The sequence below is a fragment of the Lepus europaeus genome, chromosome 4 (genome assembly GCF_033115175.1).
Source record: "Lepus europaeus isolate LE1 chromosome 4, mLepTim1.pri, whole genome shotgun sequence".
In the NCBI taxonomy this organism is placed as follows: Eukaryota; Metazoa; Chordata; class Mammalia; order Lagomorpha; family Leporidae; genus Lepus; species Lepus europaeus.
This window is the reverse complement of record NC_084830.1, coordinates 57094697-57238875: the sequence shown is the minus strand read 5'-3', so window position 1 is coordinate 57238875 and position 144179 is coordinate 57094697. Positions and strand designations below refer to the sequence as shown.

Genomic DNA, 144179 nt, shown 5'->3' with positions numbered 1-144179 from the left:
AAAACTATAGTATAACCATTGATTTCACAAAGTTATAAACAAAGTTTTACAAAACTCTATTTGCAGCAATACTTATACACACAGGTATTTCTTACTATGTTTTCTTTTTCTTTTTTGTTTGTTTTTTGAATTTTAGCTTCCACATATAAGGGAGAACATGTGGTATTTGTCTTTCTGTGTCCTGATTATTTCACTCAACATGAAGCCCTCCAGTTGCATCCATTTTGTTGCATGCCATGGTCATTTCAACTTCCAATTTTGCCCAGAAGAGCAGCATAAAATGCTTGTACATTCTTAATCACTTCCCTGAATACTCTGGAGACAGAAACAGCTTGGAGTAGAGCCCACAATTACATGAGCAGGAAAGAGCAGCTACTCTGGAAGAGATGCCTGCCTCCCTCCCAACCCACTCACAGCAAAGAGAGGACAGAGAATCAGAGAGGAGTGTGGTAAGAATCAGAGAGTAGAGTAGAAAAAGGAAGAATTTCTTAGTCCACTACTCTACACTCATTCCCATCTCTTTTTTACCTGGAATCACATGTACTCTGTGTCCCCTGTTCAGGGAATCTGGCAAGACCACCCCTCAAGACCTAACTCTTCCCAAGAAACAATGAAATATCCTGCCAAATAAATATACAGCCCTTCAGTCTGGACAGATGGCCACAGAAAAGGCTAATATGAAATTTCCAGGATTGGAGACAGAAATTCATAGCATATGGCTTTCATCTGGGCTTTTCCAGGTAAAACTATACCAGGTATGATTCTAATTTGTAAACAACTTTCAAAATGCCTTATTTTTTTTCACTTTCTCATACCCCCATCCCTACATCATCATCTTGATAACATTTAATGTTGCAAGTATGTGTTTTCATGGAATTCTAGATATGGCTTAGTTGATGAAATGATGGAGAGAAGAAAAGGAGAAATCTATTTTTCTACAAATTACTGTGATTTCTGTAATGTTACAATGATTTGTTTTATGTCATTATGTGTCTTGGGGTTGGAGCAAATGCACTGGTCAGCTAATTGAGATTTAGAATGTTCATTCCAACTGAACTTAGTCTATCTTACAGAAATCATCAAATTAGATTACTGTTCAAAATTTTTAGTTACTTCTTTGCCATGTTTCTAAAACACCCATAAATCTATATATTTCACTTATTGATATATGTATTAGTTAGGGTTCTCTGGTGAAACAGAACATGTTTATTTTGCATACAATCATGTCCTACATAATGGCATTTCAGTCAAGGACAGACCACTTATATGACAGTGGGCCCATAAGAGTATAGTGTAGCTGAAATATTCATATCAACTAGCATTTTTACTGAATCTTTTCTATGTTTAGATACATAAATACTTATTATTGTGTTATAGTGGACCTGTGGGGTTTTCTAAAATATAAACAATAATAATTTTAAAAATCTCAAATTAATCTTGCCAGTGCAAAGCTGGTCTGCTCCAGGTAACTTACAATCTCCTCCACTAGGCCAAGTAGTCACAGGTAACTTTTTTTTAAGATTTATTTATTGAGGGTCGGTGCTGTGGCATAGCATCCCATGTGGGCACCAGTTCAGTTTGTGGCTGCTCCACTTCCAATCCAGCTCTCTGCCACGGTCTGGAAAAGCAGTAGAAGATTTAGCTATTGATTCGAAAGGCGGAGTTACAGAAAGGGAGAAGTGGAGCCAAAGAGAGAGAGAGAGAGAGAGAGAGAGAGATCTTCCATCTGCTGGTTCACTCCCCAAATGGCCATAAAGCCAGAAGCCAGGAGTTTCATCCCAGTGTCCCATGTGGGTGCAGGGGCCCAAGCACTTGGGCCATCCTCCACTGCTTTCCTGGGCCATAGCAGAGAGCTGGGTAGGAAATGGAGCAGTCAGAAACTGAACTGGTGCCCATATGGGATGCAGGTGCTGCAGGTGGTAGCTCCCACTAAGCAACAGTGTCCGCCCCATGGGTAAAATGTATATGGCAGTTTTCTTGGGAAACAACATAAAAAAGACCAAAAAAGTTTTTGTTCTCTTCTACCTACAGATAACCTCAGTATACAAGGTGATATATCAAAAACTTCTTGATTTGCTGCACATGTCAAACTGAGCTTGCTTATTGCCTATCTTTATCTAGAATATGAATCCATATGGGATTGTGTGTTTCCCTCTTTTATTCCCTTTTCTTTTCTTCTATCTTCACTCAATTTCCATGTCCCATTCTTGCTGTTCTTGCTAAAGTTTTCACTGGCAATTCAATATGGAAAATTTAAATGCTTAGAGGCCTAAAGACAGTGACAAACTGGGACACTGAATTATTATCATGAGCAAATAGTAAGTCCCTCAAGGGTACTAGTTTTTCTGAATGTAAAGAACACAAATAATCTAATATCGGCCTAACAACATGGACTCTCTCCTTAACTTATCTCTATTAAATCAAAGAAATTAAAGTCTGAAAAATATATAGAATAAAGGAAAACCTGTGAGTTCATCATGGCATCTAAACTGGTAGAAGAGCAAACCCAAAGCCAAGAATAATAATCCCCATCTGTAACTTCAAGTTCTCTCTTGCTCAGAGCAAAATTGTTCAATAAAATGATAAGTACATTTTTCTATTTTTATTTCAAGATGCACTATTTCCTAGAGTTATTCAAAATTTAATTTAAATATTCAATATAATGATAGGTTGCTATGGATTAACATATTCTCATCAGTGAATACAATTATGCCTCAATTAACTTAAATTCTTAGAAAGATTATTGGGAAATAAAAGTTATTATAAAAAATACAACATTATCTTTAGGAAGATTAACAAGAGCCAAATCACTCAGTTATCACTTCCTAGGATTTATCTTGACAATAAATTCTAGCTAGCAGCAAACTTCATGCCAGCAACACAATTTAATGAGGATGGAAGAGCAGAAAATTAAATCATTTACACCAAGTAGGCCTTTCAATAGTAAGACAAAGGTTATTTTATAAGCTTATCCTCTAAAAATGCCTGAGCACTTCATTATATTGCCAACTTGTTATTTGAAATGGGAAGGTTTACTTCTATGATGTGATGGTTTATAAGCTTTTCTACAGTCTAAATTGTTTATCAGAGGTCTCCAGCAGAACTAAATGATGTGACATCTTCTGCAACTAACAACCATATGCATAGAGCTAAATGTGTATTCATTTTGCTCATATTGACTGTCTCTTGACTTCAGCCTATGGAGAGATAAATGTTAACCTCATTTTATCGTGAAATAACTACTATTTACTGAATGCAAACTGTGTGTGTGAGTGAATATATATACCTAAACATACACAGATATATGAGGATATACACACATATATAATTTTTTCAAATATCCCATTTGTGTAGGGATTAATCACTATTCTAATTAATGGATGAAGAAACTAACACTCAATCAGTACATGATGGATCTGAAACCAAGACCCAGTTCAGTCAGCATCAAAATCTTGAGTCCCCTTTTCCCTTTAGGGCTTGTCAGGGTGCATGTTTTCTGCTCAACAGTGTTCTGGAGTTCTAGGGTCTGTGGAAGATGGAAAACAGTAATAAAGAATTAACAATATCTTGAACAAAATTTAACGGTTGTTTTGATAGCAAGACAAGTGTGACAAAATTATAATAAAAACTACAATAATTGCTTAGAGGTTTTGAGTGCCTTACGGCATGCACTGTTCTAATTCTCTACGTGGAATTGATTAATTTAATCCTTACAATGATTAAACAGGTGGGTGGATAATAATTATTCTTATTTTACAAGTGAATGTCAAATAGCTATAGCAGCTGAGATGCGATGCAAACTCCAGCAGTGTGACTCTGAAAACCCTTACTCTTATCTACTATGGTCAGGAAAGACTTTGGGGGATGAATTAACAAAACAAATCTAATGGGTCAGAAAAGAATTATCAGCTTGAAAGAGGATAGCTGTGGTAAGAACTCTCTTCCCTTCAACATTAGCAGAAGTTTGGGAGACCCAGGCACATCAGAGGAGATGCAGCAGGGAAGATAATAGCACTTGTTCTTTTGTGCTATTATCTTTTGTGCTCAGGCACAAAAACTTCCTTGGCTGCCTATGAAATTGGGCATATGTAGTGCAGTCTTGAGAAAGAAGTTTGAAGATGGGAGCAGCAGATGCTTAAAGCTTACATCAGTTGGGAAAACTGTAACACTAAATGTGTCTTCATAAGTGGGGTTTGGAGAAGACAGTATCTGTCCAAGAATACAAGCATAATGTCTGCTTAGTTGGGCTTTGATGAGCATTAAGTAAGTTATTGTTTGTAAAATGCTTAGAATAAGGTGCAGAAAGTAGGAAGGTCAAGGCCGGCGCCGCGGCTCAATAGGCTAATCCTCCACCTTGCGGCGCCGGTACACCGGGTTCTAGTCCCGGTCGGGGCTCCGGATTCTGTCCCGGTTGCCCCTCTTCCAGGCCAGCTCTCTGCTATGGCCCGGGAGTGCAGTGGAGGATGGCCCAAGGACCCGCATGGGAGACCAGGAGAAGCACCTGGCTCCTGGCTTCGGATCAGCGCGATGCGCCGGCCGCAGTGGCCATTGGAGGGTGAACCAACAGCAAAAAGGAAGACCTTTCTCTCTGTCTCTCTCTCACTATCCACTCTACCTGTCAAAAAAAAAAAAATAGGAAGGTCTATATCAGTTTTTGTTAAGTAAAATAAATATATAACATATTCAGTGTTTAGGCTCAATGTCAAATCCTTTGTATTTTTCTTCTTCCCTATCCACAGTACCTTGTAACTCTCACATTTCTTATGTGTGTCACTGACATAGTTTCTGTCCCACTCCTAACTCCCTGGGCCCAATAAGGGGATGGGAAAGTTGAGACACCACAAATAAGAGGAGATTTTAAAAGCACTTCTTTTAAAAAAAGATTTGCTTTATTTATTTGAAAGAGTTACAGAGAAAAGTAGAGACAGAGACAGAGAGGTCTTCCATCTGCTGGTTCACTCCCTAGATGGCCGCAATGGCCGGAACTGCGCTGATCTGAAGCCAGGAGCCAGAAGATTCTTCCAGGTCTCCCACGTGGGTGCAGGGCCCCAAGGACTTGGGCCATTTTCTACTGCTATCCCAGGCCATAGCAGAGAGCTGAAGAGGAGCAGCTGGGACTAGAACTGATGCCCATATGGGATGCCAGTGCTTTAGGCCAGGGCATTAATCCACTGTGCCACAGCGCCAGCCCCCAAAAGCACTTCTAAATATAAATGCAGATACCAAGATGGGAGAATAGGAAGGGAGCTTACTGCTCTAGTCTATGGGAGCAGAGTTAAAAAAAAAAAAAAAGTAAAGAGAGTGCAATCTCAGGGAAGAGTTAGGGAGAAAACTGCAGTAGGAACCCCAAACAAGTCAGATGACACTATGGATCTACATGGATGGTGTGGACATGCAGTACAAACATGGACACAACACAGGACGCCAGCAGTCAAGTGCCTCAGTACCAGTTTTGGAGTGAGGGGAGACCAAACTGCAGCAGCCCAAGCCACTTGTAATTAAGCTGCAAGAAGGGCCTAGCATGAGTCCAGCTTGTAGCCCATTGGGGGGCAGTATAACTGCCAGAAGAGGGACACTTTTATCTCTCGCAACCATCCAGCACCAGGGTCCTATAACAAGCTGAGAGAGGGGAGGTGCCATTTTGGACATATGTAATAGCAGCACCAGCTGTGTCTGTGCACCCAGCAACCAGATGAGAGGAGACGCTAAGTCTGGCCAGAACTGACAGGGGGATAGATGCACATGATTGTGGGAGCCTTGTGTGCTAGTATGGACTGTGAAAACACTGTGACTGTGTGAGAGGGCACAGGGTGTGGCTAGGTCTCTGAGCTGTCACTGTGAGTGTCTCCACATGCTCAGGGCTCCCTTATTGCCTGGTGAGAGTCATTACTGAGGGATCCATGCTCAAAATGAGGACAGCATGGATCCTTTGTGTGGTTCTTGTGGCAGCATGGATGAACATTGTACCCTGTGGGGCTATCAATTGGGCGTTGGTCTCCTTAGAGAAGAGAAGGTAAGCATGAGACCATGCCAACAGAGCTGATCAAAACCTTCCCTTCTGTTAAAAAGAGAGAGACAGAGATGGAGAGAGAGAGGGAGAGAGAGAGGGAGGGAGAGATTACCATGTGCAACTTGGGTGTCACTTTGGATGCTCCCCTCAACCTGGAGCACTGAACAGTAGAAACCCCAGGTCACACCCAGCACATGCCTCTAGGTATCACTGAAAGAATGGACACTCCACTAATCCACAGAGGAATAATCCAAAGATAAAAACCATCACAGAGAAAAAAATAGAAACAACAAGTATTTCCACAAATGCCTAAAAATAATTCAAGAAACAAGAATAAAGAAGACAACATCATGGCTCCAAAGGAACACAACACCATTTCAATACTAGAATGTGAAGATGAAGAGATTGAAGAAATGCCTGAACCAGAATTCAAAAAGTTGATCATAGGCTTACTTAAAAGTAATCAGAACCAAATCCACAAATTAAAAAAATCCATACATGACATGAATAAAAATTTTCCCCATGAAGTAGAGATTTTTAAGAGAAATCAAACAAATATTAGAAAAGAAGAATTCAATAGATCAAATAAAAAAGCAGCAGAAAGACTTAACAACAGACTCAGTAAAGCAGAAGAAAGAGTATCCAAGTTCAAAGACAAATCTCAGGGACAGCACCGTGACATGGTGGGTAAACTGCCTCTTGCAGTGCTGGCATCTCATACCGGTGTGAATTGGAGTCCTGGCTGCTCCACTTCCCAACAAGATCTCTCCTTTGCCCTGGGAAATAACTGGAAGATGGTCCAAGTCCTTGGGCCCCTGCACTCATGTGAGAAACCTAGAAGAAGCTCCTGGCTCCTGATTTCGGATCTGATTGCTCCAACCATTGCAGCCAATTGGGGAGTGAACCAGTGGATAGAAGACCTCCCTCTCTCTCTGCCTCTCCTTCTCTGTGTAACTGATTTTCAAGTAAATAAATAGATCTTTAAAATAAAAAAAGAAGGCCGGCACCGCGGCTCACTGGACTAATCCTCCGCCTAGCGGCGCCAGCACACCAGGTTCTAGTCCCAGTCGGGGCACTGGATTCTGTCCCGGTTGCCCCTCTTCCAGGTCAGCTCTCTGCTGTGGCCAGCGAGTGCAGTGGAGGATGGCCCAAGTGCTTGGGTCCTGCACCCCATGGGAGACCAGGAGAAGCACCTGGCTCCTGCCATCGGATCAGCGCCGTGCGCCGGCCACAGCGCGCCAGCCGTGGCAGCCATTGGAGGGTGAACCAACGGCAAAGGAAGACCTTTCTCTCTGTCTCTCTCTGTCACTGTCCACTCTGCCTGTCAAAAAAAAAAAAAAAGAAGAAGAAGACAAATCTCTCAAGCAGACCAAAAAAGAGGAAGAGGAAGAGGGACAAGGAGAAGGAGGAAGGAGGAGGAGGAGAAGGAATTAAAAAATTAAAAACACAGTAGTATATTTATGAGATACCAACAAATGATCCAACATACTGGTCTTAGGAGTACCTGAAAGAGTGGAAAGAAAGAATGGATTAGAAGGCCTTTTTAATGAAATAATTACAGAAACTTTCCCTAATTTGGGGAAAGAAAGGGATGTCCAAGTACAGGAAACAAATAACTCATAATAGACATGACCAAAAAAATCTTCATCATGACACATTGTAGTCAAACTCTCCACAATAGAACATAAAGAAAAGATTTTCAACTATGCGTGAGAAAAATGCCAGATTACTTGCAGAGGATTTCCAATTAAACTCACAACTGACTTCTCATCAGAAACAGTACAGGCTAGGAGGGAATGGCAAGATACATTCCAACTCTTAAGCGAAAACAACTGTCAACACAAAATGCTGAACTCTGCAAAGCTCACATTTATGAATGGAGGTGAAATAAAGACCTTCCATAACAAACAAAAACTGAAAGAACTTGTCACCACTCATCCAGCCTTACAAAAGAGAATTAAGTGTTTTTTTGTTTTGTTTTGTTTTGTTTTTTTGCAGGCAGAGTGGACAGTGAGAGAGAGAGACACAAAGAAAGGTCTTCCTTTGCCATTGGTTCACCCTCCAATGGCCGCCGCGGCCAGCGTGCTGCAGCCAGCGCACCGCGCTGATCCAATGGCAGGAGCCAGGTGCTTATCCTGGTCTCCCATGGGGTGCAGGGCCCAAGTACCTGGGCCATCCTCCACTGCACTCCCTGGCCACAGCAGAGAGCTGGCCTGGAAGAGGGGCAACTGGGACAGAATCCAGTGCCCCGACCGGGACTAGAACCTGGTGTGCCAGCTCTGAAAGGTGGAGGATTAGCCTATTGAGCTGCGGCGCTGGCCGAGGATTAAGTTTATGCTACACACAGAAATACAGAAACATGGTCATCACTATGAAACTGAAGTGAAGACAGAAAATCTCCCACTAAAAGTACAAAGGAAATCTGAAGTAAAAAATAGGAATATTTATGGAAAAATGGCAGGGCCACGTCATTACTTATCAATAGTCACCGTGAATGTAAATGGCTTCAACTCTTCAGCTAAAAGACACAGACTGGCTGAATGAATTAAAAAAACAATACCCATCTATTTGCTGCCTACAAGAAACACATCTCACCAACAAAGATACACAAAGACTGAAAGTGAAAGGATGGAAAAAGATATTTCATGTCCTAATATCAGACAAAATAGACTTTAACACAAAATCTATTAAAAGAGACAAAGAAGGGTACTATGCAATGACTAAGGGATCAATTAACAGGAAGATGTAACCATTATAAACATATATGCATCTGGTTATTTAAAATAAATGTTGAAGGATCTAAAGGGAGGCATAGACTAAAATGCAAGACTAATGGGAGACTTCAATACCCCACTTTCAGCAATGGACAGATCAACAAGACATAAAATCAGCAAGGAAACAGCAGAGCTAACCAACACTGTAGACCAAATGGACTTAACATATATCTACAGAACTTTTCATCCTACAGTTGAATACACATTCTTCTCAGCAATGCATGGAACTTACATTAGGACTAACCACATACTAGACCATAAAGTAAGCCTCAACAAATTAAAAAAAATTGAAAACTTACTATGCATCTTCTCAGACCACAATGCAATGAAGCTGAAAATCAACAACTCAGGAAATCTCTAGAACATATGGAAACACATGGAGACCGAGCAACATGCTCCTGAATGAACAGTGGATAATAGAAGAAATAAAAGGACAAATCAGAAAATTTTTGGTAACAAATGAAGACGATAATACAATATATCAAAACTTACAGGATAGAGCAAAAGCAGTGTTAAGAGGAAAGTTTATAGCAATTGGTGCCTACATCAAGAAATTGGAAAGGAGTAAATAAATGAGCAATCAATGCATCTCAAGAATCTAGAAAAACAACAGCAAGCCAAACCCAAAACTACTAGGAGAATAGAAATAATTAAAATTAGAGAAGAAATCAACAAAATTGAAAGCAAAAAAATACAAAAGATCAGCAAAATGAAGAGCTGGTTTTTTTGAAAAAAATAAACAAAATTGACACACCATTGGCCTAAATAACAAAAAAAAAAAAAAAAAAGAACGGAGAAGCCCCAAATCAATAAAATTAGAGATGAAAAAGGAAATATAACAGCAAACACCACAGAAATAAAAAGAATCATCAGAAATTACTACAAAGAGCTCTATGCCAACAATCTGGGAAACCTAGAAGAAATGGATGGATTCCTGGATATATACAACCTACCTAAATTAAACCATGGAAAGCTAAACAGACCTATAACCAAGACAGAAATTGAATCAGTAATGAAGACTCTCCCAACATAGAAATGCCCAGGACAGGATGGTTTCACTGCTAAATTCTACCAGACATTTAAATAAAGAACTAATACTTGCCAAATTATTCAAAACAATTGAAAGGGAGAGAATTCTCCCAAATTCTTTCTATGAAGCCAGCTTCACCTTAATTCCTAAACCTGAAAAAGATCAACAGAGAAGGAGAATTACAGACCAGTTTCCCTGATGAACAGAAATGACATGATTCTTCATATAGGGGATCTGAAAGACTCTACTAAGAGGCTTTTGGAACTCCTAAAATACTTGGTAAAGTGGCAGGATGTAAAATCAACACACAAAAATCAATAGCCTTTGTTTACATAGACAATGCCACTGCTGAGAAAGAGTTTCTAAGATCAATTCCATTCACAATAGCTGCCAAAAAAAAATTAAATACCTTGGAACAAATTTAACCAAGGTCAAAGATCTCTAAGATGAGAATTACAAAACATTAAAGAAAGAAATAGAAGAAGACACAAAAAAATGGATAAATCTTCCATGTTCATGGACTGGAAGAATCAATATCATTAAAATGTCCATACTACCAAAAGCAATTTACAGATTCAATCAAAATACTAAGGACATTCTTCTGAGATATAGAAAAAACAATGCTGAAATTCATACGGAAACACCTGAGATCTCAAATAGATAAAGCAACCTTACACAACAAAAATAAAGCCAGAGGGATCACAATAGCAGATTTCAAGACATACTATGTGTTGGAATGAGAAGGCTGTGTCAAGATGGCCACTAGCAGGCAAGCGTCAGTTACTCAGGAGTGGCTTTGGAACCCACCTGGCAAAGGAGCCTGCCTGGCAACAGGCAGTGATTGGTTAGGGCATAAACTGCCCCTTGACCAGATTGGCTGCCTCGACTATATAAACCTCTGTACCAACTGAAATAAATGAGTCTGCGAGCTGCTCACCTCTAGCCCGCTTCCACCCAACTCCCAGTGTCTGTGTTGTGACTCCGTTCCTCTTGCCCCACTGTGTTCCTCCTCTCAGAACAAATCCACATCAATATCACTACAGGGCAATTATAATCAAAACAGCCTGTTACTGGAACAAAAGCAGGTGGATGGACCAATGGAACAGAATAGAAACTCCAGAAATCAACCCAAGCATCTACAGCCAATTTATCTTTGACAAAGGTTTTAAAAGCAACCCCTGGCCGGCACCACAGCTCAATAGGCTAATCCTCCACCTTGCAGCACTGGCACACTGGGTTCTAGTCCCAGTCAGTGCGCCGGATTCTGTCCCGGTTGCCCCTCTTCCAGGCCAGCTCTCTGCTGAGGCCTGGGAGTGCAGAGGAGGATGGCCCAAGTGCTTGGGCCCTGCACCCCATGGGAGACCAGGATAAGCACCTGGCTCCTGCCTTCAGATCAGCACGGTGTGCCGGACACAGCGCACCAGCTGCGGCGGCCATTGGAGGGTGAACCAACGGCAAAGGAAGACCTTTCTCTGTCTCTCTCTCTCTCTCTCCCTGTCCACTCTGCCTGTCCAAAAAAAAAAAAAAGCAACCCCTGGAGCAAGGACAGTCTCTTCAACAAATTATGCTGGGAAAATTGAATCTCCATATGCAGAAGTATGAAGCAAGACCCCTACCTTACATTTTACACAAAAATCCACTCAAAATGTATCAAAGACCTAAATCTATGACCTGATACCATAAAATTATTAGAAAACATGGAAGAAACCCTGCAAGAGATTGGCATAAACAATGAGCTCTTGAAAAAGACCCCTGGAGCACAGGCTGTCAAAGCCAAAATTGACAAGTGAGATTACATCAAATTGAGAAGCTTCTGCACTGCAAAAGAAATACTGAGCAAATGAAGAGGCATCTGACAGTACAGAATAAATTATTTGCAAACTGAACAACTGATATAGAATTAATATCCAAAGTATATTAATATTCAGAGTGTATTAATATCCAGAGTATATAAAGAGTTCAAGAAACTCAACAAAGCAAATAACCCAGTCATGAAATGGGCAAAGGACTTAAACAGGCATTTTTCAAAAAAGGAAATCCACACAGCCAACAGACACATTGAAAAATGTTCAGAGGCCAGTGCCGCAGCTAAGTAGGCTAGGCTAATCCTCCGCCTGTGGCACCGACACACCGAGTTCTAGTCCTGGTCACAGTGCCGGATCCTGTCCCCATTGCCCCTCTTCCAGGCCAGCTCTCTGCAATGGCCCGGGAAGGCAGTGGAGGACCTTTCTCTCTGTTTCTCTCTCACACTGTCCACTCTGCCTGTCAAAAAAAGAAAAAAAGAAAAATGTTCAGGATCACAAAATGCAAATCAAAACCATAACTTGGTTTCACCTCACCTCCTTTAGAATGGCTTTCATGCAGAAATTAACAAATAACAAATGCTGGTGAGGATGTGGGGGGAAAAGGTATCCTAATCCATTGTTGGTGGGAATGTAAACTGGTGCAGCCACTGTGGAAGACAGTATGGAGATACCTCAGAAATCTGAATATAGACCTACCGTATGAACCAGCCATGCCACTACTGGGAATTTATCCAAGGGAAATGAAATTAGCATATGAAGAAATTATCTGTACCCCCATGTTTATTGCAGCTCAATTCACAATAGCTAAGATATGCAATCAACCCAAATGTCCATCAACTAAGAGCTGTATAAAGAAATTATGGGGGCCAGCGCCATGGCTCAACAGGCTAATCCTCCGCCTTGCGGTGCCGGCACACCGGGCTCTAGTCCCGGTTGGGGCGCCAGATTCTATCCCGGTTGCTGCTCTTCCAGGCCCCCTGCTATGGCCCAGGAAGGCAGTGGAGGATGGCCCAAGTCCTTGGGCCCTGCACTCACATTGGAGACCTGGAGAAACACCTGGCTCCTGGCTTATCAGCGCAATGCGCCAGCCGCAGCGGCCATTGGAGGGTGAACCAACGGCCAAAAGGAAGACATTTCTCTCTGTCTCTCTCTCTCTCACTATCCACTCTGCCTGTCAAAAAAAAAAAAAAAAGAAATTATGGGATATATACACCATGGAATACAACAAGGTGGTAAAAAAAAAAAAAAAAAAAAAGAAATCCTGTCACTTGCAACAGAATGGATGCACCTGGAAAATGTTATATTTAGTGAAATAAGCCAGTCCCAAAAGGACAAATACCATGTTCTCCTTGATCTATGGTAACTAACAGAGCATCTAAAAGGTAATCTATAGAAGTGAAATTTGCACTTTGAGGTGCAATGACTTTGAACAGCCATTGTCTCAACTGTTGAGGAAGAGTTTTTTAAATACTATTTTTGAACTCTTTACTTCTTGTAGGGCTTATCTTATGTGTATAAAGTTAACTGAAAATAGATATTAGTAAAAACAAGCATTAAAATAGGAGAGGTAATAGGAAGAAAGATTGGAGTGTAGGTGGGAGGAAGGGTAGTAGGATGGGAAAAATCAATGTTAGTAAATTTGTATTTATGAAATGCATGGTGCGGGGAAGTGTCACTATGTTCCTAAATTCATATATTTGAAGTTCATGAAACTTGTATAAAATTTTTAAAAATTTAAAAAAGAAATACATGAAGATTGTATATCTTAAATAAATTTTTTTTAAAAATAAACATAATGATATAATGAAAAAAATCCTACACACCAAATAATGGACGCCTAATAGTTCAGAGGAGATAGAAATCTTTGTTGGCTGTGATGAGCTTAATGAGAGGATGGAAGAATGAATAGAATGAGACATGGAAAGGATGCAGGAAGACATTTCAGAAGGCAAAAGCAATGGTAGAGAAGATTGAGAAGCTGGAAACACATTAAGTCCAGATAAGTGCAGAAATCACTGTAACCCCAACCTTTCTGTTTCATAAAACAGTTGCCTCTTGGGGCCAGCATTGCAGTATTGTGACTAAAGCCACCACCTGCAACACTGACATCCCATGTGGGCTTCAGCACATGTCCTTCTGATCCAGATCCTTGCTAATGGCCTGGTAAAAGCAGCAGATGACGGCTGAAGTGTTTGTGTCCCCACCACCCATGTTGAGAAATCCAAATGAAGCTCCTGGATCCTGGCGTCAGCCTGGCTTAGCTCAGGCTTTTGTGCCCTTTTGAGGAGCGAACCAGCACATGGAAGATCTCTCTGTCTCTCCCTCTCCCTCTATAACTCTGACTTTCAAAATGAATAGATAAATCTTTAAAACCAAACAAACTGCTGCTCCTTGTATTTACTAGTCCAGGTCAGAAAATGGATACTAATATGTCAATGAAATGAGCATATTTGCTTCCAAAAATTGTTATTTTCCATGGTCTTAAACTCAACCTCTCCAATCTTCCATTAAATAACAATTTGGCAGAGCAGGTGTTAAGTACAGTGACTTTAAATCACTGCTTGGGATGTCCACATTCCATAATTGAAGTGCCTGGTTCAAGTGCTGCTCCTCTATTTTCAATCCAGCTTTCTGCTAATGTGCCTTGGGAGGCTCCAGGTAAAGGCTCAAGTACTTGAGTTATTGCCACCCAAGTGGTAGACACTGATAGAGTTCTGGGCTCTTGACTTCAGCCTGGCCAAGCTCTGGCTATTGCAGGCACTCAGAAGATGAACAAGGGAATGGAAGATCTTGTTCTCTCTATCTCTATTCCTTTCAAATAAAATGAACATAAACAACATTTTTCATAAAGTTATTTTGCTTGCATATCAAAAACAAAATCTCAATTTCTTGGCCTCAGATTTGATTTTTTAGTAAGTATAAAGCTAATCCTAAGAATCTCTTGGAATTTCTGTTCCATATTTGCGGTCATTTTTTAGGGTACAGAAATCATTTATACTTTTAAAGTGTTTTATTTGTTATGTAGTTTCTCTTTAAGCAGAATTAAAAACTACTATTCTTTATCCTAAAAATTTAGTTTCTTTCTCCAAATGTCATCCATGAACACCTGTTCTTCACTTGGTTTCCTGCATACACAATAATACAATACTCTAACTTCTCTGAGATGCTACAATGTAAGCAAAGCTATTACAGATTTTATTACATCCCATAAAAAAATAAGTCTTTTAACATTCTCTGGATTACATTTGCAATTCATAAAAAGGTTAATAAAATGGCACTCTGAAAATAGTCTTATCTTCCACCATAGCCAACAAACGTCCTTAGAGGGAACCCTGTTGGCTTCATCAGACGTAATTCTATAATTCACTGTAAATGCCACTTCCAAATAGTCTGTTCCTGGTTTGTTGGGATTGTTGCCCCTTAACAAAGCTTGACTTTGTTCCTTTCTCTATTACTGCAGTAGTCTACTGAAGCCTTCAGAATTTTAACATTTTTTAAGATAAATATGACTCTTCAGAAAAATGCAAACAGATCTTCCACGTACTCCACATCAGCAGTTTTTATGGACTGTTGTTAGGTTTCAGTCAAGTCAATAATACAAGAGAAGGGATGATATTAAATCCTCTGCATTTATCAAGTGGCTTCAAAGTGGACTTGGTGATAAAAAAAAAAAAACACATAGGCGATCCTCATTGCACTTTGTCTTCCTCTTTTTCCATTGTAGTGAAGAATGTTCAACCATGTCAAGTGTACCTTTGTACTATTCATACCTTCTTTTTTTTTATGTTTTGCTTTTTCACTTGCTGGATTTTCTCCTTTCTCTCAGGGAGTTCTGATTCAGGAGGACTTAGGCTTGGGGAGAGCATGGACTCATAGAAGTTTTTGTTTTTTTGTTTTTGTTTTTGTTTTAAAGATTTATTTTATTTATTTGAAAGGCAGAGAGTGACAGAGAGGCAGAGGGAGAGAGAGTGAGAGAGAGAGAGAGGTCTTCCATCCATCCACTGGTTCACTCCTCAAATGGCCACAACAGCTGGAGCTCAGCTGATCCGAAGCCAGGAGCCAGGAGCTTCTTTTAGTCTCCCACGTGGATGCAGGGGCCCAAGGACTTGGCCCATCTTCTAATGCTTCCTAGGCCATAGCAGAGAGCTCAATCGGAAGTGGAACTGCAGGGACTTGAATCGACGTCCATATAGGATGCTGGCACTGCGGGCAGCGGCTTTACCCACTACACCACAGCACCACCCCCATAGAAGATTTAATCAGTGCCTCACTGGGCTGGAAATAGAGTTATTAACTGAAACATATCTCCTCCTCACAAAATCTATTTTCCTCCTCTTCCAAGGGTTTATCTAGAAACTAAAGTCACCTTTGCAGTTAATGGTGGACCTGTGACTCAATTTTTCATAAGTGGAAATGCAAGAAGTAGTAGATTCAACTTCAGCTTCATTTGGTTAACAGAATCTATTTGTTCTGGACTTAATCTGTAACATCTTTCTGCGAACTATACACAGACATGCCAAGATGTGTCACTTACTTTCCAAAATGGCTAGGAAACCAAAGGAAAAGGAGGAAAGTGTTGGAAGCAAACTATGTCCATGGAATGACTGTAGAAAACTGTCCCAACAGTCTCAGTCAAGCAGGCTGTGTATGAGAGAGAAGCAGGGGTGGACATTGCAGCATGGCAGGTTAAGACACTGCTTCAGATTCGGACATCTCATTTAGGAATGGCTGCTCAGGTCCTGGCTACTCTGCTTCCAATTCAGCTTCCTTCCTGGGAAGCAGTGGATAATGGCTCCTAGGAAACCCAAATGGCTTCTGGAGTTGTTCTGACCCAGCACAGCACACACATACCCCACCCCCACCCACCCCCTCCATCACCACTGGTAGAGAGAAGGAACTAAGCTTATTAAGTCATTGTATATTTTATAATTGGAACTTTTTTATTCCATAACTTGGCCTTGACTCTGAGCCAGGACATACTTATTTCTCCCATATTATCCCATGGGAGATGCAAATGTCCTATGGCTGTGGGAAAGAAAACATATCTCTGCTATAATTATCCCCCACACAATCTATTCAATCAATGTTTAATAAGCTCCTCTCTCATATAGCAGTCTGCCTAGGCATTGCAAAGAAATGACAGCAACCTTACTTGTTCAGAAATGGAAAGAAAACATACCCAGTAGGGGAATCATGAGAGACCTCAAAAAGGATGCAGAGGATAGACATTGGGCTCATGTATGTGAAGGATTTGAACAATGAAGCAGAAGGAATGGAAATTTTAGACAAGAGAATACATTACCAAAGAAACAAAGGCAAGAAAAATCTTCAGCATGACTAGAGTATGGTGAGCATGATCAGTGAAAATTGAAGATAAAAGCAAAAGATATAAATAGAGGCCTTTTCTGGATAAGTAGAAAACCTGCATGACAGGCCTGGGGCAAAGTAGAGACCCTTGAATGTCATGGTTTATTGTTTATATTGTTATTGTTTATATGATTATCACAACCTGGGGTGGGAGTATGCTACTGGTATATAGTGGTGTTTGGTAAGATCCTTTTTTTTTAACCTACATTTAATTCTACAATTGTACAAAGTATTATATGATATAGGAAGTTTATGAAGTTAAAAAGTTAACCCAAGGACCCTTAGCTAATAAATACAAGAGCCATCGATTCCAGGTCTATTTGACTTTGAGAAATGACCCACCCTGCACTGTGGTGCCCTTGTGAAAAAAAATAAGCTGGAATGTTAGTATTATATTATATCATGATACTTATATATTACATTTCATTTTCCATATTTTATATTATCCTTTTTTTCATTTTCCCAAAATTAGACCATTTATAATTCTGCTGAATTTTGCAAATGTAAATATTATCTCCCTCAAGGAAAGAAAACTACTACTATCATCACTTGTTGAGAAGAGGAAGTGGTTTCAGTATATGGTGTTGGGACCTGGTCCACAAATCCAGAAGAGTGCTACAAAGACTCTCTAACTCATCAAAAAAGACAAGACCATCTTGCAGATAACTCTGGCCATCAGAATAAGTTACTGTACTTCATTATAATTTGAATAAGAACTACACACAGAAAGAGATATGTTTACTGAACTTATAGATGCTTTTTTCCACAAACTATTTTCTTTGCAAGTTAATATGCCCAGGAGGCTTTCTTCCAAAAGCACAGCCTTTTTGTATGCCCTGGGACACTAGGCAAGTGGCACCAGATCTGCAGAGCCCTGACAAATTGTAGAGGGATAGGAAAGGAAAGGAAACAAAAATGAGAAACAAAATCTTCTAAGGCGATCTTTCAGAGTTTATTTTTTCAACTATTTGATCTCAGTCTATTTCTTGTTGCATAACTCCAAAAATCCTTGGACTATCTGAAAATGCTGAGTTCCTTTTCCTAGCTAATGAGATTGACTGGGAACTGGGAGCTCCTAGAGAGGCTTGTAATGGAGCTGGTGGCCAGTGAAACCAACCATGCAAATAGAGGGGTGGAACCTGCTGTTCCAACCTACACACACACACATACACACACACATCCCTCTGGAGAAGAAAAAGGTAAGGACGGTTCAGATCACCAAGGTCTTATGATATAATCAATCTTGTCCGTGAAATGAAGCCTCCACAAACCCAAAACGACAAGGTTCAGAGAGCTTCTGGTTGCTAAGCACATGGAGATTGAAGAAGGGTGCAGAGGGCAAACAAGTCCTCTGCCCTTTCCCATATACCTTGCTCCATGCATCTCTTCCATTTGGCTATTTCTAGGTTGCATCTTCTATACTAAATGGGTAAACAGGAGTGAAGTGTTTCCCTCAGTTCTGTGAGCCATCTAGCAAATAACTAAACCCAAGAAAGAGAACATGAGAACCTACTATCTGTAGCTGGTCCATTGGAGTTGAGGGTAACAGGAGCAATGTTATAGGAATGAGGCATTCCTTAACCTGTGGGGTGTGCCCTAACTCCTACTAGTGTCAGAATTAAATTGAATAGTAGGGCACCCCATTGACATCTTTAGAGAATTGGACAATTGCTTTGTGGGAGAGAAATCCTTGCATGTTTTGTTAAACAGCAGTATTATGAGAGGAAAAAAAAAAAAGAGGAAAACAGTCCCCCTGGCTTCAGGAACTTTCATCTTAACCAAAACACCGAGAAGCAAAAATAATTCCTATCATCCATATCTTACTAATGAGTAAACCAAAACCAAAATAATTCAGTGACTTTCAATAAAGAAGCAGAGCTGGTATTCTGCACTCCTGTAAGACAGAAGCTTACACACCTAATCCTTGCATGCTACCATCCCTCAATGTCAGAAAAAGGGTTCGAGCAGCTTATCAAGGAAGGATGGCTCATTTTTCCATATAAAGAAAGATCTGAATCATTACATGTCAAAGAGAGACAGAGGGAGACGACAATGATGAAAACCAGTAATGGAACTTACTCTTTCAGGCAAATGACAGAAAGACAAAAATGGCTTGAGAATATGAATGTCACATTCATAATTCAATAGGAACTCGAACTGCATAAAATGAGACTTTGAGGGCCTTGTTGTTCCGGGCTAACAATCATTCAGTGTAATAATTATCTTCTAAAAAATTGCAGCTAGCTATACAGAGAATGCTGAAAAGCGTCATTTTTGCACAAATGTTTGCTATTCAAAAACACGCTGTGTGCATTATCATGAAACATTTTTGTATTTATACAGCTAACAAATGCAGAGGTTGGGAACAGTCAGCACTCTACACTGGGGGTGGGGGTGGGCTGGGGAGCCATCTGCAAATGTGACACTTTCCCAGGAACAGCCACACAGCACTAGGAAGAAGTTGTGACTCTGGGAGCGACCACCACTTAAATTGCACCCCAGACACACTTAAACTTATTTTAGCTAAGGTATAGCCATGTGATGGACTTAAACATACAGAAATCATGACCAACACTAGCCTTAGTTCTCACCAGCTTCCAAAAAAGAACAGACATGTGAGAACCAAGATGATGCTAGTCACTCCAGACCTACTTCCATCTGAGAAGCCTTGGACAAAGCCCCAGCATCACTGAATCTGTTTTCTCATCTCTCAACAGGGAATAATAACACCTCTGCTTCTGGGTGTTCTGAGAATACACATGGTTGGTAACAAGGACCAGTTCTGAGACTTGTACCCAAATGTTGCTCTACTGGTGCGCCACAGTTCTTCCTGCTGTCACATGGGTTTTCTTTTCACTAAATTTCCAATAGTGAAGTTCATTCCTAGGAAGTATAGCCAATTAAATGTAGATATCCTTCAATGAATATGATAATGCAAACATAAAAATGGATGATGTGATGAGAATAGTGGTAATCAATAACATCTCCGAGCAGATGGGATTTGAGAGTTTCAAATTCAGGATCTGTAACTGAGAAAGCTTCATGGAATAGAAACTGCAAGGCCAGGCAGGAGACTGTTGCAGTGGTCCCAGCTAACAACTGCATGAGGTTGAACTGAACAGGTCTCTAGAGTCCAGCATCCTAATTGCATCCTGCCTGGCACCTCAAAAAAGGAGCTTGGTGCACCTGTGCCTCCTCACCAGTAACAAGGCATTTCAACTGCTCTGATCATTTATGACTTAAATGTGCATATATTAAGCATAGTTCTCCACTTCATTGAGATCCCAAATACACTCTTAGATTTTCTCTGAAGTCTTTTTCTTAGACAAGCAAGGTTTCTTCTTGATTACACAAATAAACAAAACAAAAACACAACAAAAAGAAATGACAAAAACGTCACCTTTGCATTTGTCCCTCTCATCTTTACCAGGTTGTGTTCCCCATATCATTTCTTCTATTGCCAGGGTTTTTGAACTGTGATTGCACTCTAACAACGTAGAGATTCTTGGAATGAAAACACAACTAAAATTGCTTCAAGATTAAAATCCAGACAGTATTTGTGAATGTATTCAAACCCAGAAATTGTCTACCAACAAAGCAGATCATTCATCTGCTATTCATTTATCTACCATCATCTGACTGCAGGTAGCCTTTGGTATCTAGGGAAAGATTTGTTAAGCAGAGAACTTGATTTCTCATCTGTCTCTTCTTTCTCTCTCTGTAACTCTACCTTTCAAGTAAATAAAATAAATCTTTAAAAAAAAACACACATCCTAGACTTATCTTTTTAAAAAAATGGGGAGATAGGTGTACAGGAAGAAGGCTATGTGATGGTAGAAGAATTGAAGCAGTTACAAACCAAATTTACAGGCAAACCAAGGAACAACACCAAGGATTGATAGCAAACCACTAGAAGCTAGGATAAGATAAGGAAAGATCCTCTCCTGCAGATTTTGCTGGGAGTGTGGCCCTGCCGCCACCTGGATTTCAGATTCTTAGCCCCCAGGACTGAGTAGACACATTTCTGTTGTGTTAAGGCCCCCAATTTGTGGTGCTTTGATGCAGCAGCCCCTGGAAACTCATACAAGTAGGATGGTAAAATATTTAAGAGATCTACTACTGTGAGTGAAAGGGCTAGCAGTAGCATTACAAACACTGGGCAAATACTGAAGAATACACCCCATATATCAGGCATTGCGATAACAACCAGGTGAACTAGGAACTACTACTATCCATTTCTTATAACTAAAAACCATGGCACAGACAGATTACCTGGCTCACTCAAAGTCACATTACCAATAAGTATAGAGTGCTGTGGGTGTACTATGATGCTTTTTTGTCCTTAAGGATGTTAGAATCAAGCATATAATAGCTGAAACATAGGCTCATTCATTTAGTCATTCATTGCTTTTGCTTTTAATGTTGTTTCCTCCTGAAATACTAACTCAAATTATTTTTTAACAGGAAAACCAAGAGAAATAAATATTGAGAACATGTTGGAACAAAGCAATCTTCAGCAGGACTAAGAAATATAAGAAGTACAAACCTTTCAGTTTCCCCATATAATCATCTTACGTAAGAAGAATTCATTTTCATAATCCTCAGAATCACATCACAGTTCTGACTCGAGGCAATTTTTTTTAAGTTGACATCTTTCTTCTCTTGAAATTTCCCAATTCTTCTGCTTATGTTTTTACATAGCTGGGCTTTTGCTCACCCAGGAGTGCGGATTCTGTACAGAATGGCTATTCTGCATTCATCCTGTCAATAACTGCAATGTACTGTTGGAAAAAGATTTTTCCCTTTATGATAAAGCAAAAAGGTGCCCGTTATGACTTTTGTCAATATGATGGCTTGAATATTTTATTTTGTTTTCTCTTCTTTTCTAAAAATTCAAAATGTCTAGGCTTCTTTTTTTTTTTCTGGAAGTTAGCATCATGCTTGGCTATACTCAGCCTCTTGACCAAGTCCTCTTTGCTCCTTCTCACCCTCTTCTCTTTGAAGAGAGGCAAAGGAGAAACAGAGAAAGAAGAAAATATCTGTACCTACCATGAATTTTATAAATCTATTCTATAATCTTCTTATCTATGTCCTTCTATTTTCCAGACTAAAACTTTCTTGAATATTCTAATCCATATAGTACATGAGGGTACTCAAAAAGTTTATGGAAAATGGTATTGTAAAATATAAGTTCATTTTGATGCAAAATCTTTCAAAATCTATATACAATTTTCTCATTATACTCATTTTTCATGGACAGTTTGTATATCCTTATATAAAAGATACCCTTATATAAAGACTTGTGCATATTCCTCCATTAATTTGTACATTTTAGTTCATCTTATTCTTTCATTTTCATGATGATAAGAGTAAGAATGTTTTAAAATAACTCCAATCTTTTTGCTTCATAGTAACCAAAAATTCGATTTTCAAATCTCTTACTGATTATAAAAATAAAGTAAGAGTACACAGATTAATGATCTCAAGTCTCAGTGTGACAGTTGTTCACAGAAGCTGTTGCTCATCAGCTGGTGGAATATTGTGAGGATTCTGGGTAGGACTACTTAACATAGTCCTAGGAAAGCAAGACTGGTTTCTAGTATCAGTAAATTTCCAGTGGGATAACTCTCAGGTTGAACAATGACTGATTTAGGCTCCTCGGATAAGAGACTGAATTCTGATGCATAGTAAGTGTATCCCAAATAGTGGACTTTGTTAGCTAATGCTTACTGAGTATTTCCATGTGCAAGGGGCACTGAGATAAATCACAAAAAAAAGTGTTATCTACATGTTTATACAGCTCCATGAGGTAAGAATTATTATTCTCATGTTCATTTCACAGATAAGGAAATTGAGGCTTTAATGAATTAAGCAGTTTACTCATGGTGGAACCAGGATTCAACCTTAGACAATGTTTTTAAAGATTTATTTATTTATTTGATAGAGTTACAGAGAGTCAGGGAGAGACAGAGAGAGTTCCTCCATCTGCAGGTTCACTCCCCATGTGGCTGCAATGACCAAGGCTGGGCCAAGCCAAAGTTAGGAGCCAGAAGCTTCATCCTGGGTCTCCTATGTGAATGCCAAGACCCCAAGCACTTGGGCTATCTTTCACTACTTTTCCCAGATTATCAGCAGGAAGCTATTCAGAAGTGGAGCAGCTGACATGAACCAGCGTCCATACAGAATTCTGGCATTACAGGCTACAGCTTTACCCACTATGCCAAAATACCAGCCCCAAACTCAGACAGTTTAAAGTCAGACATTTTGCTCTGAACTACTAGGCTGTACTCATGCGTACATTCTTAGATCTCTGCTGAGAAATCAGAACATCTTTTACAGCATCTGAGACCTTCTTAACAGCCAAAGTAACAAATGCAGCCACATGTATGATGATTAGTTTTCTTCCTTATTTTGTAGTGTGAGAATCTCAGAAAGGGAGAATCCACCAGAAATATGCTAGCCAGGAAGTATATGAGTGTCTCTGCAATGTTCAGGGATACTGTGCTCCCTAATCTCCTCGTGCTTTTGTATGTAAAGTCTTCTTCCTGGAACTCCCGCTTCTGTCTGCCTAGTGCCAAGCCCCTGTCTCATCTTCCAGGCCTATTTTGAGGTCCTCTTGAAGCTGAGCTTGACTCTCATAGCAGAGTTAATCATTCTCCTCCACACTATCATGAATGTCCCAATTTTATTGATTTTTCAAAATTATGGCTATGCTTGCAGTTGTATAGTTCCCAAATGCTTGTCAATACATTTGGCAACACTGTAAGCCCTGAAACAAAAAGCCATGATTGCAATTGCTATTGCCTGCATAGCAATTTCCTCCTGTCAACATGTGCCTATTTTCATGCTTGTGAAACACATAATCTTGTATCCATAACAGATGCCACTTTTCCCTATCCCAGGTCTATCCAAGCCATTACCTTTAAAAATCCATTAATAGGGAACAACACTGTGGCATAGCAGGTAAGATTACCACCTGCAATGCCAGCCTCCCATATGGGTACCAGTTCGAGTCCCGGCTGCTTCATTTCCAATCCAGCTCCCTGTTAATGGGCCTGGGAAAGCAGAGGAAGATGGCTCAAGTCCTTAGGCTTCTGTACCCATGTGGGAGACCCCGAAAAACCTCCTGGCTCCTGGCTTCAGATTAGTCCAGCTCCAGCTGTTGTGGCCATTTGGGGAGTGAACCAGCAGATGAGAATCTCTCTCTCTCTCTCTCTCTCTCTGATTCTCCCTTCCTCTCTCTCTGTAACTCTGCCTTTCAAATAAAAAAAAATTAAATCCAATTTTTTTTGAACTTCAAATTTATCATCAGGAAGAATTTCCAGTTTTCAGGCTGCAGATCGGCCCAGCTCCAGCCTTTATGGCCATTTGGGGAATGAACCAGTAGATGGAAGACCTCTTTCTCTCTCTCTCTCTCTCTCTCTCTGCCTCTGCCTTTAAAATAAATAAATAAAATCTAAAAAACAAAAACAAAAACAAACAAACAAAAAAACCAGGAAGAGAGCAAGTTCAGCAGAAAACCAGTACAGCACACAAGTACAGAACACTTTCCAGAACTGAATCGTCAACAGTACCTTCTCTTGGTGCCTTTGTTGCTCTGATTAAACTTATGCTGTCAAAGGATCCTATAAGATGTCTACAGGGATAAGGATGTTTCCAAGGAGCAGTTTTAAAGCACAAATGAACATCATTAGATAAAAGATATTTTCAATATAATGATTCTCCTTTTGGTAAAATCCCAAGGAATAAAACTGTTTAAGAGTACTATCTGATCAAATGTCTGTCTTGGAAGCCAAGAGTATAGAACATAGAAGGGACCAGAGTGCTGGGAAGTGGAAAGTGGGGGCTGGGTGGAACAGGTGCTTCTGTCCTAGGTGGTGGTGTTGAGGGCAATAATGAAGACTGCTGGGTCAGTGTGAACACTTTCTATGTGAGCCTCTCAAAGGCCAAGGAGCAGCAAACATCTTACTCCAGGGCTCACAAAGAGAACACTGCCCAAACTGAGCAGGTCGGGTCACTCAGAATGGGACGTAGGGTCAAGGGGTGAGGAGAATCTCTGAGGGACACCTCACAAAACTTGCCTTTTCTGTCAACCTGCATCCATAGAAAGGGAGGACACCACAGAGAGCCGCAGATTTCCTCTTCTGGGAGAAGAGAGCACAGCAGCTGGCAATCTTCAGCATGGGATGGTGAGGGCTTGGGAGATGCTAGGCACCAAGCTCACCTCAACCAAGAATAATTATTATCTGCTTCTCCTCTTTCTAATTTGTCTTTCTCATTGTAGGGTTTCTTTCTCAAATGGAAAAATGGGAATTCTCATCCACTGAGCTAGTTGGGGAGAAAATCCCAGTGTTTTGAGAATACAAAATTCTGTATAACATACAACAATAGGATATTTACAATCCATGCCTGGGCATCAGTGCTGTGGCACAGTGAGTTAAGCCACCACTTGGCATTCACTTCTGTATTGAAGTGCCTGGGAGCAAGTTCCTCCTCTGCTTTCCATCCATCTTCCTGCCAATGTGCTTAGAAGCTAGGAGCTAACATCTTGAGTGCTTGGGTCCCTGTTACCTATGAGGAAGACCCAAATAGAAATCCTGGATCCTGACTTTGGCCTCACCAAAGCCCTGACTGTGGCAGGTATTTGGAGAGTGACTTGTGGATGAAAGATACTCTCTCTCTCCCTCTCTCTCTCTCTTCCTCTCCCTCCCTCCTTCCCTCCACCCCCCTCTTAAATAAATGAATACACAAATCCTTTTTAATATATATATATATATATATATATATATATATATATATGCCTTAATACAAAGAGGACTTGAGGGAGACTTTTCAGGCACATTTGAAATAAAGCCAGAACCAGTGCCAAAGGCATGAGCAGAAGCAAAATCAGGGAGCCAACCAAATCTTTGAGCTGAACTGAGCTCTAGGGCTAGGTGTTAACTTTGGATTTCTGCGAAGATGATGATCCTGTCAGTATGCAGGGAGAAGAAGCCCTGAATTGAGGATTAGGATTAGAAAATGATTCACCCACTGCTTTGTACTCAAGGACATGGTGCAAAAGGAACCTGGGCAGAAAGAGAGCTCAGTCATAAGAAATGAGAACATCAAGTCCCCACCTGATGTGAGTGTGGGGTCAGAGGTGGCACCACCACCTGAGGCCCTACCAAAACTGAAAAATTTTCATCAAAACCAGTGCAGACCTGCTGAGACAAATATGAACTCACACCATAAGGACATCTTCACAATTCCATGACACCATGGGAAACAATTTTCACTGGGGTAAACTCACAGTCAAAAATTATAAACTATCGAAAGGATGAGCACCCATGAAGAAAGCCAGAAGATGCATCCAATAACAGAAGTTATTTCTCAACAACTTCTGATCATGGAGCAATTTGAGATAACAGAAGGTGTATTAACAAAGCTAACATTTATTGTGTACTTATATACAAAGCACAATTTCACTCGCCTTACATTTGTGTTTTCACTTGTTGCTCACAGTCTCTCTCATGATCGGTATTACTACTGTGCTTTACAACTGCAACACTATTGAAATTGACACAACTCCTCACCAGTGGTGTCAGGATGCAAGCTGGGCAATCTGACTCCAAAACCTCCACCTTCAGCCCCTGCACTGAACTTCCTCCTCAACAGGATTTCCATGACAATATCTAATGAAAAAGGGTTGACAAATAAAATAGAAACACAGGAACCAAGGCTTAATGGAAACATTAAACAATAGATTGATCAGAATTGAGAGAATCGGCAAAACTGGAGAAACAGATTACCCAAAAGATGACATATAGCAATAAGTAAATGGAAAATAAACTCTCTGAAAGGCAAATAAAGGATCCCCAACATTTATAAATGAATATAAATAATAGGGGAGACATTTGAAAAACAAACGGAGAATTTTTCAGAACTAACGTTAAAATCCAGGGCCAGGATTGTAGCATAGGGGGTTAAGCCGCTGCCTGTGATGATGGCATTCCATATGGGTGTCGGTTTGAGTTCCCACTGCTCCACTTCTGATGTAGCTCCCTGCTAATGCACCTGGGAAAGCAGTGGAAGATGGCCCAAGTGCTTGGACCCCTACACCCACCTGGGAGACCTGGATGAAGCTCCAGGCTCCTAGCTTCAGCTGGCACAGCCTCAGCTGCTGCCATTACTTGGGGAGTGAACCAGTGGGTTTGGGATGTCTCTCTCTCTCTCCCTCTCCCTGCCTTTCAACAAATAAAAAATAAATTTTTTAAAAAATGTTAAAATTCACAATAAATGATACATTTGATCTTTGGAAGTCTGACATTAGTTTGATCATCTCGACATTTATTAACAAAATGATCTATTGCAAATGACTAACTTTTCTGCCATAACAAGGAGACCATCATAATTATTTCAAAGATTCTCTTTGAAAATTAAGTGATATTTATATTTAGAAAGCATTTAGCTCTGTTGTTTTTTTTTTGTTTTTTTTTTTTTTTTTGACAGGCAAAGTGGACAGTGAGAGAGAGAGAGACAGAGAGAAAGGTCTTCCTTTTCCGTTGGTTCACCCGCCAATGGCCACCGTGGCCAGTGCGCTGCGGCCAGCGCATCGCGCTGATCCGAAGCCAGGAGCCAGGTGCTTCTCCTGGTCTCCCATGGGGTGCAGGGCCCAAGGACTTGGGCCATCCTCCACTCCACTCCTGGGCCATAGCAGAGAGCTGGCCTGCAAGAGGGGCAACCGGGACAGAATCCGGTGCCCCAACCAGGACTAGAACCCGGTGTGCCGGCGCCGCAAGGTGGAGGATTAGCCTATTGAGCTGCGACGCCGGCTAGCTCGGGTTCTAACACACAGGGGCACTCATTAATTGTTTATTCATTAAGTTAAAATTTATTTAAATAATAAAATATTTTCTATTGTATTTCTATTTTGTGGTAGTTTTCTCTACATTGTTGTCTGTGCTTTTAACAAAGTTTTCTGAAAATAAAAAGGCTCATTGCAATACATGCTCTTCATTACTGAGAGGAATATTGTTTTGCTTTCCAACTTATTCTGTCTTAAACTAGAAGTGATTATTTAATAAAATTTGGGCATTAAGATGTAAGAAAAGCTTGACATTCGCTATGTATTAATATTAGCTATAATTTTAAGTGAAATATCTATTTTTGTAACTGTAAACTATAAGCACACAATCCATTTAATTTTGCAAAATATATGAAGATTTTCTGAAGCTTAGAAAAATTAACTTTGTGAGCTGTACTCTTTTCTTGAATAAATTTTTCAACTTCAAACTTAAGTGCACCAAAGTACTAATACATGGCTGTCCTCTGGTGCCATCTGCTGTCCAGTAGTTACTCAAACAATCTATTATGCACATCATAGAGATTTCATGAACCATCATGAACACTTGCAATGTTAGGAGTTTTTTGTCTCTGTGAACATCCTTCTCTATATACACTTAAAAATCAATTACCCATTTAGTCGATGACTTTTTTTCACTCAGGCCCATACCCACTGTCCCAGACGTGTAAGACAGTCTCCTTCATTTTTATGGCCACCATACCGTATATGGATACTGACATTAGGCAGATGCTAAGTAAATTTGAGAGCATAAATGAGAGTGGAAATGTAAACTATCTGATAGAATTACACTGTCATGGGAAAGGGAAATCTTGATTCCAAAAATGACTGCTTACAAGATAGAGGTGTTGTCTTTACAAAGAATAATCATTATCTCTGCTAGTAGAACTATCCAAAAGCATTTCTTCAGTAAGTTGCCTTCTGCATTTTGATCTTGATGCACTAATTGTGTGGGTGTCAGAGGTTTTAATTCATAGGAAATGTCTCACACTGAACGGCATCCCATATGGGCACCAGTTCGAGTCCCAGCTGCTCCACTTCTGATCCAGCTCTCTGCTACAGCCTGGAAAAGCAGAAGATGGCCCAAATCCTCGGGCCCCTGAATCCGCATGGGAGATGTGGAAGAAGCTCCCAGCTCCTGGCTTCGGGTCAGCGCAACTCCGGCCATTGTGACCATCTGGGGAGTGAACCAGCAGATGGAAGACTCTCCCTCTCTCTTTCTCCCTCCCTCCCTCCCGTCCTCTCTCTCTCTCTCTCTCTCTGCCTCTCTGTAACTCTGCCTTTCAAATATAGAGAAGAGAGAGAGAGAGAGAGAACTGGGGTAGAAATATGCAATGATGAGGTAGGCATTGGCACAGATTTAAAGTCACAACTTGGGATGCCTACATCCCATAACAGAGGGCTTGGTTGCTCTTCCGTTTTCAATCCAGCTTCTTGCCAATGTGTACTCTGAGAGGCAGCAGATGATGGCCCAAATGTTTGAGTTCCTGTTACCCACACAGGAGACCCAGGTCAAGTTCCACACTCCTGGCTTTAGCCTGACCCTGCACATGGACAATCTCTATCTTTGTCTCTACATCTCTCTTTATCTCCATCTCTTTATCTATCTATATCATCTGTCTATTTCTGTCTCTCCCTTTCAAATAAAATGAATATATATTATATATAATTAATTTTATGTTTATAATTAATATAATATAAATTATGTTATATATAAAATATAATTAATGTAATATAAATGAGTATATATGTATACACATACATATGTATATAATGATAACAGTTGTCTAATCAGAAGCACATGCAGGTCTCAGCTTTCTTGGGCTGTATATTTAAAGATAACATACCCAGTTTCAGTGAGGAACAACTCACTCGTTTCCTTGCTTGTTTGTTTTGCAAGGACTGAGAGTTGACTTTTTTTCAAATTTGTTTTATTTATTTGAAATGTAGAATGACACAGAGAGAAAGAGAGAGAGAAATCTTCCATTCACTGGTTCACTCTCCAAATGTCTGCAATGGCTGGGGTTGGGCCAGCCTAAAGCCAGGAGCCAGGAACTCCAGGTACTTGGGCCATCATCTGCTGCTTTCCCAGGTTCTTTAGCAGGAAGCTGGATTAGAAGTGGAGCAGCTGGCACTTGGACCAACACTCTCATATGGAATACCATGATAATTGTTTTCTTAACGGTAAACTGAACTGTTTCAGATACTTTAACAAAATGCAATAAAAATTGTTGTTCTTGGGGTTGCTGATGCAGGTAAAGCTACTACCTGTGATGCTGGCATCCCAAATGGGCACTGGTTTGTGTCCCGGCTGCTCTATTTCTGATCCAGTTCCCTGCTGATGGCCTGAGAAAAGCAGTGAAACATGGTCCATGTGCTTTGGCACCTGCACCCATGTGGGAGCCCTAACTGAAGCTCATTGGCCTGACTCAGCTCTGGTTATTGCAGCTACTGGGGGAGTGTATCAGCCATTAGAAGAAATCTCTCTCTCTCTCTCTCTCTGTTAATCTCTCTCTCTTTCAAGTAAATAAATAAATCTTAAAAAAAAAAAAAAGTTGTGATTCCTTGGCAAAAGTTGCCAGTTACTGGTGTTAGAGTTTCTACATTTTCCACTCCTTTGGGAAGAAAGTGCCTGGGAGATTCCAACAACTTCCCAAACTTGAGTAAAGCCTCTTGACTACAGCCTCCCTGAAGCCTGGTCAGGTGTTTTCACACAGACACCTGCTTTGTCAGATCAATCACCAGGCCCTGTAGATCTCCAGTTGCATGCACACAGAGGCATCATCAAACAGATGGTAGAATTTCTGGAGAAGAGTTTCAAACACTACAGAGATCAGTAAGTGCAATTTTCTTTCTTTTAGCACTGGTCCTTTCTACAGAAATATCTGAGCAAATGACCAGCCTATTCCCTCCCCTGTCTCAGTTCAAGGGGCTTAAACCTCCAGTACTATTGACCGCTCAGGCCTCAGGTTAGCCAGGCCTCCACCTTGACCTGCAAGGTTCTGCAGCCCTCCCCAAGCTAAGCTATGACCAGCAAAGGATACAACAAGGAGACTGCCAAAAAAAACCTTTAATAACGTTTTCAGTGTAATTTATCAATAAGCTATAGAGCAAGGCATTTCAGCTGTGGATTTTTTGTTTGTTTTATTTCTTTTTTTAAAAAAATTATTTGTTTGAAAGTCAGAGTTACACAGAGAGAAGGAGAGGCAGAGAGAGAGAGAGGTCTTCCATCTACTGGTTCACTCCCCAACTAGCTGCAACAGCCGGAACTGCACTGATCTGAAGCCAGGAGTCAGGAGCTTCTTCCCAGTCTCTCAAGCGGGTTCAGAGGCCCAAGGCCTTAGATCATCTTTTTTAACTGCTTTCCCAGGCCATAGCAGAGAGCTGGATGGGAAGTGGAGCAGCCAGGACTTGAATCACACCTATATGGGATGCCGGCACTGCAGGTGGAGGCTTTACCTGCTACACCACAGCACCGGCCCATGTTTTATTCTTAATAGACAAAGAGGCCCCGGGGGGAGGGGGGGTGGAGGAGCTGGAGAATGAAAAAGGAACAGCAAAAAGAACAGCACACTCTTCCTGCCTGTGGTGCCCTAGTGCTATACTCTAATTCATCTCAAAGCTAGATTTTTTTCCCTGTTTGTATAGCTAAGGTTACCTATGCCCAACATTCTTTTTAAACTACCAATAGCTAATAGATGGATAATGGTATAGGAAGTGTAAATTTATACCAACTTTCAGAAGGACAAGCAATCATGCCCTTCAACTTGTCAATTCCATTCTAGGAATTTTTTTCCCGAAGAGCAAATGTGGGGGAAAAAAGATGCTGTAAGAATTTTCATTGTACAAGTTATTTACAAAAGCAAAGTTTTAGAAACAGCCTAAATGCTCACAAGTAGGGTTATGACTAAACACATTATCATATATGCACAGGATGAAGCACCATGGAATCAAAAAACAAATATATGGAAAGATATTAAAAGAGAAAATTTCAAAATGTTTGAGAAGGTGGATATGGTTATCCTGATTTGAACATTATACAATGTATACATATGTTGATATATCACTTGGTAGTATCCTATAAATATTCACATTTTAGTATCAGTTAAAATTCTAAGAAAAAAAAATTTCACAATATAGAAACAGAGCATAAAAAACTCCTATCACACAGTGTATATAGATTTATAGTGTGGTTTGTTATCCTGGGTAACTTGATTGTTTTCCTTGAGGGTTACAAATTTGTACAACAAGCGTGTATATCTGTGACAGCATAAAAGAAAATGAAAGTGGTATATTAAAAAATGAAAAAGAAAGAGTCATGTGTTGAATAAAGTCATGGCCCTGAAAGAAGAAACAGAGACATCCATTGTTCTTCCAAAATAATCGTGATCCTGTAACAGCAACTTGTCATCCACAACAGAGCCAGCCAAGTGTCATCATTGTTTAGAGTCCAAGCAGCAAGATTATATGAATCTATTTCCAATATCATTTTCCTAACAATTTATACCAATGTCATCCCTATGCTAGGCAATACATACTGCAGGGTTTATGCTTAGACAGACAGTGAGAATGGCATGGCACTCACGGATGTGCGGCAGGACTTCGTAACCGAAGTGACTAGAAAAAGCTGCCACAAGCGTAAACACTTCAGTAACCTGAAGGCTACAGCAGGACCACAATGCATACTGGGTGGTGCTCACAGGGAAGCACTGGGGAGACTGGAAATATTTTTTTTTCATTTATTAAACTTTTATTTAATGAATACAAATTTCCAAAGTATAGCTTATGGGTTACAATGGCTTCCCCCCTCCCATAACTTCCCTCCCACCCGCAACCCTCCCCTTTCCCGATCCCTCTCCCCTTCCATTCACATCAAGATTCATTTTCAATTCTCTTTATATACAGAAGATCAGTTTAGTATATATTAGGTAAAGATTTCAACAGTTTGCCCCCATATAGCAACACGAAATGAAAAAAATACTGTTGGAGTACTAGTTATAGCATTAAATAACAGTGTACAGCATATTAAAGACAAAGATCCTACATAATATTTTTTTTAAAAAATTAATTAATTTTCTATGCCATTTCCAATTTAACACCAGGTTTTTTTTTTCATTTTCAATTCTCTTTATATACAGAAGATCAATTCAGTATATAATTAGTAAAGATCTCATCAGTTTGTACCCACACAGAGACACAAAGTGTAAAAATACTGTTTCAGTACTAGTTATAGCATCACTGCACATTAGACAACACATTAAGGACAGATCCCACATGGGATGTAAGTACACAGTGACTCCTGTTGCTGACTTAACAATTTGACACTCCTGTTCATGGTGTCAGTAATCTCCATAGGCTCTAGTCATGAGTTGCCAGGGCTATGGAAGCCTTTAGAGTTCGCTGACTTTGGTCTTATTCCAATAGGGTCATAGTCAAAGTGGAAGTTCTCTCCTCCCTTCAGAGAAAGGTACCTCCTTCTTTGATGGCCCCGTTCGGAAAGATGTTTTTAAATGTCTTGGGACCAGCATTGTGCCATAGCAGGTTAACCTGCTGCCTGCAGTGCCAGCATCCCACATGGGCATCAGTACAATGCCCAGCTGCTCCACTTCTGATTCAGCTCTCTGCTGATGACCTAGGAAAGCAGCTAAAGATGGCCCTGCACCAACATGGGAAACTCTGATGAGGTTCCTAGCTCCTGGATTATGCCTGGCCCAGCCCCAGCTGTTGCAGACATTTGGGGAGTGAACCAGCAGATGGAAGAAATATCTGTCTCTCTCCTTCTCTTTCTGTAACTTTGCCTTTCAAATAAACAAACTAAATATTTTTTAAACAAATAAAATGTCTTAGAGTAGAAAGAAGGCGTGAGAGGATACTAGCTGGGGTTTGGATCTATCCGATATGTTATTGGCAGGCCTTTCAGAAATTTCAAACACCTGATGCCACAGTCTGGAAGCTACTACAGTAATGTGGAAAATTTAGGAAAACAAAAGTGATTCAAAAGCCTGAAATTGAACTAGGATGAGGGGAAATGAGGGAGTAAAACAGATTAGCAAAGACTTGCAGAGGTAGAGAAAGCAGGGCTTGGTGATAAAACAGAAGCAGAAAGCGAGGGAGAACATTTACAAGGTGACTGCTCACACTACAATGATGCAATTAGCACAACCCCTATACGTTTCCACCATCACAGTTTACAGGAATAGAAGAAATACAGAGTACTAATCTGTTCCCCCGCAACAAGTGACAACATATGCCCTCCACCCTTCACTTGTAGTTACAAAGTGTCCTTGAGAACCTTGGAAAACAAGGCATTCATTACCATATGTCCAGCTATTGCTACATTAAGCACAAGGGCAGAAAAGCAATGCCTGGGTAAACTGAAAGAGGATACTGCTTAAATATTGATTTTAGAATATGAGTGTGATTTTAAGAGGCAACCTTTGACCTCCTTAACAAAGAGGAACTCACTTCTTTACAGGTGCCATCATTGTGTTGCTGCTGCTATTCTAAGTGAGACATGAAATTCTTCCTGAACTTCAGGCTGTCTCTCTATCAGGGTGGGAGGTTTGGTTAGTCAGTATCCCCAAAGAAGCCACACACAGCCAGGAGGCACAGGTCTGCCACTTTGGCTCTGAGGACCAAGGAAAGCAATCCTCTCAGCAAAATGTCTGCATTTCTGACCACTGACTCGTGTGGAGTCCATCTCACTTCTCATATTCTTCTTGTGTATGTATGATAACAATGGAAGTATGATGGCAATGTAAATATACAAGAAACAAATTTCAGAGTTTGCATATCTTTTAAGTATAATATTTACCATTGTTTGAAAATACTACTACAATCCACTGAAAATTTAAAATCGAACTTAGGGAAGGTGTTTAGTGTAGCGGGTAAGAAGCCACTTGAGATGCTTGCATCCCATATCAGAGCACCTGGGTTCCTGATTCTGACTTCCTGCTGATGTGGACTCGGAGGCAGCAAGTGATGGTTCAAGTGCTAGGATCCCTGCCATCCACGTGAGAGACTCAGAATGAGTTCCTAGCTCCTGAATTCAGCAGGACCCTGCCCTGGGTCTGTGGGAATTTGGGGAGTGGACCAGAAGATGGAAGATCTCTCTCTCTCTCTCTCTTTCTTTCTCTTTCTCTTTCTCTCTCTCTGCCTCCCTCTGTGAGAGTGTGTGGAGTGTGTGTGTGTGCGTGAATGTGTATGTGTGTGTGTGTGTGTGTGTTACTGTGACTTTCAAATGAATAAATTGAATTTTTAAAAAGGTCAAAATCACCCCAGGCCTGCCTCAAAATCCCTATCTACTACAGATTTCATGGAAGAAGTAAATATTTGAAAACATAATTGTTAAATGGAAACAAAGATGGGACTTGATCTTGGGCATTCTAATACAGGGCGTGGGCGTCCCAGGCAGTGGCTTCAGGCAGTGGCTTAACCTGCATTGGCTTACACCACTGCACCACGACACATTCCTCTACCCCTCAATTTTGCCTTTTCTATCTTTTTCCTTTGGAGCAGCCACAAGGTGTTCTTTATAAGGAAAGCCCTATATTCAGAATCACCCATACCTGAGCACAGAACACAGTTGCTTCCATAACACTGATCTTTCATGGAAGGGCAATGTGCTTTTCTCTTCTAAGAAGAATGCTTTCCACTGCTAGCCTACCACACAGAGACACCAGTCCCAGATCCCCTGTCTTGGCTGGAGCCTGGATTAGTGAAATCCATAAACCCAAGCTATGATTCAGAAGTCACTCCAGGGCAGCTTCTCCACCCTGGAGGGTGGTTTTGTTTCAGATTAACTATGGTCGGTGAAGAGGAGTCCTCTGGTTGCTGAATGGCACAGAGTGTGACTTCCAAGTAATCTCGACCTTGGCTCTTTCCCTTCAGTTTTCTCTTTCCCTTGTAAGCACAGATCTCTCACAAGAAGCCAGGAAACACCATGTCCCACAGCTCACAACCTCTTCTCACTATTCCACTTGTCCCTAACCCACACTGGGAATATGGGAAGATGGCACTTATTACGGCAGGGAATGTTAGCACTGAGGTGATGCTATTGCAAGGCATCTTGCTTTGAGTTTCACTTACTGGTTAAAACTTAAGCCAGCTCTGGCAGCAAGTGAAGCAGAGCTCTTGTAAAACTACTCTAAGCAGTGGCCAGAGCCATCATGCCAAGTTAGTATCAGGAGAACTGCCTGGGGCATGAATCTAACTTTAGGTGATTTATAAGAACAAGCAGAACTCTGTCTACATTCAAAGAACTCCCCAACTGAACCCAGCTGGTTAATCCCCTGGACAGCTCCACAAACACGCAGCAGCACCTGTACCCTTCTGCACAGTCTCCTTGCCCGATTTTTTTAAGTGGAGAGCTTTTGATGTCAAAGGGAGTAGAGGTGTGTGTGTGTGGTCAAGGACTCAGTATAACAGTCCACAATCCTTCCATCCAGCCCAAACCACTGCAGCATCCTGGAAAGCAAATGAAAAGGACTTTTTTCCAGTTCTGCTTCTTGCTCCTGATTTCCCTTTGCCAATGAGAAGAGATCCTCTTCTATCTGTAGCTAGATCACTTATTTTACCAAGATAATATAATTGTTCATGATAAGGAATTCTACATAAAAGCCTTGGGTAGTCACTTTTTAAAAAACTAGGTATGTTTTGAACAGATCCTACTATTTGATGTCTGCTGGAAAGAAGGGCTCACAATCTATTCTAAAAATCGAAGTCATCATTTTTATTAGATAAGCTTCCATTTTTAACTAGCATAAAGATGTTAATTCTACATAACACAATTCATTCACTTTCCTGAGAAGTAGTTCTTCAAGCCAGTTTATTTTAGAGGAAAGGGCACCAAGAAGGAACACAAATAGTAAAAGTTCTGTGACATTTTATTGAATTTTTATATCATTTTTTAGATTTTGCCACTTTGAGATTTCTCAGATACAAAATGACCCATGTAATGTGCGTTTGGGTGGCCTTTGGTTGCCCTTCCTTCTGACATTGTGGCAGGCTCTAGTTTCTGGAGAATACCATGGCACTTCCAAAGAGGTGCCCTTATACTATCTCCATGTGGAGGGGCAACAGCTTCAGTTTAGCCTGTGTGTAGCACAGGTTGTCTTCCTGGACCCAACACAACAATGTCCTGAGCTGGCACTCTAGCGTAGCCATGAGGCACTGGTCACTAGGACAGCTGGGGTTGCCACTGTATGCAGTGACACAAACCTCAAAAATGGGGGGAAGAAATGATTTTGGAATGTTACTTGGAAGACATGTAAACTATTCTGTCCTTTAGAGTTTCTCAAAATCCCTGTTTCCAGCAATTGAACAAACATGGACCTTTGTGCCTAGTCCACAATCTCTTGTGTTCCCTGGAACTGTTTTCACCAAATACCCATAGGCCTTCACTGAGGACCAACAGGAGCGGGAATCCTTTGAAACTGCTCCCTGAGTTTGCTAGGAGACTGATAATCACACTGCATAGCCTCTTCCGGAGATTCCATAAGAAATTCTCTTCTGGGGCCAGTGCTGTGGCGCAACCAGTTAATGTCCTGCCCTGAGGTACCGACATCCCTTATGGGCGCTGGTTCTAGTCCCGGCTGCTCCACTTCCCATCCAGCTCTCTGCTATAGCCTGGGAAAGCAGTAGAAGATGACCCAAGTGCTTGGGCCCCTGCAGCTGCGTGGGAGACCCGGAAGAAGCTCCTGGCTCCTGGCTTCGGATCGGCACAGTTCCGGCCGTTGCGACCAATTAGGGAGTGAACCAGCGGATGGAAGACGTCTCTCTCTCTCTCTCTCTACCTCTCCTCTCTCTGTGTAACTCTAACTTTTAAATAAATAAATCTTAAAAAAAAAAAAAAGAAATTCTCTTCTGAGGCTCAAAGTCAGGAATGAATATGCTTTCCCCAAACAACTAATTGAAACTAATTTTTCACTTTATAGTTCTTTAACACATGGACCTGCTTATTTCTTTGAATGGATGCTAGCAAGCTGAGAATCAAATATGAAGTCTAACCTTCATAGGTTGCCTTCTACAATGGGTAGGTTTTAAACATTTTATAGTTTAATTTCTAATTTTTATGTAATAGCAATACCTTCTATTTCCTTCAATCTCTTCTATTCTCATTTTTATCTTTTCCTGTGTTCCTCTCCAAGTCAATTCTAATAGATTTTCCTCCATTTTCATCTATTTGTATAAGATACTTTAAACCTGTAAAATAGGAATTGAATAAATAAATAAAGACTGGGTATTTGGTACTTTGAATTATCCCTCAGAGTCAAATAAATATCTTTTTTCCTAAATTGATACACCAAAATATACAATTACATAATTTTATAGAATTGGAACAATTCTAACTAATATTATCCAAGTTTACTAATTAATATGAAACAGACCATTTCACGAAATATTGGCAATGGAGCGGGCCCTGTGACACAGTGGGTTAAGCCCTAGCCTGTGTAGCCCATATGGGTGCCGGTTCTAGTCTCTGCTGCTCCACTTCCAATCTAGTTCCCTGCTAACTCGCCTGGGAAAGCAGTGGAAGATGGTCCAAGTACTTGGGCCCCTGTATCCATGTGGGAGAACCAGATGAAGTTCCTGGCTCCTGGGTTTGGCCTCGCCCAGCCCCAGTCATTGCAGCCATGTTGGGAATGAACCAGTAGATGGAAAATCTTCCTCTCCCCTTCTCTCTTTCTCTCTCTCTGTCTCTGCTTCTCTCTCTGTAACTACACCTGTCAAATAAATAAGTAAATCTTTTAAAACAATTTTTTAAATAAAGAAATATTGACAGGAGGCCCCCCAAAGCCAAGGCCAGGGGCAACAGAAAGGAAGGCAGTGATTTAGGAAGCTGTTCTAAAGGGAAGACAGCAGGCATTTGCTCCAGAGCTCCAGAGCTGTAAATGACAGGGGATGAAGCACTGCACAGCGACCTGCAAGGTCTGTCCCCGCAGACCCTCAGACTGAGAACTTACTTGGAATAAGGGACTCTTCAAATTCAAGATCATCCAGAATGAAGATGAACTCCTCACAAAAGACAGAAAAGACAAAGACAGAGAAAGAGGGGAAGGCCAAGAGGAAAATGAGGCAGAGAAGGTAGGGCAGCTCCCAAGCTGAGTGGAGTCAGGGATTGCCGGCAACCTCAGAAGCTGGGAGAGAACCAGGGCAGGTTTTCCCTTAGAGTCCCCATATGGAACCAAACCTGGCAGTTCCTCAGCTTTGGTCTTCTAAATCCTTGGTAAACATGTTAGAGCAGCATCAGGAAAGCAAGACACCATCATGTGTCCCTAGATGCAGATGCAGGCACACAGCAATGGAACTGGGCTGAGCCAGTGAGGATGATGATGGACACATAGCAGCTCTCCCTCCTCACCAACAAGCCAAGCTCACTGTTCTCTGCCACTCCATGGCCATCAAAAAATCCTAAGAGAAATGAGTGTGGTTTCTCTACCCTAGGATTCCAGGACCAAGTTGGAGGATGTGATAGGCCTTCATTCTTCACTTCCTTAATAAAACAAAATATCCATTTTCATCTATATGAAAGACAGAGCAAGAGACCGAGAGAGAGCTTCCACCCACTGGTTCATTCCCCAAATGACTACAACAGTCAGGGTTGGGCCTCTCCAAAGCAGGGGCCTGGAACTCCATTTGGATCTCCCACATGGAAGGCAGGAGCCACAGCACCTGAGCCATCACCTGTCATCTCCAAGGATACACCAACAGGAATCTGGATCAGAAGCAGGGTAGCTGGGACTCAGCAGAATAGGCTTTGCAATATGTGATGTGAGCAACAGGACTAGGGCTTTACCCACCATGTCACAATGCTTGTCCTGGACAAATCTTCTAAAATTAACAACAAGCAAAGATGATAATGAGCTATTACATAACTTCCAAGAGACAGAGCAGTAAGAAAGAGTAAAAAAGTAAGAAAGAAAATGCTGAGAAAATGCAAAACATAAGTGAGGGGCCAGAGTTCTGGTGTAACGGGTTAAGCCACTGTCTGCTATGCCAACATATGCCAACATATTCCCATATGGGAATATGGGCACAGATTTGAGTCCCAGCTGTTTCTCTTCTAACCCAGTTCACTGCTAATGGCCTGGAAAAGGTAACAAAATGTCTCTTAAATGCTTGGGTGCCTATTGCCCACATGGAAACCTGGAAGAAGTTCCTGGACCCTGGTTTAAGTCTGGGCCAGGCCCATCTTTTGTAAGCATTTAGGGAGTGAAACAGTGGATGGAAGCACTCTCTCTCTCTCTGTCTCTCTCTCTCTTTCTCTCCCTCTCCGTGTGAGTGTATGTACTCTTTCTTTCAAACAAATAATAAATCTTTAAAAATTGAATGGATATATTAGACAGTACTAAAGGAGAAGTTAATGTTGTTCAAGAAAAACAATTTTTCTATCAGAAAAAATAGAAGTTACTTCATAAAATAAATTTAATAAGAAAATATAAAGTTTATTACAGAATAATCTGGCTGTTCTTTTTACTTTATTCATGTTCAAGTAAAGGGAAAAATATCCAAATTTTTAGAAAATGATTTGCAATACCTAATTTCACCAGAAGATGGTAGAACAGGGTCAAAACCTAGAAAAAAAATACTGTTTTACATTTTTTCTCTCAAGTTCACAAAAATACTGAGATATTTTGAGTTTTTAAATTGTCAAAATCCTTTTATTCAGAAGTAAAATTTAGAAAAATGATACGGCAGGTTGGTTGGTTGGTTGGTTGGTTGGTTGATATGGTTGGTATTCTGTTTCGTTTGGGGTAGGGAAAGGCAAATGGGGAGAACTCCACCTAGGATGTAAATTATGACATGGGAGTTCCTTGTAATGTCAAATTAACGTAGCAAGAAGTTAAGCCTGTAAAATTTGTAAAGAACTATGAGTTTATCAAAGAAACCATATTTTAAAAAACTGAATTGATTTGGAAGAATTTTATTAAAGTTGAGAAAAGAACTATTTACCCATCCACAATTTTCTACTTAAACACCTTAAAGTTTGGGGTCCAGGGAACACCGAGCAGGAAAAAGAAGAATTCTAACAAAAATCCCTAGTGTGTTTCTTGTGAGGCATCTCCTGTCCCTATCCTTAGCCCTCTCCATTTCCCATCTCATCCACCAATCTCTACTAAGGACCAAGTGATTTAGATATTCTTCAGAGGGAACTGTAGCTGATGAGCAGGGAACATGGGGGTGGGGGGGATGCAGAAAACAGCAGATGATGTGCAGCCTTCCAGGTTCTGGAGCTTCAGAGACAAATAGCATCTAGTGTCTGCATAGAAAACTGAAGTGCAGGTGTTAAGAGCCGCTGTCTACCTGGCGTTCCTTCCATCTTGCTCTCACTAGGGGTCTCCCACCCCTCCATTCACCAGGGGTCCCAGGTCACAGGGAACAAGCACTGTGAACCTGAGGAATCATTGGCTCAGTGGTGCCAAAGGGCAAAAATCACCACAATTGGAAGATTTTTATCAGCTTTGTTGTCAGTACTAGAATGGAGCAGCCCTTTAGCCCATCCATAAAACAGGGTAAGTGTCCCACTGGGCTGAGCAGAACAGGTTGGTTTTATAGACAAAGACTGAAAAAAGCAGAAACAAGAACAAAAGGTGGATTGGCCATTTCAGAGTTCCTTTCCTTGTAAGAAGGGAAGAGAAGCATAGAAATAACTGCTTAGTTAGCACCAGGATCCTTCAGGCTACCTCTGTTGCGTAAGGATTAATGCAGAGGGCACTTTGTTTACCAGGCTGGTGGAAACTGGCTGTTTGGGAAAGCTGGCAGTTCCTTCCCTCTCCTGATCTCTTCTGAAGGTCAGATAAAAACTCTCTCAGCTTTGGTTTGGTGACATGGAACATGAGCATGGGTGATTGCATTTTGATTTTTTTTTTTTTTTGATAGGCAGTAGACAGTGAGAGAGAGAGAGAGACAGAGAGAAAGGTCTTCCTTCCGTTGGTTCAACCCCCAAATGGCTGCTACAGCCGGCACGCTGCGCCGATAGGAAGCCAGGAGCCAGGTGCCTCCTCCTGGTCTCCCATGCAGGTGCAGGGCCCAAGGACCTGGGCCATCCTCCACTGCCTTCCCAGGCCACAGCAGAGAGCTGGACTGGAAGAGGAGCAACCGGGACAGAATCCGGCGCCCCGACTGGGACTAGAACCCAGGGTGCTGGCACTGCAGGCAGAGGATTAGCCAAGTGAGCTGCAGCGCCGGCCTCCATTTTGATTTTTAACCTAGTCTGTTAGGACACAGTGCAGGATCTTAGTCCAAAGCAGTGACCTCCTATGAATGTTCACTTAACACCACCAAGTTCTTCCCTGAAGGCCCTGACACCTTACTGTGCCCCTCTACCTGGGTACCTGACCCTGAGTTGTCTGGATCATTCACCTGGATTTCTCCCAAAACCCCAAGCTCCTGGCCTGTGGGGATCTCTGAGGCTTGAGCCATCTTCCCAGCCCAGTCACACCTCACTTTTTCTTCATGCATGGAATAGCCATTGTTGCCCCAGCAACGACCTAGTCCTGCCTTTGGATTTGTTGATGCCGGCAGGGTGGGCTCATTAAGGCTGATGTTGAGGGACAAGCACTTCAAGCACAGGCAGGATGTGAAAGTCAATTACCCCCAAAAAACTACAATATGTATTTACACCAAAATGCATAAGACTGCCTCTTTGTAGCACAATAGACAAACTGTAAGGCATCAAAACTGCCTTTTGTATTTTTATTTCTTAGAAATGATCAAAGTAGAGATTAAAAGACAAGTTCTGAGTTTCTGATTCCAGATCTGCTATTTGCCTGCTGTTGACCTTGAATAAGTTACTTCACATCCCTGAGTTTCATGTAGAAAACCAAGAATAACACCCACCTTAGAGATTGTGGTGAGGAACAAATGAAACAATCTATGTTAAAAATCTTAGTGTGGTACTTGGAACACAGCAAGCATCAATAAATGATGGAATAAAATTACACGACTAAAGGGTTCTTGCCTGGAGCATGTGGGGAGTGAGTCAGTGGATGGATGATTATCTATCTATCTATCTATCTTTTTTTTTTTTTTTTTTGCTTGAGTAATGCAATCCTGTGTGTGTGTGTGTGTGTGTGAAATTTGCTGGGATTCTCCAAGCAAGACATCTTTGGCTGCTTTGCTTTTTTTTTTTTTTTAAGATTTATTTATTTATTTGCAAGTTAGAGTTACACAGAGAGAGGAGAGGCAGCGAGAGGGAGAGAGAGAAAGAGAGGTGTCTTCCAACTGATGGTTCACTCCCCAATCGGCCGCAACGGCCGGAGCCATGCCAATCCAGAGCCAGGAGCCAGGAGCTTCTTCCAGGTCTCCTATGTGGGTACAGGGGCCCAAGGCCTTGGGCCATCTCATACTGCTTTCCCAGGCCATAACAGGGAGCTGGATCAGAAGAGAAGCAGCCGGGACTGGAACCGGTGCCCATCTGGGATGCTGGCGCTTCAGGCCAGGGCTTTAACCCGCTGCACCACAGTGCCGGCCCCTATCTATCTATCTGACTGTCTGTCTGTCTCTCCTGTATCCCTCTCTCCCTCATTCACCCTTCCTTTCAAATAAACCAGTAAGTTTTTTTAATTACATGGTAGCATATTAAAGTCATTTACTAATTAATTAAGAACTCTGAAAGTATCAGTATTCCAATTTTTATTACTTATTTTATTCTAAAAATTTCAAGTGGCAAACATATAAAGCATCCATTAAAAAGGATGAATTTTTCATATTTGATCTCCCTTTCCTCCAGAGTGCCTCTCTTTTGTCTTCCTTCTGCTACTTGCATTTTTCATTGGATTTTCTTTATATATTTAAAGCAAATACATCTTTTTTTTAAAATTCAAGGTGAAATGGCAGTAAAATGAAGAGAAAACCTTCCCTGCTACTCTAGACTTCCCTGTCTTTATTTCCTTGAAGTAATCACTATCTTCTTTAAATTCCTACCCATCTTTCAAGCTTCTGAACATTTTTTTTCATGCACAGGAGATCATATGATCTCTTGCTTTTTTAATCACAATAATATATCATATCATATAGCATAGATTTATAGTATTTTTTTTTTTCATTTTACTTGAAATGGAGAGAAAGAGACTGATTTATACTCTCTAGTTTACTCCTCTGTGCCTGCAAAACACAGGCTGGGCCAGGTTGAAGCCAGCAGCCTGAAACAACCCAAGTCATAGATGAGTGGCAGGGACCCAGTTACCTGAGCCATCATATGCTGCCCTCAAGGCACACAATAGTAGACAGCTAGATTTGAAGAAGAACCAGGACTTGAACCCAGGCATTCCAGATACAGAATGCAGGTGACCCAAGCAGCAACTTAACTACTACTCTGCCAAACACCTGCCCCTACTGCATCATCTTTCGTGGCTGCATAGTAGCCCTTTGCTTAGATGTAACACACTTCAGTGAGTTCCCCCACAGATAGGCCTTTTGGTCATGATTCTTGTTTATATAAATAACAATATTTCATTCACTTTTGCACTTAGGTATTTTCACACTTAAGCAGGAATATATATAGGGCAAATTTCTAGAAATGCTACTATTATATCAAAGGTCAGTATGATTTTTATTTAAACAGACACCTCTCCCAAACTGTCTCTCGCCCCCTGGAGGTGGCAACATGTTGCACTCCTGTCTCCTAATGCAGCATGAGAGTATCTGCTTGCCTGTAACCTTCCACCATATGTATTGTCCAAGTTTTAAATTATTTCAATCCGATACATGAATAAATGGCATTGTCATATTAATTCTTGCTTTGAAAATTGAGTGAAACTGAACACTTATTAATCAACTTTATTTTTATAAACTGTCAAATTATTTCCCCTTTTTTATTATTTTTAATTTGTAAGTGTTCTTTCTACAGTAAAGGAATTAATCCATGATCTGCCATTTGTAATACAGTGTTACAATTTTAAAAGAAAACATTTATGTCACTAAATTCATATTCATGTCTATATACCATATATAGAAACTGTCCCATATGTGTAACTCAAAAGAGAAAAATAAAATGATAGAAATAAGACTGATTTTATAGATTAAATGTCACTCTAGTATTTGCTTATTGTAAATAGTAAAATAAATCAAGCTATACCAACTAATAAATCACTTATTTACAGTATTTATCTACCCATACAAGTGACCCATCGAGGTAAGAATGGTATTTCAGTCCTAATATCATTTTATTAAAAAATCACTGGGCTGGGAATCAGGCCATGTGTATCTGGTCCAGAGAGCAAAGTTTCAGGACTTGCTTCTTTTAATTATTTCATGGTGGGTATTTACAGTCTTCAGGATATTTGATTAAGTAATTCTGGGGGGAAAAACAGTGCTGATGAAAAACTGAGAGCAGCAAAAAGAAGCAAAATGATCATACTCTCTTGTATAAACTCTATTGGGTGATGAATACTAACACTAAAACCAAAAATAAAATCACTATGTTTGAGTGCTGAAATCCCCATTAGCATGGTGGTAAATGCCTACAACCCATATCAGAGTACCTGGATTTGAGTTCAGGCTCTAGCTCTTGACTCCAGCTTCCTACCAGTGCAGACCCTGGGAGGCAGCAGTGATGGCTCAAGTTATTGAGTTCCTGCTACTCCCATAGGAAACCTGGATTAAGGGCGGTGCTGCGGCTCACTAGGCTAATCCTCCACCTGCGGTGCCTGTACAACGGGTTCTAGTCCTGGTTGGAGTGCCGGATTCTATCCCAGTTGCTCCTTTTCCAGGCCAACTCTCTGCTGTGGCCCAGGAAGGCAGTGGAGGATGGCCCAAGTGCTGGGACCCTGCACCCGCATGGGAGACCAGGAGGAAGCACCTGGCTCCTGGCTTTGGATCAGCGCAGCGCCAGCTGTAGCGGCCATTTGGGGGTTGAACCAAAAGAAAAGAAAGACTTTTCTCTTTGTCTCTCTCTCACTGTCTAACTACTCTGCCTGTCCAAAAAAAAACCTGGATTGAGCTCCCAGCTTCAGTACTGGCCGTTGTTGGTACTTGGGGAGTAGAGTGAACAATGAATAGGAGTATCTCTCTCTCTCTGTCTCTAATACATAAATAAAATTTCTTTTAAATATCTCCATTTTCCAGTGAAAAATATACAAGTTGGACTATAAGTTTCTGATGTATCAAAATTTAATCTTAAGATTTTTTATTTTTTCATAATTACAAAATTTTCAAAAATATTTGCAGACTAAATGTGAAATTAAGAGATACCTGTAACTATCTTGAGTGTTACCTAGTTAACATCATACACTGGATCTTAAATATGTCAGTAATGACAGGATAAATATATTTATTCCCCATATCTAACTATGCCTTTTATGCATATAATTCATCATTCATTCACATATACATTCTTTATTTCTATAAGATTTTATTTAATTAATACTGAAGAGAATTTCTTCATCTGTTTCCAGTTACTTAGATGCATCTAGTACTTGCCGTACAATTAATCTTTTGCAGTGGTTTATTTTAGGAAAATAAATACAGATAACAGGAAAAACTATAGACCAAAAATGCTCAAAATAAAGATCAACATTATCCAAGCTGCCATGTCCTTGGAGCTTTAGGGTACCCTATTCATGGTGAAAGGATCTCTGTTGGATTAATGTTAATACTGAAGTTAATGGATCTGACTTAAAATAGGACAAAATGGCTGTAGAAGAGGTCATCTTCTTACAGAAGTGCAGATAGCGATGATTCTGTGATCCTCGAGTTTCTCTTGCTCCACATATGTCTTGATTTCTGGGAATGACCTGATGTAGACGACTGTGCAGACCCAGGGCTCTGAGAGTGAGGAGATGCCCTTCGTATGAGGTTCCGGGAAATCACGCTCTGCAGATTCTTCATGGAAGCCCCTGCAGCCATGGTAATCACCCAGGGGTGATCCAGCGCCTGGCTGGCCGACATGCGATGACTGGCCTCCAACATCAGCAGTTTGTCTATAAAGTCTTTTGCCAAGTGGGAAATACTTGGCCAAGGCTGAGAAAAAACAAAAAATAGAATAAGATAAAGGCACACACCGAGAATCATATTCTTCATTATATGTTTTAGTGTCTATCAAATCCAAAAATCTTTTTCAACTATACAAACAAATAAGCCCTCTTGAGGGAAAAAAAAAGAAAAGAAAAACAAATAAAATACAGACATTCTCCTCCCTGTTGTCCAATGAATGAGAATGACCTTTCCAGAAATCTGCCCAGCAAGGTGTCCTTAGCAATATGCATTCACACATCACACTACCAGGAGCTGGGCACAGCAAAGCAGCTGCTGTTGAAGCAGCACATCTGAGAATGATCTAGAGCAGAAAGTGCAAAGTGGAAAGGATGTGAGGCCTCACCAACTTTTCTGAAAGCTTACTCTGGACTAAGGACACCTCCTTGCACAGCCTGGAGCAAGAAGGGGAAGAACAAGAAGAACAGGAAGAGCCCTTCACCAAAGGATCCACCCACTCTACAGTTCTTCAAACCCAGGGCCCTCTCGTTCCCAATCATTTGGCTGCAAATGGCAGTCAGCAGATAGCAAAGCTGTGACATAGTACAATATGCACAGCATTTGCATGTCTTCTAAGTATAAAAGGAACAGTTTATACCACCATTGTGAGAATGGGGGCAAGAAGCCTTTGATTTACACCCAGTCTTGTCCCCCACCACCACCACGCATCTCCGACAAGCACACAGCACATCCCTACAACAAAAAAGCATAGTTTTGTATCCCTTGTTCTCTACAAACTAGAAATGTTGAGAAAATTGCCCATATATCTGCTGTATCTCAAATACAATTTCTGATTTTTTAAAAGTTGTATCTAACTTGAAAGATAAGGGAATCCTGGGCAACACCACAGCTCACTAGGCTAATCCTCCGCCTGTGGCGCCAGTACTCCAGGTTCTAGTCCCAGTTGGGGCGCCGGTTCTTTCCTGGTTGCTCCTCTTCCAGTCCAGCTCTCTGCTGTGGCCCGGGAAGGCAGTAGAGGATGGCCCAAGTACTTGGACCCCTACACCAGCATGGGAGACCAGGAGGAAGCACCTGGCTCCTGGCTTCGGATCGGCATAGTTCCGGCCGTGGTGGCCATTTTGGGAGTGAACCAATGGAAAGAAGACCTTTCTCTCTGTCTCTCTCTCTCACTGAATAACTCTGCCTGTGAAAAAAGAAAGAAAGAAAGAAAGAAAGAAAGAAAGAAAGAAAGAAAGAAAGAAAGAAAGAAAGAAAGAGAAGGAAATCCTTATTATCTATTGTCTTGGCCTTTTGGAAGGAAAATCAGACTCTACACACAGCCAACACACTCTTCAACTTCATTACACCCCACTAGCCTAGAATTTGAATAACAAGAAATCAGTAAAGGAATTGCTCTTCTTTTTTGCTTCAGCTTACTTAGGTAAATGAAATATGAAAACAACTTTTCCCAAAAATAAGAGTCATAAAATAAACAAATATATTTGCCAAATACTCAAACACAGGACAACTACAATATAAACCCTGCAAGTCTAGACAAGGTACATCGATGCCTTACATAATGTCGTACCCTCTGATTCTGGCTTAGAATCTCCTTGGCCTCAGATCCAGACACATTTATCTGGGTTCAAGACCATTTAAATGAAGAGTAAATTAGATGTCTCCAGTGGAATATTTTAAGACAAGCCATTGAATCTTTCTGGAAAGAATATAAGATATGCACAACAAGGTTTATGGCAAGCTCATTATGATGACCCCAAATGAACGTACATTTAAAATGCAATTACAGAAAATAAAGTAACTGGTGTACTGGGGGAAAAAATTCTTTAGCCAAAGCTATTATTCAAATACAAGTCATAAATTACAGAATTCCTGAGCCATAAAGAACAACTAGAGAGTGTCTGGGAATCAATTTCATGTTACCTTTTAGAAAAGGGCAGGTACAGGAAAAAAAAAAGAGCTCCTTTTTTATTTTTATCTTTTATTCTAAATTTCGTTTTTGTTGATGTTTAATGAAGTATAAAATAGACTAATGAATATATCTCTGATGTAAATAAATTAAACTGAGTGTATTTACTCAAAATCTTTAAAAGTGTTATAAGAACAAAACCAATTAGGCGCCACACATTGAATTAATCTCCCCACTTTCACTTGAAGACATCATCCAGATCATCAACTTTTGCATCCACCCCATGTCCAGGGAAGCTTAGCAGTCTTGAGTAAACACTGTTAACACATCTTAGCATGGAAAAAGCCTAAGAACGAGGTCAGCAGAACTGAACTAGACAGGCTATCCAGCTTCACACTGCTTGGCATTACACAAAAGGGGAAAGTCCTATCACTTTCACTGGATTGTTCATTAGACCTAAGTTAAATAAGAATATAAAAATAGTTTTCATAGTATAAGCTATCATGGAGATTTATGTTGTTGTTCTTCTTACTATTAAATCCACACAACTTAATTCCCTCCTTGGTTCTTTTGTGGACACATTCACTAACTATGTCAGAGGTCTTCACAAAACTCATGGTAAGTACATATTAAGAAAATGCTATGCATGATTTCCAAAAATTTTGCACCAAAATTAATTTATGCTTTAATTCTATGGTCCCATAGACTTTTTGAAGTGCTTTTGTATTTAGATAATTAGAATATGAATATTATCCAATACCTTTCATGTCAATTCCAATTATCATTATCATGATAAATGTTGATCCCCCCAAAAAACTCAAAGGCTTGTGTTAAGAGATAATGAACAACATAAAAAGGCAGTTCTTTCTTTTATCTCAAAATCATTCAATAGTTTAATATTTTGATGTTTGTGGATGATTCAGGCCTTTTTCCCTCCTTTTCTCATGTAGTACTTTACTTCTTCTGTCATCTTCTCTAATAGAAGTTAACCAAACTGTCTAAAACAACACCACAAACAAAGATATAAAGCTGAAATTTAATTCAGCAATTGCACTACTTACTAGCTTGGGGAATAAAAGGAGCTTAGAGAGATGGGATCTTATATTCTATAAAAAGTTTGATTCACCTTCAAAAGAAAAAACAAAGTAAGAAATGATTTTAGTTTATTGCTTTTCAATTTCCTAAAGAACATTTTTCTTCTAATGTGTAAGAGTCTGGCTCTGTTAGCACTATGCACCCTTCAGCCTACTCTGGTGCAGGCGTTGCCATTTTCAGCACTGTGCCCAGACTGCCTGCCTGTCTTGCTCTCTGCCTGTCTCCCCAGCTTCCCAATAGGTGGCTCCAGCTCCATCCCTTCCTGACCTCCTTCTCCTTTCTGTCCTCTTCCTTGGTCTGGCAGCCAGCACCTATTTCCTTCTCCAGTTTTCTGAATCTGCTCTCAAATTAGCTTCTCCGTTCCGGGTTCTCTTTACCCACAGCTTTTTGTACTGTAGCCCCCTTCCCACCCTTCCCTCCGAGGGTCCCAGGAGTCTTCATGGGGATACCTGGCACCCCCTCCAAGAAATAAGAGTCACACATTCATGATTCACTTTATTCATCCTTTTCTTTTTACAGACACTAAGTAATAGAGCTAACATAACGACTCGTGCAAGCCATGATTAATGTGCAAAAACTGCCGTGGCTATTTTTCTACACTAATCACTATCCCCTATACGTAAAGGTAACACGTAAGGGACCAGTATCTGTTGTGGTGCAGCAGGTTAAGCTGCTGCTTGCAGCACTGGCATCCTAAACAGGAGCACTAGCTTGAGTCCCCACTGCTAGGTTGCTGGTTGATCAGCTTCCCATACAGCTCCCTACTAATGCTCCTGGGAAGGCAGAGGAACACGGCCCAAGTGTTTGGGTCCCTGACACTCATGTGGGAGATTCGAATGGAGTTCCAGGCTCCTGGTTTTGACCTGGCCCAACCCCAGCCCTTATGGCCATTTGGGGAGTGGACCACAGGATGAAAGCTCTCTCTGTCTCTTCTCTCTCTCTCTCTCTCTCTCTCTCTCTCTCTCTCTCTCTCTCTCTTCCTTTCAAATAAATAAATCTTTAAATAAACAATAATTAAAGGTACAACATATACGGTCAAAGTGAAATGTACCATTAAAATTTCAATTCCAATTCCTAGAGATACTGGGTTTAAGGAAAAGATTTAGAGCCTTTAACTTTAAGCTAAGTCAGAGAAGAGATGGAGAAAGAGATAGCCTTTTCTCCCCAAGCATATATCTTCCCACATGATGCTGATTATACTAGATACAGCTTATATTCTGCTTTTTCTTATACTTGGAAGCAGATTTGAAATACTTTCCAATGTCCTTATCATTCTTAAACACGCAAAATGTAGAGACTATCATACTTTATAGCATAGATGTCCCATGATGTATTCAAACATTCTCTTTGATTCTTTTCAATGTTTTACTTTTGTAAATACAGCTCAGATGAACATCCTTATACTGAAAGCTTTGCTGCATTTGGGACTACTCCCTTAGATTCTTAGAAATTAAATTGTCAGTTCAAAATACATAATTTTTAAGTTTTAGATGTGTATTTTAAAACTACGTTCTCAGACACCTCTGACAATTCTTTCTACCACCAGTCATTGAGAAGGCTAACTAGGTTGTACCCTTAACAGAAATGAGTAGAACTGAGTTGCTGATTATTTTTATCTTTACCAATTTGAGAGCCAAAAATATTTGTGTTTTCTTTGTTCATTAATGAGGCTGAGGCTGGACATTTTTCAAACTTTTAAAATGAATGATATTGCATTGTATGGGAATTCTTCTCATCCTGCCCTACTTCTCTATATAAATTTTATTTTTTTAAAAGATTTTATTTATTTATTTGAGAGGTAGAGTTACAGACAGTGAGAGAGAGAGACAGAGAGAAAGGTCCATTGGCTCACTCCCCAAATGGCTGCAATGACCGGAGCTGTGCCGATCCAAAGCCAGGAGCCAGGTGCTTCTTCCTGGTCTCCCATGTGGGTGCAGGACCCAAGCACTTGGGCCATCTTCTACTGTTTTCCCAGGCCACAGCAGAGAGCTGGATTGGAAGAAGAGCATCTGGGACTAGAACCGGCACCCATACGAGAGGATTAACCTAATGTGCCATGGCCCCAACCCCATCTCTATATAAATTTTCATAATCATTCATCAATCCATATGACTTTTTAAAAGCATACATGTAGAAGACAGTACTGAAGTTCAGTCAAAGTGGAAAGTATTTTTAAAGTTTTTTAAATTTTAATATTCTTATGATTTTGCTATATATACAGATGTTCTTTACATCTGCATACTTAATGAAACTATCAATATTTTTCTGCATGAGAAATTAAAAGTAAAACAAATAGATTCAATTGCTCTACCTTAAATGAATCTCCTATTGTGTTTCCCTTACAAGCATTGGCAACTTCTCTTCCCTACTCAAAACAACAAAAATTTAACACATTCATGAACACCGGGAGTTCCAAGTTTAAATGATGGGTAAATATTTCACACAAGCTGTGAGGTTAAACATTGCACTGAGGAAACACTACATCACAAAAAGGATCATCTAGATTTAAGGCAGAAAATCTCTCACCAAACACACAAGCATCCTGCTGAGCTTCTAGATACACATTAGCCTCATCAGCCAGCTCAGCTGTGCATGCGACTGAAGGAAAACCTGCAGACAAACTCACCTAGCTATACAACTGTCAATGTCAAGTGCTAACCACAGACAGCTGGTCACCCAGGCCTTGATATTCTGAGACCAATGGCTCTCAGCCAGGAGCAATTTTGCCACACCAGAGACATTTTTTAAGATGACATTTTCTGGAGTCATAACCAGGGTAGGCACCTTACTGGAATCTAGTGATGGAGGCTAGGAATGATCCTAAATGTCCTACAATGCAAACGACAGCAAGCATCCCCCAGCCCCCACCACAGCAGCTACCTCCATCCCAATAAAGAATAGTCCAATCTTAGAGGTTAACAGTGCCAAGGATGAGAAATCCCACTCTAAACCAACACAATAGGAATAGAATAAGGATCTCTTACCTCTCCTGTATAATTATATTTGCCTTTCAGAATCTTTCTATAAAGCCTTGTATGGCTTTCATCATCAAAAGGTAGAAAGCCACTAAGCAAAACATAGGTGATTACACCAAGAGCCCACATGTCCACAGCGCTGGTGTAGGGTTTTCTCAGCAAAATCTCAGGGGCGACATACTCGGGGGTCCCACAGAGAGTCCTCATCATCCAGTCACCACCTTTGTTCCCAACGTGTGCCAGTCCAAAATCGGTGATTAAAATTTTTGACTCTGCACCTGGATGATAGTATAAGAGATTTTCAGGCTTTAGGTCCCGGTGAGTTATTCGCAAAGCGTGCAGATACCTAATCCCATCAGCAACCATCCGGAGGATTCTGACAGCATCCTGCTCTGTGAAGGATCCCTGAGCAGTGAGCCGATCGAAGAGCTCCCCTCCCGTGGCCAGCTCCATCACCAGGTACACTCGGTCCTGGGCCTCGAAGATCTCCAATAGTCGGACGATGTAATGGTGGCTGACGCGCCTCAGGACACTGAGCTCAGCCTCGCACGCCTCTCTGCCTTCCCTCACTGTGGTTTCCACCACCTTGATGGCAAAAGGTTTCTTGGTGGCCTTCTGCTCCACCCTGAGGACCTTGCTGAAACTGCCAGTCCCAATGAGAGCTTGGATGTCATATCTGTTGGGCAGAAAAACACAATCTGTTATCCTCTGAAGTGATGACTCCCAAGTTTGCCAAAGACCATGCTTCATATCATCACCATCTTTATATTCCTCCCACCACCATATTACTTGCTCATTATCCATTGGTTTTGTTTACTACTTTTGAAAGTCACCCCAAGTTCTCTTTGGAAATGGAGCAGTTGATATAAAGCTAGATAGGTGGTAGAAAGAGAGTCTGAATAATAATAGCTATCATTTATTATACGTTTATCTTATTTCAGGAAATTTTTGAAAAGTCTTTTCTTGACCCAACCTTGTAGCATAGCAGGTAGAACCTTTACCTGTGGCACAGGCATCCCAAATTGGTGCTAGTTTGAGTCCCGATTGCTCCACTTTTGTTTCAGCTCCCTGCTAATGCACCTGAGAAAGCAGTCGAAGATAGCCCAAATGTTTGGGCCCCTGTCACCCATTTGGAAGACCCCAGTGAACTCCTGGCTCCTGACTTCGACCTGGCCCAACCCTGGCTATTGTGGCCAGTAGATGTTCCTGCAGATGGAAGATTGATCTCTATCTCTCAATCTCTCTCCATCTCTCTCTGTCTCTGTAACTCTGCCTTTCAAATAAATAAATCTTTATAAAAATTAAAATTAAAAAAATCTTTTCCTTACAGAAACCATGCTATGTGATACAATCATATCCCCCCTTCTTCAGATATTCAGGCTGAAAAAGAGCCGTAGGATTTCCCAAGTATACACAGATTGCAGTTGGAATGAATGGGAGTCAGATCCAACCTTTCCAATGGGTTTCACCAAAATTTCCCTGAAGAATTTTATGAGCTCCCTCTACCATCTTCTACCATGCCTCCAGTCCATCTTTATCATTCTTTGATAACCACAACCAAATCAGAGAGGCTTATTCCTGTCTAAAAGTTCTCAAAGAAGGGAGATATCATATTAGGGAGGAGATACAAACAGCACACTTCTTTGTACCACTTGGTTCTGACTTCTCCCAGGCACATCTTGTATATAATAGCCTGTAATAAAGAAAAAGCAAACCCAGCTGTTCTATTATGAGAGCCAGATTTCAAAAGTCTGTAGGGGTAGCATCAGGGCTACAACACAGCCAGCAGCTTTCCAAACTTCCATCACCCCTCTTTCCATCCTTGCAATCTCTAAGAGCAAAGAGAATTTTGACATGGGTTGGAGGCCAATAATTTGAAAACTGTTTATCCCACACGGCAGTCAGGAAGTCAGCTCAAATTTTCAAGGCTAGGGACCTTACACTTAATTTATCTGGGGGATGGCACTGTAGTGTAGTGAGTAAAGCCACTGCCTGTGACGCCAGCATCTCATATGGGAGCCAGTACAAGTCCCAGCTGCTCCACTTCTGATCCAGCTCCTTGCTTATGTGTCTAGGAAAACAGTGGAGGATGGGCCAAGTCCCCGGGGCCCCGTGTCCAGATGGGAGACCCAGAAAAGACTCCTGGCTCCTGGCTTGGATCTCCCTGGCCACTGCAGCCATTTGAGGAGTGAAACAGCAGATGAAAGATTTCTCTCTCCAAGTCTGACTTTCAAATAAAAATAAATTAAAAAACAAACTATCTGTGTAAATTTCTACTTAAATTTAAGGGTCATATCAAATCCTCCCCATTTAAGATTTAACCTTCTACCTTTTGTTAACAAATTATGATACAACTAGAAAAAATAGTGAAGAATGATTTAATCCAACTCCCCCTCCTCTTTTTTTTTTTCTTTTTTTTCAATGAGGAAATTTGAAGAACAGGTTAGTCAATTGGTTAAGAATCAGGATTAGAATAAATTTTTTTTACTTGAACCACAAGTTAGTGCTCATGTCACTTTATTAAAATCTCTGCCAAGTATTGACTCCAGAGAATGAAGTGTACCCAGGGAGTACCAATGTAGAACGTAATTCTTCAAGTCACATACTCAGTACCAAAGATTCAAATGCAAATATCAATCTGTGCTTTAAATAGCCTTATTTCTTTGTGCTGAGCTTTGTCTTCTTGGGATTTTTATTTTTGTTCCTTATATTCCTGTGCTTATTGAATAAAAATGGCATTTATCTGTACCAGCTTTCAGAGAACAGCTTTGTTCTACACAGTGCATTTAATTTTCTGGCCTATTACCTTATCAAAACAGATAGCAATTTAGTACTCTTAAATAGATTCTTTCCCCTTTTCTCTTCCCAACTCTGTTTTTCTATTCACATGCACTCCCAATGTGATTTTGAAGATAATCACAGGCATTTCAAAACTGATTGCTTTGCAGACCAACCAAGTATTACATTACCTACGATGTGGATGAAAGCACTTGCAAATATTAATTTATCGCTATGCCCTCAAAACTGCAGGCAAACTCATTTGCTCACAAAATTAATCATCAGCTTTCAGACTAACTGCCATTTCTGGGGAACTGCACTTTTGCTCAAGTAAGCGGTGTTTTACTCAATACTGCTAAGGGATTTTCATCTACCAAATATTTGGAGAAGAGGGGGAATGCTAGTAATTTGGCATTGGAGGAAACAGTACATTCTAAGCCAGGATTTAGATTAGTGGAAATAAACAGCCTTAGAGTGAGCTGAAGCCATATCCTTGACAAATTCCTGTAGCTACAGCCGTAGCTGGGAGTCCCTGCTGGCCATGGACAGTGATCATTTTCAAGACTTGAGTAATTATATCTTGTGCAGCACTTAGCTAACCTTGAGCGCCAGGGTGTAATAAATTCCGAATGAATGAATCATTCACTGAATATGTATCATTCCTGTATCATCAAATATATTTTTGGGAATATTAAGTAAGGGTGGAGTCAAACAGGGCACAATGCATTTATATGTTCTTTCATTTTCCTCCACTTCTACTCCTCTACCTTCACACCTCAGAGGGCAGCCTCAAAGTCAGTATTTTTTCTTGATTTTTATTTATTTGAATGGCAGAGACACAAAGAGGGTTTTCCATCTGCTATTTCACTCCTCAAATGCCTTAAACAGCTGGGCCTGGGCCAGGCTGAAGTTGCAAGCTGGGAACTCAATTCAGGTCTGCCATGTGGGTGACAAGGACCCAAGCATTTGAGATATCACCTGCCACCTCTCAGGGTGCACATTAGAAGGAATACGAAGCAAAGCTGGAACTTGAATCTAGGAACTCCAGCAAGGGAGCTAAGTATCCCAAGTGGTGTCTTAACTGCTGCCCTAAGTGCTTGTCCTCTCAAAGACAACTTTTTAGGTGGTGCAATTTCATATCATCCCAGATAACATAAACTGGAAACATTATTTTAGCCTTAGCTGTTACAAACTAGGAATCTTGAAAATGGATAAAAAAATAAGGGATAATAACATCACAATCTGTTTGATGGGAGCAGTTGCCATGAGTTCCCAAGAAGAAAGTGAATATAGTCAGATTTAAATTCTATTATGTCTGTTCTGTAAGAATGTAATCACAATGAAGAGGACAGAACTATATTCTAGGCCCAGTTCTACCCATAACTCCAACAAGTCATTTCACCTGCTGGGGTCAACCCTGGTGGATTAAAGATGAACCTGGAGTTAAGTCTCTGCAGCTCTTAGAATGTTGAGCTCTAAAGGACCTCCATGATCCCTCAGCACTCTAAGAGGTTGGGCCTACTCCAGGGGTGGGAGTTAGGAGGATAAATACCAGACCAGAACAACATCATCTCCTTGCCTATAGACAGCCAAAGCACTGTGTAACCAGTTCAGTTTTGACAACACTCAAGATTCAAGTTCAGTTACATCAGCTGGTTTTGTTCTGCTCTAAGTTTAGCAGCTACTAGACTGATCCTCCAGCTGTCATTGGATGTAATGTTGTCCAGGAAGCCAGGAAATGGCTCTGCTTAGACACCAGGCAGAGCACAGTGAGGAAGTGAGCACACAGTTCTACGACCAGACGAGCCCTGAGAAGCCAGCTGAGCCACCCATCACTTGTCCCACCAAACCCCACACAGGGGGAGGGGCAGAAGCCTGAGAAACCTTCCAAATAGCACTACAGAAAAGAAGGGAGTGGGTTTCCTGTCTGGCTGTTGGAAGCCTAGTCCCTACCCCTAAGGCTCTTAATGCAGACTCTATCAGCTCCCAGTGTCTCTCCCTCAGCTTGCAGTTCCTCAGTTTCCCCTTTGCTGATGTCAAGTCAACTCTTTGTGAATAATCATTAAATTAAGGGAGTAGCACAAGGATGAAGCTGACCCCACAAGACCCCAAAGACTCAGAATTCAATCATTTGCAACTTAGCACTAGCCTCTATTCTGAGAGCTTCACAGGAACTCTCAGGCCCAGATCAAAGTCACACCCAAGCTACCCATAGGCCCCGACAGACAAGCACTTGGCTTTCTCATTACAAAAAGGTGCATGCTGGGCCCTGTCACTGACCAATTAAAACAGTGAGCTGCTCACTCACTGTTCAACCCCAAATCTATAAGATGCTCCGCCCTTAATCATTGCTCAACCCCAAATCTAAGATGCACTCCTAGAGGGTTAAGACCCCTCCGGGAGTTCTAGAACCAAATGCATTTCTTCCACCTCCCTGGTTGCTGTGCTTTGGGCAAGCAGACTCTGTTTGGGGAGTGTTCTAAATTAAAAGCCTGTTCCACTAATTATAATCCTGTTTCCTTGAATTTAGTAGAGAATCCTTCACAAGCCAGGTCTGGCTAGATATAGCCCCAATATATGAGTGGCAGGCTCCCTGCCCCCACAGACCCTGTTTGGGGTCATTGCTGCTCCAAGATGGGAAATTCCCTTCCTTTTCCCATCCTCTGTACTCCCTGCTCAGAGGTGCCAAAGGGAACTTGTGCAGACCACTTACTAAAAACACTAGGAAAGACTTCATTCCAGATTGTGGAAACGCAGGTCAACAGGGAGGGGGAAGTGAACTCAACTCCACGGAAACAAGAGGCAGCAGAGATGCTAAGCCCTGCGGTGAGCTCCGGGGAAAGTGCTGGAGGAAGTTAGGAACCTAGGCGGCCCACGACTAGAATAGCCCTAGAGCGGTTTTTTTTGGAAGGCAGGCATCCACCCTTTCTAAAAGCCCTAACTTCCTTGATGACTGCATTTCAAAGGGATGGCCCCAAGGTCCCTGAGAAAGACCTTCCTGGTTTGAAGAGGATTTACATGTCCAGGAACAAAGAGAGAATTTAAGGAGGTCAAGTGGCAGGAACTATCCAGGCCGGTCCCGCTGAAGGGTCACGGGTCAGTGGTTTCTCTTCCCTCAGCCCAGCCTTAGGCCAGCCCTCCTCGCCGCTTCACCTGGCGCTTTACCTGGCCAGCACCCGGGGGTCGAACTTGGCTCGGAAGCGGGCCACCTGCATCTTCCGAGCCGCCTGGGCGGCCGCCTCGGACCCGAACCTGACTCCTGCCGCGCTGCCTGGGCTCTGACCTTCCAGTCTGAGAGCGGCCAGCGCGGGCGGCTCCGGGGCCACTTTCTTGCTGGCGCCGCACCCCATTCCCGGTGGGGGCTGCGGGGAGGAGGCGGCCTCCGCGCTGGGCCGAGGGTTTATCCCGGGAACAGCTGGGGGTGGGAGGCGGGACAGAGCAACACCCCCGCCCGGAGGACGGCAACCCCCTAGGAGGTCTTTGTGGGTAAGACAACCCTGGGGTGCCCCAGCGACCTTGAGAGCGGGATGTCGCTGACCAGTTACCTAGACGTCCAGTGTGGCCGGGTAAAAGCGAACTGAGAGGCTGGGCTTAAGGCCTCGCCTTTCGTCTCTCCAAAGTGACGGCGTGAACGTATACAGTTACGTGTTTCTACGAAGGATGTGGTCCCCCTGAAAGGACTCTGATCTCCGTGGCTGAGCTCGCCTGTGTGTTTCAGTTCTGAGAGCCTGTAACACAGAAAGCACAACACGCCGCTCTAACCATCGGCGCTGCGCTTCAGCACGCCACTCACCTTTTCACCGCTGGGAGAGGCTTGGCTCTCACCCTCCGTGACCCAGCAAGACAGAAAAACTCCCGCCACAACCGCCCTCCGGGACCCAGCCAAATTCCCTGGGCAAATAAAAGGATAGATCGAAATCTGTTTTTAAAAATCATAAAAGGGACTTATTATTTGAAAGGCGGGGGGGGGGGGGGAGGCGGGAGAATGAATCCTCCTCTGGTTCACTCCCCTAATGGCCAGGGCTGGGTCAGACGGAAGCCAGAAACTCTATTCCAGTCTCCTCCGTGAGTGGCAGAAACAAAAGTACCTGGGGCCGGCACTTGGTGTAGCCGGTAAAGCCTCTTCCTGCAGTGCCGGCATCCCATATGGCCTCCGGTTCAAGACCCAGCTGCTCCACTTCCGATTCAGCTCTCTGCTACGGCCTGGGAAAACAGTAGAAGATGGCCCAAGTCCTTGGGCCCCTGCACTCATGTGGGAGACCCAGAGGATGCTGCTGGCTCCCAGCTTTGGGTCAGCACAGTAATGGGCCTTGTGGCCAGTTGAGGAGCGGACCAGCGGATGGAAGACCTCTTTCTCTCTCTGCCTCTCGTTCTCTCTCTGTGCAACTCTGACTTTCAAATAAATAAGTAAATCTTTAGGAAAAAAAAAAAAAAGTACCTGAGCCATCTTTTTGCCTTCCAGGAACATGAGCAGGAAGCTGGACTGGAAGTAGAAGACCCTAGGCTCAAACCAAAACTCCAGTACAGAGTATGAACATCCCACATGGGGACTTAACCACCTAACGCCACAATGCCCTCCCCTATAATATAATTTTATATTTCATATATTTATCCTGTATTTAGATGCATGTATTATGTATGTGTATGTGCAATATCTCTCATACTTACAGTTTTATAAATATTTGAGATTGATTGTATCACTGTATTAGTACCGCTGATGTTCCTATGGTATATGCATATATGTTGTGTGCAAAGTGGAATTCAGCCAAGATCAAGCGGCTCAGGTCCATGCTCAGCAAGTTGTAGAAGATGAGAAGGAGACCAAGTGTCACAATTTCCAGTAGAGTGCTCTCTCAGTTGTGTGATTTCCCTTCTAATCTCATTTAATCTGCAGATTAGCTTAACAGGGAACATCTGTGATGAGTAAATTAGTCATGCATTTTCCCAGAGGAATTGTATCATGAAGGAAAATCTGAAGTATGGCTTGGATATAGTTGAGAGAAAATTAGAGCATTAACTATCAAGTAAAGGATTTTCTTAGTAATGAGCCCTCAGAATTGTCCATTACTAGGAAGCAGGGGGAAAGTTGGTTTTAAACAGGTGAACAACTGCTATTTTTATGTCTCAAGCTTTTGAACTAATTTGCAGAATAGCCTATAAAAGCAGAGTGGATAGAGAATAAAAGGGAACAAATAACGGAATCGAATGTTAAGGTTCTGCTCAAGGAACAAATCTGTCCCTCAAAGAGCCCAAGGGTAGGGGTCTTTTGAGTAACTGCAGCCCAACACTAGGGAACATCCACCGTAAACCCTGAAGCTGGGCAGCAGATATTTCCACCAGGAAGGCAAGTCTGTCCCCATGTCTGGTGTTTCCCAGCTTTACAGTGGGCTGCAAATCTTTTTCACTCCCTGGCCATGCAGCAGGGAAAGTTTTAAGAATCTCTCCTTAAAGAGGACCCATGTAGGCAAGGCGTCCATCTGCAGTGCCAGCATCCTATATGGGTGCCAGTTCAAGTTCCAGCTCCTCCTCTTCTGATCCAGCTCTTAGCTTATGGCCTGGGAAAGCAGTGGGAGATGGCCCAAGTGCTTAGGCCCATGCACCCTTCTGGGAGACCTGGAAGAAATTCCTGGCTCCTGGCTTCAGATTGACCCAGCTCTGGCCATTGCAGCCATTTGGGGAGTTAACCAGCAGATGGAATATCTTTCTCTTTGTCTCTCCCTCTCTCTGTCTTTAACTCTACCTCTCAAATAAATAAATAAAATAAAATAAAAAAACTCCCCTTAAGCATGAACCAGGTTCCTTGCAAATTGGCTAATGCAGACACTGATTTTAAAAGCCCTTTAAAATGAGAACATTAATAGAACCACTAATTAGCTTTTCTTTTGGAAAGCAGCATTAACTAGAAGTGTTGATAATATAAATCCTGTGCCTCCAGACAATATTTAGCTATCCATGCATTTAAAACATTTATTTTCAAGGATTTGTACCAAATTTTAAAAATCTTAAAATTATCTTGAAAATGAATCTTGATGTGAATGGAGGGGGAGAGGGAGTGCGAGAAGGGAGGGTTGCGGGTGGGAGGGAAGTTATGGAGGGGAAAAGCCATTGTAATCCATAAGCTGTACTTTGGAAATTTATATTCATTAAATAAAAGTTAAAAAAATCTTAAAATTATCTTAAGTACATGCTTTTGAGCTATCTAATCCCAAGAAAGAATAATTCCTAAAGTAATATGTATAATAATAGCTTAATATGTAGATTCTCCTGCATGTATTTTTCATACTGCATAGTTATTTTGTTATACAGGAGATGACTCAACTATTGTTTGAGATCATATGTGCTTCACACATCAATTACTATTTATGGTTATTTAATTTAATATTTTAACATAATTAAAGTAATAAAAATTTTTAAATGAGCTTTATACTTAAGGCCAGTTTTAATTGAACTTTTAACTTTAAAACAATGTACTTAGTGCTTATAAGTGACTCCTTGTAGCAAAAACACCAGCAGAATAAATTGAACTGGTCTTTAGCAATTGTGTCTGTGAACTTCACTCCATTTGTGTTAAATAGATTGAACCTCCATATTCTGAACCTCCGTACTCTAAACAACAACAAAAAAAATCTCAACTGCCATTCATTGCTCAAAAGTCACAGATTCTTAGTATTTGGCTGTAACATTTCTAAGACTCAGTACAAGGTGCCATCATACACCCAGTTTATAAAAAGCAAAGTTAGAAGAATGGAGAGAATGAAACCCCAGAATAGCAATTCTAAACCTCTGGAGACTCCTGGGAATAACTTCCAGGCTCATATTTCATAGATTTGTTTAATTAAGAATTTATAAAAGATATACTCCACAAGTTATAATGCAACTTCTAAAGAGTATTGCACTGAAATGATTTTTTTAAATTATGATAAATCAAAACTGCCTTGAAGATGTAAAAACTATCATTTAGAGAAAACTCATTTCTCTTTTATATGATTAATATTGGTGGAAAACATGAAAACAGTGTACAAGTGTTTTATGTTCTGTTCTATTATCAGTCTTTCATATACTTCAGTAAGATGAGAGCAGGGGGCCGGCGCTGTGGTGTAGTGGGTAAAGCCGCCGCCTCCAGTGCCGGCATCCCATATGGGCGCCAGTTGGAGTCCCCGCTGCTCCACTTCCAATCCAGCTCTCTACAGTGGCTTGGGATAGCAGTAGAAGATGGCCCAAATTCTTGGGCCCCTGCACCTGCATGGGAGATGCAGAAGAAACTCCTGGCTCCTGACTTCAGATCAGCACAGCTCTGGCCATTGAGGCCAACTGGGGAGTGAACCAGCGCCTCTGTCTCTCTCTCTGCCTCTTCTCTCTCTGTGTAACTCTGCCTTTCAAATAAATAAATAAATAAAACTTTAAAAATAAGATAAAATAAAACAATGAGAGCAAAACAAGTCCTCAGGGGTATCCCAAGGAGTGATACACTAGGAAGCTCTATAATATAATACCCACCGAAAAACCAAAGACATTTTTAGCTGGTGACATGAAGAATTCACTTCATTTAGTATTAGTGTAGCTGCATTTTTTTTCCTGTTTTTCAAGTTGTAGTTTCTTTAGAGCCCCCTACTGGGATTAATTTTCTTTAAAGTGATCTCCTGCTTTCAACATCAATTTGAAGGTGTTTATCTTATTGACTTCCTTTTCCCCAAGGTGTGGGATTTGTGTTTGTAATGACAACTAGCATGGGGTTCTTTTAAGCCAATTTCACATGCACCAAGATGTGTGGAATCAACAGTGCACAGCTACTGTCAGAGCTTTCTTCCATAAACAAATAAGAATGAGCCTCTGCGTAGGAGCTCTTTGTCTGAAATGCAGAGATGGTAGGGACTCTTCTGCCACCCTGGCTGAACTATTTCTCACTAACACTAATTCAGAAAAATTGAGACAAGTTAGTAATAACTTTCAATTACTGAAAATATTTTCTTTCTCTACACAAATGAATGATTCATGCTAACTTGTATATCTTTACATTTAGAACCAAACACAGAAGGAGTGGCTTCTGAACAATGTCTATTTTTAAAAAGTGATTTGTCTTATAACTACCTTAAAGGAGATGCATATTAGTAGTCTTAACAAATGATGGGTAAAAATCCCTCCGACCAAATAAAAACACAAGCTTTGCTTTTTTATGGTAGTGATTCAAAGAAGTCACCATCCATAGCATTGAATAGAGCTTCCTTGTTTCAGTGCAAAAATTTAAAAAAATAAAAGAAAGTATGTGGCTATATTTTAGCTGAGGTACCTAAAGGATTTCTGTCTTTTCAAGTTAGTAATTTGCATCCCAAGGCTTTTTAAAAAGGTAGCTAGAAATAAGCTTAATTGCATGGAAAAGTATTCACAATATGATACTGGATGGGGGAAAAAAAGCCAAAAATAGCATATTCTCATTTTTTAAATCATTAGTGAAATAAGTTTCTGTGATGAGGAATGGAGGCCTCCAACTAACAGGCAGCAAGAAACAGATCTGCTGATATCTGTATGAGTGGACTTGGGAACACATCTTGGACACACAACAGCGCTGGCCACTGCTTAATGTCAACTTCCTGTTTACCAAGCTCTGAGTAAACTTCCCAGCTTCCAGCCCTAGTAACATCGCTCACCCTAGGAAAGTTACATAACCTCCCTGTCTCTCTTAGAGATTTTATCCGTGAAATTGACATCATAATACAACGTCATAGGGTTGTTGTGAACAACTTAATTCCTGTGGGCACCTAAAACAGCACCTAGACTCTTAAAAATGAACAAGAAATATTAGTTCTTGTGAGTCAATGGGATTAAGGAGCTGCACTTGTTGTCTACAGTCACAGAGCAAATTTTCACCAATTTTAGCAGTTTTAAAACAACAAACATTTATTTTCTCACATTTTTCTGAGGATCAAGCATCTGAGAGGTGAATCTGTCCCCAGGTCCCAGGAGGTCGTAGGCATCTCAAGATTTCACTGAAACTGAATGCCCCAAGTCTCTGCAGGCCATCGGTGGAGGCCTCCACTCCTCACCACGTGGGCTTCTCCCTGAGCTATTAAGGAGTATGAGCGTGGGTGATCAAAGAAGCAGGACAGCACCCAAACAGAAGCTTCGCGCGTTTCTAACAAACGTCATCTCAAAAGCAGAGAACAGTCACTTTGTCTGGGCGTGGTTGGTCAGGCAGGTGGATCAGTGTGACTCCAGGAAGTGGGGACTTGGGGAAGCCATTTTGAAGGCTGGGTTCCCCTACAATTGAACCAGGACTGAAGAATCAGAGTGGTCTGGAGACAGGCACTCTGTTTATGAAGCTGTGGGGTCTCCATCGCTAGAGCTGTGCAAGCAGCTTTGATAGCACTGGGCCTCTTTGGGGAAGAGGAATTTCAAGCACAGATGTGGTGGCACTTGAACATCTGTATCTCTTCCAAACCTGGGATTGGAAGACTGTTTTTGATCATGTGATCAACACTAACCATAACTGGATAGTAAGCCTCTTGAGTACTGGACCTTCATGTCCATGCAAGTGTGGAAACCAAAAAAGAGATTTCCGTAAGTTTTTACTAGGTCTGTAGCTCATGTACCTTTAAAACCATTTTCTGATTGAATAATTCAGAATTTATTGTGATCTCTGTGTTTATATATTTTAAAATGCATCTGTACCTTTGTGATCAAGTTTTTTGTTTTCACATTAAGTCATCTACATTGACTTCTGTGACATGTCTTAAGAGACTTCTTCATTTTATCAACTTTTTTTTAAAAAATGTATTGATTTATTTGAAAGGCAGAATTCGGGGAGGTGGGGAAGAGATCTTCCTCCACTGGTTCACTTCCCAGATGGTTGCAACGTCTGGAACTGGACCAGTTTGAAGCCAGAAGCCAGGAGCTTCTTCTGGTTCTCCCATGTGGGTGTTGGGGGCCCAAGTGTTTGGACCATCTTCTGCTACCTTCCCAGGCCCATTAGCAGGGAGCTGGATTGGAAGTGGAGAAGCTGGAGCTCCATTTGGCACCTACTACACCAGAACGTCAGCCCCCATTTTTCAACTTTTTAAAGGTCTAAAATAACTACCAACCCATGTGATTTCAAGTAAAATATCTTGCAAGTAAAATGTTCAGCTGCCAGGAGGTATAAAAATGAATAAGAGGATCAAATCAGCCAAGATATTTAGGAAAAAAATAGAAATACAATGAGAATAAATAAACACCAGTGACAGCTCAGTAAAGCTGAACATTTTAAAATTCTTCCCACGGTAGTATAGATTGTAGCTCCACATTTTTCTTTCATGAAAATAATGCATTTCTTTACCTGTACTTCAAACGGGTTGCCACTGAAACCTCTGATTAGAATATAATTCTGAGGGAAGAAACTATCAACAAGAGACTGTATGATTCTAGGTCCTCTAAGAAGCAGATGTCACGACCTGACTAAATGTGCAAGAATTTTATTAGATGAAATGTCCACATGAAAGAAAGTAGGAGAGTGATGGGAAGGACCAGGAGAGCTGTTGAAGAGGTTTGGGACAAGGTGTCCCGCAGTGCAACACAGAAAGTCATCAGGGAGTCCTTGTGCCCAAGTCAGCTGGGACGGGAGACCGCTGTCTCCCAGGAACAGATCTATTTAGCTTCCCCTCTGTATTCAGTCATCAGGTGAGGAGCTGCTGTCCGGCCCTGTGACCTCTGTGCAAACTCAAGGTTGGAGTTCAAAGCTCAGAGTTGTGGCCTCTGTCAGCTGTGTTTCCCACATGAGTAGGTTACAAGACACAGATCACCTGGCTGCCGTAGATACCCATTGCAGCTATTATACAAGAAAGCAATATTTAAACATCTATTTTCAAATGAATGTTTTAACAAATAAAAATCTTCTCATTACTTCTATTTGAAAATTTTGCATAGTTTTCATAAATGTTTTGAAATTGATTATAGCTAAAATAAATCAACATTTCTTAATTATTTACTCATACATAAATTTTCCTACTTCATTGTTTAAGACAAAAAAAGACTTTAATAGTTGACATGGAAAAGAACCTTGGCTCTTATTTGATTTGTGGTTTCTATTCCTTTCTACAACTCATACAAAATACTTCTCATCTGTCTCTGATTTCCACACAAGTCTTGCTCTCCAAGGAAATACTTATCTCTTTCTAAAACACCCTCAATTGCATCCTTGCAATACTTTTCTCTCCAACAGTTAGTCTGCAACCCATTTTTCTCTTTGCAACATTTTGGAGAAACCTGCTGTGGATTGAAATTGGAGGTCACAGCTTCCTTCCAAACATTAGTCTCAGAATGTAGGACACAGCCCTACAGCCCAAGAGAAGACTGTGGTCAACCAGCTGCAAACTGTGAAAGCTTTCAAGGTCTAATGCTCTTCCTCATATTATCAACTCTTCTGGTGTCGAAATTTGTCAGGTGTCATTGGTTTCAGGAATATTCAAAATGTTTAACTCAAGATCTATGTCTCCGTTATGTAAAATGTTATTCTGAAATGGTCTTTTAAGACATTGCTTCATGGTTAATTTACTTTAATTTACAAATACATGCTGAGTGCTTTAATGAAATAGTAAATTTTGGGGGAAAAATAAGCTCTTGGGTTATTAAAATTGCATTATTGGTTTGTCCTTATGTGTTTGTCTTTTTGAAATGTTGACTGTGTCATCACTTGCCAGGAAAATAGCTCAGACAAGAGTCAGATAAATAAAATTCACCATTTAAAAGCATCCAGTGGTTCAATATATACAGTTCATTGTTTCTCACCATTGATCTCATCCATTATCAATAGTTCTCAAACTTTAACATGTGTAAAAATAACCCAGGGTGCTAATTAAAATGAAAATTCTAAGATGCCCCAATATCAAAATTTCAGACCCATTGAGCCTAGGAAAGAACCAAGAATCTGTGTTTTTAACAAGAACTCAATGCAATAAATGGTCTACAAACCACAATTTGAAAACCTGGTTTTGGAGCTTCAAATTTAGAAGTCATTAAAATTTAAGCCAAAGATGTACAATAATTCACCAATATTACTTATAAGTGGCAAAATTGTCCTCCTAAAGAGTCACTTCATAGACCCTGATTCTGTAATCTCTAGGTGATAGGGATATGAAGCAGCCTCCATATGAGCTCTCCTTAGCTGGCAGGCTCTGAAAAATTTGGGTGGGTAGAGCACTGTGCACATATTACTTCATGAGTGTTGCTTTACTAACTCCTGCAGGATTTAGAATTTTAGGATTTTTTTCACTAATTTTGGAATATGTGCTGACTGCAAACTTTTTGAAAGCAACAAATAAAAATTAGCTCTTAAAAATAACTATAGGAGCCGGCGCTGTGGTGTAGTGGGTAAAGCTGCTGCCTGCAGTGCCAGCATCCTATATGGGTACTAGTTCGAGTCCCGGCTTCTGCACTTCCAATCCAACTTTCTGCTATGGTCTGGGAAAGCAGTAGAAGATGGCCCAAGTCCTTGGGCCCCTGCACCCGCATGAGAGACCCAGAAGAAGCTCCTGGCTCCTGGCTTCGGATCAGCGCAGATGCGGCCAACTAGGGGGGTAAGCCAGTGGATGGAAGACTCTCTCTCTCTCTCTCTCTCTCTCTGCCTCTCTGTAACTCTGCCTTTCAAATAAATCTTTAAATAAATGACTTTAATTTGTAAATGTGTGTGACTGTTCTTCTCTTGCATTTTATATGTTATTATTTACTGAAGGTCTTACAGTGTATATAGTGTAATTTGGATTTTTTTCTAATTAGTACATTCTTTATTTTCCTAAAACAAAAAATTATTTACCTAAAAGGTGATTTTAAATAGCTGACATGGAGTGCTATATAATTTAAGTACACATTCATTTATTATTGAATATTTAGTTCTCCTGTGTTCAGACAGTGGGTTGCAGTACCACTATCTTCTTCAGGAGTGAAGCATTTTCACATGTTTGTAGAAGTGCTGTCAGAAGACAGCCTACCTACAGTTTTCAGTGGGGGTGTGTTTGGCTTATCTGACCCCTAGAGAAAGCATTGTTTCAATATCCTTTTCCAACTTTACCACATATTTATTTTTTCTTATAATCTTGAAATAAAAACACAAATATTAATAAGAAACACAGGCAACAAAAATTCTGTTATTGAATTTTGCTAATATAAATAATTAATATTATGGTACAAAACATAGATTAATGCTTTTAGATCACTTAATGTATTTTGGAGAGAGAAGGAGAAATTATTTCTATTTATTGGTCCGTAGTAATACTAAATAAGAACATTGTGGTTCCTGGTTTTGAGCTTAACTTATGCAAGTTTGTCCAAGGATTCATCAAAATCAATCTCATGATGCTATTCAGCTGTCCAAACAACCAATTTTGTCTATCAATCTTCACTCATAATTGACAAAACAATTCTTTTTATTAATGTAAATCTTGAAAAGCTTCTTTGGCATGAAGTAATAGACAGAAATAGGAAGAGTCTCACACGTGAAGTTAAATTGCCAAAAACTAATAAAAATCTAGTTTTGGATGCAGGCATTTGGCTCACAGTTAAGGCGCTAGTTGGGAAGCCCCCATCTGGTTGGAGTGCCTGGATTCCAGTCCAAGCTCCTCTGCTACCAATCCAGCTTTCTGCTCATATGCACCTTAGGAGACAGCAAATACTGGCTCAAGGATTTGGGTCCTTGCCACCCACATGTTGTAAGCTTTTGGGGAGTGACCAATGAATCTAGAATCTGTCTGTCTGTCTGTCTTTCAAATAAAGTGAAAACAGATTAATGAATAGTTTTTTGAAAAGAAAAAGAAAAATCTCTTTTCACAATAAACAAAAATTGTAATGTTAGTCATGTTCTCTGAGATCAATACTAGTGGCTTTCAAATATTTTCCTTAACAAAAATTTTTGCTAAATTTCTTTACAAAGACATTCAATTTAAATTTCTTTTACATTTGATAAAACTTTAAATGTTCCACCTGTTCGTAATTTGTTCAAACACACTTTAGGAACATTCGTATCTCCTGGTTTGTTTGTTTGTTTGTTTGTTTGTTTGTTTTTGACAGCTAGAGTTATAGACAGTGAGAGAGAGAGACAGAGAGAAAGGTCTTCCTTCTGTTGGTTCACTCCCCAAATGGCCACTTAGGCCGGTGCTGCGCCGATCCAAAGCCAGGAGCCAGGTGCTTCCTACTGGTCTCCCATGCGGGTACAGGGACCCAAGCACCTGGGCCATCCTCCACTGCCTTCCCGGGCCACAGCAGAGAGCTGGACTGGAAGAGGAGCAACCGGGACTAGAACCAGTGCCCATATGGGATGCCAGCACCACAGGCGGAGGATTAACCAAGTGAGCCACGGGGCCAGCCCAATTTCCTGTTCTTGTAATCAAAATAAACAATGATAGACTGAGTTTTTATTCTCGAAGCTAAATGAGGTATGGAGTTATTACATGTTAAGAATCAACTGTCTTCCTTTAGGATCTCTCCAAAAATCATTTCCATGTAAAGTATAACACTTTATAAAAGATAATGTTAGAAATAGGAGAAACCACTGTTTGTCCTACACACACGCTCAAAACAGCATTCAACACAGAACACTTCATCTCCAGCCACCAAAGTGTGTGTGCCTTTCTCCTCCACACACTTAGAAATTCTCCAGAGGACACCAGTGGGAAGACTACAATTCACTCTGACACTGTCTGCCTGGAGATAGCATCAGATCCTCAGGGTATGGCTCAGTCCCATACGGCTACCCCACTTCAGATGTCACTACAAGTCCCAGGTTGTGACCTGAGCTTCTGACCAAATGGCTACACCTCAGAGTTCCTAGGATCTTCTCCTCAGTTTCAATTAACTTGCTAGGATAGCAGGAAACACTTACATTTACTGGCTTATTATAAAGGATGTTACAAAGGATAGAAATTATCAGCCAGATGAACAAGTACATAGGGCAAGGAATGTGGGAAAAGGTTGGCCACATTCCAGGTCCCTCCATGTGTTCAGCAATCTACTCTACCAACCTTGCTCTTTTGGGTTTTTGTGGAGAATTCATTAAGATGTGATTAAAGCATTCACCATTGGTGATCGACTCCACCATGAGCAATTCTCCCCTTCCCAGAGGTGGGGTGGGGGCCGTGCTGAAAGTTCTGCCCCTCTTGTCACAGGGATGGCTCCCCTAGCAACTAGTTCTCCATCCTGAAGTTCTCCAGCAGCCCTAAGAGTCTTCTTTTTAGAACAAAATATACTCTTATCTCCCAGGAAATTCCAAGGGATTTAGGAGCTCCACATAAGAACATTAAAGCAAAATATTCTGGTGCCCCTATCTAATAGGGCATTAGAAGTCCTATGTAATGAACTGGAGGTAAAGACTAATGAATCAACATATATATATATATATATATATTTCCAATTATATCATGATATCAAAGGTAAGTAATAAAAGTATATAAATTTGAAGCTTACATACTTACATATGTATCATTAAAATCCATAGTAATCCCAATATTTTTTGCCTTAAACCAACAAAAGACTTGAAGGGAGATCATTTTATCAACATTGTTCAGAATCACTGGTACACAGTGATATAAAAAACAAATCCACTTTTTTTAAAAAGATTTATTTATTTGAAGTCAGAGTTACACAGAAAGAGAAGAAGAGGTAGAGAGAGAGAGAGGTCTTCCATCCACTGGCTCACTCCCCAATTGGACACACAGCCAGAGCGCCAAGAGCTGTGCCAGTCCAAAGCCAGGAGCCAGGAGCTTCTTCCGAGTTTCCAACACGGGTGCAGGGGCCCAAGGACTTGGGCCATCTTCTACTGCTTTCCCAGGCCATAGCAGAGAGCTGGGTCGAAAGTGGAGCAGCCAGGACTCAAACCTGTGCCCAAATGGGATGCCGGCACTGCAGGCAGAGGCTTTACCGCTATGCCACAGCTCCAGGCCCAACAAATCCACTTTTCAAGTGTGCTTTGCTTTCAAATTCTGTACAGACAGTGCTCTTCTTCTTCTTCACCTCAATGGAGGCACACCTGCTCCATTGCCCACCCTCAGTAAGCCCCTGACTGATTCCTCTTTGTGGGTGCCTAGGCTAAAGAAAGTCACCTGGTCCAAGGCTACACTCCTTTTCAGGGCAGCACATACCAGGCTCCTGGCTCTCCAATAACCATCTCACCCAGGGCTCCTTGGAGGAGGCTCAGGCTTTCTTGGAGTCGGCATCAGAGCTGAAGTTCTCCTTCTGCTCAAACTTCCTTCCTTCTACCCCCTTCCAGGGGTGTTGATCCCAAGGGCTCTCCTCAGTCAAAGTCTTGCACGCTAAAATAAAAACTAATGGTAAAACAAAAATAAACTTAAAAGCCCTGCTTTCTAGGGAACTCAACCTGGTACATTATTGTTTCAATTTTATGAAGACTCCAATAAAACCTGGTAGTTGGAATTTATATTGCTTTGTTTGCTAGAAAGATTAAAATATTTTCCTGACATCTTTTGGCCTTTTGTACTTTGGTTTGTCAATTGTCAGTCTTTTGTTTTCTTCCTCTTACTGATTTGTTCTTTATAAGTTAAAGGTATTAACTTTTCTTTAAAGTTGTATTTATTTATTTGAAAGGCAGAATGACGGAGAGATACAGAGACAGACAGAGATCTTCTACCTGCTGGTTCACTCCCCTAATGACTGCAATGGCCGGGGATGGGCCAGACTGAAGCCAGGAGCCTGGATCTTCACGCAGGTCTCCCACATGAGTGGCAGGGGCCCAAGTACTTGGGCCATCTTCTACTTCTTCACCAGGCACATTAGCAGGGAGCTGGATCCCAAGTGGAGCAGCAGGGACTCCAAATGATGCCCATATGGAATGCTCAAGTTTCTAGTGGCAGCTTGACTCACTGTACCACGACACCAGCCCCCTAAAGTATTAACTCTGACTGACATATACTCAGGCTTTCTCAAAGTTATATTTCCTTCTTAGCCAGTGATCAAAACAAATTTTGTCAGTCTCATTGTTCAGCTTCATGATAATCTTTGAACATATAGATATTATTAAATATTTTTGCAAAAATTTTCCATTCCTTCCAATTACTGTTTATCTTTTTCATCACTACTCAGAAAAAGCTTTTTATACTGTGTACATTATGTTGTCCAAATGTGCTGTCTACTCAGCCTCGGTTCTTTAGATTGAACACTTTCTCAATCTCTGCCACATGCATACCAAAGCAATTATAGCTCAGAGTTCAAGAATCATTAGAATCGGTTCTCACTGCTTTAGAGTTAAGTCGGGGGCCAGCGCTGTGGCATGCTGGGTTAAGCTGCTGCCTGCAACACTGGCATCCCATGTGGGCACCAGTTAAATTCACAGTTTCTTCCTTCCAATCCCACTCCCTGCCAATGACCTGTAGAAGCAGTGGAGAATGGCCCAAATGCTGGGGCCTCTGCACCCACCTGGGAGGCCTAGATGAAGCTCCTGGTTCCTGGCTTCGGTCTGGTCAAGCCCTGGTCATTGCCTCTACTTAGGGATGAAATTTCTTTCTGTCTCTCCCTCTATAATTCTGCCTTTCATGAAAAATAATTTTAGGGAAAAAAAAAGAATAAGTTAAGTGGATTGAGAAAGTAATTACCGCTTTCTACCCCACGTAAATCTCACCCAAATCTTTGTTCATTCTGTTCATTGACCCTAAGTGCATGACGTCCCACCTTCTGTGTGCCATCTAGTGGTGGGTGTTGAGAAGTACAGGTCACCCTCCTTTCCCGTCAAGATCCCTTTACACAGTACAGAGCAGCTCTAAGGTCATCCGAATAGTAAACTCAAATTTATAGAAAATTAATCATAGTTCATAAACAGATTTTAATAGAGGTTCATGAATCATAAACCTAGAGTCGTAAAATCTTTGTTTTACTCCCAGTTCTGCCATTATCGACTTGTGATGCTTTAACCTTTTTGAAGTTGCATTTATCTTGCTTTAAGAAGGCTGTTGTAGATGTTCCCAAGGCCTCTGTCATTTCCAACGTGTCCTATGATTTTAAAGAGAATATAGTCCATCAATTTCTTAAATAGATGCTTATATAACAGAAATAGAACCAGTGGATGAGAGGGCCATGGGAGCATATTTTGCTTTGCTAAGAAATAGATATTTCTAATACTTGGAAGAAACTGAAAATTTAATGATTAGCCTCAAAAAATCATGCACCCATCTGCATTTCTGCAGTTGGTATGACTTTATATCAAATGATCTCTGAGGGTCCTTCCTGTACCAAGCTTGTATAAACTTTTTCTGATGCAAAATCATTGCTCTGTGACATTTTTCTAACCTTATAAAATTATAAAATAATGACTTTCGACCTAAGATAATTTATTTTTCTTAGTTAATATTTTCTCATAAAAATAGTATTAATGGCATTTTATAATGTCATACATTATTCTGAGCTGCTGAACTTCTCATCATTAGTTCCTGTAATTACAAGTTACTCCTACAGCAAGAGGCCCTGGGATCACTGCCATCAAAATAGAAAAAAATTAAAAATGGGAAATTTTTGGAAAGGAAAAGCAGACATTGTCAGCCTCTTAAGTCTGTAATGCTTGTGAATTCAGAAAAAGATAATTTATTCCAGTTAAAAAGGAATTGGATGTTTATAATACAGAATGTATAGATGAGTTATAATACTTCTAAATATTAATGTCATAAATCAGAATTTCCTAAGTCATGATCCAACGAGTACTAATCCTTTAGCTTTCTAAAGCTATTAATTAACTAAACAAAGGAAGTCACCATCCAATCAATTGGTTGGAAGATGCTGACAGGATAAGCAATTTTTTTTAAAGATTTATTTATTTATTTGAAAGTCAGAGTTTTAAAGAGAGAGGAGAGGCAGAGAGAGAGAGAAGTCTTCCATCCACTGGTTCACTCCCCAATTGGCTGCAACAGCCAGAGCTGTGCCAATCTGAAGCCAGGAGCCAGGAGCTTCTTCTGGGTCTCCCACTTGGGTGCAGGGGCCTAAAGACTTGAGCCATCTTCTACTGCCTTCCCAGGCCATAGCAGAGAGCTGGATCCAAAGTGGAGCAGCTGGAATAAGAACCCATATGGGATGCCAGCACTGCAGTTGGCAGCCCCACCTGCTACACCATAGCGCCAGCCTCAGGCAGTTTTAATTACAGAAAGAACATCTCAGAGCCTTTGAACCCTGACATCTAAGATGGGATGTACTATCTCTGTCTTTCCCAAACCTACTTGTTCAGAGAGCTCTTTTTTCCTAACAGAGCTTTTCCCAGGGATCCTTAAAACAACATATGTGGCTCTGAATGTATACAGTAAATAGAAATAGCTTGTGAAATAACAGCTGCAAGTTAAAAAGTCATTTGCCATGTAGGAGGAAGGGAGTGAAGATCTGGTGTTTGTGATGAAGCACTGATGACCAACAGTGGTTTGGAGAGTGAGTAAGAGCCAGGGATTAACAGAGCTCCTGACGATGATGAGAAGTTGAAAGGATCTTTCTTTTTAGAAAAAGATTTATTTATTTATTTATTTATTTATTTATTTATTTATTTGAAAGGCAGAGTTCCAGAGAGGCAGAGACAGAGACAGAGAGAGAAGTCTTCCATCTGCTGGTTCACTCCTCAGATGGCAGTAATGACTGGAGCTGCGCCGATCTGAAACCAGGAGCCAGGATCTTCTTACAGGCCACCATGAGGGTGCAGGGGCCCAGGACTTGGGCCATCTTCTACTGCTTTCCCAGGCCATAGCAGAGAGCTAAATGGAAAGTGGAGCAGCCGGGACTAGAACTGGTGCCCATATGGGATGCCAGCACTGCAGGTGGTGGCTTTACTTGCTACGCCGAAAGAATCTCTTAAGGTCAACAATTGGAAGTCCTTTGTCAAAACTTTGATGCGACACCTAAAATATATATATATATTTACATATTATATTTTATATATCATATTTATATATATTTATGTATTATATAAATGCATAGAAAATAAAATATATATTTATATATAATTTATTTGAAAGGCAGAGTTACAGAGAGAGAAAAAGAGACACAGAGAGAAGATCTTCCATCACTGGTTCATTCCCCAAGTGGTTGCAATGGCCAGGACTGGATCAGACCAAAACCAGGAACCTAGAACTACATCTGGATCTCCCCTGTGGGTGGCAGGGGCCCAAGTCCTTGGACCACTTTCAGCTGCTTTCCCTGATGCATTAGCAAGGAGCTGGATTGAAAGCAAAGCAACCAGGACTCGAACTGACACTACTGGTGTTACAGGCAGTGGCTTAACCTGCTGCGCCATGACAGCAACCCCTGATGTGACACTTTTCAAATTAAAAATGTATAGGTTGGGGTGAACTGTGGCAAAGCTGTTTGGGTCACTACTTGAGATGCCAGCATCCCATATTAGGGTGCCTGAGAACGAGTTCCACTTCCACTTTGGATCCAGCTGCCTGCTAATGTACCTGTGATGCAATAGATGATGGCCCAGTGTTTGGATCGATTCTCTCTCTCTCTCTCCCTTGCCCTGTCACTCTTTCATATAAATAAATAACAAGTTAAATAAACCAAATGTGAAGACTTGCTTGCCATAATGTGATGCTGACCTCTTGTGGTTTAACATCAAAACAACCCTTTGAAAAATTAATTCTGGCATCCTCAGCAACAAACATTCTAATGTTTGAACTTCCTTCAATATTCAGCTTAATTGTTATCGAGGTCATTTTCTCAGAATGGTACCAGAAGAACTTTTTCTCATCAATTTATGTAATTGCTGAATTTTTTGTAGAAAGTATGCATTTCTCTTATAAGCAGAAAACAATAAAAATTGTTGAACCAGTTCTCCCACAAGTGCAAGGGCCTAAGGATTTGGGCCATCCTCCACAACTTTCTCAGGAGAATTAGTAAGGAGCTGGATTGGAAGTGGAGTAGACAGGACTCAAATCGGCGGCCATATGGGATGCCAACACTGCAGGCCGAGGCTTAATCTGCTGAGCCACAGTGCCAGCCCCTAAGCTTGTCTCTTAACTCCGTTTTCCACAAACTTCTTGTAGTACCTCATATAGGGAAAATGAGTCTCTTTCTCTCAGGTAATTTTTCATTTTCTCTAAGTCAGTATATAGAAGTTAGATTAAAGAATGAACCAATGCCTATACGTTTATAAGATAAACAGCCATTCCATGATTTCTAACTTCTTACCTTTGCTTGGTAGTTATACCGAGGCAAATTTTACTTAAATATTAATTAATGATGATTCATTTTTCTTATCAGATTAAAAATCCTTGTTGTAGAACAGATTTTGTAATTAATATAAAAGCAAATACGGTCACAGAAGAACAATCAGGTCCAGGTTAAATCAATACACAAAAGCAAAAATATTATTTTGTTAAAGTATAAAAGGTAGACGCTCAGTGAAAATAGTACATAGGAAATCACTGACAAGACAGTTTTAATAGCTGACCAACACCTGAAATTGTTTTAGTCTTCTCTTCGGGAAGAAGAAAACATTAAAACACCTTTCAAGCTTCAAATTATACCAAATCAACACAGTGTGAATGGCCCCTCTTCCAATCTCAAACATAAGGGACTCTTCTGGTTGAAATGCCCTGGAAAGTCAATGATTTTGATGACAGGTGCACAAATCCTCCGGTTTATAAGAAACAAGTTAATACAGGAGCGTGCCCCAGCCAGGGAACCTGATCGCTGTCGAGGGAGCAATCTTGATTTGCCTGCTGCGTGTCTGTGCTGAGACAGCCGCAGGCTTCCTGGCTTTTCTCACTGCAGGTCTGCTTTAATAAAATTGTGATTCTTGAAGAACACACACAGGAATTAAGTCCAAATGGCTTTAAAACTCAATTTTATCAGCATGATGTTTTTCCTGAACTGATAGGAAAGGTTTGCTTTGTTTGATGTGTTCTTACTAGAAAACCTCACGAAGCACAAGTAGAGGGAAAGCTTAGAGGAGACAACCACACACCCATGTTCAGCAGCACAGCCTCTGATGGAGCACATCTGCTCTTGGATCTGTACCAGGGTGTGGATCGTAGCTTCCACAGAGGAAGGTAGGGCATCACCCCACCTGGTGCCCTGCTACTACACTGCAGACTTTGCCCTTTTCAAAATTACATTAGAGATTGTGATCTTTTCCACATTCGTCCATGTTGTTGCAATGGCAAGATTTGTTTCTTTCTTTCTTTTTTTTTTTTTTTTTTTTTTGACAGGCAGAGATAGACAGTGAGAGAGAGAGACAGGGAGAAAGGTCTTCCTTCTGTTGGTTCACCCCTCCAAATGGCCACTATGGCTGGTGCTGCACCGATCCAAAGCCAGGAGCCAGGTGCTTCCTACTGGTCTCCCATGTGGGTGCAGGGCCCAAGCACTTGGGCCATCCTCCACTGCCTTCCTGGGCCACAGCAGAGAGCTGGACTGGAAGAGGAGCAACCAGGACTAGATCCAAGGGTGCTGCTGCCACAGGTGGAGGATTAGCCTAGTGAGCCGCGGTGCCGGCCAAGATTCATTTCTTTTTAATAGCTGAATATTATCTGACTATACACAGATATATAGATATCTATGTAGATATATTGTAATTTCTTTTTTGTTAATTGTATTCATATAAAGAGAACAGATTTCAGGCATTCCATAGCTACAGTTCCAAGAAGACAATCACACCTCCCTCCCTCCCCGCTATTGTAATTTCTTTATCCATTGATCACTTGACGAACCCTTGGGTTGTTTCCATGTTTCAGTGATTCCCAGGCTGTGATGAACTTGGAAGTGCAGGTATCTCCTTGAGATGCTGATTTCATTTCTTTAGGATCTGTATCCAGAAGCAAGATTAGAAAGACAAAGACTGGACTACCTCACTTATCTGTGAAACCTGAAAACTTCGGCCTCTTAGAGACAAAGAGTAGAATTAGAATTAGAATGGTGGTTGTCAGGGGTTGGTAGGTGAAGGAAAAGGGGAGATGCTGAGCAAAGGGTACAATGGTTCAGTTACAGAAGCAATAAGCTCTGGGGATCTATCCACAGTATTAACAATACTGTATTGTGTTCTTGAAATTTCTTGAGAGTAAATCTTAGAAGTCTCACTATAACAGCAAAAAAAAAAAAAAATAGAATTTTGTGAAGTGATGAATAGGTTAATTAGCTAGTTTGTGGTAATGATTTCACAAGGTATACATACATCAAAAATGTATGTTCTAAGTAGTAAATGCATTCAAATTTTATTTGTCAAGTATACCTCAATAAAGCTGGAGTAGAAATAAAAGCTACAAGATTAAATCAGAGCTTTTCAGAGAAATAACTGATTCTAGGTATGGGAAAAATTATACAAAATATGCAGGAAACATTCTGTTGTTATGGAAAGCAAGGAAACTATGAACAGCTATCAGACTTACAGCAAAAGAATATGTTGACTGTTTAAATATACATAACAACTTTTATTATTTAAAAAAAAAACTTTATTGCTCACTCTTGGGGAATACTAGGGAACCAATTCATTATCTAAATCTGGTAAGGAAATGGAACAAGTTAAGTATTTACTCTCCATTTCCTATACAAACTGTAAGCTAGGATAACTAACAATTGATGTTAAAATATTTCTTTTTTAAAATTTTTGTGTATTTATCTGAGAGGCAGAGACAGACATAATGAGTTCCTGGTCACTTGTTCTCTCCCTAAATGCCCACTGTGTTTAGGACTGGGCTGAAACCAAAGTGGGGAGTTGGGAGCTTAACCCAGGTCTCCCATGTGGATGGAAGCAACTCAATAACTTCGCCATCACTGATGCCTCCCAAGGTCTACACCAGCAGGAAGCTGGAATCAGAAGCAGAGGCAGGTATCCAACCCCGGCACTAAGATATGGGACGTGGGCATCTTAACCACTAGGCCAAATGCCTACCCTCAAATGCTTCTTTTTATGGAGGTACTCTAGTTAATAAGTGAAGAAAAATTATAAACCAAAATATAATCAGTTTGTTTTTCCTGGATCTAGGTGGTGATCATAACTGGTTGCTTTAGTTTTGTTATGTTTTGTTTTGGTTTTTGGTTTTTTGTTTTTTGTTTTTTGTTTTTGTTTTTGTTTTTGACAGGCAGAGTTAGTGAGAGAGAGAGAGAGAGAGGTCTTCCTTCCATTGGTTCATCCCCCAAATGGCTGCTACAGTCGGCACGCTGATCCGAAGGCAGGAGCCAGGTGCTTCCTCCTGGTCTCCCAAGCGGGTGCAGGGCCCAAGCACTTGGGCCATCCTCCACTGCCTTCCCAGGACACAGCAGAGAGCTGGCCTGGAAGAGGAGCAAACGGGACAGAATCTGGCGCCCCAACTGGGACTAGAACCCGGGGTGCCGGGGCTGCAGGTGGAGGATTAGCCTAGTGAGCCGCGGCACCAGCTGCATTTGCTTTAGTTTTAAAAAGTAAGAGAAGCTGCATGTGTCCTGATGGAAGTATTCAGTAGTGCCATGAGCTTTCTTCACAAAATATAATCTAGACTGAGAGAGGGAGAGTTCCCATGCAGTGGTTCACTCCTCAGCTGTACAAAATGGCCTCTGGCTTAGGCAGAATCAGGGAACCAGGAGCTCAATATAGAAGTGATCTCGTGGGGCTGGCGCTGTGGCACAGTGGGTTAACGCCCTGGCCTGAAGCGCCGGCATCCCATATGGGCCACGGTTGGAGTCCCAGCTACAGTCCCGGCTGCTCCTCTTCCGATCCAGCTCTCTGCTATGGCCTGGGATAGCAGTACAAGATGGCCCAAGTCCTTGGGCCCCCCTGCGCCCTTGTAGGAGACTTGGAAGAGGCTCCTGGCTCCTGGCTTCGGATCGGCACAGCTCTGGCCGTTGCAGCCAATTGGGGAGTGAAGCAGCGGGTAAAAGACTTGTCTCTCTGCCTCTCCTCTCTCTGTATAACTCTGACTTTTGAATAAATAAATAATTCTTTTTTTAAAAAAAAGACGTGATCTAGCTTCCAGGTCTAAATATTAATTTATGGGAATTATAGGGGACAGAGCAACCAGTTAAATGACACCTCAAGATGCAGTCAGCAAATTCTAATCGGTGAAAAATTCCCTAGGCTGTGTGACCTAGTTTCTTTAAAAAGCAGGTCTAGGGTGATAGAAGGTATATCTTAAAGAAAGTTAAGGGGATGGTACTGTGGCTTAGCTGGTAAAGCCACCACCTGCAGTGCCAGCATCCCATATTGGGTGCTGGTTCAAGTCCTAGCTGCTCCACTTCCAATCCAGCTCTCTGCTATGGCCTGGAAAATCAGTGGAAAATGGCCCAAGTCCTTGGCCCCCTGCACCCATATGGGAGACCTGGAAAAAGCTCCTGACTCCTGCCTTCGGATCAGCACAGCTCTGGCCACTACCACCATCTGGGAATGCATCTTCCAGAAGATGGAAGACTTCTCTTTCTCTCTCTTTGCCTCTGCCTCTCTGTAACTCTGTCTTTCAAATTAATAAATAAATATTTTTAAAAAGGAGATGTGTAAGCCAATTTTAGTGTCTCCTCATTCAAAAAGCTAATAAACATTATGAAGCAATTAAGAAAGATTGAGCATTTGCTGGAATGTAAATATACTAATTGTGTTTTTGCTGTAAAAATGTCTTTATCTTTGAGATCCTTACTGAAATATGAGTAAAATAATACATGTTGGATTTATTTGAAAGTAATTCAGAGTAGCGATGGGGTGAATAAGTTTATAGATCATGGATTGGCAAATTATAGCCCAGAGAGCAAAGCTTGCCCATCAAATGTTTTTGCCAATAAAGTTTCATTGAAGCACAGTCATGTTCATTCATTTGTGAGTGGTCTATGAATGTTTCCCTACCACAATAATGGAGTTGAATAGTTTTGACAAAGACGGTATGACTCACAAAGCCTAAAATATTTACTATCTGATCCTACAGAGAAAGTTTCTGGGTCCCTGGTCTAGCTGAACCAAGATCGGTCATAAGTGGGTAATAATTATTACTTTTAATTATTGAGAAGGTGTTCTTCAATTCTTTTTTAATATTTACTTAGTTATTTTCATTTATTTGGAAGGGAGAAAGAGAGAGAGAGAGAGAGAGAGAGAGAGAGAGAGAGTTCTTCCATCTAATGGTTCAACTCTGTAAATGCCAGCAATAACCAGGGCTGGGTCAGGCCAAAGCCAAGAGCCAAGAACTCCATCCAGGTCTCCCATGTAGGTGACAGAGACTCAAATACTTGAGCCATCATCTGTTTCCTCCCAAGGTTTGCCTTGCAGGAGTGGGATTGGAAGCAGAAGTCGGATACAAATCAGGCACTCAGATAGATATCTCAAGTAACAGATATCCCAAGGCAGACATCTAAGCAGCAGCTTAACTTACTGTGCCACAATGCCTCCACCAAGAGTGTAATTATTGAAGATAGGTGATCCATACACCTAGGTTAATTATAGCAGGATTTCCTTTTGTATATGCTTGAATGCAAAGTTCAAATGTTTTTTGTTTTTTTAAAGTACTAGTAACTTTAGGAAAAGGCTTTGGCTTGGCCTTTGACTTTGTCACTATGGATGACATCTTGGGTCTACTCGATGGCACCTCCTACACAACACTCTGCCTCTAAAAACCCTCCCGGGGGCTATGTGAGGGTAGTTAGTGCTGCCATCCTGACAAGCAGATCAGGGTCCAGCGGCTTGCCTTCACACGTCTCAGACATCCAGAGGACCATTCTCAGGTGGCAGCTTTGACCTCCTTGGCTTCCTCCCTGTACATTGGAGAACATAATCCATCTGGAAGGAAACATTTTATGCCAGAATAACAGACATCATATCTCACCCAAGGAATATCTTCATTCTTTGGGAGGATAAATGGATCCTCTAATGTTGTGAAACTAATGACTCTTGGGGACTCTTATACTTGACAGAAAGTCACAATAAATCCTGCATGTCTTATACAGATATGCACACATTTACCATGGTATGTGTATGTATACCACCTTACTATTCAGATACACCTACCAAATGTAGTGTTTCCTAGAGGTACGTGGAATTAAATGTTCTTTGAGAACAATTTTAAGTTGTTTTAGAAGCCTGACGGTATGCAGGAAATAGCCATTGAATATCTGCTTCCCACAAGGCATGCTACTGAACACCTGAAGGAGAGAAAAGTGGACTAGGTGCTGTGCTTAGCCTTAAGGAGCTCAATCTAGTCTTAAGTGATTGGGATGACCATGGTTTGTAGTAAGAGGAGGAAGAGGATGAGCACTGCAGTAGATTCATTTTATGAAGTATTTAGTGCTCATGCTCCCATGTGCTGATCATTTTTAGGATTATCTCATTCAACCCTTACAACATTTGCTGTAAGTATCGTTGTTCCCTTTTTATGCATAGAAACAGTGATGCTCAGAGGACATGAGTTAAACCCATGCATGCCTGTCATACTCCCACTCCCAGTCGCCTACACATCATTGCTAGTTTAGACACTGAACTTAAATTTCTTATCTTGTTTCTACTGTAAGGACTCCTTTACAATGAAGCTCCAGATCTTGTCACTCTTAGGTTTCCTCTCATCGTTCATGAGCTCGATCTCATTTTTGACAAATTCCTCTCACACAAATGAGTCATTCTTGCTTCTGCCAAGTTAGAAAGATAGTATGAAGGGCAGGAGAAAGGTTGCCTGCTCATCCATCAACTTCATATTAGCACAGACAATAGATCTGTCATTTCAAGAAAACATCAGAATGTGTCTCTACATACAAGAGATCTCCAAAAAGGTCATGGAGAATGCATAATATGAAAAAACAACACATGAATTTCAGAATTATATGTACCAAAATAAGTTTTACCTTTTAATTCAATTTTTCCACAAACTTACCAAAAGATTGTTTATTTTCTTCCTAATCTGAGAGAAAGAGAGACAGAAACAAAGATAGGGAAAGATACAGAGCTTCCTACTGCTGGTTCACTCTAACAACAACAGCCGGGAACTCAATCCGTGTCTCCCACATGGGTGGCAAAGATGCAATTACTTGAGCCATCACCTGTTGCCTCCCAGGATCTGCACTGGTAGGAAGCTGGAATCAGGAACCAGAGCCAGGAATCAAACACAGGCACTCCAAGGTGGGCTGTAGGTATCTTATCCAGCATCTTAACTACTAAACTGAAATGCATGTCCAATTTTGCCATAAACTTTTGGAAGTACCATCCTATAGTATAAAATATGGTAGGGAATTTGAAATATGCTACATTATGAGCATTTTTATAGTTTATATATTTTCTTATAAAATAATTAATATAAGTATTAAGGAATTATGGGGCCAATGCTGCAGCACAGCAGGTTAAAATCCTGGCTTGCAGCACCAGCATCCCATATGGGCACCATTTCGAGTCCTGGCTGCTCCACTTCTGATCCGCTCCCTGATAATGTGCCTGGGAAAACAGCAGAAGATGGCCCAAGTCCATGGACCTCTGCACCTACACAGAAGACCTGGAAGAAACTCTGGCTCCTAGCTTCAGATTGGCTCAGCTCTAGCTATTACAGCCATTTGGGGAGTGAACCAGCAGATAGAAGACTTGTCTTTCTCTTTGCCTCTCTCTGTAACTCTGTTTTTCAAATAAATTAAAAAAAAAATTTTTTTTGACAGGCAGAGTGGATAGTGAGAGAGAGAGAGACAGAGAGAAAGGTCTTCCTTTGCCGTTGGTTCACCCTCCAATGGCCGATGCGGCCGGCACATCGTGCTGATCCGAAGCCAGGAGCCAGGCGCTTCTCCCGGTCTCCCATGCGGGTGCAGGGCCCAAGGACTTGGGCCATCCTCCACTGCACTCCCGGGCCATAGCAGAGAGCTGGCCTGGAAGAGGGGCAACCGGGACAGAATCCGGTGCCCCAACCGGGACTAGAACCCGGTGTGCCAGCGCCGCAAGGCGGAGGATTAGCCTGTTAAGCCACGGCGCCGGCATAAATAAAATTTTAAAAGAGAAAATTATTAAATGTCAGATATTATGACATTCTGGCTATGATTTTTGAAAGGGTTCTTGTCTTTCAGAGACACACATTGAATATGGATATTATTATATGATATGATGTCTGATATAGGTATCAAAATAATCCATTGTGTGAGAGAGTTTAGATTAAACAAGTTTAATCTAAAATATATCATTTTTGAAAGTGGGTTATGAGCACATGGGCACTACTTTCCTTACTTTTGTATATGACAGAAACTTCCCATTATATAAAGGCTTGACAAGAAAAGCAAGTTTAAAGGAAAGCAAGAGCTGCTATTAGTTTCTGGAATAGATAAGTAATTGTGAAATATGGTGAACTAAAAACATGTTTTGCACACAGAAAACATATTCAGTTTTCTTTTACCTGCAAGACTGTTTCTAGGCCAATTTGTGAAGATCTTACAATATACATTCTTACCAACTGGATAGCTAAAAGGAAGGCTATCCATGTTTATTACAAATCTTACTGAGAGGCCGGCACCGCGGCTCAACAGGCTAATCCTCCACCTGTGGCACCGGCACCCCAGGTTCTAGTCCCTGTGGGGGAACCGGATTCTGTCCCAGTTGCCCCTCTTCCAGTCCAGCTCTCTGCTGTGGCCAGGGAGTGCAGTGGAAGATGGCCCAAGTGCTTGGGCCCTGCACCCGAGTGGGAGACCAGGAGGAAGCACCTGTCTCCTGGCTTTGGATCAGTGCGGCACGCCTGGCACAGCGCGCCGGCCTCAGCAGCCATTGGAGGGTGAACCAATGGTAAAGGAAGACCTTTCTCTCTGTCTCTCTCTCTTTCTCACTGTCCATTCTGCCTGTCAAAAAAAAATCTTACTGAGAAAAAGGATATGCATCACCTGACTTACAAAAACAATAACATAATGCCCTTTATTAAAAATTACATATAGTCCTTTGATTGATTGTTGTTGTTGTCCAGTTCTTACATGTGTAGTCAATCTATGGTTGCAACTCATGAACAAGTGTATCTCCAACATAAATGTTGGTGGATAATTTTATTTACATTGATTGTCACACAAAATACTGATTTGCAGCAAATAAGGAGACTACAGGAATAATTTCAAACCTGTGACTCCATGAGCAGGGGAAATGATGAATCTGTTCCAATTTAGGAGAAAATGAGTATTTAGGAGGGATGTTCTCCTCACATGCAGAGGTGGGTGCAAGTTCAAACACACACAGTTTAGAAACATGCTCCAACACAGGTTGTATGGTATGGCAATAAGTCTTAAGTTCCTCTTGGGGTGGAGATTCTAGCCTTAAAATGGAGCAAAGGGTGACCTTTGGATACTTATTGAGCCACGTGCACTTCTCTTGCAGGAGAACCTGGACCAGTCCAGGGAGGCTGGTGATTGCATCTCTGCCTGGAATATAACCAAAATCCTGAAAGACAACTTCAGAGAGCATCAAAGGTTTTAGAGTTTTGAACTAGAAATGAATCACAATAAAGATTTCTGAACTGCTCAGGGCACTAGTTGGAGACAGTACTAAAGACACTGAAGACATGTTCAGAATTTTAGTTCATAATTTTAAATACTGGAAGAATATTTCTTCATATTTTGCAATCATAATGTTTGGTTATAGACACCACATAATTTTTAAAGATTTTATTTGTTTATTTGAGAGGTAGAGTAACAGACAGAGAGAGGGAGAGACAGAGGAAGGTCTTCCGTTTGCTGGTTCACTCCCCAAATGGCTGCAATGGCTGGAGCTGAGCCAATCCAAAGCCAGGAGCCAGGAGCTTCTTCCAGGTCTCCCATGTGGGTGCAGGGGCCCAAGGACTTGAGCCATCTTCCACTGATTTCTCAGGCCATAATCAGAGAGCTGGATCAGAAGAGGAGCAGCCAGGACATGAACTGGTGCCAATTTGGGGTGCCAGCACTGTAGGTGGAGGCTTAGCCTACTACTCCACAGTGTCAGCCCCAACCACATAAGTTTTAAATTTAATTTCTTTATTAACATTTTCTCTACCACTTTTTAAACATTGGATAATCAACCAAATAATAAATCGAGCCCTAAAGTGTAGCATTTACATATTTCACAGTGCAAACTTCCCATAATTGTTGGCTGCAAGCTATCATCATACTATGATTAAACCCAGAGATGCAAAATAGCACATCATGATATTGATTACCACACAGACACAACAAACATAGTAACCTCAAGTGCATAAATTTAGTAAAACATAGAGTAATTAGGAGAACATACATTTCTTTTTATAATTTATTGGTTTGAACTATGTAATATTGCTGATATACAGTCATCTTTAGAGCTGCAAAAGTGATCAATAAGTCACATGATTCAACATAAAATCAGGATATTTGAGCATGGTGGAGTTGTAGGGGAAGGGATAGATAATGATGACATAATAATAAGAGCCTCTACTATTCATTGATCACTTTCAAAGCCTGGGCACTGTGGAAAGTTACATTTGATTCTCTCTGATTTTCGATAACTAAAGCAGAATTCTTCACAATTGATTCACTCTTATTTAGCTTCTCCCAAACAGTTTGGAAATACTAACACAGAGACCAGAGATTTTCTGGCACCTTAACTCCAGTTGAGGACTTGACACAAATATGAAACTGTATATATGCAAATATTACTCAGGATTATTTCCGTTTTTTTAAAAAATTCAATCATTTAGAAGGCAGAGAGACAGAGAGAAAGGGAGAGACGCAAATCTTCTACCTGCTGGTTCACTTTCCAAACAGCTGCAAAAGCCAGGTCTGGGTCAGGCCAAAGCCCGGAACCATGAACTCCATCCTGGCAACTCCTTTTTGGAACATTAAACTCAACAATCACGCTGTGGTTTCATTAAATATTTACTACATTACAGCCATTCCTTATCTGTCACCAAAATAATAATAATACGCATCTCAGACTCATCATAAGATTCAAACTGGAAGCAGAAAATGAAGAGTGCTTTGTCAATAGTCAGATTTTGCAAAGCAGTACAATGCATCTGCTTCTCAAATTGCTGGAATCTGCCCCTACACTAAGTGGAAGCAGCTACCAACCTTTGGCAGTTTTAAAACAACAGTAATCATTTGTTGTACAAACACGTTCTATGGTGGAATTGATCTTTCAAATTACCTGCTCCTTTCTCATCTATATAGTACATTAAATTATCTTTTAATTAAAATCCTAAAATCGCAAGAAATGCAGAACAGATATGATCTATAATTGAAAGCTCAGCTGAGGGTAGGGATGTTTACAAAACATTCAAGTGTTTGAAATCTCCCAAAGGCAACCCTGGGAGAGCCAGTGCTGTGGGAGCCTAAGAGGTGAACCTGTTTCCACGCTCGCACTCCTCCTGGCAGTGGTCTGCACCTGCCCTGGGTTTTTCTCGATCCACTGGCTGACTCACTGTTGCTGTGAAAACAGGGCCAACCACACTGTGTTGAAAGCCGCTGAAACCGGAGGAAACTAGTCACAAAAACCCTGACCGTCAGCTGAGAGATTGCTCCGGTCACCTGATAACTACTAGCACTTTTCCCAGACTAGTTCAAGTCTTCAGGGGCTACACAGGACTCCAGAGCTACTTCAGCCTAAATCAGCCACCATCTCGTTCCTCATGCTTGAGGGTGCGGAGCTGTACTTCAACGTGGACCATGGCTACCTGGAGGGCCTGGTTCGAGGCTGCAAAGCCAGCCTCCTCACCCAGCAGGACTACCTCAACCTGGTCCAATGCGAGACTCTAGAACGTAAGTATAGCCCTTCTCTCCCTTACGAAGAAAGCAAGCCAGTGATACCACTTTCTGGAAGCAAAAAAAAAAAAAGGTCTATTATCCCACGGCCTAGGAGTCCCTAGTAGGTATCTGTTCTGGAGTCCAGATATCTGGTGTCCATGAGCTTGGATGAGGAAAAAATAAAAATAAAAAACTCTAGTTTCAATATCCTCCAAGTGAAAAATAACATTTCCTTTAATTGCAAATATAAGCTACATATCACTGTGCTTAGTATAGAAGTACCTGTAATTTTGGCATCAACAGAAATTCAATATTTTTATCTCTTTAATGTCCTTGTGGATACCTTGAAATGCCATTTAAGTTTTCTCTACTTTGAAGTTAGAGTAGATGTTATATTCATCCTTTAATCTTGATTTTTGATGTCTTAATAAAGAAGTTTAATATTTATTAAACACATTTAAAGCTCTCTACAAACTGCATTTTAAAAACTTTGACTTCTTTTGTAATCCTTTTTATCTTTCTTTCACTTGTTTACAAACATTTAAAGAAAGGCTTCATCAAACTGCCAAGGTATGTATAGGAAAAAATAAAAGAAGATTGAACCTTCTCCAGAGAATTTCATTCTTGATTTTTATATTTTTTTTAAAATAGTTTTTCACTATTTACTATTTGAGTGTTGCCTTTAACGGAAGTTTAAGTGAAAAAAAAAAAAAATCCAGAAACAGGGACTGTGGTAGAACCAGCCTTGGACTTACCAGTCCTTGCTTTGCCCTCTGCCATGTCCAAGCAGGTGACCCAAGATTCCAAACCTCTGTGCCTCAGAATCCTCATCCGTGAAATGTGATGGTGATGTCTGATTTACTGAATTGTTTGGAGAAGTAAATGAGATAAGCACCCAGCAAACAGAAATTGCCTTTAAATCACAATTTTTTCAAAACTTTACCAAAGATTCAACATCTGAACTGGTATTTTTATTTTTTTAAAGATTTATTTTTCATAGAGTGACATATAAATATATTAATAATCAACTGCTTTAAAACTTCCAGATTATTCTAGAAAAGAGCAAGAAAGTACTGAGAAAAACTTCTAGGAAGAGTATTCAAAGGCAAACACAAACTTGAAAACCTTTTGAAGGTGACTTTGCAGGCTGACGTCTCTTGTTTATGTTCTGACCAGTTAAAGCCTGTGCAGCTAAAGCTTGTTAGTATTGGAAACAGCTAGACTCTTTCACATGGTGACTAACTCTGTTGGCCACAAATAATTACAATGTAATCCTAAATTCTACCCTAATTTAGCACATGAAATTAGGAGTTGGGTGGCTGAAGGATGTTAATCATGTCTGGAAAATCAGCATAAAATGAGGCAGAATGAAACTAAAGAACTCGGGGCAGAATAAGTGTTTCTGTCAGAAGCTTTATGAATGGATTCTATTAGTTGTCTCTCCAGCTTTAAAGTGAGCTAAGAAATGCAAAATTTAAATGCAAACAGTACCTAAAATATGTTCATTACACTGAGAACATGGTTTTGCCCTGTCACAAAAGAATTCAGAGAGAAACTAGGAAGCTATATCCAAAATTCTATAAAGACTTCTAGAAAATCAAAAAGATAAAACTCAAGAATTGATCAAGAAACTATTTCTCCCAATATTTTCTGCCAAAGGACCTTTGGACCAAACAATCGGGTTGAGGGAGAAGAAGAGACAAGAGAAGTAAAGAATGAGGCTAACAGATCTATCATCTAAATAGGGCCTGAATTTGGCACCTTCATTTTCAGGTGGGAAGAGAAGGAAAGCTTTGAAACCCTTTCAAAGACCTCAACAATGAGCTTCTTAGGAAAATTCAGATAAGGGCATATACAGAATTTCCCACACAATATCAATGGATCATGGGTCACCCAAAGCCAGCCCTGCACCCTAGTTAAGAAATCTTGCCATGTACACCATTGCTTTATGGTTATTTTACCCTATGGCTTTTCTCTTCTCAAAAACGCTTTTTTTTTTTTTTTTAACAACTATGTCTGAAGTTGTATGCCAAACGACTGTCTGGTAAGTTCCAGAAATATCAAGTGTAAATCATCAAATCAGATCTGGTTTATCATGGCTGCTGAGCAAATACATCAAAGTAAGGAATTCGTGTCCTTGCTTAACAACAGTGAGGGCACAGAGGCTTAAAATGGCTGTCTCCAACCTTATAGACTGTAGGCATTGGAGACTAGAGAGAACTGTGGTTCTTATTCTGCCAAAATGCCATTGCCTCCTAATATGAATTGAAAATACATGACTAGACCTGTGTTAAGTTGATATGCATTCGATTCTGACACAGAAAATAGTCAGGGCTGCCCTACCTGATTATTGTTTTATAGAAGTTGTGAAATGAATAACCTGAGAAAAGCAATGCAACTATTGCATCTGTGACTTCACTGAGAGAGACCCAGCTACCTTCTGAACTGGATTCAGGGTTGAGAAGAAATCAAGGCATTCTTGTATTACAAGCTAAGGACATAAGAATTTCTGTTTACTTTTGCACAAAATATACACTATGCAAATTACAGATTTAAAAAGAGTAGGTAAAATGTCCACGTGTTGAAAAAAAACAAACCTGGCAAAAATTGAATTTCCTTGTAGTCTTTTAAAATCCTCTACACTTCAACAGTGTTGTGCCACTAACAAATTGTTTTGGAACCACTTACAGGGAACACATACATTTTCAGGTAAATTTAGAGAAGAGAAAATAACGATTGTCCAGAAAAGCTTTGAAAACTCCTAGTATTGCTAATTGCCCTGACTAATGTACACAATCAGGCAAGTGTTATCAGAAATACTCATCTGTTCCTAGACATGCCCCTGACCAACAGGGACCTGAACCCATGGCTGAGACAGACTCACAGAGCCACCGAGAGTCAGCCTTTCCTGGGTACAAAGTGGGGAAGCTAGTTCGTATTGCCTTTGTCATGGGTATTGCTTAGAGACTGGAGAGGATCTCCATATGGACATTTTAAGGTCTTTTTTTTTTTTTAGATTTTTTTTTTTTCATTTGAAAGGCAGAGTTACAGAGAAAGGGGGATGAGGAGAGAGAGATTGAGTGAAAGAGGGGTGGGGGAGAGAATCTTCCATCCACTGGTTCACTTCCTCAAATGGCTGGAACGGCCTGGGCTTGGAAGGGCAGACCCAAAGTCAAGAGCCAGGAACTCCAGCTGGATCTTCCAAATGGGTGGCACGGCCCAAACACTTGAGCCATCTTCCACAGCTTTCCCAGATGCATTATCAGGGAGCTGGCTAGGAAGTGGAACAGTAGGACACAAAGCAGCACTCCTGTGGGATGTTGGCATTGCAGGTGGTGGCTTTGTCCACTGTGCCATGATGCCGGTGGCCGAAACTTTAAGGTCTTTAAAAGGTACTTTGAGCCAACATGACAACTTTAAAGAAGCACAAGACGTTGTTTAAAAAAATTTCCACCCTTCTGTTTTCATCAGTATTTTTAAAAGTTACAAATAAGACAATTGTATAAGTATTCTTTCCTCTCTATAAAAGACAAGATGGTAAAATTGGTACATAAAGTTTAATAACAAGGGGTCTTTTCTAAAACATGGTGAGAATGACCGCTGGCTCTGAGGGCTGGGAGAGTACTCTGGATGGAGCCTTTACTTTGTTCTCCTGGCCACAGTCTGTATTTTATTTTTCCCTTTTCCTTTTCTTTCTTTTTTGAGAGAGATTGAGGGGAGCCTGTTATATCTCACTAACAATTATATCCCTTTTAAGGGATGTGACCTTCAATTCTTCTCTAACTATGCATTCAGAAGGGAATTAGTTCAAGAACTATATGTTAAGCACTTTCTAGCTAAAGCCAAGGAAGTAAAGATGAGGAAAATATAGTCCCTGCCCTAAAAAGGCCCCTCCTCTGGAGGATAAAAATATTAGAAAAACAAGAAACGCTTAAGGAGGGTAATTGGGCAGCATTTCCCAAAATTCCAAAAACTGGAAACAAATTAAGTGTCTCTGTGTAGGAAACTGGTTAAATAAGTTATGAGATATCCTCATAATGAAATATTCTGCAGCTATTAGAAAAAAACTTGCATGTGGAAGCAGATTAAGAAGATATGGCAAGTTCATCAAAATATGTTAAGTAAAAAAAGGAGAAGAACCTTGTGTAGCATGATACTCTTTAACCAAGGGGGGATAAGTTGAAAATACACTTTCTATAAGATTCCCTAGATATGAAGAAAATCTAAAAGGATCCAAAGGAATGGAAAGCAGGCATCACCTGGGCTAGGAATGAGTAGCAGGGGTGAGAGGTGCTGAGAGACTAGTGGACCTCTCATTATTTATTTGTACATATACTATGACCTATTTTTACATTTAAAATTAACATACTGGAGGGTGACTTATTTCACAGAGTTCCCTGTGCTCCCTTACACATTATTTATACTCTTAATTATGACTTTTTTCTTCCTAATATTAAAAATTCATATCCAACATTTTCCATCTTGTATTAAAAATGCACATCCAGCACTGTCACTTTCTTGTTCAAAAATACATCAATGACTTTCATCAGGCGAGGAAAACACTGCTCTTAGCTTAAAAGGCTCAGGAGGTCTGGCTCACTGATGTGTACCATTCAAGCATTTCTTCAGAACCTTCTGCATTTTCTAAAGCTATTCCATCAATCACAAATTCCATTAACCACCCAGTTTGCGTGGAATACACTTACCCCTTTTAAGTCCCCATTCAAGTCAGCTCCTCTCTAAGCCATTTGCTACTGTATCTCTCCCCAGTAAAATGGACCTGACAAGTCTCCACTGCATGCTCTACTGTAACGTGGAAGAGACCTCATTCCGGGATGTTTTGCATAGATATGTCACCCTGTGCCAAGACTTTTGCTTCACTTGTCTTTCCAGCTCCACAGACTATCACGGTTAGGGGACTAACTTGTGAATTTTTGAGGAAATGAGTCATCTCCTAAACTTTAAGCTTCTTAAGGGCAGAAACTACACCTCAGACTTTCCTCCCTCCTGCCTCCCAGAGCCGATCAATGTTACAGGCAAAGAATCTGAAAGCACACATTAGAAATGGGCTCAAGCTGGCGCTGCGGCTCAATAGGCTAATCCTCTGCCTTGCGGCGCCGGCACACCAGGTTCTAGTCCCGGTTGGGGCGACGGATTCTGTCCCAGTTGCCCCTCTTCCAGTCCAGCTCTCAGCTGTGGCCCGGGAAGGCAGTGGAGGATGGCCCAAGTGCTTGGGTCCTGCACCCCATGGGAGACCAGGAGAAGCACCTGGCTCCTGCCTTCAGATCAGCGCAGTGCTCATCAGCTGCGGCGGCCATTGGAGGCTGAACCAACAGCAAAGGAAGACCTTTCTCTCTGTCTCTCTCTCTCTCACTGTCCACTCTGCCTGTCAAAAAAAAAAATTAAAAAAAAAAAAAAAAAGAAATGGGTTCAAGTGCTCAGCCTTGAGTATGGACCTTTCTTATCTGATATGTAGATGAAGTCTCCTTAGCTTAACTCTCACTTCACTAGGACGGTCATACATACCTGCAGATGTTTTGTAAACTGTCCCAGGCACTCCTGGACTATGCCAGTGAAATTCAGTGTATATACAACAGGCATTAGTTTTCCTTCTTCTGCTAGATTTGGGAATTCCTGAAATAGTTTGTTCCGTGTCTTGGTTTTGGTTGGTGGTGTTCGGTATATGACTGTTGAGCTGAGTCCATTCCCCTTTAGAGAGCGTGTTTTGGAAATACTCATTCTGATGAGTAAGAATCAAAATGAGTAGTTTCTGCTCTGGTAACATTCACTGATACACTCTGTGGCCACAGGAGTGGCCACTGGTATATTGGTCCTCAGTTTTAATTGCAAATTAAATAAAATTTTTGAGGCTCATCTATGTGAAAAAAATTCCATTCAGTGCTGTGGGGAATAAGAAAAACAATAAGACACTGTGTACAACCTAAACTGCTATTGAGTTTAGAGCATATCATAAAAAAGTAAAATTGGAAATACAAAATTGGTTTAAACCCATACATAAAGGTGAACCAAATGTCGAACATTAATAGGTTGGGAAAAGACCAATGAGATGGGATTTGGTGGAAGAAGAGTTAGATGACAAGACATTCTAGGCAGGCAGAGAAAACTCATGAATTACAGGTAGGAAAATATAAAATATTTAGGTGGACGACAAGCCAGTTTGGCTGCAACACTGGAATACCTGGAGATAAGGCTGGAATTTAGGCTCGGAAAAATGTTGAAGTGCCTCTGTCTGATTATGGAGTTTCGAGATATTCAAACTAACATTGAAGGAGGACCAGAGTGACAATGGAACCTTCAGTGGAATACTTGTGAGCACGGAAAACATGTACAAGTGGTTTCTCTGAGCCTCAGTTTTTTCATCTACGAAATGGGGGTGATTGTTAAGGGTAAGAGACAATGTATACAGAAACCATTCTCTCACTGATAAAACACGCCACAAATTCTATGAACATTGGGTATTTTAAGATTTATTTTTTATTTGAAAGTTAGAGTGACAGAGAGAGAGGGAGAGACAGAGAGAGAGATATCTTCCACCAACTGGTCAACTCCCCCTGATGGCTGCAATGGTCAAGGCTGGGCTAGGCAGAAGCCAGGAGCCAGGGGCTTCATCTGGATCTCCCATGTGAATGCAGGGGCCCAGACACGGGAGCCATCTTGTGCTGCTTTTCCCAGGCCATGAGCAGGAAGTTGGATTGGAAGTGGGGCAGCCAGGACTTGAACTGGCCCCCATATGGGATGCTGATGTCACAGGCAGCAATTTTACCTGCTACCCCACAAAGCCAGCTCCTGTGAACATTGCTTTTAATCTGCCTAAATCTTCTAGCTGCTTGTAGGAGGATCATTACAAGATCAAAACAACAAAACAATTCTTAGGAAACATTAAAATAGAGGCAGGCAGAGCTTGAAGAGAAATGAGCCAGGAAAAAAATTTTTTAAAAAAATCACTATAATATTCCATATGCAAATGGCCATCCTAAACCACAGGAGCAAGGGGCCAAAGTCAGCAGAAATGCAGATGTGGTAAAAGAAGCACCCCAGTGGCCTCTGAAGTTTTGACAACATAAGAACAGCAGTTAATTATCAAAGAGGAAGGAAACGATGCCTGATTTTTTTAAAAATATTTATTTACGTGCTTGAAAGTCATAGTTACAAAAAGAAAGAAGGAGAGGCAGAGAGAGAGAAAGAAAGAGAGAGAGAGGTCTTCCATCTGCTGGTTCACTTCCCAGTTGGCTGTAATGGCCAGAACTGTGCTGATCCGAAGCCAGGAGCCAGGAGATTCTTCCAGGTCTCCGCCATGGGTGCAGGGGCCCAAGGACTTGGACCATCTTCTACTGCTTTCCCAGGCCATAGCAGAGAGCTGGGTCAGAAGTGGAGCAGCCAGGACTCCAATCGGTGTCCATATGGGATGCCAGCACTGCAGGCAGCGACTTTACCCACTATGCCCCGATGTCTGATTTCATAGACACCGATAAACATGAAAAAATTATAAGATCTGATGATATATTTTAATATATTTGTTGAGAAAATACTGGCTTAGCAAATAAAAGCCAAAGTCCTTAGCCACTGAATGAAATGATTTTGAGTGTGGCTGAATACATGTGAGAGGAGAAAATTAACACTTTGTAGTGGCTTCTGGAGCTGGCTCTTTACCTACCTGCACCATCTTTTTTAATCCCTGCAATGACCTGAAAGTATGGGCCCTGTATCCCTGTAGATGAGGAAACTGAGTTCCTGAAGGTCAGATAACTTCCCTAAATTCAGCTCCAACACAGCTCTCTGTCTTGACTTACTCACTAGCCAAGTGATCTCAGTTCCTTTAACGCTGGGACTGCAACCCACAGACGTGAGTTTTCCATCATGACCTGAGGCACAAGCCTGCGGGCACACTCTACTCACACACTCCGTGTTGGACTCTGACCTTTGTCAAAATGGACCAACCGATTTCTTTTATTCTATTGCCCTTCAGGATCTATTACATTGATTTAGTTGGTCGTGATCCCACAGTTTAGAAAACATTTAATTTCTTCATTGTAATAACAAAGGCTTTTTTTAAAAATCACAGTCTGTCTTATCTCAGAGCAAACACTTCAGATCCAAGTGCCCCTTGGATCTCTATGGTGATAGGGAAAGGAGCTGCCTTGATTTTTGTCTCTCCGCCCACTGCAGTAGACAGGATTCCTGCGGGGACTGAAATACTGCAGTCATTGACTTTCAGGATCGCATTGGCAGCTAAAAGGTTTGAAAATTATTTAACTTAAAAGAAACATATGTCATCTGAGCAAAATACCATTTGTGTCACTTCTGTTGGCAAATATTCCTTGTTGCTGAGAATGCAAACTGTCAAATCACAGAAAAATCTGAGCTGCCAGAATAAAAGCCATGGCAAAAAAATAAAAAAGCATAATTGTTTTAAGCTAATTAAATAGGTAATTGAGCAAATAAATTCAGCAGTCAGATAAAGAGCATCTCTGAGGCAAAATGTACTCCAGACGCCGAGAAAGACTGTCTGTATCCTGAATTTCAGCCAGTCAACAACCGCGTTCTTTGCGGAGTTGCTCTTCCCCAGCCACTAGAACAGTCAATCCTTAGCCCAAAGTGACTCTTTGTTATTCTCAGATTAAAGATGTCATACCAAGCATTCCTTGTTGTCTACACCCTGCTCATTTATTTGGCTTCAATTCTTCTTAAATTTTATTTATTTTCACTTTAATTGAAAGTCAGAAAGAGAGAAAAGGAGATCTTCCATGTGGTGGTCCACTCCCCAAATGCCTTCCCAGAGCCAGGACTGGACCAGGCTAGGACTAGGCGAAAGCCAGAGACATGGACCTGAATCCAGGTGTTCCAGCTGGGACCCGAGAGCTTGAGTCATCAACTGCTGCCTCCCAGGGTGCTCACTGGCAGGAAGTTGGATCAGAAGCAGACTAGCCAGGACACAAACGAGTGATGACTTAAATGGGCAAAGCACTCTTGTCTGGGCTTTAATTCTTACTTCTCCTTTTTCTATTGCTTTTTAAAAAATTGACAAATAAAAATTGTATATATTCATCATGTACAGCATGATGTTTTGATTGTGTTTACCTGGTGGAATATTTAATTAACATATGCTTTGCCTCACATACTTAATTTTTATGGTGAAAACACTTAAAATCGACTCTCTCGGTGACATTCAAAATACAATTCTTGATATTTTCTGTAGACACTGTGTTGTACAATAGCTCTCTAGAGATTATTCCATCTACCTAACCAAAATGTTCTATTCTTTGGCCAAAATCTCCCAAACATCTATTATCCTAGGCCCTGGTAACTACCATCCTATTTTCCATTTCTTTGAGTTCAACTTTAAAAAATTTAACATCCAAGTGCAGTATTTATCTCTCCTTGCCTGACTTATTTCACTTAATATTGTGTCCTCCATGGTCATCCCTGTTGTTGCAAGTGACAGGATTTCCTTCTCTTTTTAAAGTTTTATATTTTCATCTTATCTGAAATGAGAAATGAGAGCAATTTTCCACCCTCTGATTTATTCTCCAATGGCCCCAAATAGCCAGGATTGTGTCAGGCCAAAGGCAGGAGCTCAGAGCTCCATCTGGGTCTCCCAGTTGGATGGTAAGGACCCAGATACTTTAACCATCATCTGTTCCCTACCTGGGGCCATATCTTCTTTGCCCAGTCATTTGCTGGTGTACACTTGGGTAATTCCCTATTCTGGCTGTTGTATGTGATGCCGCAATGCACGTGGGTGTGCAGGTGTCTCTTTGACATACTGATTTCATTTCCTTTGGATTTATCCACAGCACTGGGATTGCTGAATCATATGACAGCTCTATTTTTAATTTCATTCTGTTTCACTTAATGCTTCAGTACTGCTGAACTTCTTTGAGCTTCTTGCTCATAACACAATACTCACGGAATGCTTTTCTTCCACTCTTACGTAGCACTTTAAGGCCCATCTCTGGCCTAACTTATATCTGGAAACCTGCCTGGGCTTCTCATTCCCATTCTTGTGGATCTTGGTCTTGTTTTCTGGTTTTTCAAAATACAAAATCTTTATCACCAATCTTACTACATTATTTAAATCGTTTGTATGCAGTTCCCTTCTCCCACACCAGATCGTGAGTTCCCTTGAAGATGAGGAATATATTATCTCTGGTACATCCTTGGGTCTCTTATAACTGACAGCACATAACGGATGTTTCATAAAGGTATGAATGAAAATACAATAAGTTCTAGGATGCTCTATTGACTTTATTTATGTGCAAGATGGTGCCAAAGACATTTTAGACATTCAGAAACACAGTTTGAATGCTATTTAATGAATCACATAAATAAATGACACAACTAAGATAGTATAACTGCCTTTTGGAGTTATGCTTAAGAGAATATAATGTCTTGTAATAGGTGGTATGGTAGAAGTATTATCAAATAACTTTGAAATTCAGCTGAATGACATTGAATAGCTCTGCCTTAGGGAATTAAGGCTTTACTGAGCATATGATAATCCAATTGAATTGGTCCACCATAACACTCAGGTTTTAAAGATTTCTTTTATTTGTTTATTTGAGAGGTGGAGTTATAGACAGAGAAAGGGAGAGATAGAGAGAAAGGTCTTCCATCCGCTGGTTCTCTCCCCAAATGGCCACAATGGCTGGAGCTGGTCTGACTTAAAGCTAGGAGCTTCTTCTGGGTCTCCCACACAGGTACATGGGCCCAAGCACTTGGGCCATTTTCCACTGCCCTCCCAGACCACAGCAGAGAGCTGGATCAGAAGAGGAGCAGCAGGGACTTCAACCGGCACCCATGAGGGAGCCTGTGCTGCTGACAGTGGCTTTACCTGCTATGCCACAGCACTGGCCCAACATGCAAATTTTAAGTGACTTTGAAGTTAGATGAACCTGACTTTGAATCAGTTTATCCCTCTGATCTTGAACAAATTAGTAATTTAGCTGAGTTTCAGTGCTCTTTTCTTTAAAAGGCCATAAAAATCATTTCTACCTCATCGGATTACCTTGAGTATTAAATGAGACAATTCAAGCTTAATACAACACTTGGCATATGATAAGCACTCAATAACTAGTAATTATTCTAGTATTATAACTAGACTGAATTATACACTATATAAGGAGCAAATCTGAAAAGGGATTGGGGGAGAAATTCTAAAGATTGGAGTGGGGTATGGGTGTTAGAAAACGCGCAGTATGTGCAGGAGGAAGTGGCAAGTTAAGTTGGAACTCAATTCAATCCAATTATCTGTGGATTACCCAGGCTATTATCATTTAAAAGATGCAAGGAAAAAAAAAAAAAAAGGCCAGCACCGTGGCTCACTTGGCTAATCCTCCACCTGTGGCACCAGCACCCCAGGTTCTAGTACCATTTGGGGCGCCAATTCTGTCCTGCTTGCTCCTCTTTCAGTCCAGCTCTCTGCTGTGGCCTGGGAAGGCAGTGGAGGATGGCCCAGGTGCTTGGGCCCTGCACCCGCATGGGAGACCAGGAGGAAGTACCTGGCTCCTGGCTTCGGATCGGCACAGCGCACTGGCCGTAACAGCCATTTAGGGGGTGCACCAATGGAAAAGGAAGACCTCTCTCTCTCTCTCTCTCTCTCTCTCTCTCACTGTCTAACTCTGCCTGTCAAAAAAAAAAAAAGATGTAAGGCATAGTGGCATAGTCTGGCAGAATGATGTTGGATTTCAAGATTAAGGAGACTCATCTAGTCTAAGCTCAACCATTCTGTAACTCCACCATTTAGCTCCACTCAACTTGAATTTCTTCATCAGTAATAAAAGGACATCAAAACTGAGCCATGTCAGGTGCTCCTTCCACTACCACCCCTCCTTGTCCCCATGGTAGTTATTACCAGTGAATTTCCTTTATCATCAATGTGGAGTGGAGCCTTAGTATTCTTCTCTACAGTTTCCCAAGCAACTGTTTCTAAATGACTAAAACTGGCTCAGGTAAAATCTATTTGCCAGCTCTGGACTTGATGTTTGTTAGTATTTTTTCTTAGCTCTGCTAAGTAATATCACCTTTCTTATGGAATTGAGAATTTTTATGGTATGCTAGAATATATATATATATATATATATACACATACACATATTCACATTAAATTGTTCATTAGAGATCAACACTCAGGTCCAAATCATATATGGGTCTTTTCTTAAAGAGTAATGAGATAATAAGCAATACTTAAAGTTGTCACAAATTCAATTAATGTTAAAAAAGCTTTTCATCCATGTTGGAAATGTAACCTGACTCAGGGCTTCATTTCATTTCAGATTTGAAAATTCATCTCCAGACCACTGATTATGGCAACTTCTTGAACAATCAAACAAATCCTCTTACTGTTTCCAAAATTGACACCGAGATGAGGCGGAAGCTGTGCAGAGAGTTTGACTATTTCCGGAACCATTCCCTGGAGCCACTCAGCACCTTTTTCACCTACATGACGTAAGTGACAATAGGAAGCCCCATTAAGCCCCAAAGTGATTGTGCAAGTGACCCCCAACAGTTACAGCGAGGTATTAGGACAGAAGGAAACCTAAGAACTTTTCCCTTGTTTTGAACCTGAATACATTCTAGCTCCAGCAACGATAAATTCACAGAGCCACATTTTCATGTTAGAAAATAACTTTGAATTCTTTATAAATATTATATATATATGTGGTGATGGCCTTTTCTAAAGTAATGCTTTCACTTTTCATTTGTAAAAATAACAAATAGTGCTGATGCTTAAGGTTGCAACTGAAAGTAAACACATTGTGAAATTTTGAATGGCTTTTGAGATATCACAAATTTTTCATAAGGTCCTATCTACCTCTCCTGATGATCCTTGTAACAGTGTAAGTAGTCCCTGTTGTCATTAGGGGATATTACTTTTATCTGTCACCAGTGGTTCCAGCCTTTCGATGTGTGGGCTCTTCACTCTAGAAAATGTGTGGTGTCCTTGCTTTGGCAGCGCATAGACTAAAAAAAGTTTGAACTTTTACACAATTGTAAATTGTACTTCTATTAATACAGCTAACATTAAATCCAGTGCTCACATGGGCCATTTGAAACACACTGCATTGCTCCAGTTGTCCTAGCTAACAAGCTGAGAACAAAGATTCACAGTAGATGAGCTGTGAATGATGCAGATAAAATTTAGATATAAGGTACAGAACTATAAATGTTAGGGCTGGCATTTTGGAGTAGCAGGTGAAGCCACTGCCAGCAATGTTGGCATCCCACATGGACCCGAGTTCATGTCTTGGCTACTCCACTTCTGATTCAGCTACCTGATAATATCCTGGGAAAAGCAGCAGAAGATGGCCCAAGTGCTTGGGCTCCTGCTACCCACATGAGAGATTTGGACAAACCTCCTGGCTGCTGGCTTAGGGCTGATCCAGCCATGGCTGTTGCAACCATCTGGGGAGTGAACCAGTAAATGAAAGATGTCTGTCTCTCCCTTTCTCTCTCTGTAACTCTGAGTCTCAAATAAATAAATCTTTAAGGAAAGGAACTATGAAAGTTTAGATGTCAGGTATAAACACAGAGACAGAGAGAAATCTTCCATCCACTGGTTCACTCCCCAAATGTCTATAACAGCCAAGGCTGAGCCAGTCCAAAGCCAGGAGTCTGGAACTCAATACAGCTCTCCTACATGTGTGACAAGGACAAAGTGCCTCACATGTTACCCCTCAAGGTGCATGCTAGCAGCAAGCTGGGTCAGAAGAGGAGGAGACAAAACTTGAACCAGGCACTCTGATACGGGTTGCGGGCATCCAATCAGTGAAGTTATTGCTGTGCCAAACACCTACCCCATCAGAGGCAGGTTCAAAGAGACAGGATGAATGTGTAAGTGGCAGAGGTGCTTTCTGAATGGCCAGCATCGCCTCTGTCTCATTGACTGTGTTTGGGAACATGCGCTTCTTCAAGGACGGGAGAAAACAACCAGGCCCATCTGCCCAAGAAGACACTCCTTCTATCTGTCCCTTCTTCATTTCTCCATCACCCATTCGACTGCATACAATGGTTCTGTCCTTGAGTCCAGTGAGTAAGAGAATAGAACTAAGAACATCCAAATGTATCTGCTTAGCTGAACAAAGCTGGGTGTATTCTAATTGCTACCCATGACTATAGTTTGAGGAGAAAATAATATGTCAGTCAGCAAGCCTTCTCACACAGTAGCAGATATTTCTTGGAACCTAACTGTGACAACCAGAAAATATTCCAAAAACACAGAGCTGCATCCCAGGTCTTTGACACAAAAGAAAATCAGTATGAACTTTCTATTTTTGATAGTGGACAAGACCAGAATTAAAGGAAAGCCTTTCTCTTTGAGATTTCATATCAGATCATTCTGTTTGAGGATGAACTTTACTTAGTGAATAATATCTTTAAGAAGGAAATCAAGGGACATGATGACACTCTTCCAAAATTTTGGAAAAGCACACAGTAAAAGTCCCAGCTGCCTTATATATCCCCTTCTTCTATACTCAATTTTTTGCTCCCAAAGTAATTTCTCATTTTCTTATGTGTTTGTTCTAGAAAAATCCTTACATTTGTATATATCTATTGGTATATACTCCTCCCGCTCCATCTCCAAGTTTCAAATTTACACTAATGGAATCATTACTTCAGCAGTTTTTTCTACTAAATATTTCTTAGAAATATAATTATCACTGTTTTTCAATTCTTAGCCTCTATCTTTTATGTTAGATTCTGAATATTTTACTCTGCTTAGAAAATCTTCTCCACTCTAAATTCATAAATAAATTCACTTGTCTTTTTTTTCCCATTCATGTGTTGTTGGTTTTGCTTTGCTTTGTTTTTTATGCTTAGGCTTATCTTACAGTTTATTTCAGTGTATAGAATGAGACTAGGAATTTAGCTTAAATTATTTTTCCCAACAGCGCTCCAATTGTTCCTGTCCCATTTCTAAAAATAAGCAAGTACAAGACACGATCCTGGTCAAGGAAGGAAATCATTGTTGACATAACTCAGTGCCGATGTTCCTTCTTTGCCATAACTACTCCTACAATCACTATGGGTTAAGGTTATCCTCACCATTTTATTTGTAGGCAAAGCAAAGATGCTGACATTTTTCAAAGAATTTATAAATATACAATGAGTCAGGAATGAAGACTGAACATAAATATGGATATTCCCAGTCCAGGAATTCTGGAAAACCTTCCCAGGAGGGCTGTCATTGTTGTTGAGCCTGGAAAAAGGGTATAATATGGTGCTGCTTCTTCCACTGAGTTCATGGGGTTGAAGCACGTAAATGGGAAGGGTGGCACCTGCATGAGTGGCAGGCCAGTTTGGATTAGAGTGGGACATGCCAGAAAGTGGGAATGGGGGAGAAACAGAGAGAGGAGACTACAGAAGTAAACTACAGCCAGATTATGGAAAATCTTCAATAGCAGACCAAGTAAGTTAGGCTTTATTACATCAGCATGTTTTTCAAGTGTATGTGTGTGTCTTACTGTGTTGGTGTCTGAAGGAACCTTACTAACACAAACATCTTTAGTAAGGAGAAATGCAAAACATAAAAGAGATGGTATAAGAGGCCAAGTTTGCTCATGAATCTCTTTTCATCCTCCCATTAGCGGTTGAGGCGAAGTAAAATATTGAGGCTTTGGAATGAATGAAACCCAAGTTGAGTTCTAATCTTCAACAGTCGTCCACAAGCAGGGATCCCTCCTTCCAAAGTGCCTGTTCTGCATAACTATAGAGACATCACTGATTCCTGAGCTGAAGGATAAAATGGCCCTAGCCATGTGGAAGTAGAAATGATGATCAAAATAGAAAGCAACATCCATGCAGCATTACTACTTGCTGGCAGCTATGCTAAGTACTTTATGAACATCTCACTTAACCCTCCGGAAAGTCTTACTTGATTCTTATCACCATCCTGAAAATTAGGAAGCTAAAAGTTAAGTGCAGTAAATTGCCTGGATCTCAACTGTAATAAGTGAAGAGTCAAGATTGGAAATAAATGTTGGCAGTAGGCTTATAAAACTATTCTATTCAATTTTAGTTGAGGTCAGAGATTCTGACTATGGTGATAACAAAGAATAGCCCCATTTTAACTGAGTTGAAAGCTACCAGGTTTTATACTTTTGAGCTGAGGGTCAGACTTCACATAAAGGGAATTTTCCCAAAATATGCTGGGAAATGCACTAGTTCCAAGAATGACTGTGAGTCATTTGGGCAGTAGTTCTTCTTAAGTGATGATCTCACTGATTCATTGTTTCCTAATCACAGAATCTTAGACATGGAAGGAGCCTTAGCATTGATTGAACAAGCATCCTCCTTTCATAATAAACTACCATGCTGAGACTTCCTTTGCTATAGAAAAACATATTAAAATGCACTGTTTCTTTAAAAAAGATTACTTAAAATTCCTTATTTCTAGTCATTATCAGGATGTTTAAAATTTGAATACAAGGACACAGATAATCACAAAGCCCTGAATAGAAGGTTAATACAAAGTTAGAATTGCAAAAGTAGTTTTTGTTGTATTAATATCGTTACTAATGGATATATTTTAATTTATCTACCCTTCCTATCAGCTATATACTGTTTTAATTCATCCTTTTTGTATCTCTATCTGGACTTGTCAGTATATAATGGTCTTTAAATATTGCTGACTCAATATATAACCCTATATTTAGCAGCAACTTACACAGAGCTAAAAAACACATACAAAAAACTCAGTGTTTTATATTTTATATGGCACTTGAATATTGGTTATTTATTGCCCAATATGTTAGAAATAAGAAGTGGATATCACACCAACTGATAGATTCTGTGAGGTCGATTTAGTGTGTTTTTTAAAATTAATACATTTATCCAGGGTTTATATTCTCCAATTAGTCTCTGTCTACAACACTGTTTTGTCTCACAAGCTTCATGTATGTAGCCTGCTTATCAGACCCCTGAAGAGATTTACTTCAAACTAGATGCGTTACTTGTATCTCTACATGAGAACTCTGCAAAGGTGCTTCTATCTCTGTTTTTAAATTAGAGAAACTGAGGGTCAGTGAATTAATATTTAGCCCAGATCACAAAAGTAAGACTAAACAGGAATTCCACTCCAGTCCATCAGTCTAGAAAGGTAATGATCTTGCCACCGCTCCGGTAGTTTATAAAATGACAAGCCAATCAGAACTGTATGAGGGTCTTCACAAATATGCCATTGCTGAACCCTACTTCAGAACATCCTGCTCTAACTGGCCTTGGAGTGGGGTCCATCTGTATTTTAGGATGTGCCCAAGTTATTCCAATGAGTAACTCTGAAGTGTCTCATCATGTTGTCTCTTAACAGTTATGTATGCTGATGGCACTATCTGCTTGTCAGGAGACCAGATACCTCAACTGCTCCAATGCCCACGTGGTCTGAAACTCAGTCCACGGCTTGTGCCAAATTGCCAGGTCACTTGTCCGTCCAGCAGTATCCAGTTTATCTCTGCAGAGTGTAGAGATTTATTACGATAGCAACAAGTGTACCACTAGGGAAAAGGTTTCTCACAGTGCTGAAATCACTTTTCTTGTTTCTCTTCCAGAATATTTTGCAAAGCAAAGTGTCTGGCTAACACCCATGAACTTCCATTAATTGGAATTACATCTTGTCCTATTGGGAAATGCCCAAGGCAGCTTTACAGAAATGATTGAGGCAATCCTAGTAGAGTCTAAACATAAATTGGTACAATAAATACAATCTAAAACCTTACAAATTTTATGTGACATAATTGCTGTACATGTGAACTTGTTTTGAAAATCTAGAACAGATATTTTTACATACTTAATAGCAGGAATATCTGGAGGTTTTGAGTACTATAATTATACACAGTTGTGTGAAACAAAGGAGTGAATCCAATAGCATTTTGCTGAAGAGACTATTTAATATAAGCCGGGTTGTTTTATTTTCTTCCTCCTACCCAACACTTCTCAGCAGCATTTCAACATCTCCTCTCCTTTTACATTAGCCCTCCTTTTAAAGCATTCTCTCAAGCATTCAAAATATCCCCCTGTAGGGGCCAAAAGACTTCTGAGTATAGGGTGATACAGTCTTCAGTGCTTCCACAGTGATCTGAGAATTCAAGGACCGCGAAAAGATATCTGTGGCTAAAGGCCACAAACTGAAGAAAGCTTTGCAGAGTCCTTCACAGAGAAAAATCAGAGTACTTTACTGTCCCCAGGCTGCATTGGAAGCCATCTCCTGGCATTGCACTCTGCTGTACCCCTGGGTGCTGTACAGCTGGGCTTGTCTGAGAGGTTTTTCCAGATGCTGAATGTCCAGTGCTAAAACCAGAGAAGGTCTTAGCAAACCAGATGAGCTGGCCATTCTATCGCTTGATAGTCAACACATGAATCACACACTCTGGTTCACTGAGAGATCATATTCTAGTGATGATGTCCACAAATGGTGGAAAAAATAGGACAAACTTAAGCAAAAGCCATGTTACAGCCTTGAACATTCAATTAGAGGAGCCTAGAGGACTGGAACTCTAATTCTGCCTTTAAAAGATGTGGCTAGGGTCAGCACTGTAGCATAGCAGGTTAAGCCACCACCTGTGATGCTGGCATTCCACATGGGTGCTGGTTTGTGTTCCAGCTGCTTCCTTCTGATCCAGCTGCCCCCACCAATGGCTTGGAAAAGGCAGCAGAAGATGGCTGATGTGCTTGGGCCCCTGTCTGCTACACGGGAGACCCAGATAAAGTTCCTGGCTCCTGGCTTAGGCCTGGCTCAGCCCTGGCTGTTGCAGCAACTTGGGGAGTGAACCAGTAGATGGAAAATTTTCTGTATGTCTCTCTTCTCTCTCTCTATAACTCTGACTTTCAAGTAAATAAATAAATTCTAAAGGAGCTGTCACTGTGGCATAGCAGGTAAAGCTGCCGCCAGCAATACCAGCATCCCATATGAGCACCAGTTCGAGCCCCGGCTACTCCATTTCCAATCTAGCTCTCTGTTATAGCCTGGGAAAGCAGTATAAGATGGCCCAAGTATTTGGGCCCCTACACCCATGTGGGAGATCCAGAGGAAGCTCCTGGCTTCAGATTAGCCCAGCTCCAGCCACTGTGGCCATTTGGGAAGTAAACCAGTGAATGGAAGATTCTCTAACTCTGCCTTTCAACTACATAAATAAATCTTTAAAAATAAATGAATAAATAAATTCTTAAGAAAAAAGATTTTGCAGAGTAAGTAAAATTTGAGCCAATATAGATGGAAGGAATAAGTGAAGCATGAAGGAAATTTGTGTTTGGAGATGTCAAGTCATCTCTGCTCCAGCTGGAGCCTGGACAGAAGCAGGAGGAGCATGGGCTGGGAGAGGACAGCAAAGAGCCTGGCCAGGGTCAGGGTTTGACCCTAAGTCTCCAAGGAGAAGTCACCAAGTAGGGAAAGTCTTTCAGAAAGGTGCTGCCTTTTGCATGTTTCAAGCATATTACACATGGTGCCCTTCACTTAGTGGTCACACAGCCTGTAAGGTGAGGAGTACTTCACTCCCAGAAGACCATAACATAGAGTGGAGGAACACTTTTATCACCTCTGCTGTGTGACCCCAGGCAGTCTAACACTAAGCACTAGTGTCTCATCTAGCCAATAGGAGAGTCCCTGTTTTTAGGATTATTGTGCACATGGTACTTGTTCAATAGTTAGCAAGTGATAACATGGTGCTTATTTCCTGGAGCATACTTAAAAATAAAATGTCCAGAGCAAGTGTTTCTCCTAGCAGTCAAAATGTCAGTTAAGATGCCCACATCTTCAGCACAGGGATTGGAATGCTGCTTGAGCCACCCACATCCTGAATCCAAGGGTCTTGTTCGAGTCCCAGCTCCTCTGCTTCTGATCCAGTTTTCCATTATGATGTATCCTAGGCAACAGCAGGTGATGGCCCAAGGGCTTATGTCACTGCCACTCACAGAGGAGACCCACATTGAGTTCCAGGCTTCTGCCTGGCCCAGCCCTTGTAAGTTGCCAGCACTTTGGGAGTAAACCAGCAAATGGAAGATATTCTCTCTCTCTCTTTCTCTCTCTCTCTCTCTCTCTCCTCTCTCCTCCTCCCCTCTCCTCTTCTCTCCTCTCCTCTCCACTTTCAAATAAAATGAAAATAAGCCATTTTTTAAAATGATGCCCACGTTCCACCTGTCAGTAGCTACACTGGATACCCGGCTCTGGCTGCTGATTCCAGCTTCCTGCTCATGCAGACATGTGGAGATCTGGGTTGTGTTCCAGACTCTTAGCTGTTCCAGGAATTTGGGGAGTGAACCAGTGAGTGGAAGCTCTCTCGTTCCCCTCCACCCTTTCTTTCCCACAAATACAATTAATAAAATAAAGTAGGAATGAAAGGGAGTTCAACAATAAATAAATAAGTAAAGTATCTAAGTCCTTGTAGCTAGTAAGTAGAGCATCTAAGATGTAACTTCAGGGCACTCCAAATAGTGTTGCAAAGTTGCTACTTTTAAAAAAAATGTTTTTAATTTTGAATTTTTACTGCCTTGCAAAGTGAGGAGACTGATTTTATGTATATTTTAGGAAAGTGATTCTGCTGGTTTTATAAAACATGCATTCCATCAGATTTAAAGAAGAAACTATTGAGAAAATTTAGACTGGAAATATCAAGCACAGAGATAAGGAGGTGACAATGTTTATTTTTTTTAACTTTTATTTAATAAATATAAATTTCCAAAGTATACCTTTTGGATTACAGTGACTTTTCCCCCCCATAACCTCCCTCCCATCTGCAACCAACCCATCTCCTGCTCCCTCTCCCATCCCATTCACATCAAGATTCATTTCAATTATGTTTATATACAGAAGATCAATTTAGTATATACTAAGTAAAGATTTCAACAGTTTGCACCCACACAGAAACACAAAGATAAAGTACTGTTTGAGTACTAGTTATACCGTTAATTCACATAGTACAACACATTAAAGACAGAGATCCTACATGGGGAGTAAGTGCACAGTGATTCATGGGGAGTAGGTACACAGTGACTCCTGTTGTTGATTTAACAATTGACACTCTTGTTTATGGCATCAGTAATCACCTGAGGCTCTTGTCATGAGTTTCCAAGGCTATGGAAGCCTCTTGAGTTCGCCAGCTCTGATCTTATAAGGTCATAGTCAAAGTGGAAGTTCTCTCCTCCCTTCAGAGAAAGGTACCTCCTTCTTTGATGGCCCATTCTTTCCAGTGGGATCTCACTCACAGAGATCTTTCTTTTAGTTTGTTTTTTTTTTTTTTTTTTTCCCCAGAGTGTCTTGGCTTTCCATGCCTGAAATACTCTCATGGGCTTTTTACCCAGATCCAAATGCCTTAACGGCTGATTCTGAGACCAGAGTGCTGTTTAGGACATCTGCCATTCTATGAGTCTGCTGTGTATCCTGCTTCCCATGTTGGATCGTTCTCTCCTTTTTAATTCTATCAGTTAGTATTAGCAGACACTTGTCTTGTTTATGTGATCTCTTTGACTCTTAATCCTATCATTTTGATCAATTGTGAACTGAAACTGATCACTTGGACTAGTGAGATGGCATTGGTACATGCCACCTTGATGGGATTGTATTGGAATTCCATGGCACGTTTCTAACTCCACCATTTGGGGCAAGTCCGATTGAGCATGTGCCAACTGCACATCTCCTCCCTCTCTTATTCCCACTCTTATATTTAACAGGGATCACTTTTCAGTTAAATTTAAACACCTAAGAATAATTGTGTGTTAATTAAAGAGTTCAACCAATAGTATTAAGTAGAACAAAAAGGGCTGGCGCCATGGCTCACTAGGCTAATCCTCCACCTGCGGCGCCGGCACAATGGATTCTAGTCCCGGTTGGGGAGCCGGATTCTGTCCCGGTTGCTCCTCTTCCAGTCCAGCTTTCTGCTGTAGCCCGGGAAGGCAGTGGAGGATGGCCCAGGTGCTTGGGCCCTGCACCCCATGGGAGACCAGGAGAAGCACCTGGCTCCTGGCTTCAGATGGGCACAGCACACCGGCTGTAACGGCCATTTGGGGTTGAACCAACAGAAGGAAGACCTTTCTCTCTGTCTCTCTCTCTCTCACTGTCTAACTCTGTCTGTCAAAAAAAAAAATGATAATAAGTAGAACAAAAAATATACTAAAAGGGATAAAGTATTAAGTTGTTTCTCGACAGTCAGGACAAGGGCTTATCAAGTCATTGTTTCTCATAGTGTCCATTTCACTTCAACAGGTTTCCTTTTTGGAGGAGGGGACAATGTTTAGATACATAGTTGAGGCAGACTTATCAGAATTAAGTATCTTGGTATATAATGAGTGAAAGAAAGCAAGAAATGATACCTAGGTGTTCTAAGATGAGGAAAAAGAGGAATTGCAAGTAAGATAAAAGGTTTTAAATTTTTTTTGAATAAAAAAGAATAGGAGAGGCCAGCATTGTGGCATAGCAGATTAAGCAGCCACCTGTCAGGCTGGCATTTCATGTGGGTGCCAGCTGGATTCCCTGTTGCTCCACTTCTGATCCACCTCCCTGCTGATGTTCCTGGAAAAGCAGTGGAGAATGGCCCAAGTGCTTGGGCCGCTATACGCATGTAGGAGACCGGGAAGAAGCTCCTTGCCCCTGGTTTCAGCTTGGCTCAGCACTGGCCGTTGCAGCCGTTTGGGGAGTGAACAGATGGAAGATTTCTCTCTCCCTCTCTCTCTCTCTCTCTCTCTCTCTTTCTCTGTAACTCAGCATTTCACATAAATAAATCTTTTAAAATAGAATAGGAAATCTGCTGAAAATTTCAGAAAAAGCAATTCACCCTTAATCCCACCTTCATTTGGCATATCACCATACTCTTTTTCTATACAATACATTTTTTTTGGTCTATTTTCTTCTACTTAAAAGAGAGAGAGAGAGATTTTCCATTTGATGGTTCACTCCCTCAAATGCCTACAATAGTCAGGCCTGGGCCAGGCCAAAATCAGGAACTAGTAACTCCATCCAGATCTCCCACATGGGTGGCAGGGACCCAAGTACTTGGGCCATAATCTGCTGCCTTCCAGGTACATTAACTGGAAACTGGATCAAAAACTGTGTAGCTGGGTGGCAAACCAGCATGCCAATATGGGATACGTGTATCCCAAGCACTGACTTAAACTACCCCACCACAACTTCCACTGCTTTTTGTCTGTATATCCAAGAACTAAAATCACTGTCAGTTCTAACTTTGACTCTTATTTTTTCTATGAATGATATGGCCTTCCATCAGCACGAACATCTTCAGTGTATTGAGTTTTGTGTTTTCTTTATCTCAAACTCTTGCATAGTACATAGTATTTTATCAGCTAAATTGTGATTATCACAATCAAATTCACAATAACATTACGAGATTAACTATTTGGCACCTGTATGCATTTGTAATACTGAATCTCTGGCCAGGAAATCTCTTCTGAGTCTTCAAGATTGGCTGCTGTAAGGGCTTTGCATCCAGAGACTCAGTGGGGAGCAAGCACAAGGCAAAAGTGCCTCATCTACAGTTGCTGGCTAGGCCTGCAGTGTTTAAAACTCTCAAGCACTTTGTGAACTGAGAAGCACAGGAGCTGTTGTGAAAGAGCAATACTTGGCCTATCTGCCACGGAATGATGATCACTTAATCAGCAGAACATTATTAAGCAACTGCTATGAGCGAAGGCCTATGCTACATTCTAACATTAGAAATGAAATGAATATGGACTTTGTCCTCCAACTGGTGGAAGAGTTATTTAAGGTGCGGATTCCGAGACCATGCTTCTAAACATTATAATGAAGTAAGTCCTGGAATGTAGTCTGTGAATTGTACTCTTCCTCTACCATCCATGGCAGAGATCCAGATGGAGTTTTGGGCTCCTGGGTTCAGCCCAGCCCTGCCCCGGCAGATGTGACTGGTTGGGGAGTGAGCCAAAAAAAAAAAAAAAAAAAAAAAAAAAAAAAAAAAAAGCTCTCCAAATGACAATGGTGCAAATGAGAAACTCTTAACAACCAGTAAGTAAACTTTCCCCTGGGTTCATAATATACCAGCTGTGGGACCTCAACAACAGTCTCATAGTCACTCCAAGCCTTGATATCCTCATTTGTAATATAGAAAGTGATTTTATGCAATACAAAGTTGTGTGTTTTATTTAAATTGTATTTTGTGAAGCTGAGTACAAATGAAAATACAGGGCCCCCTATTTTAAAACACGTTCAGTGATTTCAAGGGAACATTAGCAGGACCAAACATGGGGCACTGTGTGACTGCATAGATTGCCCACCTATAAAACTGCCTGATTGGAAAAAAATACATGACTCAACAGATTAAGCATCCACTTGCAACTCCAGCATGCTATATTGGAGTGCCATTTGAATCCCCGCTGCTCAGCTTCTGACTCAGTTTCCTGATAATGCAGCCGGGAGGGCAGTGGAGGGTGGCCCAAGTGCTTGGACCATCTGTATGGGAGACAAGGATGAGGTTCAAAAAAAAAAAATCTAAAAAGAAAAAGCAAATATACTAGATCAAAAGGCAAATATTTTGGGGTTGGTGATTTGGGTAACAGGTTGAGTCAATACATTCAGGGCCAACATGCCATATGGACACAGATTCCAGTCCTAGATGCTCCACTTCCAATCCAGTGTGCCTGGGAAAGCAGAGGAGGATGACCCAAGTCCCTGGGCACCTACCCCAACATGGGAGACCCAGATGAACCTCCTGACTCCTGAACTGGGCCGGGCCCAGCCCCAGCCATTGCAGCCATTTGGGGGGTGAACCAGCAGATGGAGGGTTTTTCTCTATCTCTTCCTCTCCCTCTCTCTGTAACTCTGCCTTTCAAATAAATGAATCTTTTTATTTAAAAAAAAAAAGAAAAGAAAAAATGCATACTTCAACATTATATATCCACAGAGATGCACACCTACTAGAGATACACACCTGCTTAAAACTATAGCTAGTGTTATTTGTGTGCTGGAGCACAATGTTCACTTATGAGAGTGACAATATGTGGCAGAGGTGGTGATGCCCAAGCTAAGGCTTGAAGGACGGGGCTGTGTTTGCACTTGGATGTGTCTGGACTGAAGCAAATCCAGCAAGAAAAATAGAAAACATGTTTAACTGGTACTGCTGTTGGGCTACTGATGTCAAAGGATGTCAGCAAAATTAGCAATCGAAGGTTAAGGAGGTTAAGGAAATAGATGTGAATCAGCTTAAGATGCGGTTGCTACAAGAGTTCTACAGCAGTGTGTCAAATCAGGGTCAAGGTGGGCATGTTCTTTCCTTCAAGCTTTGTAAACTTTCCGGCTAGGCATCAAGCAACCACCAGGGGGCAAGAGTGATTCCAGTTACCCTCCCCAGCGATTGTTGTCGGATTTAAGGCAGAACCATAAGCTTCTTTTTTTGGAACAGGCTGAAATCCACACTGATACTGATCCAGATATCCATTGCTCTAATTTTATTTTACCTTGAGAATTATTTTAATGTGTGTTTTTTTTAAAAAAAGGGAAAGAAATTTTGCTGAAATGTATTTAGTGCTTGTTAGGAGTCAGTATTATCTTTTCACATACATTATTTTCATTTAATTCTCACAACAACCTTATAAGATGGAACTTTAGAAATAAGGAAACAGATTAAGTAAAGACGATATTTTAGGACCCAAGTCCCAAAACTCAGAAATAACCACTGATAAGTTTTGATGCATATCATTCCAATTTTTTTCTATGTGAAAACATTTTATAAATATGCATATGTTTATGTGTAGCATAAATAGAAATAGTTGCTCTTATGGTTTGTTCTAGAACAGAGGGACAATGTTATGTATTGTCTACAGTTCATCTTTTTTAATGTAACCTGCTATGAATTTTCCACATAAGTGTATATATATATAGATCTACCTTATTTAGTGACTACATTGTATTCCATTGTGTTCATATACCACAATTTATTTAATGATCCATCTATGTCCATCTATGTTGGTTCATTTCTTTGATATTTCAGGTAGAGCAGCAACAGATAGCATTGCACATTTACCTTCACTTTCTTCTGCTAAAATTTCTCTAGGATGGATTCTCAAAAGTGAAACTGCTTTATTAAAGGATATACAGGCTTTAGATTTTCATAGCAATTAGCAGATTGCTTTTTTTTTTTTTAAGATTTTCAAATTTTTTTAAAGAGTTACACAGAGAGAGAAGGAGAAGCAGAGAGGTCTCCCATCTGTTGGTTTACTCCCCAGATGGCCGCAAAGGCCCGAGCTGCACCAATCTGAAGCCAGGAGCCAGGTGACCTAGCCATCTTCCACTGCTTTCTCAGGCCATAGCAGAGAGCTGGATTGGAAGTGGAGCAGCTGGGACACCCACATGGGACACCGGCACTGCAGGCGGCGGCTTCACCTGCTACGCCATAGCGCCGGCCCCAGCAGATTGCTCTTTAATACTCCATCGATGTTTGAAATTCTTTTTTTCCTATCCTCTTGGCTGTGCTTTTTTTTCTTTCCTTATCAAAAAACAAAACCAAACCAGAGGATTCTCCAAAACCTGTTATGACTGGTGTTTTAAATATGATAAAGATGATGGGCCAGCACCATGGCATAGTGGATAAAGCTGCTGTCTGCAGTGCCAGCATGCCATATGGCTGCCGGTTCTAGTCCTGGCTGGCTGCTCTACTTCCAATCCAGTTCTCTGCTATGGCCTGGGAAAGCAGTAGAAGATGCCCAAGTCCTTGGGCCCCTGCACCCATGTGGGAGACCCAGAAGAAGCTCCTGGCAACTGGATTTGGATCAGCCCAGCTCCAGCCATTGTGTCCATTTGGGGAGTGATCCAGCAGATGGAAGATTTCTCTCTGCCTCTGCCTCTCTGTAGCTCTGCCTTTAAGATAAATAAATCTGTAAAAAAAAAAAAAAAAAAAAAAAAAAAAAGGCTGATATCCACTTCTCAGGTTTTTTGACCTTTGGAGAGCAGCCTGTAACAGTTTGTTTAGCTGATCTAAGTGGCAAAAAGCCCTCTTCCATTGATATCGGTCTGTGAGTTCCCAGAATACTCACATGAAAGACTGCAGAGGGGGCGACACTGCAGCAATTGCTCTATTATTGTAACTCTCTTGGGCGAAAAAATTACATTAAAAGCAAGAAATAGGCATCTGTGTCTCATTGTAAAATACCAAGTAGCAAATTATTTCCTTTACTTCTCTTTGCCTAATGAGTTAACAGGGTCATGTGAACATAGAGAAAAATTTTATTCATTGGTTGAAAAATGATCATTGTGTCCTTATTCCATGCAAAGTAAGATTCAGGCCTCTTGAAGGCCACAGTAAAAATGTATTGTCTTCCCATCTTTATAGCTGATAAAGATGGGGAAGAGTGGCCATCAATAACTATATTTGAAATGAGCATGTAAAATGATTTACGTGAGAGCAGACAGTTAAATAGCAGCAGAATTAGTACTGGAATCCAGGTCCTATGCCATATTAGATATATAATAAAAGGACAGGCGTTTGACCCAAAGGTTAGGATGCTACTTGGGGCTACTACATCCTGTATCTAAATACCTGGTTCAAGTTCTAACTCTGCTTCCAATTCCAGCTTCCTGCTGATGTGCACCTTGGGAGGCAACAGGTGATGGCTCAAGTAGTTGTGTTGGGTTACCCATGTGGGAGACCTGGATTGAGTTCCAGGCTCTGGGCTTCAACTGGGACCAACCCCAAGCATTGTGAGCATTCGGGAAGTGAACCAGTGGGTGCGAGATCTCTCTACCTATCTCTCTCTGACTTTCTCTGCCTATGGCTCTCTACCTCTTAGATGAATATTTTTTTAAAAGCATGTAATAAACAAATGTGAATGAATGAGCTAACTTCCTTATGCTTATAACCTCTAATTTCACCCCCAGGACAAATACAAATCCAGAAATTTAGAGAGAAAAATATGTCAATTCTAGCTGTCAACATTTTTAAAACAAGGGAAAATGTGGAATTTGCATATGGTCTTTAAGGATGGGCAGAGTTTCAACTTTAGCAATTGATGAGGAAGGGAAAGTTTACACATTTGGAGAAGAGTAGGAACAAAACACCAATATAGAAGAGGACAAATAAGTTTGAGGAATTTTTAATCCAAACAGATGGGTTAGACCAGGATTGTAGAGAATCCTAAATACTCACAAGTTTTCTTTAGTTTCCAAAGCTACTGAGGGTTCGGGAAATGCATCGTGATCAGCATTTTTGTTCTAAAATGTGTTATTATAGGCAGTGCTGACTTCTGAGTAATTTTTCAGTATTTTATTTTGCTAAAAGGAAAAAATGAATGTGACAGCAAAATTAATTTCTTTTAAAAATTCTTTTAATTTCACTTCCTTTCTTTAAAAAAGGAAGCTTCAGATAAGTAAGAAATGTTACCCAAAAACATCAAATTTCAAGAGGAAGCAAAATGTTGACGGGAATATTCTAAATCGCAGCAGACTATACTAAATCAGGCAAAAATGTCAGGATTGTACTATATGAACCTATGTGGTTTAGCATTTGATTGAACAAATCCAGGACATAATAAATATTTACCAATAGAATGAAGAAAAGCTTTCATTAGAAAATTACAAATTTTAAAATAGTTCCAAAGTGACTCTTATTGTTCCTATTACAATAAGTAACTGTAGAGAATTGAAAATGAGTCTTGATGTGAGTGGAAGGGGAGAGGGAGCGGGAAAGGGGAGGGTTGCGGGTGGGAGGGGGGAAACCATTGTAATCCATAAGCTGTACTTTGGAAATTTATATTCATTAAATAAAAGTTTAATAATAATAAAAAAAAAGAGTAGAGCAGTGCCTCTTGCTAAAGGAGTTTCACTGAAGAATGAAATAATGTAAAACTGAACCAAGAGGCCGGCACTGTGGTATAGTAGGTTAAGCTGCTGCCTGCACACCAGCATCCCATACGGGTTTCAGTTCATGTCCTGGCAGCTCAACTTCCAATCCAGCTCCTTGCTAACAACTTGGAAAAAGCAGCAGAAGATAGCAAAAGTGCTTGGGCCCCTGCCACCCACGTGGGAGACCTAGATAGAATTCCTGGTGCGCTCTCTCTCTCTCTCCTTTTCTCTCTCTCTCTTCCTCTGTCTGAAAAAAAAAAAAAAAAAAAAAAACCCTGCACCAAATATATTTCTCACACAAATACCCCAATCTTTTCTATGAACAATTACCCTGGAAATGTATTTTGTGATCCTACCTCTGTATTTTCTTATGTACAAACAAGACTTAGGCAACACATCACATAATCCAGGTCACCTAAAACAGAATCGTCATTGAGAACACTGTGCTATATGTTGCAGGTGACAGGATGCTCACCAGACTGCCAAGAGAGGAAGGAAACCAAAGCAATCAAGACCTGAAATAAGGATGCGGTTCCCAGGGTTAAGAAAAATCTTAGTGGCAGTACTTTAGCACCATGAATCTGTGTAATCACCATAATCACCGAGTTACTATTCAATCAGGCTCAAAGGAAGAAGTTCAGACTGAGTGGGGCAGTGCCTCCATCTAACAAAGGGTTCAGGCATTTTCATATATGAAAGTGGTAATCATTTATGACTGCCAGTTAGCAAGCATTGTTTCAAGATTAGTGATTACATTCCTGAAGAGATAACATTGAAGCTTTTGAAGTTCAGATATCTTAAAAGACACCTATAAAATAATGACCCTGACCTCACCAGCACTACTCAGGGTTGTAAGATGCAGAAGAGATGGTAACAGGTGTGACAAAAGACAAAAGAGGTATGAGTCAGAGTTGGGGGCTATCCCAACTGTTCATCTGTGGTCCTGGAGATTTTCTGGTCTTCTAAACAACTGTACTCAGCTTCTTGTCTCTATGACACTGGGCTTGATAACCTTTTCTTATCATCAAAGGGCAACAGGTGAACCAGAAGGGCTCCTATTAGCTAGAACTAAAGGTAAAACCACACAGATGTAGAATCTCAGGCTTACTAAAAAGTATAGACATGGCAAATTTTTTACACTAGAGATTACATGGTTCTTAATTTCCTGCTGCCATTCCTGCAAAGTCCAGTTCATAGGAAAATATTTTCTTCTAAGAGTGCCTGGTTCTCCTTCTTTCTGTAAGACACTCCGTAGTGCTTTCCTACGTATTAGTTATCCTGTTGCCAACAATTCAAAGGTGAGTAAATATTTTCCATTTTAAAACTGAGGAGACGGAGCTCCTGTTAAACTGGTTATTCAGTGGCAGAGCTTGCTTAAAATCAGGTTTATCTGTTTCAAAGCCATGCTCCTTCCACTGCGGCAACTTCTCTATGATTCACAAACTGCTTCCATGTGCATGACTTCGTTTGCACAGTGACCCTGTGAAGGAAGCAATAGTTTACCCCTTCTCAGTCAGTGATACCAAGTTCATTCAAAGAATTATCTAAGCACTTCTATTTTCTCAGTCATTTACTCAACTCACTTCAGCTGTGTTTCCTACCCATTGTGCCATCAAAACCATTCTGGTTGCTAAGGCCAGTGGCTACTTTTTCCGCCACTTTCTAGGTCTCTGTGGCATTCACTGTTGTTGAGATCCTTGTCCCATTTATTCTATGACAACACTTTTCCTTTGTGCTCCTTTTACCATTCTGACTCCTTTTTATTCTACCTTACAGAGTCTCCTTTGTGCACATTAAGAGTTTCCCAGAAGATCTGTCCTATTATCTCCTCTAAAAGCTGTACTTTATGTTTTAATGATTTTACCCACACGATAGCTAGAGAATGCATCAGAGACCAATTAGTGAAGGGCCTTATATACAATGACAAGAAATTCTAAAGGCAAGAGGAAGCTACTGGTATATTTTCAGGAAAAGAAAAATAAGGATTGCAGGAGGAGAAACACAGAAGGGGCATTCATGTCTTGCAATTATATACCTGAGGTACCTATGAGAAAATCAGGTAGTCATATCCACAAAAGGGAAGTAAAAAATTTGGATTCGAGGCTAGAGAGCGAGGTTTTGACTAGAGCTAAAGATTTACAAATAGTCTCATCCTATGTAGCAAAAGAAAAGTGTGGCCATGTATGAGATCTTAGGGAATCTTCAGAATGAGAATAGCATTAAAACAAATCCTTGGTTGTATACATATATATTTCTTTGTTCTATCAGCTGAGAAGATCTAAAAGAAACGACACACACACACACACACACACACACATATATATATATAGAGAGAGAGAGAAAGGTGGTACCTTACCAATGTGGTCTTGTTTCTAGTAATGTATAACTCAGGTCTTATCATAAAAAAAGACAAATTACAGGGTCAGGCATTTGGCCTACTCATTAAGATGCTGATTCAGATGCCTGCATTGCATATCAGAGTACTTAAGTTCGAAGCCTGGTTCTGGCTTCCAGCCATTGCAGACCCTGGGAGGCAGCCGGTAATGTCTTTGGTGGTTGGGTTCCTCTCACCCATGTGGGAGCACTTGAGTACTTGATTGAGTTCCTGGCTTACGGTTTCAGCCCTGACCCTGCCCTGGCCATTACAGACATTTGGAGAGTGAGCCAGCAGAGAATGCCTTCTCACTGTCACTCGGCCCATCAATCAAAAAAGAAAAAGAAAGAAAAAGACAAATTTCAGTAGTGGATCATCTATCAGGGTTCTGAGCAAAAATTTGAAAATCTACCCCAACCTAGAGAAGCCTGAGGAAATAGGCTAACTCGTGAACATAATATTGTATCTTCAATGGCATGCTGTAGCTGGAAAAGGACACTGGGAAAAGCTAAGGAAATAGGAATAAATGATGGACTTTATAATAATGTCCTAATATGGATTCATTAAGTGTAACAAGCATGCCATACTAATTTAAGATGTTAATAATAGGGGAAATGAGGTTAGAGGTATGCAGGATCTCTCTGTACTGTCTTCTTGATTTTTCTGTGGATCTAAAGTTGCCTAAAAAAGTCAAGTGTATTAAAAATAGTTATTAAAAACAGAGCTCTTGTATTCTCAGGTGTAGAATATTTCAGGGACAGACAGGGAAAAGAAGACAACAAATGGACTGACCGCAAATAACTGGCCTGGGAGATCAGCAAACCCAAGACAGGTTATCACACTGTGCGAGAGGAGTTAGGAGCAGATGCTGCAGAGGAATGACTACATAATAATGGAAAGCTGAAGAAGGCCTGGGCCACAGACTTAAGCCCTCCTCCCCAGGGACCCTGCAGGAACGCCTTGGGGTATTTCTGAAGGCCATAGCTACCCTTTCCATTTTTTCTCTTTTGATTCTGTTTTAAGGGCCTGAGTTAACTTGCATCTCTGCTTGCTCTTATTTAAAGCTCATAAGCACAACACAAATCTTAAATCTCTCCTTCACTAATTCAGAGGCTCTATTGGTTCTTATTCTAGGGACAAATGACATTGTGGCCAGTGGTTCTAGTATAGTGACCAATGTCCCTTCTGCCCACTTAAACTGGTGATCACCACCCTTTAGTCCTATACCCCAGCTACTAAAGAAGTGACAAGATGACCACAATTAAAAATGGCTGTATGTCATATTTAAGTATAAATTCTAGCATATGCATAAAACATTCTTCAAACATTTGTGTTCACAAACATACCCACAAAATAAAATTTAAAGAAGGAAACTGAAATTCATCCACAGAATAATTTCAAATACTCTCTGAGAAAGCAATCTTGTAGCTGTGATAATGTCTCTCCAGAATACAGGATGGCTTTCCAAGGGTTTGGAGATAGAGTAATTGTAAGGTGACTCACATCATATCCTGAATGCCTATATAAATATATAGGCACTAAAGCTACCTAAGAACATTTGCAGTTAGGGCATCATACGGGCTCCACTTTTTCATCTCCTTATTCACAGCAGACCATTTTCTACCTGCTTCTAAAATGCACCAGGACAGAGTCCTGAGGTATCACAAGCCTCAGGGCACTAAACAAACTATGGGACTAACTGAGGTATCCCTATCTTGCAGGGCTATAAAGTCTGAAAGGTGGAGAGAAGGCAGATTGGCTAAGGAACGACTTGGTGAATTCTCTAGGTTTCCTTATTGCCTTAGAGTGTTGGAGAATCTTACAGCTCAGAAAAACAATGGACCCAACCAAAAAGCCCATTCTCTCTATCTAAATGGTGAAGAAAGAGGCAGCCTAACGCAGAGAAAATCTTTAGATTAAAAAATGCCCTACTACAGCCAAACACCATGGAAAATCTGCAACCCACTTGTCCCCTATAAGCTGAGTGGGGAACCAAGACATCCAACTTTCTTCATCACTCACTGCCAGAATTGAAGTCAGAGGGCCAAACACAAACCTGGACCTTTAAAAAAAAGTTACTTATTTTCATCCTATTTGGAAGGGAGAGAGCCAGAGAGAGAGAGAGAATCTTCATTCTGTTGGCTCACTCTTCAAATGCCAGTCAGCCAGGGCTAGGCCAGGCCAAAACCAGGAGCATGGAACTTCATCTGTGTTTCCTACACAGGTAGCCAGGGCCCAGGTACCTTAGCCATCATCCACTGCTTTCCTGCACTAGCAGAAAGCTGGATCAGAAGTGGAGGATCTGGGACCAATACCCAGGCACTGTGATACGAATGTGGGCATCCCAAGCAGAGACGCAACCACTGAGCCAAACTTCGGCTCGGGGAAGCTGGGACTTCGACCACTTCCCAGCAGTAACAAATCCTCTTTTCCATCTTGGTGGCACTAGAGGCCACACTCAGAGCAGAAATGAGTCTCAAAAGTAAAGGAGGAGAAGGTGGATGCCAAAAAAAGCTGTCAAAGAAATAATGGCTGAAAACTTCCCAGATTCGGCCAAGCCAAAGACACACATGTACTGATTCAAGAGGGTTAGTGAGCCCCAAACAAGGTAAATTAAATTATAAATTAAATAATTACACCAAGATATGTCATAATCAAACTTCTGAAACACAAATAATCTTGAAAGCCATGAAAGAGGAACAGCGCCTTACCCACAGGGGAAAAGCAATTTGGATGATAGCAGATTTCTGAGCAGGAACCCAGAGGAAGTGATGCAACATTTTTCAAGTGATGAGAGAAAAGAAATGTCGTCAGAGCATTTTTAAAAAGATTTATTTTTAAAAATGTATTTGAAAGGCAGAGTTACACAGAGAGAGGGAGAGAGGGTGGAGTGGGGGAGAGAGAAAGGAGAGAGAGAGAGAGAATATGAAGCTTCCATCCACTGGTTCACTCACCAAATGACTGCAACAGCTAGGACTAGGCCAGGCCAAAACCAGAAGCCAGGAGCTCTATCTATCCTGGTCTCCCACCTGGGTGGCAGGGGCCCAAGCACTTCAGCCATCTTTCTCCACTTTCCAAGACTCATTAGCAGGGAGCTGAGTCAAAAGTGGAGCAGCTGTGATGCAAATCGCACTTAGGTGAGATTCCGGAGTCACAGGCTGCTATTTAATCCACTGCATCACATTAGCCTCCATTAGCCTCAACCCAGCATTTTTTCTTAAGATTTTATTTATTTATTTGATAGGTAGAGTTACAGACAGGAGAGAGAAAGAGAGTCTTCCATCCGCTGGTTCACTCCCCACGATGGCTGCAACTTCCAAAGCTGAGACAATCTGAAGCCAGGAGCCAGCAGCTTCTTCCAGGTCTCCCACATGGGTGCAGGGGCCCAAGGACTTGGACCATCCTCTACTGCTATTCCAGGCCACAGCAGAGAGCTGGATGGGAAGAGGAGCAGCCAGGACTTGAACAAGTGCCCATATGGATTTCCTGCACCATAGGCAGAGGATTAGCCCACTGCACCACAGCACTGGCCCATCATAGCATTTTGTACCCAGGGAAAATATCCTTCAGGAATGAAAAAATAGTAAGACATTCTCAGATGAAGGAAAACAGAGAATTTGTCACCAGCAAGCCACCCTAAAAGAATAACAAAACAAAGTTGAAACAGAAAGTTGAAACAGAAAGGAAATGATAGAAAAAAGGAATCTTGAAACAATTGGAAAGAGCAAACAGCAGAAAGCATATTTGGCAGTTAAAGCAAAAAGCATCACAGTGTCTTATATGGATTTCAATGTACATAGAAGAGATATTTAAGACAATTATAAATAGGAGGGCAAAGGAACTTAAAAGGAAGTAAAGTCTTTATACTGTGCTAAAACTGATACAGCCATGCTGGAAAATAGTTTTGCAATTTATTTATTTATGCAAAAAGCAGAATGACAGAGAAAAAGAAAAAGAAAGGGAAAGGGAAAGAAGAGAGAGATCGAGATCAATCTTCCATCTGCTGGTTTGCTCCCCAAATGGCTCTAACAGCCAAGGTTGGACTGGGCCAAAGTCAGGAGCCAGGAACTCCATCTGGGTCTCCCACATAGGTGGCAGGGACTTGGGCCATCATCTGTTGGCACATTAGCAGGGAGCTGGATGAAAAGAAAATTAGCTAGGACTCAAACCCACATTCCGATATGCAATGTGGGTGTCCCAAGCAGCAACTTAACCTGCTATGCCACAACACAGGCCTCTTGCAATTTCTTAAAAACCTAAACATACCCTTACCATGCATCTCAGCAAACCACATTTCCCTAACCCTAACCAGAAAACTTAAAATTAGTTCCACCTCAAAACCACCACACAAGTGTCCCTGATAGTTTTTATATCCAATAGCCAAACAATTGAACAAAGCAAAATGCCCATCAGTCAGATGAATGGTTAAACACACCCGTTACATATCATTCTCACAGAATACAACTTACCATTAAAAAGGTCAAGTAAGGGCCAGCATTGTGGCAATGCAGGTTCAAGTACCAGTTGCTCCACTTCTAATTCAGCTTCCTGCTGATGTACCTGGGAAGGCAATAGATGATGGCCCAAGTTAAGTACTGGGGTTCCTTCCATGCATGTAGGAGACATGCATATGGAGCTCCTATCTCCTGGCTCCTTGCATTGGTCTGCCTAGACTTGGCTGTTGTAGTCATTTGAAAAGTGAGCCACCAGATGGAAGCTTTCTCTCTCTCTCTCTCTCTCTCTCTCTCTCTCTCTCTCTCTCTCTCTCCCTCCCTCCCTCCCTATGTCTGTGTGTGTCTCCCTTTCTCTCTGTCACTCTGACTTTAAAATACATTTTTAAGATCATTTGAAAAGTACAAAGAAACAATTATTTACATGCAGCAACTTGAATGTGTTATCTGTATCTAAAGGCTGTTGAATTAAAAATAGCCAATCCCAAAATGTCACATATTGTGCAAGTATACTTCTAGTTATCAATTTTAAAATGGCAGAACTATAGAGAAGAATAGATTTGTGTTTTCTAGGGGCCATGATGGTAGATGAGAAAGGAGTGGATGTGGGGTAGGCGTTGTGGTATGACACCAGCATGCTCTATCAAAGTGCCTGGGAGTGTCACCTCCTTTTCTGATTCAGCTACTGATGCACCTTGGAGGCAGCAGTTGCCACTCATGTGAGCCACCTAGATGGAGTTCCTGGCTCCTGGTTTCAGCTTAACCCAGCCCTGGCTATTGCAGGCATTTGGGGAATGAAACAGTGGATGGAAGATCCCAACTTCTCTCTGTATTTCCTTCACTGTCTCTCTTCTCTGTCATTGCCTTTCAAATAAGTGAATAAATCTTTTTACAAAATTTTAAGGGGTGGGTGGTGCTATGAGAGGGAAACACACTGAAAATCTTCACCAGTTTTTCTTAGAAACCACTTCTTTTTCTGTCTCATGCCAGAATGCTTACTGAGTGACAGTCATTCCTCAGCTATGGCTATTGACACTGATGTATTAGAATGTTTACCCATAAACAAACAGTTCTTCTAACTCACCAAATAAGGGCTCTATATAGTTTGAGACTTAAGCAATTGCTAATTCAGCCAAGAATTCAATAATTATCATGCAGAAAATGTATTTGTTATCTTCAAGATCCTTAAATAAGAGAGTAAGAAGAGAAAGAACAGCTTGAAGGACAAGAAGAATAGTTAAAATATTGCCTGGCTTGAGCTGTGTTATCAACACCTAACAGGGAACCAGACCTTTGGCTCTTGGAGTCCCATTCTGCTGCTTCCCAGCCATGTGATCTTGGCAAAGTATTGAATTCCTCTGTGCTTCAGTGTCCTTATCAGTTAAGAGGTGATGAGAATGGTCCTTATAGCAGTGAACTGTTGTAAAGCTGGACTGAGGACCTACAAATAATGCCTGCCACACAGGGAAAACTTTAGGAAGAGTTGCCATTTAAAAACGTGCATTTCTGCAACCAAAAATATTGCTGGAATTGAGTAATTTATTCTATCATGGTTGTAGTTGATGTCATTGTTTTCACAGGGGTCAAAATCAGGCTTATAGAATAAGACAGTTGGAAACACTAAAAATAATATTGCATGTCTAGATCTAGGAGAAAAATTGACCTGAACGAATGAGCAGTAAGCCTGACTCTGTGATTATGTATGAGCACAATCATTTAAAAAATCAAGGACTTGGACTAGGTGAACCACCAGGTGTCTTCAGGTTCAAACATTACTCAGGCAACATTAGCAATCATTTCATTCCTAACCACTACCATATGCATGGCCCCGGAAGTCCATAAAGACTACAATCTGGAGAAAATAGGTTGTCTTCTGGGCACATTATCTTCTGCCTCTCCCATATCCAGTGTTAATTATATGCCTAGTGCACATGTGTGATGGGGAGGAGAGAGGAGACAGGAAAGAGAAACACCTTACCTACCCCACACCCCCACCCCAGCATGTGCCAATCTCTGAGTTTTCACTTCATTTCCTAAATAACACTATGATAACAGGTATTGGCATTCCATTTTCGAAGCAAACAAGGCCACTCAAATAATACCAGTTGAAATTAAATTGAACCCAATCTACAAGACCCTTTCTCTTTGCAATGGAGAAGCTAGCCTAATTATTTGTTTAAAAAAAAGAAGAAAGTGCTCAATACACACATGCACATACTTTAAAGGTATAGGCTTAGGTATTGCATATGGGTGAAACCCTACTCACAGCCTTGACATTGATTGCCTATCAGTATTGGTCTGCAGGTCCCCTGCAAACTGGGAGTGTGTGCAGCTTATATGCTTTTACAATCCAAGGTTGAAATAGAGAACACTTAAATGTCTAGAGTCTGCTAAGGAACTTATTAAGTGCTGGCAGTTCCCCTCTCGGGTAATTGCCTTTGAGCCATGAAGGGACAGTTAAATAAGCACTTCTATTTTAATATAATTTTCAAGAGATAAAAATGATTCTAAAATCCCATAATGTCTAAATTTGGTACTGCTGTTTGGGAGGTGAAGAAACTTTACTGTCATGTGCTTTTTATAAAAGGATGATTCCTGCTTCAAAATCGTCTTTAGTTAAGATCTTTATTGAGGTAAACTGTGGATGTTCTACAATGCTCTTCCTGCCAAAAAGGAGCTCTTGCACAGGATGTCAATAACCCGCGCTGCCAGACATCAGTGACAATGCCTCCCAGGGTCTGAGATAGTGTTCTATCCAGGACAAAGTGTAATTTTTCACTTCTGTCTTGAGTCAGTGATTAAGCTCCCATCACTGTCAAACCTAGAGACCCTCTAGGTGTCCTTGGGCTGTCCCCTCCACATCTGATCTGCAACCTTACTTTCTCACTCCTCTTTCCCTTCAGCACCTAAATATCTTCACTTCCCTTTAACCTCAGAAAAACAAAAAACAAATACTAAAACTAAAAAACAGCTTCCTTGGCCTCCAGACTTCCATCTGAACACTGAACATTGTCCCTTCCTCTTAGGTCAGCTTAGGTCAGCTTTTTTTTTTTTTTTTCTTTACAAGCAGTGTTAGACAGTGAGAGAGAGAGAGAGAGAGAGAGAGAGAGAGAGAAAGGTCTTCCTTCTGTTGGTTCACCCCCCAAATGGCTGCTATGGCCGGCGTGCTGATTCGAAGCCAGGAGCCAGGTGCCTCCTCTTGGTCTCCCATGCGGGTGCAGGGCCCAAGCACTTGGGCCATCCTCCACTGCACTCCCGGGCCACAGCAGAGAGCTGGACTGAAAGAGGAGCAACTGAGACAGAATCTAGCACCCCAACTGGGACTAGTACCAGGGTGCCAGCGCCGCAGGCAGAGGATTAGCCTAGTGAGCCGTGGCACCGGGCTCTGAGGTCAGCTTTTAGGGTGAACTCTTTTTTGAGCCTCTTAATTCCCATTCGTTTTAAACAGGTAGTTAGGCATCTTCCTTCCTTGCTCTTTTCTCCCCAACAGGAACACTCCAGAGTGATTTCATTGCCTTCCCAGATGAAATCTCATTGCTGTATCCTATTGATGTCTGCTTCAATGTTTACCGTGGTTCACCTGCGACCTTTACACTCTGATCACTTCTTCCTAGAAGTCTCCAGAACTTCCCAGAATTCACTCCCCTTGTTTCTTTGCTCTCATCAGGTCATTTCTCCCTGTCTCCTTCAAAGTTCTTAAAGGTTGGGGTCCCCTGGAATTTTCAGGAAATCAGTCTTTCCATGCCCTCTAGGATGTGATCCTAATTATTCCTAAGACTTTAGCTTCTCCTTTCAGTCAACTGCTCTGACTCCCTCTGACCACCCCACTGCTAGCCCACTGCCCAGGCTCTCTTGTCTGCAGACACGTTCAAGACCCAGGATTTGTAAGTGCATTTGGAGTCTCCTTTCAGTAGCTCTTAGCATCTTAAATTCACTTTGTCCAAAATCTCCACACCCACCACTACCCCTCTCCCTCCAATGCTCTCACCTCAATAAATGGCTACACAACCTGTTCAACCTAGAAACCTACAAATGGAACTCCACCACCAAAGCAGCATAATATGAGATTTAAGAGTTAAGATTCCAAAAGCAGACTGCCTGAATTTTATTATCCTCCACTCTCCCATTTGTTAGCTGTGTGTCATTATGGGCTAGATTTTGATCTCTCTAGACTTGGAATATCTGCTGTACAAATGAAATAATAATAGTACCCACTTCATACTGTTGTTACCATGATTAAATAACTTTTGTAAAGCCCCTCACCATATGTGTTGCAGTGAATATTTTCACTCTTCCTGTTTCGTTTTAATAATTCTTATAATGCTTAAAATTCTTCTAATACTCTTATTGTTTTCAGAGCTCTCCTGTTTCAATACTTAATGCATGGATCATGATACTCCTTAGTTTAAAAGCATTCAGTATTCTCCATTGTCCCCAGCATGCAAATTCTGAGTCTTGCCTTTCAGGACCCAGCATGCCTTCCCCTGGGCCTTGGCTCCAGGCAAAAGCAACATCCTGAATATCCTATGCTCTCATCTTGGCGCTTCTCAAATTCTCTTCCTTCTGTCTGAAACACTCTTCGCCAATTCCCAGCCTTTTTTGCCTAGACAATTCCTGCTGCCGCTTCAAGTTTCAGCTTGAATACCACTTCTCTAGAAAATCTGATCCCTGGACTGGTCCCAGTTACATCCTCACACCACCCTATAATTTCTGTTGCATAGCGTGTATGCTTCCTTGTAATTTATTGAAATTTTTTTTTCCCAGTTCTTCCCTTAAGCTGTGTTCACTTTGAAGAGAGGAACTGGGTCTTGTTTGCTTCTTGACCTCATTGCTTAGAATATCCAGTGTGCTGAGCACATGAGTGAACAAGCACATGCACCCAGAATGTCCCAGGAAGAGCCCAAACCAAGTAAAGAAATCACATAAAATATGAACTTCGGGACTCTTGGGAATCTGAGGGGGAAGGGTAGGCTAAAAAATTCACTATTTGGTCTCATAGCGGGAAAGGAACACCGAATAGTTTTAGAATTCTATTTTGAGTCCTCTGTTAGGCTTCATTGCAGATTTAAACAGTATTTCAAGAAGGATGAGATGCTCTAGATCTATGTTTCTAAACTTTTCAAGCCCAGAGTCCATTCAGATAAAATAATTCACAGTCACCCCCTCCCAACACTTTGACAGTTTCCGTAGGAGCTGTTTTCTGCATATTCCCACCAGCCACGCTTTCATTTGGCTTTTGTTAGTTGTTATAACAATGAACATGGTTTTTCGAACAGTGACACCTCAGCTATGTTCCACCCACTCACATCTCTTAATCCCCCAAAGTTAAAATAAAAAAAGAATAAAATTTCTTTTAATGATAGAAAATGTGTCCGAGCTGTATGGTTTACTTGTGGGATGCTTCTTATCTTATGATTCTCCTAATGAGTAAGTGTTCATGTAAACCAGGTGCAGTTACATGATCGACAATGTGATCCTACTGATGAATGGTGCATTGCAAAAAAAATCCGTGAAGGAAATTCTGGTGAAGTGCCATCCACTGGGCCGGTTCACAGAAATGGAAGCAGTGAACATTGCAGAGACAACTTCGGATCTCTTTAATGCTGTACTGGTGGAAACACCGCTAGGTATGAATACATAGGTGATTATGTGTGTGTTATCATAGTCATTAGAAAATGCACACTGAAGTCATTTCTTTTCTATAAACACAGTGTCATATCATGAACTTGAAACCAGGCTCTGGATGGTCCCAGCAAAGTGATTTGAGGCAATTAAATCCACCTCAGTTTCCTCATTTTAGAAATAATTATTACCTTACTATAACAGAGTTTTGGAAACTCAGTTTTAGTATAACTCAATGCCTGGCATATAATAAGATTGCAAATGATAAATATTGGATTAGATTACATGGAGCAGGGGACTTTCTACAAATCTTGTGAATAATTCTGTGGTAAGAGTTAAATAAATTGAAGGGTAGTCAGTGTTTAGGGTAATGTTCAGGGCTTTCCCACAGTAAATCTTTGATAAAAATTCACTCCTGTCATCCTGATTACTGTTAACCTTATTGAGTCTGTGGACTGCAACTCTACAGTGTTCTCAGCAATAGTAAGGAGTGGCTGGTGCATTCAGGAGATATTTTTGTGGTTTATAATCTTGCTATTGATTTATTTATTTTGTATGATAATTTCTGCTTTCAGCTCCATTCTTTCAAGACTGTATGTCTGAAAATACTCTAGATGAGCTGAATATTGAATTACTGCGCAACAAACTGTATAAGGTAATGGTTTTCCCAAATATGCTTCTCTGGATTATATGATATATCATAACTAGAGTTATTTATTAAAAGTTACTTTGCCCATTAGCCAAGTTCTGCAATTATGAAGCTATGCATACTTGGAATCTACCTTTTATAGCCCTGGCCTATCTTCTAGTTAAAAACACGTGTCAGCTTCTGCAGCTAGCAAGACTTTTGAGGGAAAATAGCATCTCTTATTCTTTTATGTTCTTGGTTCCTTGCACGTTGCCTGGAACATAAAAGGTATTAATTGTATGCTGATAGGTAAATGGGTAGAAAAGTTATATGAACTGTATCAATCCATTTAAAGCTAACATAATACATAGTAACCTGTATGTAAACTCTATCTTTGTTCTTGATTCTGTTAGAGTCCCTGAATCTCATAGTTATCTTGCCCATAAAATTTTAATCTACAGTGTGCAACAATATCAGAATGACCAACTGGTAGACAGACATGGCATCATAGGTACCATTGCATAATCTGTCTGTACTGATTATTGTTAGTTTTACTGAGTGTGTGGATTGCAACTCTACAGTGTTCTCATCAGCAGTGCGCAGAGGCTGCTGTGCTCATGAGACATTTTCTTTGGTTTGTAACCTTGCAATTGATTCACTTATTTGGCATGATAATGTCTGCTTTTAGCTCCATTCTTTCAAGACTGTATTCTGAAGATATGGCAACTATGTTACCCACATTTCAGTAGCTCTATGTCCATTTTTACTCACACACCCATAGCATCTTTGCATACTCACATAGAAGCTCAATGGTTACTGCTTCTCTCTCTCTCCATATATGTATGTGTATATATACATGTGTGTATAGTATATATATAATATATATACCATATATATATAATATGTATATACTATACATATGCTTCTCTTGATTATATAATATATCGTAACTAGAGTTATTTATTAAAAGTTACTTTGCCCATTAGCCAAATTCTGCAATTCAATAAATTCTGTATAGTATATATACTATACACACACACGTATACACACACACACACACACACACACACATATATATATATATATATATAAAATGTTATACTCAAACACATGGTTCTCTCAAAAGTATTGCATTGCAGGCAATTTGCCTCTTCATACAGAGACTTATGGGCTTGGAAGAGGCATCTTTGGAACATATCTAACAGAAGATACTGTTTTAAGACACTTAAAGGCCTTAACTCATTAATTCACCTGCAAAACTATGACATTCATCCTATTCCCATTCTTCAAATGAGAACAAGGGCAGCAGTCAGTTAACTTATAAGTATTAGAGTTTACATTCAAATTCAGGTAGTCTGAGCCTACAGCCCAAACTCTCTTGTCTTTCCAATACATCTCCATACTTAAAACCATCCAAATGTGTTTTTAAGAGATTAAATATCAGCATAGGGCCTCTAGAAGCATTTTTCTGAACTCATAAAAAGGACTTTGCAGTCTTACTAGAATAGTAAAAATTAACTATGTGAAAGTGTCCAAGAACCATGCAAAAAAAAAATCTTGTTAAGTCATTATGTATTTTAAATGGAGCTCTTTTTAAGTCTATGCAACATGCTAAAACATGAAAGTCTACCAAATTTATTATAAAATAGCTCCCTATTGAAAAAGTAATTCAATTTCCATTAAAGCATTTAATAGGAAGTTTCCAAAAGGAAAATATATTCATTTTATTGTCTTATGTTCTTTCTTCTTTTTAAGTCCTATCTTGAAGCATTCTATAAATTCTGTAAGAATCATGGTGATGTCACGGCAGAAATTATGTGTCCCATTCTTGAGGTAAGGAAGAGTCTTGTAATTTTTTGCCAAAAAAAGTGCCTATACAATTTTTGTTGTTTTGACTCTAATTCTATTTCTTTACGTTAGAAGCTTCTATCTAGAAATGAAATAAGCAGTACATATTATTGTATATTTTATTTGATGTTAGGAGTAGTATTTCCCAAGTTTTCTATATAGAAGAGTTGTTTTGGAATTAGAACAGAAAAAGCTTATAAAAATTTGGTCATGATTCATTTTGATGTAGCATGTGGAAAGTAGATTATAATTAAACTAAAAATTTAGTGTACTATGAACAGTTGGTGAACTATAAGTACTCCTATAGTGATCATCAAAATTCCCTCCAATGAAGGAAGACTGAGCAGCCAGGAAATCTCCAAAACTTGACACCAAAGTCCACTGTGGTTCCAGCCATAGTGATATTGTTCCCTAATTAAACCCTAAAATAAAGTCCACAGCAAGCAACTCTTGAGCATCCCAGTTTAGCAGGAAGACTCCTTCAATTAGGCAATTCCCGGTTGGCAAGCTCATTTCATTATGCAGAAAATGCCACCTTTGGTGTCCACTTCTCTAGTGGATGCTACACTATTTGTAATTTCTCACTATCAGCAGAGATTTCATCAATGCTCAGAGGTTCTCTTGCATGAGAATGTTGACCTGCAAATGTATGGAGACTGAGTAGGGATCAGATGTATCTGAGGACATCCTGGATATACTTTGTGCTTGAATTTTTTTTTTTTTTTGACAGGCAGAGTTAGTGAGAGAGAGAGAGATAGAAAGGTCTTCCTTCCATTGGTTCATCCCCCAAATAGCCGCTACAGTCGGCACGCTGATCAGAAGCCAGGAGCCAGGTGCTTCCTCCTGGTCTCCCATGTGGGTGCAGGGCTCAAGCACTTGGGCCATCCTCCACTGCACTCCTGGGCCACAGCAGAGAGCTGGACTGGAAGAGGAGCAACCGGTACTAGAACCCAGTGCCCCAACTGGGACTAGAACCCGGGGTACCAGCGCCACAGGCGGAGGATTAGCCAAGTGAGCCACAGCACTGGCCAACGCTTGAATATTTTATTTACATCTCTTGCTGGGTTCCTAATTCGTTGAAATGAAATTAAAAAAAATAAGAAAAAACATCTTGGGCTTTATCTAAACCATTGCTTTGCCTTGTGAAATTAAGTTTTATTTAAAGAACATTCTTAATGATGAAGCTATGTGTTATAGTGACTTCACTGGTGGGCGGATATTTAGATAGCTTGAAGACTTCTGATTTTAAGAAAAGCCTACGGGCTGGCTCTGTGGCATAGTGGTTAAAGCCACCGCCTGCAGTGCTGGCACCCCATATGGGCCCCAGCTCAAGTCCTGGCTGCTCCACTTCTGATCCAGCTCTCTGCTATGGCCTAGGAAAGCAATATAAGAAGACCCAAGTCCTTGGGCCTCTGCACCCACATGGGAGACCCAGAAGAAGCTCCTGGTTCCTGGCTTTGGAATGGTGCAGCTCCGGCCGTTGTGGCCAATTGGGGAGTGAAACTCTCTCTTTCTCTGCCTCTCCTCTCTCTGTGTAACTCTTTAAATAAGTAAATAAATCTTTAAAAAAGATTAAAGAAAGAAGGCCAGTGCCATGGCTCACTTGGTTAATCCTCTGCCTGCGGCACTGGCATCCCAAATGGGTGCCAGTTCTAGTCCCGGTTGCTTCTCTTCCAGTCCAGCTCTCTGCTGTGGCCTGGTAAGGCAGTAGAAGATGGCCCAGGTTCTTGGGCCCCTGCACCCGCATGGAAGACCAAGAGGAAACACCTGGCTCCTGGCTTCAGATCCGCGCAGTGCCGGCCATAGCTACCATTTGGGGAGTGAACCAACAGAAGGAAGACCTTTCTCTCTGTCTCTCTCTTTCTCACTGTCTAAAACTCTACCTGTCAAATAAATTAAAAAAGAATGAAAATCCTAATAAGCATAAGCCTTTAGGCAAAAATTTTAAAGAAAAACTAGCATCATCATCTGCATATATTTTAATCTAATGTTCTAAAACTGCATGTGATAAAATTAGCTCCCCTCAAACCATCTAATCATTGTAATTTTACTGTTAAAGATAATTTGCTATCCCCTGTTAAAATTCTTAAAATAAAACCAAAATCGTCCTTGAAATTAACATAACACTGGAGAGCTGCAAAAAACTTTTGGTCCATACCTATAGTACACAGAAAGTAATCATCAAATAAATAAATAATATTTATTTCATGGCATATCAAATGTCAGAAAGTTATGTAGTCTCTTTCAGACATTCTGATCCTATAACACAGACAACCCAGTGACTCTGTGAAGCTTTCCCCCTTTTTCCCATAAATTTTCCTACTAGCCACACTTTATGAAGCCATATTATCTATGGATCAAAAGTATAGTTTCTACTTGGGATGATTCTTGTGGTCTAGAAATGGTTTGTGTACTTTATATCCACAAAATACGTGAAAGGAAAGTTGTGTTAAAGCTTACAACTTTACAATAGATATATAATGGCATTATTAATAGCTAACGTTTGCTATGCACTAAATACTGAGTGTCTTATCTACATGAATTCACTTGGACTTTAAAGCTTCACAAGATGGGATTTTTTTTTTTTTTTGACAGGCAGAGTGGACAGTGAGAGAGACAGAGAGAAAGGTCTTCCTTTGCCGTTGGTTCACCCTCCAATGGCCGCCGCGGCCAGCGCGCTGTGGCCCGCGTACTGCGCTGATCCGATGGCAGGAGCCAGGTGCTTCTCCTGGTCTCCCATGGGGTGCAGGGCCCAAGGACTTGGGCCATCCTCCACTACACTCCCTGGCCACAGCAGAGAGCTGGCCTGGAAGAGGGGCAACCGGGACAGAATCCGGAGCCCCGACCGGGACTAGAACCCGGTGTGCCGGCGCCGCAAGGCAGAGGATTAGCCTGTTGAGCCACGGCGCCGGCCCATAAGATGGGATTTTTAACATCGACTTTTCAGAAGGGGCAACTGAGTCTTAGAGAAGAACATCATGCAGCTAATACATGGTGGTTTCGAGATTTGAACCCACGCATCATGGTTCCAGTTCCTAAGTGTTTATTAAGAAAAATGTTCCATTTTGCAATATTCCCTGTGCAGTTAATTCACCATTCATAATTTTTTGTATATAAGTGAGTGCTAATTCACAAGCAAGGTCCTACTGTGTACACATAAAAATCAGAAATAGGTAACAATTATGTTTTTAGAATCCTCAGAAGTATAAAAATAGACACCATAGTATTAGAAAAATGCTTGTTAGTGGGAAGATTTGATCAAACACAGTATGCCCAGTGTTCTCATTTTCCCTTTCTGAACCTCATGGCGCTATCAGATTAGATTAGATTTCTTCAAACTGCTCTAAAAATAAAAATCTATCTTCAACTATATTTATATAGAGATACCAGTTATACATGGCATGCAACAATAATCTTCATATTGATTTGTCAGAGATCTGTCAGTTTTACATAAATTTATACAATTTTAGATTGTGTAATACCTTTGTTTTTATTTGTGTAACTACAGAGGATTTAAAGTTGATAAAGTTCCATAGATTTTCATTTAATCACATTTGGCTGTAGACTACAAAAGTATTAATATGATGGAAAAGAACATTAGTATAGGCTTGCATGTCAAAATGCAACAATTACCAAATTGTACCTTCATATAAAATAAAAGAAATTGACTTACATTCAAGACAAACACACTGTATTAGGTCATCTGCCTTTTATTACTGCTCCTCTGTCTATATGGCTAATGGAATACCAAAAAAGAAGCATGTAGAGTGTTTGTTTTATATCTCTTTGTCTGTACACATGATAATTAGGCTGGGCTTGATTCCAGTTCACTTCATTCTCTTCCATTGCCATTGACACCTACACCCAGCAGCTCCCACAGGGTGTGTACTTCTTCTAGTAAGGAAATGGCAAGTATATGTGACCCAATCTGTGTGAAATGTACAAATAATGATGTAGAACAACAGTATGTTTTTAATATCTCGTAACAGTAACAAAAATAAGCTATGGTTTTAGAATCAATGAGTCTCTGTAAGGAAGAATGAAAGGAAAGGCATAAGGCATCTAACAAATAACACTACTTCAAAAAGCATGGAAAAATGGAATGAAAAGATAAGTTTGCTTTCATGCAAAAAAATTGAAATCCTCCCACAATTTCTTCATAAGATGCATTTTCCTTGAACATTTTCAAGTCCCATTGTACACTGAACCACACAAGATGCCAATTCTCTTGCAAAGGGAATAATATTAAACCAAATTAGTATCACCCCAATTAGATGGTAAGCTAAACTATGCTTCAGGATAGCCAATGAACAGTCCTTTTATAATTCCAAAGTTATAATTTTTTTCACAAAGAGGATGCATACACTAACACATAAAGAATCTCTAGACTAGAAGAATAAGATGGCTATACAGTTATAACAAAAAGAAAATTAAGTATGGTAGGAGTTCAAAGGAAATCATATCCAATTAGGAAAGAAGTATAAGGGCCTGTTATGGAGAGGATGATATCTGATGCTGATGTGACAACATGCAGAGTTAGAGTGGAATATTGACATTGTAGGCTATTTGGAGTGCTAAGAAGGACAAGGAGCTGGAAAGTGGAAGGAGTGTTCAGCCAACCTATTGTATCAGTTAAAACCCTTCCTTCTTGACCTGGTGTATGAATCCCTTTACGTTCTCTCCCCAGCTACCTGTCCTCACTTTTCTAACTGCTGCCCCTGTGTTTGAATTGCAACCAAAATATGCTGCTTTATTTCATAAAGCCTTCTCCTCTGCCATGGCCTCTATTGTCTAGCATTTCTGCAGTGCTGTCTACCCTGCTCTATTTTCCTCCTTAAAATCCTAACGTCTTAGAACTAGAAGCACATAAAAGAACATCTGGGGCAATTACCTCCACTGTGACTCCTCCTGCCCTAATTTTTATTTTAAGATTTCTTATTGGCAGGAAATCTCCCTCTTACATTTCTTCGCTTATCCCTAGAAGGCCTAAAATTATAGACAGGACTGGTTAGATTCAGTAGCCAGAAGCAGCTGCCTTTGCTTCCAAATAAGGCCACACCCTGCGTCTGGCTCACCCGTAATTTCCAGGAGAGCAATTAAAAGGATCACACACAGCTAACTCACTCTCCTTCTGGTAGGACACACCTGTTCTAACAAAAAAGTTTGAGTGAAATCTTCACAAGTCTGGTTGTATTGTGGGCTAGTTAGTCAAATATAATGCTGATAAGATAAAGTAGAGCAATCCTCTTTAGCTTTCATGTGTATAAGAATGACCTCAGAATCTTGTTAAAATGTAGATTCTGGTTGAGTAGGTTGGAACTGTGGCCTGAGACTCTTCATTTCTCCTGAGCTTCTGGGTGATGTCAAAGCTATTGGGCCACAAAACACACTTTGAGTGGCAACGTTGGAGAAGATACTGGAGAGTTTCAAAAGTAGTAAAATCATAGACTACTCTGCTAACCTCAGTAAACAGCTAAGATCTTCCTATGTGTCAGACACTGGCTATTCAAAAATGAACAGTGAACAAGAGAGATGTGTCCTCAAAGATTTTAGAGTGTAGTAAGAAGTAAAAAAAAAGATTTTAGAGTGTAGGCACATATTTCAAAGTAGTGTGGTACCAGGGTAATTCAGGTACCTAGCAGAGAGAGTCTTAGCCCCAGGGCACCATGGCAAACCAGGCAGAGAGGAAGCATCTGGAAGATAGATTGGGGTGGAATGAGTAGGGTATGTAGGAGGAGAACCATGAAGACCAAAGGGAAAGAAAAGAAATTTCAAGGAAGACTGAGTGATTAGATGAAATAGAGAAGCCTGATATGGAGCTAGGAGCTCATTTGCAAAGTGGTGTCCAACACAGAGAGAAAGCAGGCCATGAATCATGTTGACCTGCCCTGGAGATTATAGATTCAAACTCTATCATCTTACAAATAAGGAGACTTAGACATCTAGAGGAAGATACCTCTCTTCGTACCATATAATCCTTAGAGAGTTAAACGTATCGATGTCTGACCAAGAACATTAAAAAAAAGAACTAAAACCAAGAAAGTCCAAAGAGTAGTAGCACAAAGTGTCATTATATAATTGCTAGTTGACATCCACATTTAGAAAGGGAACTTAGAATGCACCACATGCACTTTTTGTTCCCAGCCTCCTGCTAGGCACCTCAACTTCCATTATCTTGTTCTATGCCTGACTGTACCCCAAGAAGTAGGTATGAGCCCCATTTTAATGAAAGAGACATTTGTTTGCTCTAGTGGCCAATGTGACAGGGATACATAACTCATTGCAGAGTATCTGGGAAATAAACTTCATGGACATTTAAGAGTCACAGGCCACCACCGCTGCTGAGTGCTCCTTTTCTGGCAGGCGAAGTTACTCCATTCCGAGAAGAGTCTAAGGGAACATTAATAACATATGTCTGCATTATAATTAGACATAGATCGGGAAAGGCCTGCAGATCACTTCAGCAATGAACTTGCTTAGGGTTGTGTTTACGTTGGGTAGATGATTACATTGCATTCCTTTTATGTCTTGCAAATTCAGTTTGAGGCCGACAGACGTGCTTTTATTATCACTCTTAACTCCTTTGGCACTGAATTGAGCAAGGAAGACCGGGAGACCCTCTATCCGACCTGTGGCAAGCTTTATCCTGAGGGACTGCGCCTCTTGGCTCAAGCGGAAGACTTTGACCAGATGAAGAGAGTAGCAGAACATTACGGAGTATGTGATTACCCTGGCTCCCTAAGTACCCTGTGTTCTTTGATCACATGTGTTTTGGAACATCACACAGTAAATCTTACCAAAGAAGTTATGATGTTTGTAAGTTAGCAAGTGGCTGAATTAGCTTTACAAAAGAAATACTTCAAGTTTCTAGTCCAAACTGGTGCTTTCTAAGGTTCCTGCCAAGTCTGCATTTGCTTAAATCTCCAAGGAGTGGTCATCTGAGTGCTTCTTTTGAAGTGCTTGATAAAGCAAGTTTCCCAAGAGATTGGTGTGGTGTTCTGGAAATATGAGCTCATGTCCAAGTTATGTAAAATAGCCTGACCCAGGGGTCCTTTCAAGTACCCACTAGGGAAACAGGCGTAGGTACAGAACAGAGTGTCCACAGGGATTGCAAGGGGGAATAAGGATGTACTGGTTTTTCCACTTGATTTGCTGAGTGGCCAGAATTCAGCAAAGAGAGCTGCTCATGTCCTTCTCCTACTCCAGCATCCAACCTCTCTTGAAGGGCCTGGAGCTTCAGATCTGTGTGATACAGCTTGTCCCCAGTTCATTCCCTGGGGCAAGTAGACAATTAGGGACACACCCTCTAGTAGGTGCTCCTGGACTAGAATCATCCTCATTTTCCCCTGTAGCTTTCTAAAGCCCCCCAGGAAGGATAAAAATCCATGAATGATGCCTAAATCTTTGCAACATCTCACAGGTGATTGCATGAGATCCTTTAACATATTTGAGCTTCTCCCAAATTTCCATCCTTGCCACACTTACAATTCCTTGTGAATTTTTTCAGTTGTCAAAGAACCCATGAAACTACAAGCATGCAAACTACAAGCATTCACTGAGCCTCCATAATGTTCCTAGCTAGCCCCAAGAACATAAAGCCCCAAGAACATAAGAGATAGCTCAAGCAGTGTATATTCACAGTAGAATTGCTTTTGCCTCTGCCTTTAGCCCTAAATAAGCAATAGGTTGTAATGCCAGCCACTCTCTTGTTATTTAGATATTTTCATGTTTCCTCAGGAAATCCAAAGATCATCCAAAGAACATTCAGGAATTCTGGTATAGCTTTAAAAAAAAAAAAAGATGCGCATTTCTGTATTGCTGGGGAATATATTTGTATATGTTTGTAATAGGTGAAAATTGCTTTAGCATTAATTTCTCATCTTTGTTTTTAAGGTATACAAGCCATTGTTTGATGCTGTAGGTGGCACTGGGGGAAAGACATTGGAGGATGTGTTTTATGAACGTGAGGTATATGTATAAGTGGAAATGTTATGTGGGTTTTAAATATTTTCTTACTTTGGATTTTCTTTTCACAGTTGATCAGCTCAATTGTTTAGGCAGATCTGTAGTTGTTAGTCAAAAGTGTATTAGTATTTCTGCCGTAGAGAGCCAGGATCCCGTGGCTCACATATGACAGCTTCCTGGAGAGTTGTCCTCTTCGGAGAGATGTACAGTCAGTGAAGCTTTGGGAAGAATGCAGCTATATCATAATTAGCTACAGAAGCAAAGCTAGGTCGTCCTCATGTCAATATTGAGTACACTCCTTCTGCTTGGCGCATCTCACTAATTCCTTCTTCAGAAAGGATTTATCTTTGTTTATAATATAACACATGGACAAAAGTGTAACTCTTAGGAATTAGAAATCTGTTTAGAGAGTCTAGATTCTTTTTCTCTAAAAAGATGTAAGAATACTTAATCCATTTATGGTCAATTTCTAGGCGACTATACTATAGAACAAAGGGCTTTTTGATGGTGTTGGTACCAAGTAGGCTCCCTTGAGCCTAGAAGATTTTTCCATTGTATTCTATTCATTTCTCTAAATCCATTGGCCCTTCCTAATCTATCCTGATTAAAACTAAAGGCAAACCCTGAAAGTTACCCAAACTTTAGGGTAGACTGGCTCCAGAAAACAGATTAGGAAACTTTCTGTAAGGCCTGCGCTTTAAATACTTTCCAACAGCTCTGCAGTGCTTATCGTAGAGACATTAAAGCAATGCAAATTGTCTACCATGTTAGGGGTGTTTTCCACAGTATTGCACCATTCCTGCAAAGGAGGCTGATGAGGAAGCTGCATTTGGCACAAAAAATGAGTGCCTACTCCTGAGAGCAGAAGTGGCTTCCACTTCCTCTCTGCTTAGCTTGAGGTTTTCAGAGCTGCATGAGAGACTCACTAACTCTCCTTTTTTTCTGTTTTAAGTGTCAACATTGAAAAAAAAAAAAGAATTATTTTACTTCAAAGTTTATTACAATTAAAAAGAATTTTTTAAAAAATTTTCTTTTACACATTTAACTTCTGCAGGGGAAAAAAACAACTCTATGTATAGTTGCTGCAGAAGATCCTAAGCAAGTTTAAAATGTCACTCAAAGTCCCAAGGAGCCTGTGACATTGCCCTGAAGGGGACTTAAATGGCCTAAAAACAATGTAAAATTTTAAAAGCTGTGGCCAAGAAGAAATACTTTACCCACATGAGTTAAGCCCCCTAGCTGGAATTCACATAAATTTTACAACAAAATTACAAACATACCCAAAAATATACCTGGAAATATATGTGCTATAAGTACTGCCAAGATTTGGAACTGTCTTGTGATTCTATAAACTTGCTTTGTAAACTACTGTTGCCTGTTTATCAAACTGACAGTCTCCCTTGAGAACTTACTGAATTGCCAGTTTTTCTCTATTTGGTCCAACTTGGAAATTTTCTATTTAAATGCAAGTCAGTACTAAACAGTGCAAACCATTCTGCAGCTTAATTATTTCATAAAGGTAGTATGTTCAAAATAACCTGATGGTGCATGTTATTTTTTTTCCTTCCTTAGGTACAAATGAATGTGCTGGCATTCAACAGGCAATTCCACTATGGTGTGTTTTATGCATATGTAAAGCTGAAGGAACAAGAAATGAGAAATATTGTATGGATAGCAGAATGCATCTCACAGAGACATCGAACTAAAATCAACAGTTATATTCCAATTTTGTAACTGGGGATGGGGGTACCCAAATGCAGAGAATCAGAAAAATTAAAAAGAAGTTCTTGAGGAAAACAAAAGTAACTGTGTTACATGATCTAGGTTACATAAAGGTAAACCACGCAAGACCTTCACGAATCACAGATCTGCTGGCTACACAATAAGATAACCCTGAAACAAACCATTCCTCCCTGCTACACCAGCAGCCTAAAATCTTATTTCCACATTTATATCTCTTTTTTTATTGGGCCTTAGGCATTCATTTTAATTAACCCTATAGCACTTTTCCTATTCTTATTTGGTCATGTTAAAAGTCAGACCTAATAAATTTGTTTCATTCTTACTTTTTCGTACTTTTCCACATGCGCAAGTACTGAGTTTCTGCTTTACTTTTTAGCTGTCTGTGCCTTCCCAAGACCCAAAGCTATATGTAGCCAATCATGGACCACATTTGATGGGAATTTTTCTTTGCACACTTTGAGCTGGCAGACTTGAGAAGCCCATGTAATTCCAAATCATAATCCTTAGACACAAGTAGTATTAAATTTGTTAATAATTTTCTCCGAGCTTACTTTAAATAAAATGTATATCTGTCTTTCTTGTGGTTCCTTCATATTTTGTATGAGAAGAGAATAAGCCCACTAATTATATGTTACTCATTCAGAAGCAAAAATCATAGGTTTAGTTTCCAATTTGATAGAACTGGTGCAAAGAGCTACCCAGAAACACTGCTCAAGTCCTTTCTTTAAATGTAAAGGATATTCACATATATAAAAAATCTGTATTTGTTTTTAAAAAATTAAACAAGTATATGTTAGGAAACTGGCGCGGTTTTAGCCAGGTGGCCGCATGGCCCATCCTAATGGGATTCGCTGCTCCTGCTTCCCTGCCCGCCCTCAGGCAAAGTTTTAAAAGGGCCTGTTCCTGAACACGGGTGCTCTCTCTTGGTTCTTTTCTCTTGGCTCTGCTCCCTGCTCTCTTGGCCTCTCTTGGCTTCTCTCCTCCTCTTGTCTCTCTTCTCCCTCCTCTCTGTCTCTCTCTCTTATGGTCTCCTTCTCTTTTTCCTTCGCCGCCCCTTCACTCCGGGCTGTTGGGTGTTCCCCAATAAACCCTTTCCCTTACTCGGTGTCCGGTGTGCTTTGCGACGGCTAACATTAATATATAACAGTATACATGTTTGAAAATTCTTCAAACAAGAATATTTACAGAGTATACATAATACAAATATAGAATTAGCTGCACAGACAAGGAGTAAATTAATTTTCCTACAAAAATCCAACTCTTTTTTTTTTAAAAGGTTTATTTATTTACTTGAAAGGCAGAGTTACACAGAGAGAGGAAGACATAGAGATAGCTCTTCCATCCACTGGCCCACTCCCCAAATGGCTGCAACGACCAGGGTTCGGCCAGGTTGAAGCCAGTAACCTGGAACACCATCAAGGTATCTCACATGGGTGCAGGGGCCCAAACACTTGGGCCATCCACCACTGCTTTCCCAGGCACATTAGCAGGGAGCTGGATCAGAAGTGGAGCATCTGGGACTCAAACCAGTGCTCATTTGGAATGCTGGCATTATAGGCAGTGGCTTTACCCCTTGAGCCACAATTCCTGCCCCCAATACAACTTTTTAAGTAAAATATTTATTATTCTAGTGATAGGGATTTTTAAGAATAAGGAAAAATTGTGGCTCATATAACTGGAAGGAAAGACAGCTGCCCAGCCTCACATCTATGTAGATACCTGAGGGTCAGTGTGTGGAGGGCTCCAGTACACACCTGTTGGCTATAACCAAAACACCTGCTGACCAAGCATGGCTTCTGTTCTAGAAAGTATGCCACTTACCTTGTTGGGGCCTCTGTCCTTCAACCTAAGGCTTGGACCCTGTGATATCAATATACTCTGTATTACGTTTTAACCTGTGGTAGGTAATCTTCACTGGGAGGCTTAATTAAGGCTTAGCCTTTCTTTAAAGTTAGAAAGCAAGAGAAAGATGCAGTAGAAAGAAAGATTTGGAGGTGATTCTCAGGCTGTGACCTTCCCACCCCACCTCTGCAGGATAAGAATAGGAGCCCTTAGGCTACAGGATGAATTTACATTCCCTTTCTCTGTTGTATATAAACCGGGAGGCTTCCAATCTGCTAACGCCCCTTTTTAGTCACCCAAGAGTCAAACAGCCCCTTGAGGCAAATAGAATGAGCCTCTCTTAGATAAGGATACAGCACAGCATTTGAAGGACTTGCTTTGAAGTTTCATAGCTTTTAAGTGGCCCAGCTGGGATCTGATCACATGGCTCAGAGAGCTGGTCTATGGTGCAGAATACAGGCCTTTGAAAAATATTTTAACATATCTGAGAGAACTTCAAAAAGTTTGTGGAAAATTGAATTTAAAGAAAAGTTTACTTTACTGCAAAAATAAATTTGAAATCCATGCAGAAGGCCCCTCATAAACTGAGGTCAAAAGATTAAGTACTGGCTGGTGCTGCGGCTCAATAGGCTAATCCTCTGCCTGCGGCGCCGGCACCCCAGGTTCTAGTCCCGGTTGGGGCGCTGGATTCTGTCCCGGTTGCCCCTCTTCCAGTCCAGTTCTCTGCTGTGGCCTGGGAGTGCAGTGGAGGATGGCCTAAGTGCTTGGGCCCTACACCTGCATGGGAGACCAGGAGGAAGCACCTGGCT

General features: G+C 40.8%; 2 protein-coding genes across 2 annotated transcripts; one reads left to right on the top strand and one right to left on the bottom strand.

Annotated features, from left to right (window-relative positions):
* Window positions 1-46486: 46486 nt before the first annotated feature.
* Window positions 46487-58869, bottom strand: PSKH2 (protein serine kinase H2). Its single transcript, XM_062189517.1, has 3 exons — window positions 58685-58869; window positions 52751-53417; window positions 46487-46792 (listed from the first exon to the last, which is right to left on the bottom strand). The coding sequence occupies exons 1-3, from the start codon at window positions 58867-58869 to the stop codon at window positions 46487-46489; spliced, it is 1158 nt and encodes a 385-aa protein (XP_062045501.1).
* A 29106-nt stretch (window positions 58870-87975) lies between these two features.
* On the top strand, window positions 87976-141519 carry ATP6V0D2 (ATPase H+ transporting V0 subunit d2). Its single transcript, XM_062189516.1, has 8 exons — window positions 87976-88105; window positions 100384-100555; window positions 129171-129349; window positions 129920-129999; window positions 131728-131805; window positions 138361-138537; window positions 139714-139788; window positions 141358-141519. Exons 1-8 carry the CDS (start codon window positions 87976-87978, stop codon window positions 141517-141519), a joined length of 1053 nt encoding a protein of 350 aa, XP_062045500.1.
* Window positions 141520-144179: the final 2660 nt, after the last annotated feature.

Bases quoted from the DNA above. Each gene is read 5' to 3' on its own strand.
- ATP6V0D2 (XM_062189516.1), top strand. From the start codon at position 87,976: ATGCTTGAGGGTGCGGAGCTGTACTTCAACGTGGACCATGGCTACCTG. The intron at 129,350-129,919 runs GTATGAATACAT...TTCTGCTTTCAG, and splicing joins ACTGGTGGAAACACCGCTAG to CTCCATTCTTTCAAGACTGT. The intron at 139,789-141,357 runs GTATATGTATAA...TTCCTTCCTTAG, and splicing joins ATGTGTTTTATGAACGTGAG to GTACAAATGAATGTGCTGGC.
- PSKH2 (XM_062189517.1), bottom strand. From the start codon at position 58,869: ATGGGGTGCGGCGCCAGCAAGAAAGTGGCCCCGGAGCCGCCCGCGCTG. The intron at 53,418-58,684 runs GTAAAGCGCCAG...TCTGCCCAACAG, and splicing joins GACCCCCGGGTGCTGGCCAG to ATATGACATCCAAGCTCTCA. The intron at 46,793-52,750 runs GTAAGAGATCCT...GTTTTTTCTCAG, and splicing joins AATATAATTATACAGGAGAG to CCTTGGCCAAGTATTTCCCA.